Consider the following 144,179-nt stretch of genomic DNA (forward strand, 5'->3'; position numbering starts at 1 on the left):
GAAGAACTGCACGGGACTTCACAGAGACGGAGTGAGCGACGGACAGATGTGTCGATGGAGACTGAGACGAGGAGTGACGACGGAAGAGGCCCAGACAGGGAGAGGAGGAGATACAGGGAGAGTGACTGAGAGATTGAGGCTAGGAAGGAAGTAGGATGGTCAGGTGAGAAAAGCATGCGGTGACTCCAGTTGGGCTTTCAGCTGAGTCATGAAGCATGAAAACAAATATGGCACTGGGAGTATGATAAGCTTTTACTACAGACTTCATTGGATTGCCTTCTTATATAGGTTTCGTGCCTAAAGAAACCTAAAACAGCCAGATAACATTATTAGTAGTCAGCAGGGCCGTAGCCAGGATTTAGAAATACTGAGGGCTTGCCCCCCACAAAGTTTCGTTATCTCGAGATCTCGAGAAAATTATCCCGTTATCTCCGGAAAACGGCAGTTGTTATTTCGAGATAATAACTTGAGATCTCGAGAAAACAAATGAAATTAACTCATTATCACGGGAAAATGGAGGAAATAAAATGTATGAATGCATGGCCCTTTAGGGCTTCCGTACTAACGGCTCAATAATGTTTATAAATGAACACAGTATTTATGAACCATTTACAAAGTATTGCTGCTAATAAATAGTTTATAAAGCATTTCGTTGCCTGTTAACAGTTAGATAACAGTTGAATAAATTTGCCATTTTTAATTATATATAATTGTGTATTTTAATGATATGATAGATATTATAAAGTCTTACCAAATATATGTATGTATCAAGATATCAAAGATTCAGAAAAAAATACAGTGGACATGACCTCAGTGTCCGTAATAGTAGCTACGGCCCTGGTAGTCAGTTATTGTATTATAAGTAAGTAGTTTTCTAAACTCTTGCAGCTGTCTGGGCAGAACAGTAGTTACTTGACTACCTGATTACATGCTTATAGTGACATTAATTGACCCTTTTTAATTGAAAATTAAATGGATATTGCTTAATGAAATGTATTACAACCCCCCTTATGACACTTGCTGCATTCAAGGTGTATTGTACTTTCCAAAGTGAGAAAAGATAAATGATTATTTGCGAGGAGCAGCTGCTGAATTTGATCACATGTGGAAAAGTTGTCACATAAATAGAAAGATTTGTGCTCAGGCTTCACCCCATAATCTTCAATGATCTCTTTTATGTTAATTTTAGTTATTTATTTTGGGGGGTGAGGATAAGGGGCTGTCTATATTTGTATGTATGCATGTGTCATGCTCCTGTCATTTTAGTTTCATTGTATGTCTGTGTGTTTTCTTGTTTTTGTGGTGTATTTTGCCCCTGCTCTTCACCAGCCTTATTTTCCCTCCACACCTGCACTTCATCTCCCTCATCAGCTTCTCCCTCTTTCCAGTGTCTTTCCAGCTTTTTCCAGCCTTTCAGCACCTTCCCTGTTTCTAGTGTTTTTCCATTCATTACCCTCACCTGTCGTTCTCCACCTGCACCTCATTCCCTAGTTTTTTTATTTTGTATTTACAGTAAATCCAGTCTTTTGTTCAGTCATTGTCGAGTCATTTGTTTAGTTTTCGTTTTCCTGCTGCTGCTGCTGCTGCCTAGTTTCCGTGATCCTGCCTATTTTCTGTTAGCCTGCTGTTCATGTTTCCCAGATGTTCCTTGGTGTTTACCTGTTCTTTGTATTGCCGTTATCTGGATTAAAACTTCATCCATTGCACCTCCTGCCTGCTTGCATTTGGGACAGCATGCATATAAATGTACAGGTAGATACATATGTTTATACGGTACATCCTTGCATATATTTTGTTGGTTGCTTATTTAGTTTCATCCAGAATTTCCTGAATTCATACCAATCTGTGTTTACAGGAAATTGGTTGTAATAATATTTTATTTGTATAGCACTTTTTATACACAGTTACACACAGCGCTAACCTTTAGAAATTAGTTTTTAGCAGCTGTTTTAAAGAGACCACAGAATCGGCCGTCCTGATGGATTGGGGAAGACTGTTTCATAATGAAGGTGCTGCTCCGGCAAAAGCATGGTCACCTCATCATTGTTTCCTTAGGTTCAGTTTTTTTTTTAATCTCGTGACAATGCTTTGCTTATGGTTCTGTTTGGTTTAAACTAATTACACTTGGTTAGGGTGAGAAAAAAGATCATGTTAAACACAGCTGGAAATGTCCCGACTTCTCGTCAAGAACATCAGTTTTTTGTAGCCTTGAAAAGTTTGCTGTGGCCTCCATAATCACCGGTTCTGAACCAGATTGAACAGATTTTGGACTGAGGTGTTGGACAGCGCTCTCATCAAAAGACCACATGAGGGAGAATCTATTGGGGCGATTATGTTCATCCCTCCACTATAGAGTTGCAGAAACTCTGCAAATAAGCAAATTTTTTCCCCCAGCACTTTAACACTTTAATGAGACTTTTTATATTGATTTTCCATTGTTTGTCAACCATCTGTGCTTTAGATCCACACAATTCATGTTCTGAAACAGTGATTATAATAAAAAAAACTTGATACAGCAGATCAATCTTCCGAAAACCTCGTCTATACGTTGATTAGACTGTTCCATCACTGCAGATGGGACTGAGCAAACAGCCCTGCAGTTTTACATTTGTTTGTCATAATTTGCAGCTGTCTCTGTGAACTTCTCTCAAACGTAACAGATGTCCTTCTCCGCTCATGTCCTGCTTTGTTTGTTTTTCAACTCTTCCCGCTCCTTTGCTGGTTGTGACAGTTTTATACCGCTACCAGAAGCCTTGTGTAAACATGAAACTGCATTCAGAAGCTAATACCCAGATACATTTCCAGAAGAATAACATCATCAATAAATGAGACATGGCTCTTCTGGTTTTTGCACAGGCAGAAAGAAAATATGTGCACACAAACACCAGTCAAGGGTAGCACATTGGGCATGACTCTGCAGACCATAGCTGCAGGGACACTGTGAAATATGTCCTGACCAATAAGTCATTTTGTATTATTATTTTGTTGTATTTTTGTTGTTTTGCTGTATACAACTAAATAAGTCTATCCAATTTGGCCTAACAGCTCCATAACTGCAAAAAGGGCAAATAAACCTTCTATATCCCAACGTTAGTCTCAGTTTTCAAATGTATTTATAAGATCATTTTACTTTAACAGTTTCTTCAGTCCCAGCCCTGTCTCTTTCCTCTGCACAGGATTTAGTCGAGCAAATAGAAGAAGTTAAGTCTGACCAGTCTCAGTGGTGCAGCATTTATTGATGACAGTGGCACTGATGCCTTGTGGCTCTCGATGTGCAGCCGCGGTGTTTAGGCGCTCGGTGGAACAGACCTGCATCACTTCAGTGGGACGTTAGAGAGTCTCAACTCAGCATCATTATTGTCCTGTCAGTATAGAACCAGCGGTGCGTTACCGCTGGTCACGCTCAGCGAGAACACTGCAGGTGAATGTGGTTTAATGAGGTGCAGGAATCATTCCCGAGTCCGACAAATAGCTTACAGGTGATTAGGAAGGAGGAGGCAGCAGCACAAGACCGCTCTCGATGCAGAGCGCTGGAGCAGAGTGGTTATAAATAGAGACAGAGGCTGAGACAGAGAAAGAGGATGAGTAAATAGGAAGTTTTGAAAGCAGAAAGAAGTATTTTGCTCTAACTTGTTATTATGATGTAAATGTTGATTGCACAGTGTAATGGCCATAGAATAATGACACCATCTGCATTTAGATTGATTCCGTAAGCCTCGCTTTCACTAATCACCCAAGAAATGGTGGTACAACCCTTTCTGCTTTAATGTCTCCATTATAAACTAAATGAATGAATAAGCTTGTGTTTTTCCTCTCTTGCTGGACTTTATTTGCATGACTACTCAACCTATATTACTCCTGATAAAATGATGTTGATTTAATTCAAACTCTTCAGCGAACAGGCTTCTTCCCTCACTCTTATTTCCAAAGTGGTGTTGAATGTTTCTTTACAGACATTTGGAAACAACTGCAGTGTGACGGTGTTAAAGCGAGCCAGCATGCAGAAACTGAAGCAGCTCAATAGAATACAATGATTATTTTCCCGGCTTCATTTATTGCACTGCCCCTATAATTTTTCCTGTTTGTTTATATTAATTTATCAATTTTCATTGGAGCATGGTGGGATCATCTGTGCCACTTGTAAATGACTAAAAGGCTGAAATAAGACAGTTCTTATCCCAAACGTTATGTTTACATTCAGTGTTACCGAACAAAAGGCATTTTGTGTATCCAAATATACTGGAAAAATGCCTTTCCATTTCTTATACGTACAACAAACAAGTCTGCCAGAAGAACAAGTCTCTATATGTCACGCTGAGAGCAGAGGAGGTGAACCCAAATGCGAGACATGGCAGGCTGGCAGATCAGTTGCAGAATGTGTATTCAGCATAAACCACGAGAACAGCGGGCAAACACAACAGATGACTTTACAGATACTGCACTAATGTCTGGACTTAAATACAAACTAAACTAACGAGGAGATGAGGTGGAGAAACACAGGTGAGGGTAATGAGTGGAGGAAACAAGAGAGCAGGGAAGGAGCTGATAGGCTGAGAAGAACACCGGGAACATGGCTGGGATAATGAAGGTGATGCAGTGCAGGTGTGGAGGGAAAGCAGACTGGGGAAGAGCACAAGAACACAGGAGGGAAACAAAATACTGAAAAACATGGCTGACTGGTAATTGTGTAATAAAATTAAATTTTGACTAGAAATTGGACTATACTTAGTAGGGTTTTGAGTTTTTGCAGTGCATCACTTTCCCAAAAGCATTTACATGGCCAGTTTAGTTGAATATTTTATATCATGCAACATTCATGTATGTGTGTGTTGGCCAGCTTGCAGTCTTTTTCTTCAGTCCCTTTTTTGGGAATATTGCTAACATTTCTGCCAATCAGTTAGTGAGTCAGAATAGCATGAAACTGGTAGCAAGAAATGTGTTTGATGTGCATGTACACCCTAGAGCACATGTACAATACAATAAAATGACGACCCACTTGTAAAAAGATTGCTCGGTAGTGCTGGGGTAAAAACTAGAGGACTAGAGGCTAAGAAAAGTTGCATTTTCGTTATCTTTGAATAAGCCTTTTATATCTGCAGGGGGAGCGGGTCGTCGTCCATGAAGTCCGCCATGTTGCACTGCCATGCCCAGAATGGACAACTTCACTGTGGGGAGTGAAGCGAGGGGTGTTTAGTTGGTTGTAATCTGCAAACAAACTGCAATATCCCACTGCTACAGGCCAACAAATAACAGTCCACCCTTGGTCTGTGGATGTAAACATACAGTACAGCAGTCTGTCCTGTGTGAACAAAGCTAAAAAAGCATTATGACATCAACATGAACATTTTCAAATGATGTAAAAGATGAATTGATCATCCATTAACAGTTGTAACCACGCCCCTTCTTCTCCTTCACATGTATGTTCACATCTCCAGTGCGGTTGAGAAGCTAAGATGAATGTGAGGATGGACGTGTACTGTGAAAAGTAAGGAAATGTCAAGATTAAGGTGTAGCTTGATGAGTGAGGGGAGAGATTAGGACCAGGAATTGCTCCACACTGTATAGCAGCTTGGGGTAGAAGCTCTATCCCTGCAGGGAGATAAGTTGTAGGCCACATGACAGCTGGAAGCCTTATCAGTTCACTATCGCATTATAATTAGAGGATATTATCTCCAGACTGTGAGAAGGCAGGCAGATGGCATTCATGTGTTTTTTGGAAAAAACCTCCGTATGTCTGCTTTTATTATCGTCTGTGCGTCATACCATTCAGCCTAATTTGGCGTTGAGAGAAGTGTTTGATGTATTGTACATCTGTCAGCACCTTGGAATGAGGATAAATGAAGGATGTGGGGACGAATGGAGATGAGGATATCACAGAACAAGACGACTTGTACAGTATAGCAGTTTGGTTGTATATGAGCTGCATTTCTCTGGATTACTTTGCTGTTGTATTGAATCACTTTTATGTATGATGAATAGACTAGATGTCCTAGAAAATATGGTGCATAATGACTTCAATACAGTGCTCATTTTTCTCTGATTTCCCTGAATAGTACAATACTGTCATCAAGACGCTGCAAAATGATCTCAATAGGGTTCTCATTTTGTGTCATTTCAGTAAACCTAAGGTTTCTGTTTTCAGTGAGGATGTATATTTCAGTTCAGTTTTTTTGCACATACGTATAAATGTCACATCCTTGTTTCATAATACTAGCTTTTAAAAAGGCAGATGAAGAAGCACCTTAACGGCATTACGTTTTACAACCTAAAGGCTGGAATAAATGTTGGTAATGTACGTTTCTGCAAATCACGGATCGATTTCTTTATGTTGAAACTTTACTTTTCTTTAGGTTCATTTTTCTATTTTCTGTTGTGATAACGCTGCGCTTTTGTGCTACAGTACAAAAACCTCATCATGCTTTTGTCACGATGGCACAAAAGGACCCAAATGCAGAACTCTGAGGCAGGTAGGTTAAAACTAAAAATGAGCTTCAATAATAAACGGTAAAAATCCATTAATCCATAAGAAAAGGCAGGCAAAAAGGCTGGTGACAAAACAGGAGTAGTCCACAACATTTTTTAAAATAATAACACGAGGACAGAGGCAGCAAATGCAGGTAAAACATGAGAGGAAGGCAGGATCGAGAAAAAACGGGAGACACAGGAACAAAACAGAAGAACCGACACAAGCTTAAATACACAGGAATGATACATGAGGAGAAACTACAAAATAAAACAGGAAACGTTTAAACTGAAAAACAAGCCTGAACAGTCAGGTCATTAACAAGTAATGTGAGGGTGATATGACACAGTTTGTAGAAATGTCAACATGGTATGGTGTAACATATGACTGGTTTGCAGAAACTTTCACTGACAACATTTTATCCTGTGCTGCCAATATACACTGATGTTGGTTCCTTTGGAGCTCGTAATAGCTTGAAATAGGTGGACTGCACTTGCTCTTTTCATAAACTACTTCTTAATTCAAACAGCTGAATGCTAAATCAAAGCCCTGGGTTTAATTTTATGCCTTCAAAAGTACTGTAAACCTCATTCTGATGCAAGCAGGGATTTCTACGGCATGTAAATGTCTTCTTCAGGTTTAAATGAAGATCCGGCAAAAGTTCAGTCAGGAAGACTATTCTTTTTGCATCCTCAGGCTGAACTTTATTTCTCATACCATCCTGCCATTCCTCTCACGCATGCTCATTCATTATTTCACATCAGCCTCATCAGCCAGCCCATGGGGGGGAGGGTTTACCTCGCTGCTGCTGAGGGCAGATGCCCCTCAATTACAAAACCTCCCTGCAGAGTCTCAGGGTCAAAGACTTTCTGTCAAGACTTAATTATCACATGTCATCTGCTGTAATAAACCATTATCTTTACATCACTCAGCTGTTGCAGTGCTATGTGTATTGGAGGACAAATATGGTAGGAATGGTAGAATCAGTATACATGAACATTGACTGGCTTCTCAGCTACAGACACTGAAAATATGTTCCTTGTAAAATAATGCAAAATTTAGTCCTTGATGCTCTTGTGACATTTTTCCCCAGCTGCGCTCAGAAGGGCATAAAGTGAAAGTGAAAGCTTGACACAGAATCTCAGTAGCAGTTGTAATGTTGGCTTTAATTACTGCTGAGAAGTGCTGGATTAACCATCAGGGGCAAGTGGGGTTCAGTATCTTCCTCAAGGTCACTTTGACACATGGACAGAAGGAGCTGGGGATCAAACTGACAACCCTGTGATTAATGGAGCAGCACAGTTATTGCCGCTATGTTCAGACATCCGTAAGCCAAACAGGATTATCATCGACTGTTAAGAGTCAGGTCAGTCAGTGAAGATGTCACGACCTTTACACACAGGTCACAAACCTCAATAATGTTCTGAGCACAGAAATGTGTCAAATATATAATTTAGTCCATGTTCCATTTGTTCACATCCAAAATATGATCAATAACGGAATGTGACTCATAACCGGGATCCTAGGATGCATGTAAACATCCTCAGTGAAAGTAGGTCATGTAGAAATTCAGTAGTATTACGGGGTATGAGTCAACATGGGCTTTGGGATAGTGGGGTGAAATTAGATGGGGACAGAGAGAGAGACATATGGTGCTGTCACAAGAACAGAAGGGCCGTGGAAGTGCCGTAACATGCGGATGTGAGGAAAAAGGTGCAGGGTCAGCAATGAACACACAAACACACGGAAGCACACAATTATGCAAAGCTAATGAATTCAAACTCACACTAATTGGGACTACAGGAGCATCATTTGGCAGGATTTGCTTGACTCGTTGTATGATTTGGCTGTTCAATCACCCGAAAATGTGTTACATTAACATCCCATGTGCAATCTCCGGGTTGAAATATAAACAAACAAAGCCTTTTACAGATGGTGTATATGTAAAGAAGGTAAATATAGACTGGTAAATAAATGGAAAATGTACAGCTCATCATCAAATTGCTTATTAGAAGGATGCAGACGCAGAAAACATACTGAAACAATATATGTTTTAGTCCACTGATTTGAGTCACAGATCACATAGAACACACATATGATTCATGTGTTTTTAGATTCAGTGACTTGTACTTTTAAAAAATGTCATTATCTCTGATGCTGAATAAATGTTTAGAAATCATAAAAAAAAAATTTTTTAAATAAAAAAATGGGTTCCTTATAACTTTTCCAAGAATCATCACATTTCTGCAATATCGAAGTACTCTGGTGATGTTACACATACACGGGTATGTTGCAAAACGGAACTGCTAATAAAGCAAACCTTTTATGCAGCCAATTTTGCCCAAATGTAAACAAATACAGGCTATAGTTGTCAGATTGTGTTAAAAGAAAAAAAGCAGGACTTGGAAAACATTCTTGCAAAAGTTTAAATGCAGTTTTATTAAGAAGTTGGCTTGGTCGGTTCGGAGAGCTAAGGGAGAGTTCACAGTGGAGCGGGGCAGGCAGAGCGAGATGAGCTGTCGGCTGGAAAACAGACCTGTGAGGCCCTGAGTGAGACAGGCAGATAGAGATCACTGGAGAATTATGAACCTGAGGCAGAGGTACACACAGGGCCAGTCAAAGAGTCGAAAACAGGCTGAATCACAGAACTCGAGATTAATTGGCTGTTGCATAAGTACTACAATGGCAAACTGAGTGGTGAAACTGAATGGCAATGAGTAGCTGAAGAACCATGGGTGATACACGTCAGGGCTGATGGGCTGATGGAGTTGCAGTTGGGTGGTTCGGAACAGGTGTGACAGCTGAACAACAATCAGGGAGCTGGGAGCCAGGGAGCACGACGCCGTTCACACAGACACAGACATATACACAAAGGTTTTGCCTGTCTGGTATACAAACTTTGATTTGATTTTGTACCCACCAACTCAACTTCAGGAGGAGAGAATTAGCAGCATGTGGCTAGTTAGCAGGACTCCCGGGATAGCCTAGTAGCTCAGCTCCAAAGATGGTACGGTGCTTATGTCTTCTCATGCTGCACTAGAGTTGAGAATTATGCACACGGTGCCACTATACTACTCAGACTGATGTCCACAAGAGAAAACTCCCATCAGTAAGAGTTTCTGTAGCCCACAGTTTGAAGCCTTGTTTTGATCTGCTGCTCCTGTTAAACTTACTGCATTACGCTGTCTCACTTGCAAGATTCACATACGTGGGCTACTTGAACTGTTGCGTGTGTAATCTTTTTTCGCGTTTCATTCTGTTGAGGTCTTATTTTATTTTGATGTGAAACTTTAGAATAAGAAAAGGTTTCTAATTGTCGTGAGAAATAAAAACATGATGTGCCGCAGTTGACATGATGGACTGTAGTGCTGCTGATATTCATGGGCTCTCATCATGTCCGTTTTGGGAGCAGCTGTGTCACATGTGACAGCTAGTGTTGAAATTTGGCATCACCATTCCAGTCTGGTACACTAACATACACAAAAAGAAAAGAAAAAGACGGGGGAGCACAAGAGACGCAAGTTCCAAAGTATAAGGCACCTTTATAACTGAAACAGACAAAAACAATAACAGTAGGAGTGACAAATTCTATCAATATAATATTTTTTTCATATTTAACTTGTATTTATTTATTTTACATTATTATTATTGTTATTGTTATTATTATTATTTACATTACTCGGGCTCAGGAGGTCCCATAAACAAAACTCCTGTAGTCCTGGAACATTATCTATTCAAATACAAATATTACTCTTGTGTTGAAAACATATGCACATGGCTAATGACAAAAAAACAAGAAGAATTTCAAACTATCAGACTGGGTCAGACAGTGTCATACTCTGAAAACCCCAAGTCAATACTGTCTGCAGACTGAATGACCCGAACTGCCCCCAGAGCAGCTATGTGATGTCAGATCAGATAGTGTGTGCGAGTCTTGCAAAAAGCAGTGAGGCTGCTGAGCTCATGCCAGAGTTGTAGAGAGGAGAGACAACTTTTAATTGTCTTAAGGACTCAATGGTACTGATTGAACTGTGTCCAAACTGCCTCAAGGGTGTTGCGACCTCCACCCCTGTTTGCCACAGTCTTTTTTTGGGTCTGACAAGCTGCAGAGTCGCTGGAACATTCTCTGACCACAGGATCTGTAACCTCAACTAATGTTCGTGCATTGATATCACTACCAGGGGGTTCGTCATACCACATTATGTCAAAAAAAATGAGCCGTGACTTTAGATCTGGAGGCGGTTTTATTTACTCACTCCACAGGTAAAGCGTTTTGAGTTTGCCTCGTCCTCAGTGCAGTAGCTTGGACTGATCTCGAGAGCCCGAAAACAAAGATATCATTGTCCAAAAGATTTAGTCGACAAATGACTGCTTTTAACTCTCGGGAGAGAAGAAGTAAGGAAGTCCTGGGAACAGCTGACAACGCCAGAGGGGAAACCTACTACAAGCGTGTCAATGTCACGCCACAGCAGGACGCATCACAGCAGGCACTACCACTACACCACTCCTGACAGCTACCCGACATGCATATCATTTTATAAGACATTTTTTGCCCCTGAAAACACTTCTGTCTGCCACTCTGGAGGGAACTACTAGGAGGCAGAATGCATTTCACCTGTGGCATTATTCCAGTGATATCAGAATTACTGTCAGATTTTCCCTAGAGACCTTTCTGTGAGCCCTTCAATCCCAGATTGATTGAGAATTTCTGCGCTACAATACACACCACAAGAAAAAGTCTGAGTCCATTACCTTCCAGGAGTTGAGGGGGCTGTGGATATTCACTCACCTGAAAAGACACTTTCTGTTTCTTTGGAGTCCTGGCTGTCTGCAAGCCTGGCATTCTACGGACTGCGGAAAATCAAATGTTATATTTTCTGAAGAATCCATTCTGAAGGACAACTCCAGTACCAAAGTTTAATATGTGAAGATGGTCCAACCTCCAAATTCCTTGCAGTCTTATGTGCAGTCAGGCATGTCCTCCATAGGGTCGAGATAGAGAAACTGCTCACCTGAAAAAAGCCTCAGTGCACCTTATGAAAATGTAGTGACCTCAGCAAAAGGCAGAAAAAATGTTCAAGTGACACAGGCCTCCAGCAGCCGTAGTAAATATAACTCATGTCCGTCGGGAGCAGAGAGGGAATAGTGTGACATCTTTATTCAGTGACAGTGTATGCAGAGGGTGGTTGGATGGGAACACAAACACTCAAACTTTAACACAGGATACTTCTTTGTTTCCTACTTCCAAATCACACCTAATGTTGTTTTTTACTTTTAATGATGACCACTTGGTTATTATGATATGTGATGTCGATGAAGGTCCTCAAACATTTAACTAAATAATGATCTCTGTTGTTTTTGTCTCGAAACATAACCAAACTTTGTTGTGTCTTGTTAATTTTAAATGAGCAAAGCAGTGTGCTAGATCTCCTTTTCTCAAAGGAGACATCACACTCATTTTCAGGTTCATAATTTTATTTTGGGTTACTACTAGAATATGTTTACATGCTTTAATGCTCAAAAAACACATCAGTTTTCTCATACTGTTCAGTGCTGTAGCACTGTATTACCCCCTTTGTGTTGAATGCTCTGTTTTAGCTCCTGTCTCTTTAAAGCCCACCCACCCGAATACCCAGTCTGCTCTGATTGGTCAACTTGCACGCGCCTGACCCAGCACCGCTAACAACAACAGAGCAGCTGTGCTTAATCGATTCTTACGCGCCAAACCAGCAAACCATTAAAGGCGGGACTACTGATGATGCATTTCAGGAGCAGTGTTTTCTGTTGGAGAGAGGAGCTTCTGTTGGTGCGGACTTTGACCTTTTTAACTTTCAAGATCTTTGAAGGAAAGGGAAAAAAAGGAAAACATTATAAATCTCCTTTAAGACTTCAGTGATACATTCTAGTGCACCTGTATCTGAGATAGTTTGATGTGTGAAAATCTCCTTTGGAAAAAGACATGACTTTTTGGGAAAATGTGTTTTTGCTCCAGCAGGCAAATAGGGCCTATTCTGTCGAATTAGCGAAATTGAATTAGGTCTGGTATGAGAAGCAACAGCTCAGTGACTGATGGCTGATCTGATTTTAAGAGTACCTGGCAACATCAAGTTTTGCAGTAAATGTATCAATGCAATATATCTTATCAGTTTCACAGTCTTTTTTCAGAGGCCCATTCAGTTTCTTTTGTAGATTTCTAAATGACATTCTGGGACTGACAGGTTAAACGCTTTATTTCAACGTCACATTATTTGATCCTCCAACCTGAAATAAGCCTTCCCAATGTTCTGAAACCAAAATGTGGCCAAGGGAAAGCCTGTTTTACAGCTTGTTATTGAAAGTTTGTGATCTCAGTTAACCCAAAGCTAAATCAAACATCAGAGCTCTGGGGACATGTGATTTCACTTGAGGCCACTTCCTTTTTTTTCTTTTCTTTTTACATTTGGAAGATGTGGATGAATCTTTTTCTTAGATGGTGTTTATCCTGATTGAGGTTTCATTCTTCTTCAGGCCTTGCTGTCATACATTATTTTAATTTGTGTAGCTAAAAAGTAAAGCCACATCAGTGAACAGGTTTCTATCTTTAATCACATATTCTGAAACAAACTCTTAAAAAAACACAAGAACAAACTCCTGGCCAGTCAGAGAGAGAGGGAGAGAGTTGTTTTTGAGAGTCCTGTCAAAATGGTTCAGTGAACCCTCATCCGATTTAAATCTACATCAACTGATGAATATGATGGTTTAATTTAGCTGCTATCTCACATTTATCTTTATGGTTTCCAATTAAAGGAATTTGAGCACTGAGGATGCCAATATTACTGAAGCATAACCAGTACTATTTTATTGTTTTTCTTTATTCGCAAATAATGCAAAAGGTTATTGTTCTTCTTCTAATACACACTTCTAATGATGTATAAAAACTGCAATATATTCGCATGACCTGATTTGTTTGAGTATTCGTATTCCTCTATCTTACATCTACTGTACAGTGGATGAAATGGCAGAATAGTAAACTTTCAATGTTTCTGACTGCTTTTATTTTTATCAAGCAGGCACTGACTATCTATTTACTTTCAGCAAATATAGAAAAGCATGGGAGCGATAGCTGAGGTAGACCAGTGTTTAATGGTCAGAGAGTTAAATTCAAGTTTCTGCTGGAAATCAACTGAAACTACATTTCAAGAGGGTTAAAAATAGCACATGCCTCACATGGTTTTGTCTGGTTTACCTGTTTTTTTCCTGTTTTACAGCATCTTGTATTTGTTTAAGGTAACCTGTATTAAAGGAACAATAAGTGAGAAAGCATTCCTGCTATAGTAAAGATTTAAATAACACACAAATCTCCTCACCTTAGAAGACCACTCCAGTTATTTAGTATCGCACTTTCAAAAAGTTGAAAGGCATGTGACGACATTGTCTCCTGCAAATCCCAGTTACATAATACTTACTTGTTCGTCCAACTGTGTTGTGATTGGAAACATGATTGCTGCCTTGGTTATGTTCAAAAGCTGCTTTGTTTCAGAGCGAAGGAGGATATATATTCTTTGTCTGCATACAGAGCATAAAGAGGTAGTTAGGTTGGATGGTGGGCTTGCAACAGCTTGAAGCTATAGGTTTGTATCCTGAGTCTCTCATGTGGTGAGGTTGAAAAAACAAAAGCACTTTTGTCACTGTCAGTCAGTAATACAGTGAATGCATTGTGTCTCATGCTTGGAGTCACTGCAGTAATAAGCCAAAATCTGAAGTGCCGAGTGCCTAATGTAACCATAAAAAGGTGATGAGTTTCCTCATCATGTTGTAAAACATAAAGAAATATGTAATCTGGGCGGCAGTAGTTTCAGTCTGACAGTAGTCCTGTGTTCATTTTTTGAGTCACGACCTAATTAACGTGTTTATTTTGTAACAAATATCACGATTTGTCCATTTGTTTTCTGCTGTTTTGAGAACATCTTACATTTTTTTACAATACATTTTTTTCTCTGAATAAACAAGAACAAGTGCCTTCTCCCTGTCATATAATGATAAATGTACTTATTGTCATTGCATTGTATTTAACATGCACGAGACAAAAATCCATATCACAAGCTCCAGTCATGTGAACAAATCCGAGAAAATTAGACTGGATCTGTGAAGTTATCTGAGCATGCATGACGCGTCTGTCCCCGGTGACCAGTGGACAATAAATCACTGAATAAAAATCATAATATGTTCCAGTGTCTACTCCAATAGCCCTTGACTCACAGGATAGATCAGAGTCACATTAAACACCCTTTGGGCCAGATTATTTTGTTTGGTTCCCATACAGCTTGTTATCTAAATTGCAATTGAGTTTAGTACTCGATGCATCAAGAGAGACAAAAAAGCAAGGGGTTTGATTTTCACTCCGGAAGAAATCCACTATGTAAGAAACAGAGATTGTATTTTCTTCACTGCAGTGAGTAATTTTGTCTTTGTTTTGCATTCAATAACTGTAAAAACATGCCTCAGTGTGACTGTTGTGAATGTTGTATTGCCTCTCTGCGTCTTTCCTTCCTGCATGAACAGGATGCAACAAATCCATGAAGAAATTTTGGGAAACAAATCACTTCTGCAAAAGTAATACCGAGATATCCTAGAGGAACACATCAGGGAGGATACATTTCCACACCTTTCAGCACAGATACAAGAATACAAGACAAAGGGAGATGAATACACTGACTAAAGGAGAACTAGAAGAGTATCTCTCCCCAATTTATAGTGTCATAGTTTGTACCAACACATATTTGTACATACAAGAGAACAAGCTGGGAAATAAAAAAATAATGGGGTAGCAATGCGGGAACTTTAAAGGTACTAATACTGTGGGTATTTATTAAGGAATGGGTAACCTTTCTTTGCATACAGGGTACAGTATAACTACTGAGCAACAATCATAGGGTCTTAAAGTGAACTTTAACTGTTAGTAATTTTGGCTACCCTGTACCTCTTCTAATAAGGGGTGCAGTATGAGCTTTTCTGAGCTACAAAGCTGGAAGTTTTGAGAATGATAAGGCAATGAGTACTGTATACATTATAAATCTGTTGATTTATTTAAAAATGACCTTATACTTATTACCGAAAGAGGAGGAGGCGATTATAAAAAGAGGATCAACAAACTACACAGTTTCTTCAAGGATAACTTCACTCACAAATGAAAATCAAGTCGTGATCTACACTCAACCCCATGCTGAGAGAAAACCGGGCAAGCTTTGAAAAACAGCCAGAGACAGCCGAGTTTCACAGCAAAAAACCATACACTTTGTTCAGCATAATTTAGGTCCACAGAAGCCCAGAGATCACAAATAATTGAACACTTCAGTTGTCTAGGAGAATGCTTCAATACTGTTTTAACGTGAAGCTCTGGAAATAATTTGTGGACTACAAAAAGTGGACTACAACATTGTACTTACAGTGGACTTCCAAAGCCTCAGGCTTCCACTGTCAAGTAATTTGAAGAAGATCATCTGCTATTTTAGTCACAGTGTCATGAACAGTACAGACACATACACTAAAGTCCTAGAAAAACTTTATAGAAAGTCATTGCAGAATATCAAATTGGTCATATTCAAGCTTCCCCATAACATTAGAATAGCTACCCAGTCGTTGAAAATACATTCAGTACGAATACATTTTATATTCCCACTTTGTTATTCCCAAACTTCACATCTTGTGCAAAAAAAAAAAAATCAATTAACACGATTACATTTAATTAAATTGGGGCAAAATATGCTTCATGCTGCAGGCTGTAATCTAAAGTTAACAAAAACATACAGTATATGCGGTAGCTGCAGTAAATTGAATAGACAAAAGGAATGCATTTACAATTAGAGTAAATACACTGAGGACCTTTGGCAGGAACAGCAAGACAGGGGATTATAACTAGATTAGGTAATCAAATCTTAACAAGATATTATTATGGTGAAACATGCAACAGGTGAAAGAAAGCATCTGTGAACCATGTGTTGGAAGTACATCAATGCATCCTGGAAAGTGAAGAGAAGTCAGTAACGGGTAGAATTAGCAGATGATTTGATGGAATTTGATTTGACTTTTTAGGACAGGTTTAGGACGTAGATGCACGCAAGACGTTGAGCAAGCTTTGTTTAAGCGTAGAAAAATAGTGCGGTAGGCTACTGCGAGAAATAGAGGGAAACCTGCGTGAAAAGGGGAGGAAAGATGAGAGAAATGCATGGAAGAGCACCTGGTTTATCATCAGGATAAGAGGAAGATCGAAGAATCTGAATCTGTACTAACACAAGCTGCACACAGATCATTTTAACATGAACCCCTTTAAATGTTTACTAAATATAAACTTGTAGCACTGTCCTCAAGCAGTGACTCTTACCTCTTAAGAACACACACACACACACACACACACACACACACACACACACACACACACACACACACACACACACACGTCTCTGTTTGTGTGTTTTGGAGTCTCTATTTTAAGATGTTCCTGAGGCTTAAACGTTTAATCCAGTTAAATTTGTACTTTTCAGATTATTAAATCCACCGTGAGGGATGTCAGCTGTTTGTACAAGGTCAGCAAAAAGTAAAATGTGATTACTCAATGACAGAGTCACAAGCTTTCTCTCTTATTTCCACCACAAGATAAACAAGTACTGTACATTCAGTATCTTTTACTGTCTCTATGTGCACATGGTACCGACGGAAGCTGGCTCACACATGCAGATATGAGGTTGTGATGGTCAATAGAGAGGAAAACAACTTGGATAGCACTCAGATGTTTCAATTACCAGAGTGAGACACAAAGCAAAGCAAAACAAAACAGGAGGCCAACAACGTATCCCTGATGTTTTTAAGCAGTATTTATGTGAAAGCAGACGGAGCTGAAGACATCACATTTACATTTGTATCAGCCCTGCATACAAATCTCTGACCAGAGGGAGAATGAATGTTCATTGTTTACTGCCTAATGCACTACAGGCTGCAACAACTATCTCTGGTGAGAACAGGTGGAAAAACAGTGGAGTTGAATGAGTCTGTATCTCCACCATCATTAATGTAACATCTAGAGACAGGAAACACCAGGCTCAAAATACCCCGAGTCAGAGTTGGCTTTGATTTGTAAGTTCTCACTATAAATCGGTCTTCTAAAATTAAATTATTCTAAAACAAACAAGAGTGAGAATAATATGAAAGTGTCCAACTATTTCCATGTGAGGGAATTGGCTCTAGGGATGGCAATGCTTTGGTCCAGACTGAAATGTCAAATACTGGATGGATTGCCATGAAACTTGGTGAAAACATTTACTGATACAGATCATGGAGGATGACTTTTACGCTCAACTACTCACAAATTATGGATTGCCATGACATTTGGCACAAATATCAATTGTTGTTAAATAACTTTGGTCATCCCATGACTTTCCCTGTGGCATGTGATCTGACTGTCTCTCTCGCTCCTCTCTCATGTGCCCGCCTGCCATATCTTCACGCCCCGCAGTCATAGTCCTGGTCAGAGCCGCTGTCACTGTACTGTACTGTAACTTGGCGGCTGTGTTCAGTCCCAGTTTGGTGTCCAGCTGTGTTCACTCTCAGGCTGCCAAACCCAGTTGAGCTGCAGCCTGTCACCTGAGGTGACTCCAGCTCTGATCCGAGGTCCCGATCCAGGCAAACGCCAGAGCCACTGGCTAATCGACCTTTGAGATAATTAGCTAAGGGTAGCTAGCTACAGGCAGCAGCAGGTGTCAGTGACTCTGGTGATATGCCGCCCCTAATATTTTTGGTGCTACTTTCGAATTTACAAATGAGACCTTTAAAGATTAAATCAAATCTACCTTCAGACCAGGCTAAAACATTTTTAAGCACTGTAATCCTTCCTGTAATAAAGCTTATGTGGATATTTAAAATAATTTATTCTACACTTGCTGGAAATAAAATTACCTCTGCAGAAACAAACCTGTTCTCCTCAAACTTTCCTCTCAAACTCTATTATGGATTAAATAACACAATTGCCATAGCTAAGTGCATATTACTGGATAATAATATTTTACATTTTCACAAGAACAAATACAATTTAGGCATACACATTCTTTCACAGAACATCTGTTCTGTAGACATTCACAAAACACTGTACAGACAATGGATTAGCTTACATCCCAGTCTGCTCCTCTCTAATTTAATTCACTGCACTTCTCCAGCCTGAAGGACAGCATTGTTTTTGCTCTCAGATTGGAAAAGTACACAAAGCCAGTCTCTCCATGGCCTAAGTATCCAAAAATTAATGATGCATGAAATTAGAACAACAGGGTCTTTTCCTTAATGGAAATCACATGCTATATCACTGTCATTGTTCATTATGAATAGTAGCTAGGTTGTGCCGAATCAAGTGTGGCAACAAAAGGGAAATGAATAGATTACATCAGATCCCGATGATCGATATGAAATAAGACTTAGAGACTGCCGAAAGTCTGATTTTGGCCAAAGAGACAGAATGTTGATCAGGTGATCAAAACATCAACTACCTGGAGAAGATGTAATAACTAGGGTTGAGTGAATACTCGACTGAAACAATCCGGTACAGGCAAGACAATTATACAAAATACACAGTAAAATATCACAAAATAAGTGGCTTTATAGTTATGCTGAATGTTTTGGCATGTGCAATTGTTGACAAATGGACACTATGTGTGTTTGTATGATATGTCAAAGTGAAACTGGAGCCATTTGAGAGCTGGGAATATTACTGACTGAGAGCTGTGTGAAAATGAAAGCTCTGGGGCTGAATGTGTGTCAGCTGACACCCACGAAAGTGTAATAAATGAACTGAAATTTAAATAATAAATAATCCATTTATAAATGATCTTTCTTGCAGAGACCTTACCATCAGCACTACTTTTAAGAGCACCCCTGCTTAAAATGTATGAGTGTTGAATGGGAACAAAACGAGAGCATTTTGACTCTTTTTCATGATCTATTGATTATCTCAATAGAGACACATATTTTAATGTACCTTGCGTGTCCTCCAACTTCATCTATGAATAACTCCAACTTTACTTTTCGTTGTTGACGTGCTTTGTTCTTAATCTGACGTGGAAGCCACTGTGCAGTAGAGCCTTTTAATTAATTACTGGTCATAAAATCAGTAATAATCTTCTTCCAAGAGTTGATGGAGGGAACTTTTCCGTTCTCTCAGACAATAATTCAGCCTTTGACACAGTTCACTGTACAATTTTGCTTCACTGCCTTCAGCACTGGTTTGTTATCACAGCTGTAGCTCCAGACTGGTTCACTTATCTCTAATACACTATCACATCCATGTTTTAAAGGGCCATGCTGGTGGTTTTGCATATTTTTTACTCAATAAACCACACATGCCTTACATTACCTCTGGAGACTTTTCAAAACATTCCATAGTTTTTAAATGTTTGAACGTAGATAAACTGTTAATCTATCATGATCATGAGTCATCACTGTCATTCATTTGCTTTATCTCTGTTAAAGCAAGTGAAGGTGCGGATTGATTCGAAGAGTCTGGTGCAATCATCGTGTGGTGGGAAAACCTTTTTTCAGTTCAAAGCATGCTTTAACTAACTGTGTCTCACGGGCAAGGAAAATCCATCTAAACACCACTGAGGCTAAGATTAAGCACACACGATGAGCTCGGTGCATTTTGAATGACAGTTGATATCCACATATATTCTCAAGGCATTAGCAGTTTACTGAAACATTTAAAGATGATTATGTAAAGGTTTTTAAATCCAAATCTCAGCGGGGAAGTGGGCTAAAATCAGGGGCAAAACTAAAACAGGTCCTGACGGTATTCTTGAAATATGCCAACATAAAAAAGAATTGAAAGTGTGTATAGTTCAGTGCGCCTTTAAATGTGATGTAAATAGATTTTCCAAGCTCTTCGTTAGGTTTGAGCTCAGTGGCAGTGTGGTTTGGGATTTTTTTTAAAAAGGAGCAAATTATTCTGGGCCACCTTATGACAGGTGTGATAAGACGAGATCTTCCGGTTTTGGATGATGTTCAGGGAACCGACTGAAGAAAATAATAAAATACAATTATATGCTCTTTGGTTTCAGCAGTGCAATGTCAGTAGGATTTCACAGTATTACAGTGTTTGTCTTCTTGTCAATATCAGAGGCGAGAAGTCTTATTTTACAGTTTTTCATTTGGTCATGTTCTGCTGGCACCTCATAAAGAAATAAAATGTATTTTCATTACAGCTTCGACAGTGGCAGATCTTTACTTGTGCATGCACACACTGTACTGTATATCTGGAAATAACCATTGTGTTGTGTTGTGATATAGCTGTATGTTTGATTTCTGTCTAATCTAATTCGATACTCTACCAGGCAGAGAATCAAATTAGACTCATATCCTGTGTTAGTAGATGGCACGTTCATGTATGAGAGATTGGATCTTAATGTTCAAAGATGAAATTATTTATAGAAGCAATGTAGTGCAATTTGGTTCAATGTACCATGCAGACTGTGGGAGTGAAGACAAGGAAAGTCAGTCTAAATGAATTGTTTGTGTTCAGGGAGTCTGCCCATGGGCAACGAATGCCTGGCTTAGGTCCCGGCAGACACATTTTCCTATTATGAGAAGTGGAAGTCGGTCCAGGAAAAAGAGAATGCAGGGGACATTGTAAACAAATAAGACAGAATACCAGCCCGGTTGTAACAAGAAAATGAGGGGTAATCTATGAAACTGTGAACATTTTTACATGTTGTGGCGTCTTTTATATCGTAAATTAGATCTTAACTGCCTGTGTACACACGGAAATTATGAATGCCTGTGTCAGAGCAGCAAGGTCGTCCATTATCTCCTTCATTGGAGTACATTTTCACTGTCAACATACAGGGCCAATCAGATATGCTTACAAAGCAGACATTGAAGAGTGGGATCAGTGTCCTTCAACATTTATTACAGTACAGTGCTGGCATCAGTGCTCTGTGTGTCCTTTGTTTTGGAGGAGGTTTCACATCCAGGCAACACCAATGCATATTTTAGGATCTTTCAATGATGCTACAGTATCTTGTTAGTACAACGATGCAGGTCATTAAATTGTTTATATGATCTAAATGATCACTGAACCAGATTATATAATTATGTAACTCTAATAAATCAGATTTATGAGGATGAATAAAAAAGGCTATATATTTTAATAATATATGATCTGGAATAACTAGTTTGTTGCACGATAAAAATACCATGTCACGTAAAACTGGACTTTGTATAACAGTCAAACTAAATATTCTCCACTGTGAGTTTGTGTGTTTTCTATAATATGCTATTGTAATGAATACATAATAAAAAACAAACCAGACCGACTATAATGTCAGTAACATGACCAGCTGAGCCTGACGCAGTGCGGGAGAACTTATTTAATTAGCACTGACATTTTCTGCCAGTCCTTCACTGATTACGTGACGCTATAAAAACTGGTCAGCTGTCCATCCAAGCGTCCTGTTTGTGGCCAAGAGTCAAGAGCTTTGATTTTAAGTTATGTTGCGTAAGTAAGTTAACGTATGTAAATGTCGTGACTTCCATTATGCCAGTGATGTGGTTTACGTGATTTTTGTAACTTAAGTTTTGAGACTAAACTTTAACTTTAAATCTAACCATTAGTTTTGCTGTGCCTAAACCTTACCAAACCGCAGCAGTTTGACAACGTTAATAACCATCCAAAAGTCATAATTTGTCATAATATGTGAAATGCCTGTCAGCAAGCGTCATTTTAAAAACCTAATCGGACAACATATAATTACTTACTTGACCACAGAGCCCTTCACGTCCACAACTGACACTAGAGGGGTAGGTAGAGCATCATATTTTAAAGCTTAAGGCCACTGACCAAGTTTGGAGTTGGGATTGAGAGCATATTGTCGACACAATGTGACATGTTTCAATTCCAGTGTAGACAGAAGTTAAAATACGAAGGGATAGAGTCGGAGCAGTTCCTTGTTGCTGAAACAGATCAGGTCAGTAAATTGTAGAGTTACAGTCATTTCTTCTCACATTCTTACATATTTGTAGCAACTAAGACATCACATTCTGTGCTTGGAAATGTGGGTGTACATGATTTTGCACTTTTTCCCTAAAGTTGGTAAATAAGGCTCCGACTTTAAAATGTTCCTGTCTTTTTCATATCAGTTGTAACACCAGTAAAGCACTTATGTCAATCACACTAATTCATGATTGACATAAACCTATGCTTAGCTCCTGCCGTCCAGCTCACATTGCCGCATACCTCCCAAATCCTGAAATCCTGCTCCACTGCAGACTTGGCAGGGTATTGATATTTTGACAGATGGTGTTCAGCAGGGACATCTTGTTAAGGTGAGGCAGCCAGATCGTGTCCATCTGTTTGCATACAGTGTAGTTGCTCTCTACTTCACCTGACTCTGCGGGGGTTAATACAATAGGCCAGGTGTGCAAGGACAAAGCGAGCGGAAAAAGTGTAGAGCACAAACGGATACAGCAGCAGATACTTTTTCCTAATGTGTGTTCAATGAAACAAGGTTTTCTCTCATAAGGTCAGAGAAGTTGTTTCAGCAATGATTAAAGATTAAGATTAAAACTGAGTATAGAATTTAAAGTCATATTGCACTAATATCCTATCATACAATATTTATGGTTTAGCTTTTAAAGAGATTATTGATTCAACCACTCAATCACATAATGAAAAACAAAGGGAATCATTACTTTTTCTTGTATATTTTGAAGTTTCTTACTCATATGCATAACCTTGAGGTGGTAAAAGCAGCTGTGTTGAGTGAAGGTTGGTTCATAAGAGTTGTTTCCCCCTGGCAACAGAAAACACTCATGAATCTCAATCAATAGTCTTGTTTTGGAGATGCAGAACACTGTGACAAAACCAATTAGAGCTAAAAAATCCATGCCAGCCTGCTAAGAGATCCCAGCAAGACACAGTGTGTGTGTGTGTGTGTGTCTGTGTGTCTCTGTGTGTGTGGACATTCGGTACATAATGTAGAAAAACATGGATAGGCACGGGGGGCACACGTGCTGAGGTGAAGTGATGTGAGAAGCAAGTGGCAACCATGACAGCTGACTGTGATTGGCTGACTACCACCTCAATACTTCTCATGAAGGGACGGGTTCACAGTTTTTTCATAGTCAGTCTTAAAACAATAATCAGGTGGACACGGGAACAATGAAGCAGGTTTTGCCTCCTCTTCACCCAGCCGCAAAAAGATCCTTTCCTAATAAGGTGTCAGTGTAAGTGTTGGAGAACAAAATCCACAGGCCTTGATCTGTGAAAAACCACATTCCAAAGTTTATCTAAAGCTCATATGAGGCTTCAGAAGGCTAAATAAGACAAATAATGTGGACATCTGGCTTAAGGTTGCTGAATACAAAAATCCCTCTCTGTTTTACTATCCCTTCACCAAAGCTGAACAAAACACACACTGTCTGGGGAAACACGGGGAGGGAATTTCATTCTAGACATTAACTTTGGCAGATATCTGCTTGAGCTGGCTAAGTCAGACTGCTGAAGCCTTGGAGTAGCTTTAGATAAGCACCCACAAAGAGAGGACTCTGGATTTTGTCCCCCATCAGTTACATGGAAAGGGATCTATTAACCCTAACCCTAACTCTTCTCCTGCCTCCCCTCAGACTACACTTATTGACAAAATGTATTGAGTTTCTATTTCAAGAGCAAATTAAGAGTTTTTTTTCCAGTCATCGAAGTTGGCTTTTATATGAGTTACAATGAGCTTTGGCTGAAATTTAGACTGCATTTGTACACAGAACAAACCTATTTGAGGTATTTCTGGAATGGCTTCACTGCTCAGCTGTGGTGGTTTTTGCTCGGTCTAGTTTTGCTGATTATGGACAACAAAGCTTTTACTGTGTAAAGTTTTAAATAACCTTGAAATTTTCCAAGTTTGCTGATTTTTTCATTTGAATTTCACTGGAATTGTCGACATGTATGCAGTGTTTCCGGAGATTAAGCCCGCTTCTTGTTGTTTGTGAAGTATCTTGCCAATTTTCGATGGATTGCCAGGAACGGCTGGATTTGTAGTTGTGTGTTAAGGTGTTAGTAATCTTATGGCAGATACGTGTGCATGCTTTCACGCTACATTGTAGGCTTTGTTGTAGCTGATGTGTGCCTTCTCAAAAAAATTGACCATACGTCTTGGTAGACAGAGATAACACATTGGGACTATAAGAACTGTCATTTGCCAGCACAGGCAGTTATCTTCTCTTTTTCAGGCACACACATCGAACAAAGCTATTTATCTGGTATGGAATCACATTTTGTCAATATAATCAAACAAAACATATTAAATGTCAAACAGAAATAAGAATTCAGGAGAGAATACAAAATACTGAAAAAAAGAGAAATGTCATTCAAAAAGTTAAACTTAAATGTAAAATAAATTATTTGTGTAATGATGTAAACTATTGGTAAATAACTTTTTTGATACTATGTCCTTTTTTTTTTACAGTGACCTTTTAACCTCATGTTCAGCTTCATGGCTGGTCCTGCCTAGATAATTAACCAACATGCCACTCATGAGCTAATGTGGATGGACCCCTGAAAAAAACCCACCCAGCAAAAGGTTTTATGTCAGAACTGCTAACAAAAAGTCAGGCGTCGAAATGATGGACGCTCATTCAAATAGCAAAACACACTTGAGTGGGACTTGAAGAAGTTTTGTTTGATTCTATTGACACAAATCTGATCCCATAGTTTAGCTGCTTTGCGGTTCAATGTTGTAAATAAATAAGTTCATACTCGTTCTTCTTGCTCTATTGTAACTACTAGAACAATTAAAGGGAAAGGACACATAAAAGCAGTGACACACTCATGAATGGAATCCTGAATTATATTTATTTATCATTCCATTTTACCCCAGAACATATGAAATGTCCCAGGATAGATGTATTTAACACTTTTCATACAATCCTCAATATTTTTAAACAAAAACAAAAGCAAAAGATGTAAACATTTTTCACAATGCATCTGTAACTTCACGGACAACAATTATAATACATTTTAATTATCATAATGTTTTAATAATATTTTTAAATCTCTATAGATAGATAGACAGACAGACTTGTTTCCATATATTAACATACATATATTTGTACAACACATCACATTCAGCCTTGCTTGTGTCTTAGAATCTGAGGGGCTTCAAAACCTCTGACCTGTGTGTCTATTTGTATTTACAATACCAGCGTGATACAGTGCAGTTGAAAATTGCAAATCTCCTGAGGATAGGGTGTTTGCTTTTTAGAGGACAAAAGGGGAATAGGGATTCATACAAAGAGTTTGCGCTCCAGCTGCAGTCAGAAGATTCAGATTCTATTTACATCCTCCTGATCGCATTTAACTTTATTTACAGCGGATTAGCACAGACATATAGAGAGGAGTACTTATGGGATTTATCACATCATTCAGACCCAGTATAGGCTTGGAGAGTTCAGTAAGTGCATTATAAACCATTATATATACTGCATATGGAATTTCTGCTGATTCAGTCTCATGTCTCAAATGGGATTAACAAAGTCTTTGTCGTTTTTCCAGACTGCTACTGCTGCTGCTGCTCGACAGGTAAGAATCAGAGAGTGAGGAGAGTCGAGACAAGCACGTCGAACAAAAGTGTTGACATGATGAATTACACTGTACTGGTGAGAGCAGAGGATTTCTTGACGCAAGGGCAAAAGATAATTGCATTCAGCTCGAGCCATTTCATGCACACTTCCGACATATCAGCACTTTACAGTAATTTCTCCGTAATTAAGCCCGCTTGCAGTAAACTGCTCATCCAAGCGACTTTAATCACATCAAACACGTCCGCTATTTGGATTTGTTGTTATTAAATACTGAACATCTCCAACTCACCAGAGCAACAAATACATTCCATGATTAATTGGGAGGTAGAAACTGTCACCTTCATAGAAACTGCATATACAATAACATGATAATAAATTTAATTTCCCACTTGGATTATTGTGTGTCCATTGAACCCAAGTACACCACGGTGGGAAATGGAGCTTGAACAACAGCGGTCAGCTGTAATGGCCATTATATTGTGGCTACGCAATATTAGTGATCTTTCTCTAAGGATATAACTTCAGCTCAGTCTCACCTAGCTATTACAGGAGCTGAAAAAAAAATGGATTCCAGCTGCAAACCCGGAGGCTATTTTGCACTAAAAGCCTCATAATGGGAAACATTTATGGAAACACTTTGAAAGCCACCAGTCAGAAGCTGAAATAGCGAAACCCCCATTTCAAGACACTGCAAGCGGTTTCTTCATCTCTTATTTACACATTTAGGCTGATATTCATGAGAATATGTGAATTGAATTTGGCATCTGTACATCCACATATTATATACATACATGCAAACCAATGTCTACATGAAATCCCTGACATCTGATAAATATATGCACATTGTTTGAATGAGTAAAGCCAGTGGAGATGACCCAGGTGGGAATGACAAATGATTCAGAATACACACCCAGGTACTTGCAGTATTTGTTCCTTGAGTAGAACACGATAGAAAAAAGAGACATCAGAATTAGATTTTCACAGTTATGTTCAGTTATGTGTCCTGGTTTTTATACGTCCATCCAAGAGTATGGGCCGAACAACGCCCGTCCAGCACAGGACTGGAAGCCAAGTCTTTGATATGTATGTTCCTTTAATGGTAACCTGCATATTGGTACAAAAATAGGAGTGTCTGAACATTTTGGCTTGGACAGTGAGCGTAAAGGTGACTGTAACCTTTGGTTCCAGCATGATGCAGCATGACTGATTCAGAAAATTCCTCTTGTAGTTCAACGACCCTTCAGCTTTTATACCATTTTTCTCCAAAATCGTATACAGCCGACATGAAACACATCAGAGCAGTTTGTACAATCGCGTAGTTTTTTCCCAAGAAAACAATTTTACCATAAACAGTTAGTGGGCTAATAAGTGTATCCCATGTGTTCACCTTGGAGGTTGAAGAACAAAAAAGAGTGATGAGCTGCTACCCTGTACATCCATGCAGTTTATAATAGTTACATTGTTGGTCAACAGATATTGTCTCAAACTTTCCGATAAAGAAAATCGAGTGTATACATCAGTGAAAAGGCCTGCTTGTCTTGTTTTTACAGCAGTAAGGCTTTGACATGTTCCTTAATCTCACCTCACAGTTAGCCTCAGGTTTTGGATTTGCATTTGAACATCACAGCTCTCAGTTAATGTTATCAGGTTCACAGCATGTGACATGTTTGCTTTGATTGGACAACCAATGCTCCATTATTTTTTTTTTTTTTTACAAACCTTGATCTACTATAATCATCCTATTTATGTTTAAGAATGAGCGTGGAAAGTCTGGAATGAGTATGCTCCAGACTAGGGTTCAGTTTTGGAAGGAGATATTAATTGATCAGCATTTGAAATGGGATGTATTGATGGTGGTTTGATCACCATAACCCCAGTGTTTTCCTGAACCTTAAAGGGTAACTCCACAAGTTTTACACATAAAAGTGTGTTTCCAGGTACTACATATCTGAAAAGAGTAGTATAAAGCAGTTTGTGGCTCCAGGTGAAGCTGCATGTAATCAGATATATTGCCTCTACTGATATCACTTAGTGTCATTATGGGTAATGTGAGCACCAGGTTTTGAAAAGCAAGTTGACTGGTCTGCATTGCACTCCTATAACACTGTTGGACTCATTATGGACAATTAAAAAAACAAAGGTCAACATCTATACAGCAGTACCAGAGAAATTGCAATTTAATCAGATTACATGCAACTTCCACAAGAGTCACAAAAGGCTTTACACTCCTTTTTTGTCACATATACAGCAGTACTCCCCAAGACCTGTAAACACACTTTAACGCTTAAAATGGGTGGAGTTGCCCTTTAATCATACAGGAGTTGCCAGATATTGTAGAAAGTAGAATTATAAAGGCCTGATAAGAAAGAAAAAAAATGAAAGAAATTGTTTAATATTGACGTGCTTGTCGGACAATAGGGTTGTGAAATACGATCTAGCGAAGCTGCTTTAAGAAGTAGATCCATACAACTCAGGAAAGTTATCAAACAGTAGAAATTAACCACTCAGGTTACCAGGAATGTGTAATTGCACATATGTGATTGGCTAATACTGCTGCTATACTGTACTGATGCTAATGTGTTGCTGCATTATGACAGAAATTGTGCCTTGTTCATTGCCAGATGATACTGTGTGTTTTTCTTGCTAGAGGCCTCACTGAATGTGGGTGGCTGAGTTTTTTTTATTATGCAGTGCTAATATCAGCTCAAACATAACAAGCTTTCATCTAACAGAGCTGTAAGCCCTCAGCTAACAAGGGTCTTACCAGAGGGCTGAGTGTTGTTTGAAAAGTGCAAGTGGGCTTTTAGTTGGGATGGCACTGGTGTTTAATATCAATTTCTTCAAGAAGCACTCGCTAACACTGTCAGAGCAGTATTTATGAAGCGCAGCGTGCAGCAGAATACAACACATGTGCTGACATGGTTGTTTTGCATGACTTAAAGCAAATTATTTCATGACAAAGTGAACCGCTTCTGAAGTCAGGTATTCTGCGAAAAACTGCACAGAACCGCAATCTTCACTCTCACCATGGTAAAGAAAGGAATCATGACATGGCATGAAACTCACACAGGTCAACCAGAACACGGCGCTCGAGCAGATCTAATTAATCTCGTCCATGGCAGGTCTTTTTGTACTTTCATTTGATGACCTATGCTGCCAGGGGAAAACGTATAAAACTGCTCGTTCGACAAACACTGTGGTTAAGCTTAACTATGCTCACTGGGCGTTTTTTATCGAAATAATGTTGGCAGGTGCTGAGGCGAAGCCTTGTGTCTCTCATGTTACAAATCCTTTTATTAAACAACAGGCCATCTTTTTACAAGAGGCAAGAAGAGCCCTAAAGGAAGGTGGCCTATATCCATGCATAGACATAAAGTAATTTTCTCCTACTTTTGTTTTAATGGCTTGAGGAACATGTTTTATACCCCCATTTTAGTGTTCAATTTTTCGTTCTTGTTTGTGCATCAGACTCAAAAGAATTTGCTGACACGCTGTTAGCTTCTCTCAGGAGCTGCACACTTCTGCCCATGAAAGCACACGCTCACACAGGCACATTAGAAAAATAAAGCACATACAGTATAAATAAACCTCATATTTCTTTTTCTCTCACCTTTGTACGCACACACAAACAGGCCTCACTACAGGTAATCCGACCAGTTTAAAGGATCGTTCCAGTTTATTACATTTTGGGTCATATTTTCATCATTCCTGTCAGTAATGATAACATACTGACCAAGTTAACTGATGAAATCTGTGAACGTGATAACATTGATAAGGCGTAGTCTGCCACAGAATGGAAGTTTGACTTTATACCAACAAAGTCCCTGGTTTGTTAAACTTAACTGGAAGAGAGAATTGATGGAATTGATCTCTATTCTTTGTACAGCCATCACATTTCACGTACACACTTCCTGGCGACTTTGACCAACCTTATTTGCTGTAATTGTGTGCTCAAACAGTTTCTGCAATCAAGGGTAATTATCAGCATTATGGGTGAACTGTCAGTTTTACAAAGCGGGTTCGATAATCACGCTGAGTTGTTGTTTACAACATCTGACAGCTCCTTTCTCACCGTGTCTGACTTTGTAGCAGTACTCTGTCACGCTGTTATCTCAGCAATTAATTTGATGCACACATTTTTAGCAGAACTGGTGGAAATCTAAACCAAAACTATGAAAATATGTCCCAAATTGCAAGAAACGCATTCTTTAACTTTCCACTGCTCTGGTGCTCTTTCTTAAAATAACTTAGCTCCCTGACTGCACCTGATCAGCCTCCTGGAAATAAAATATGCCTCTTCTTCTCATCATCCTTGTCCAGCATGTGTACAAGAGCCAGCTCTCTGTTCCATAAAACATGACCTTTCATTAACATCATATAATTACTCTCTTCAGTCCATTATACGTTCCAAAGGAACATGTGTTTTGTACAAATGAAAATTTGCAGCTTATTTCAAATGAAGGTCCTATTTCTGTCAAGAGGTCTCCACACAGAGTATATCAAGAGAGAACAGAGCTTAATGAGGGTTATAGATTTGATTATCCAAAGTCCTGCCCCCTAATTATTCTGCTTTTAAAATTCAGTCATGCATCCTGTCCCGGGCACAGCTGGGTAGACAAAATTGACATTGGCAGCTCCTCTTTGCAGAGAAATCAATACAGCACCCCGTGGGTGAATGTTAGGATGTCCATGTTCATTTTTACACATGTAACAATGGGCTCACTAAGCCAGATCTTTGCCCCTCAGTGCTATGCTCTTCACTTCCTCGTAGGTCTAGTTAATCTAGACAAATGTAGAGGCTGGACCACTGCAGTTAAATGAATTAAGGCTTTGGAACCTTAATGTATCCTCAGAAAAGAGGAGACAGAACAATTTTCCGAGTAAATAACTACAGCAACCCTTTGGTCCTGCAGTTTTAGGCATGCAATCATAAACACCTATCAAATGAAATGCATCGTCAAATACAGTACTTGTAATAAATACATTAAAGGTAGTTTAAGAAGTAGAAAGTTTTAATATCTGCCTCGAAATGCAGCTTGTATTGATTTGCATGTTGCATGTTGTCTGTTTGGCTCATTTATCCTCCCGTATTGGCTTCCGACTTTGTGGTCCTTGGATGTTTTTTGTTTTTGTTTTGTTTTGGCAGTATCACATATTTGAGGCATGAGAAAAGTTCTTAGTTTTTTGAACTTTGACCTTAAGTTTTTTCCTTCATTCGATTCATTGTCTTTTCTTTTTTCATTCCATTTTCCCTTTTCCCAGACTTGCAATTAGTGTCTTTCAACCTTCATTTTTGCCATCTATTTTTCTTCTTTTTTCACCTTCTCACTGTCCAGCTGTGTGTTTGTTTCTCTAGAGGAAGTCACTCTGCAACTCATTGGACAGCTGGCTGACTGCCACCTCACTATGTTGCGATCCTTTAAGTATCCTGGCAGTCTGTTGGGGGCTGTAGTCTTCTTTGTTACCAGTGACTGTTTCAGGGCAAGGACAGTGTCTGCAGGTCCCGTGGTTCTCCGGCAGCCCATTGGACAACCTTGTGGAGTCGCACTCCTCTTTGTGATGGGATTGCATGCAAGTTACTTTCTGTGTGGAGCTGTGCTGACAGAGACATCCGCAGAGTGTCCTTCTGCACTTGGCCACATCACGACACAGGAACTTGCGGAAGTTGGGCTTGAACACCAGATAGACAATAGGGTTGTAAAGGGTGGAGGACTTGGCAAAGATAGCTGCCCAGGCAAAAGCCATTGGTGGTACAGTCGCTGGGTTACCAAATGCCGCCCACATGGACACGATGGCATATGGACTCCATGCTGTCAGGAAACCGATGCAAACTGCCACAGACAGCTGAAAAGTGACACAAACACACACAGAATACATGTGTCATGTGAACATGTACAGTATTTACTCAAGCTCATATAGCACAGCCCTGATATCAGAACAGTTGGGATGCCGTGTAAAACATTAATACAACAGTTAAATCATTTGCAAGCTAAATATGTTAATGGGCAATGGTTTTATGATTTGTTCCTGAGCCCATATAGTCTCATCCTTTATACAATCGTGTGTTTTACCAAGTGACGAACAGTTAAGATCATAAAGTGAAAAATGAAATATATTGTCTTTGTACTGTTTTTAATTAAAGATATACTGTATGCGGGAATTCTGCATCAAAAAGTCATAAAACGACTTGACCTTTGTCATATATTTTGTTGAGTTGTGTACTAACATTAACCCAAATGTTACGATCAATGTTCAAACCCAGAGGAAGCGACAAGTTTACTCAGGGTGTCTTTCATGTCGTCGCCCATTGCTACTTCTGGGATAGGGACATCAACGAACGAGACTAAGCTTGACATAAATAAAGCTTTAAAACATTACCTCGCTTTAAATCTTTACACCAATTCAGCGCTCAGAGACTCTGGTTCTCTCTCTCCTTTACCCGTCTCCTCTCTGTAACGCTACGTTCATGGAATAAAGAACATTTTCAGCTACAGCCAGCAGTCAACCTTACAGTGGGTAAACACCCGACACCAATGGCTGTCATATCTGCATATCGATGCTGCAGTCAGATTGATAAACAGGAGTGAGGATAAATCCCTGAAAATTTTAATCCCAAAAGTGAATAGAGCCGTCCTCCCATCTGTTTCTGGATTAGAGCAGAACCCAAGTCTCCAGAAGCTCTGGCTCTGCACCTGACTCTCTAGCCAGCTCTCAGCGGCTCTTCCCCCAGCTCTGCCCGACCCTCCGCACAGAGAAGAGGTTACATATTGTACATTCAAGTATATGTCAAAAAGGGATAAACAATTTTTCAGTCTGTTTCATATACAGTATATTTTGCACAGCATCCCATCTTTTTTGGAACCGGGATTGTATCTTACAAAGTGAACTCGTGCATTTACCTTAACGATAAGTGCATGTGCATTGGTGATCTTGTTCTGCGGGGACATGTGCTGCTGCACAGCCTGACGGGAGCCCCGGACAGTCATCAGGATGAATGTGTAGGACAGGAAGATGACAGTGCAGGGCACAATGTAGCAGAAGAAGAAGAGGCAGACGATGTAGCTCATAGCTGCAGAGTCCTGGCTGGGAGCGTGCCAATTGATGCAGCACGCTGTACCGTAAGGCTCTGCCCCGTACTCTCCCCAACCCGTCAGGGGACCGACAGCAAAGACTCCGGCGTAGCACCAGACCCCAGCGACCAGCAGGCTGGCGTGGCAGTAGGAGAATTTGTTACCTGAGGAAGAGGGTAGAGACAGAGGCAGAGGAGGGAGAGTTGGGGGAATGATTACTGACAGATGAGGACATAGAGGAAGGATACAAGAGCATAGCAACAATATGCTACTGAAGCATATTAAGTGTGGTTACCTGATGCTGATGAGAGGCAATGAGTGAGGAGGAGAAAGAGGACAACAGATGAAGGAGGGAGTGGGATGAAATCGACCAATAAGTGACAAACTGCTTGATAGAACATAGATAGGTAAGCTTGACTAGAAAAATGAATCACTCTACCACAGGTCATATGGATAAAAGGGTGAATTAGTTTGATCTGGGGCATGTTCACATAGGAGATCACATGGCCCACAGGAATGCCAACCAGTCAGTTTGGCACATGTCTGTTCTCTCTGTTGTCATCTGCCAACGTTCCTTCTTACAAGAAGCCATTCTTACTGTTAATGTAATGTTTGTGCAGTCTAATTTATGTGATGCATCAGATTATACTGCATTAACAGTGTGACGCAGTTCTGTTCGTAGCAGCGTGATTGGTGGTGGAGCGCTTGCTTGTCATGATACTCATGTGCCAGATTGTGAATAAGGGGATCCATGGGAAACACAGAAATAGCCCTTACCACAAACTGTCGACTGTAATTGATTTAGACAAGAGCTGCTTCAGTGTGGAATCAGTGAGGAGGAGAACACAGTGAGTCTTGATACCACACAGCCTCTTCAGCTGGATGTCAGCCCCTCTTACAGTTCAAGCTGAGGGTGGGGGTTGGTGATTAAGCCCCGTGGCACTCGCTGAACTGTGTGGCGCTGGGGAAAGGGGCTGGTTAGCCATTACAGATGGCTTTTATCTGATGCGAAGCGTCCCCTCACCAATTTAATTCTCCAGTTAGCCGGTTGGCACGAGAAGGATTCAGCCTAGGCTCTTTTTTCATCGAGAGCTGATTGCATTTTCTAACAGAAGCCATCCAACATAGTAGCTGCTCTTACATGTTAAGTAGGTATGCACCAAACTTTTTTTATACCTCAACTCGAGGTATGTGATTATACTGACTGATAGCAGCTCTCCCCTTTGTTTATCCATCACTGTCATCCTGAGTCAGGGTTTCAATTAGATTTTTTTTAATGTAGCTGATATTGGATTTTATTTATTTTTTTAAATGTCATTTACAAAGAAACTATTTACTCAGGTTGGTCAAATCAAGATTTTCAGCAAATCAAACCCCATTTTTGAAACAATTTGGTGGGTATTTTTTTCTACAATAGCCAGTTTTAGGTATCTACAATCAGTTAATACCTTTCTTTTTAGTAGTTGTCATTGTTAGTAGGGAAGTACAAGGTTCCTGCACTGGTTTCAAGTTACCTTTGCACACAAGAGATGAATAAAAATGTATGTAATCCAGCATCATTTTATGTAATTGATAATTTAGACAGAAAATTGCTGTCTTTACACTTATCAGAGCTGTATTTAAGGAAAATGTTGGTATTTTTAAACCTGGGTAGGTAAACCTTTATATCAGTCCAATAGATCACCTCACCTGGCAGCTGCAACACTGGCTATGATGGCTGCAATGTAATCCTTTAGAGCAACTTTGATTGTCAAAGTACATCCACTAAAAGCTAAAATTAGCCAGTAATAAAATCAAACTGCTGGCTACAATCTACTGGACCATTTCCAACACTTTTTGCACATATTGGTTATTTACACACCAGAATTTATCTCATCGCGCTTATTTATTTTTTCATTTATTTTTTACAGTGCACATGGTCTTGGCTGTATTAAGTGATACGTTCGGATCGTATCATGCAGCGAGGAAACCAGTCAGTGAGTTGGTATTAAATGGAAATGCTGACACCATGTTCACTATACAAACCATGTCATACACTGCCGACATATACAGTGAGGGATGTCGGCTTTGACTGGGATTGAGAGCTCATTCGTGCCTAATAGGCATCAACTTTCACTGCCAATACCACTTAACATCAGGGCAAATATACCACATTGATTCTTTTGTCATCTAACTTTAAGTCGATCAATTCCACAGCTCCCCCCTTCATTCTCTGCTATTCACACTCCCTCTTTTTCTTATAATGACCTTAGTCCTCTTACTCAGGACGTGTCTTTACAATCCATGCTCAGCCTTTTGTTTGACGCACTTCGATCCAGCGCTCACAAGTTGATCAGCAGTCATCGGTGGCAGTAGATTACGCCAGAAAGGAAGCATCAGATCCATATACTGATATAAGGTCACCAAGCGCGGGCTAATTTGTCTGTCAGCAGCAATAACCACATGAGGTAAGGTATTCGAGCTGTGACAAAAAACCAATAAAAGAGAGAAGAGAAGAAGAAGCCTTCCTGATCATTCTCCCCCAACTCCCCAATGCTCCATCTCAAGTGCTTCCTATGTCAGTGTTTCCTTCATCAGTTTGCACCTTGGAGCACGTTCTTTAATGTCTTGCTAAGGACATTTCTGCAAGACGTTAAGTTTCAGGCATATGAGCATCAACAATGAAGTCAACCTGACATCAAGACATAACCCTAACAACGGTCAGCTGTAGTCTAGTTGTTGTGGTGTGTCCCCCATTGTTGGCACTGGTCAACACTTGTGGCCCGTTTTTGGCCGAGTGAGAGTGTAGAATCAGCGGCGGCAGTTCAGCCAATCAGTTTAATGATTTTTCTCCTTATTTTTCACCTCACTTCTCTGCTAGTGCCATTTGCAACTTTTTTTCGGACATATTCTTGATTAAAGTGGCTATATTAGTGAAAGTGGTGTCAAAAACGCTGCTTTATCATAACAAGTTTCCCCTTTTTGAATGATAAATATGGACTACTGCTACCTGGTGGTATTGGAGTTATCTCTTTTCATGCAGGCGCAGAACGTAAGAGCTAGTAGTGTTTTGGCGGTGTATTCAAGTGCAGCTTTTTGGGTGAGAAACAAGCAACATGATGCAATGCATCAGTAGATGTTGGTTTTGAGTGTCTGGGACCTTGAAATAGTTTTTTGCAAGGGTTTGTATGATTGTCTTTTTTAACATGCATGTGTTTAGTATCAACATGTTTAAGTGTACACAGAGAGGCATTTTTACCCGTGCAGTAACATCTGTCACACACTAGAACGTAAGACTGCTCATCATTAAGGAAGTCAGTCTGGTAGATTTGAGTAATTTCAAGTCTCCGACATCTCATTTTGAAGCTTTAATGTTCAACCAGATAGAGAAATCCTGGGAGAACTGCAAAAAAGCAATGCAGTTTATTAACTTGGAAAAGAAATCTTTGTAGAAATAGTTTGCTGTCTCATCAGTTCTATGGAGAAATTTGTGCAGACTCCGTGCTCCAAATAATAATCCCAGTAGGATATCTTTTTACATCGTCAGTTTCTTTCATATTTTTCCTCTTTTGGTGTCGAAGCTATTCCATAGTCCAGAAAACTGGCATTTCTTAATCTGGTTTCAGCGAGTCTCAAACCGCATACATACATCCAGTCCAATTAAACCAGGGTTTATTATCCTTTGACAGCTGATATCGTGGCCTATGTTGAATTTAATGTGATAGACAGGCTCCGTAATAACTCCACATGTGGACACTGAACCTTGTGTCAGCAGGCTGTACATGTTATCATGGTTTTCACTCTTCATCCCCCCAGTAATCTGATCCTCTTACATTTTTGGTGTTACTCCACAAACACAGTCCCTCTGCTACTTGTTTCTTTTCTCATTTTTATGCAAAGCACTCCGTGGAGTTGGCTTTTACCTCATAAACTCATGTATGTTTGATAGATTGCGGATTCCTCACACAGGGAAATTGGTGTTATTTCCGGACCTCTTATTCACACGACAATGAAAGTAGTATCAGTCGCATTTTGGCCTTTAGGAGAGACATTTTGACAAACTGTTCTACAGAAACTAATAGCTCCAGCAATTGTAACGTGTATGCTACCCCCAGGCAGCGACAGTTTCTGCTCTATTTTTTTTTTTTGGTTTCTTTTCTACGTAAAATAGTTACTTGTCTGCAGTCAACAATTTAACCATTTAAGACGTTTAAATTAGTTTATGACCTTGGTATTCATCAAAAAAAGAGAACTGAACAATCATGATCAATCAACTTCTGATTTACTTTTACTGCTACTTTTGATGTTTACTGTTAAAGTTGTCCTCACACTAAATAGATGATACTGTCCGTTTTGCAGTCCCTCCCTGTCATGGTCCTGTCATTTTTTGTGTTTTCTGGGTTTTTTGTTGCTTTTTGCCATGTTTCCAGCGTTCTGTTCCCCTCCAGTGTTCCTGTGCACCTCCCCAGTCTGCTTTCCCTCCACATCTGCCCTGCATCACCTTCGTTAGTCCAGCCTACTAATATGTTTCAAGTTAACTTTTTTACTAGGTCTGTCTGAAAACTGTTACTGTAATCATTACCTGGATCCTTGCATCAGTGATGCAGTGTGTCTCAACTGATTGTGTGCATGTGTGTGTTTGACTAAGCGAGTCGTCGGCGAGTGTATGAGCCTAGAAACGAGGACAACATGGTTTAACAGTGTGTCTGGAAACTGCGTACATTTGTACAAGCTTCCTCACAGGGAAGTCTCATAAAGGCGTAATTATTTATCCATATTTGCATTTCAAACACTTTATTTGTGAGGCCTGTAGTCTCGGGGGGGTTTTACACTGTGCATTATAGACTGTTCCTCTGGTAAACAGACAAGGGAAGCTCTTTAAAAACACAGCCTTGACTTCAATTATACTGTGCCTATTAGGAACAATCATTGAACCTACTGGAGTCTGGAATAGACTTCTAGTTGTATTAGGAAACTGCTCGCTGGTGCACTAATCTTTCGTAGCCCTGTGAAGGTGGATGTTGACAAATGAAGCTTGAATTAGTTCAATTGTGACATGTACGTGTAATCGATACTCGCTGTCCATCAGATCTATACAATCTCCCGACGTGTGCGACAACTCATTTAGGCAGCCGATGTCACTTTTCTTATGATTTCTGCTACATGCTGCATCCTTATAATATTAACTACACTTTGTCCATGCATCTTTAAGTTTGTGTATCAGGCATTACAAATCCTATTGATACAGCATGTGTCAGGCTGGCTCTTTTCTGTGAACCCCTGCAGTGTGTATGGGCGGGTGTGAGTGTGTGTGAAGCATATAAATGGGAACATCCCTGGATTCTGCACTCCAGGATGCAGATTCCTGGGGTGAAGAATCTATACTGCAACATACGAATGTTGAAACATTCACAGTTTTCAGAGTATGGACATGAATATATAGCATTGGTGTTCCTTGGTGAAATGAAATCATGTGCAGTTTCTGTCAACTGATACCAATTTAAATGAATTGCATATTCAGTCTTTCTAAATTAATTATGAATCATGAATTATTAATTATGACTAAATGGTGCTGTGACAAATGATTTTCACAGAAGGACAAAGAAGATTTAACGATGGTTTAATGAGCAAATTAGAGGTGAATGATGAGTCTTGGAATGAAAACTGAAATTGAATTAACCTCCAGTAATACAGTCTATAGATATGGACCCAGAGCTAATGGGTAAGTCCATATGAAATCATATTTAAGAAAACTATATGGCTCCTAAATCAACTTTCTATGCTGCCTCAAGCGATTTAGACACAGGCAATCATGTAAATAAATCCTGGGTGGTTTAGTGACAAAACGATTAATTATATTCATGAGTAATGTGCAAAGAGGAGTTCACACACGCATGCATCAGAAGACTCGGGAGTTAATTTGAAATGACACTGCCTGAAAACACAAGTGTCTCAGTCTTCCACTGCTGTTACAATGGCACTATTATGGCCATAAGAACATTATGCGCCCTTGGGCAAAAATATTAAGTCACAAATAAATGCTACAGTATGTTTTGTACAAAAAACATATTCTTCTTAACCTTTTCTTGGAGCCTTGTGTTGTTTATAGTTTGACATTAGTTATTCTCAAGGGCTTCACTTTGTGTGGAAGAGTGGTGGGGACCAATCACCAATCTACTATTATATTGCTTTTAATTGTATATGTTGAAGACCGTTCAAATGTTTTTTCATCTGAGCCCTTACCACTTTGTAACTGACACTCTTGATTTTAATATGCTGGCAAAGCTTAGACTACTAATTAGTCCATCTAATGTATTACATTCTGTTTCAACAGCGTTGTCAGACTCAGGATGTGTGAGGGGCAGGGGTGAAAAAAATAGCTGTGCTTTTTCAACCAGAAGGGCACATTATATAATTCAGACTCTCGATAGTGTGATATTTATTCTAGAAGGAGCTACTGTGATGTCTCAGCTAACCCTCTGGGATCAATAACATATTTCTGATTCTGATTCAGTTGCAGCAGGTGCTGGTGGTCTGTTTGTTGGTTAACATTTCTGGGTGCAACCTTCTTTTTGGAACATTTTTAATAAATAGTGATTTCAAATAATGGTGGAGACATGTCCTCAGCGTCCCCAGTGTAAATGACAACACCCAAATGTTGTTTTGATCTTTGAGGCTTCTTCTCTGGATGACTATGCAGTCTTGTGAAATACTGCAGTGCATTCACATTCGCTCTCTTGGTGCTGTGTTAGTTGTTTGGTGTTGCTTATATAACATCACAGCCAGACCTTGTTATTTCTGCTAATTAGCTATTTGACCTAATTAACGTTCTACCCACAATTACCAAGCTTTGTTTAAAGTTGTGGCAAAAGAGAATTTTATTATCTTATTATTTGTGTCCCCTCTATGGGCAGTCCAAAACACAGGTTGTATTGTACCTCCTGCAAGGCGATAACAGATACGATTTGATCATAACAATGCATCAAATGATAATGTGAAAGTGGTCGCTTGTAGTTATGAACTTAGAGAATTATCACCTAAATCTGCAGCTCCCGTCAGCTTTACAGCTCATTGTTTAACTGTTTGACCCACAATTTTACTGCTGTAATCGAGGCTCATTGCTGAGCAGCTGTGCTCAGTGAAAAAGAACTGCAAAGCCTCTGTACACCACCTGCCCGGCAACAAACGGCAGACAGACAAAGTTTGTGACAGTCATGGTCCCGTGATTTCTGTGTTTTCTGTCTTTTGCTCCGTTTCCAGTGTTCTGTTTCCCTCCTGTGTTCTTGTGCTCCTCCCCAGTCTACTTTCCCTCCACATCTGCCCTGCACCGCCTTCGTTATCCCATCCCTGTTCCCAGTGTTCTTCTCAGCCAATCAGCTCCTTCCCTGCTCTCTTGTTTTCTCCACTCATTCCCCCTCCCATGTGTTTCTCCGCCTCACTCCACCTGCACCTGATCCCATCATTAGTTTAGTTTTTATTTACGTCCAGACAGAAGCTTAGTCTTTGTCGTGTCATCGGTTGTGGTTCCCTGATCCTGCTGTTCAATTATCCTCTTCTCGTGTTTTTTCTTTTTTTTATGGAATAAATGTCCTGTAACTGATCTGCTGGCCTGCTGTCTCTTGCAATTGGGTCCACCTCCTTCTGCTGCTATCAGTGTGACAGTCCCAATTAATGACAATGCTCCCAACCTTGAGACTTAAAAATACCGTGTCCTCCACCAGAATGATTTTAGTTTCAAAGACTTTATTTCCTGCATTCTGGTGAAAATAATGAGAAATAATAATAATAATAATATGAACGCTGCAACAGCATATTCATTTTAAGACTTGTCATCTTTATTTTTAATTCCCAGGAAAGAATACAGAATAGTTAGCCCCTCTGGCGTAAACTGTTATTCATTATTTATTTGTTCATTTTTTGCCCCTGCCCGTTAGAGTCACTGCACGGCACTGCTCAGTGTTTGTCGGCCTCTAGATGGTGATTGAACTCCTGTCACCCAGTTATCGACAGAAACATTATGGAGCAGATTTGACAAGTTAGATGTCCCTATCCTTTAAAACTTTCTGTCATAAACGGGCATTCTTCCTCCCACGATTTTCTTCAGACTCACGCCATTTGCTTGAGTATTTGTCTCTTCTCCATTTCTCTGTCAGTCTCTCACTTACTCACTATTACTTTTCAATACTGAAAAAGTAGTTTGACAAAACAATCTAAAATCAAGGTCCACTTACTAGCTTTTCCTTGGCTTTTAAGTGTGCTACATGGTCTTTACTGGTGTATGGAGTTTTTTCCGTTGTCATGGAGAAGGACCTGTTGCCATGCAAACTCAATAGCTGCTGTTGGACTTTTTGTCTGTGTGTGGGTTAAGCCTCATCACCTTGAACGTCAACATATCCAGCTCCACAAAAAACTCATGAAAGATAGGAAGTGGACATTAAGTTGGATTTGTTTTTCTCCTATAGCTTTTATCGTTCTTAATCAAATCCAATATAATTCAGAGACCCATTCACACTTACATACTGCTTGCGTCGTGGGTGGATGTGATAGCTGTTTGATATGTCAGAGTTAAGTGTGCATCAAAGGAGCATCTAAGCCAGAAGTCTGAAAGGTGCAAATGCATCTGTCTCTCCGTGGTTAATCTTTACTCCTCCAATGTGTAATTATATCAATCAGCAATCTGTGGAAATTACATCTAAAGGGTCGAATATGATAAAGGCCAGCTGAAGGTCGCTGAAATTAAACTGAAGTCGGCTGTTGTTCTTCCTGTTTTACAGGAAAAAAAGCAGTCAAGGCTTATGATGTCAGAAAAGGCGCTTTGAGCTGTTTTAAGATTCATCTGATCCTTTCAACCCCTGAATGATCTGTGTGGGTGAGAGAGATTTCTGTCTGCATGTACAGTATGTATGTACATTGCGTGTGCACTGTGTCCTTGACTGACTCATTGTCAGCTGTCGTCCTTGAGTTAAACCATACCATTAGCTATACAGGTAGAACGCTTTTATGAGAGGCCATGAAAGGAAAAGTGTTTCATGTCGTAAACACTATTATGGCCACAGTAAATGCATCTCTACGTCACTTGTCGTGGGAGTGCTACTTACTGTTAAATTGACACAGATCAGTCATAACAAAAAGTGTGAAACACACTCACATAACCAATGTGCAAAGGACAAGCTGCAAGTAAGTCACCAAAGTGGAGATGTGACATCCGAAGCTGTTCGCACCACTTTAATGTTCTCAGAGTGACTCAGTCTTTAACTAAGGACTTCTCACAAAAGTAATGAACTTCGTTGACTTATAAACAGTTAATAAATAGTTCACAACACACTATAGGGCTTTTCAGGGTGCATAACCTAAGCCCAGGGCTATCCTTGGCTTTTCACACACAGATTTTTAAACCCAGTGTTAACCTAAGCCAAGGACAATATGATTCACACTACATTTCTACTAGCCCTAGGAACATAAGCTCCAAATATGAGCATATGTCCGCCACACTGTAGTCATAGTCATGTAATCAAAAACTATCCTGAGAGGTGTTTTGATTTAATTTAAATCCATAGAGGTATGCTTCTTCCCTTTGCCATCTCTGTCGGATTGTGACACTCATGGTGCATTCAGGTGCACGTCGTACATTCTTAAATCCACATCGCTTAGTAAGGCAGAGTGTATGAGTGCTGACAGGGCTGTCAGGTGCACCACATAAACTCAGAAATCAATGCTCAAATGGCCACAAAGGTTGCCTGGATGGGAAAGTTTTGTTTAAATAATCTGCCATTGCCTGCTTTGTTCTTTCGTGGCAGCACTTTTAAAATTTTGACAACATCCCATTCATTTCTTAAACTCTTCACATCAAATAAAAATCAGACGCAGACCTTTAGTTACCCCTGTTCTATAATGCTTTGTGATTACTCTGTTTAGTGGCGTTTCACACTGGCACCTTTTAGCCCTGCGTTTGGTTGATTTTCAGAGGATAACCCCACAAACTCGGGCTCCGTAGCAGGACCAGCAAGTCCTATGACAACATCAGGGTTCGCCCACTTTGGACTGTGCTAGTGTGAAAGCTTTCTTAGCCTGGGGCAAAGTGCTGCGTGAAAAGCCCTTATTATGTAGTTGTAAGAATGTATTTCTGTATTTGTCAACATCTAAAACTTGCATGTGGAGGCTGGTGGATAAACAGATAATGAATGACAATATAGTTAAACACAGCTGTAATATTGTAAAATATGTCCACAAAGGAGAAGCTAGAATTGTTGAAAACTATTGTTAAATAATTAACACTTAAAGTTTCACTTATTTTATTATTACACGTTTTACCATTCTGCAAAATGAACAACAAAAGTAGAAATCAATTAGTAAACCTGACGGCATGACTGTAGTCAGAACATGCGGCTAGGGAATCATGAAATTCCAATAATTGGATGGTTTGTGAGTTTTTCAAATGAAGACCCTGCAGGGGAATACATTAAGAAGGAAAGGGAGATTAAAGTCCTTGTAAACATCTCCTTATTTACATATGCTGCTGTTTAAAGAGGTTAAAGCGTGGCCCTGAACATTAACATTATTGCAGCGAGGCCCCTTTTTCTTTGTAACAAGCCCTTGACTTGCTGGCCTCTCTAGATTTACATTTCTCTCTTCCGATCCAAGGTTTCTGGCTTCAGGGGAGAGCGAGAACAATGAGTTGATCGTTATGGGTGAAGCCTGCCTTCTAGTTAATCAAAATCAATAAATGACCATACAGTTTTAATGTAGTTTGTTGTTTTGATGGAATTTTCTTCTCATCACATTAAATGATTAATTAAAGCACAAAGACTCGTTGACTCACCATAGTTTGGGCAGCAGACCTTAAGCCAGCAGACGCAGGAGAGCACAGTGAGGTTGGTCAGACTGCACAGGCCAAACAAAACGCCACAGAAGGCGTAGACTATGCAGGTCGTCTCATAAAACAGCCACCTGAAGGAGAGATGAACAGAGGAGGACTTCTTTGAATTTGATTTGTCATTAACATCTCGATACAAAGCCAGTAAAATCCTTCTGATGGATTACACAATTCACGGCCAGTCGATGAAACGGGTGATACATTTTCTGGCCTTCCCCATGGTCATATACAGCTGCAGTGAGCAATGACGCATTTGGACCCAATCATGGCCCACATGACGGCTATCAGCTGCACATGCTCAGGGGATCAAAGCAGCGAGCAGGGGAGACCACAGGATGAAGCAGCAGAGACGACAGACACGGTGCCATGTGTTGCAACATTTCATCAAACATTTTGACTGCTTTATTTGCAAGGAGGTGTTTTACTCCTTCACAGGATTGTCGTCAGCACTTTAAAAATACTGAGGTTACACATCTACCAGAAGAAGGTTTTTACATTTTTTCCGATTTTTAATCCCTTCTCATTTTCTTTATTAATTTAACTGTGTAGTCGAGAGTGTAGGTTTGGTGTCACAATGAAATTAGAGGATCCTTTGCCTATATTTATTAACATTTATATCAATATAGAAAATTGTGATAAATTGGCAGCTTCCAATACCCCTATGTTTTAATGCATTAAACCTACTTAAAAATCATATGTAGTTTAATTGCTGATCACTGTCCTTGGCTGTGCTCTATGATTGGTGTTCAGTCAGTAGTCTCTTTTTCAATATTAACTGTAACAGAAGAGGTGGAAACACTTGTTTTAAGCCCTGATGACTGATTGCTGCAGACAGCTTCAGCAACCTTCATCTACAAGATGTGTCACGCTTTATAAAGCCTGAGAGGTGAAACCCAGGGCAAAAAGTCTACAAATCTCTCGCTGCTGCTTGTAAAGCTTATAGTAGCTACAATCTCTATTCCTATAATGACAATGTAGCATATAACAAAGTCAAAACATAGTGAGGAGGTGAAAATGGTCACTCACAGTCATGAAACTACAGAGAATTATACCCCAAATCCTCAGCTCCCCTCGGCTGAACAGAGCAGATAGCCAGTTTCAACTCAGTGTTTAGCTGTCAGGCCGCAACTTTACTGTTTTGTTTCACTGTCATGACTTGAATGGATTTTTTTCTCAGTGGGCTTATTCAACTTCTATTTTAGAAGGGCCAGATTTGGAAAGAAGTGAAGCTCGTTTTCTCAATTGAAAATAACAATTAAAGATACAGAAGTCAAAAGTATAGTAAGTGGAAACAATTCACCTTTTAATCTTAGATGTAGTTTTCTTCTTGAGTATTTTTTACTCTGCAACAGACATAACTAATGAATGACCAAACATACTTCCAATAAAATGATCAAAGGGCTAGAATGAGGTTATTAAAGGGCTGCAGGCTGCCAGTTAAATAGGGGTAGTGTGAAGGCCTAATCCAGCTCCCCACATTTATATTTTTACTACAGAGGATTAACAAATCCTTTTGATTATTTTCTTTTATGTAAAAACTGTCAAATTCATTTTGAGTACTAAAAAACCCTGCAATTTTTATGTGTAATGTATAAGCTAATGTAAACTCCTGTATGAGAGGAGTAACTGAGCCATTGTAACAGCTTGCCTGTTTACCCTGATAACAGACATGTAAAGTGTAGGAAGTAGTAAAGAGCCCTTGTGTTACGTTCAAAGTGTTGTCACGAAAATTACAAATGCAAACACTCAACAGGACATATAGCTCCAACGCAGTTAATCCATTACTTTTCACCCAATATTTATTTATTTTTACACCATATTTTCACTAAAATAACCTTATAGTACCCTGTCAACTGACGTGATCAAACCCTATCTGAACCTGGACATTCGTTTTTAAGTTCTTGTCCAAACTTGTGGGTCATGAGTTTGGTTTCTAGGAGGCATGACTTTCATGTTGTTGATGGCAATTACAGGCCTGCTTCGCTCACCATTTCCCACCTGTCACTCTTTGTTAGTCTCTTTGCTTTCTTTCTTTCTCATCCATCAGGAATGTATAGAAAGTGAGGATGACCTTGTAACATTATAGGTAAAAGGAGAGCGTGGTGGAAACTTGAATGGTCACTCACATGTGAGCATAGGCTGAGGGGATGGCCAGTGGGAACAGGGTTATGGTCATGCCAAGGTCACTAATGGCCAGGTTAACCACAAAGAACTCTGCTGGCTTCAAGGAGGACTTCTTTCTATAGGCCACGAACAGCAGGATCCCATTCCCCAACACTGACAGCACACCTGGATGACAGAGATATATAAAGACTGTTGGATTTGAACGAACAGGTAAAGTAGAGTTAGAGAAAAAAGAAAAAAAGAAGAAGATGTCTTACCAAAAATGGTGTAGAGAGTCGCCATGAGGAAGTCATTGTCTTTGGATATTCTGGACACGAGCAGAAATGTTTCGGAGGCATTTCCCATCTAGAAGAGGAAGAGAAAAACAGACAGGGGAAAGAGAGAGAGGGAGGAAAATCTTTAAAATTATGTTTTTCACCTTCAGGCAATTTAATAAATGAGCAAAACAACTTTCGAACAAAATTAACATCCTCTTTACCTCAGAGAGGAGCAAACACATAGTGACTTGTGGCTCAGACCACAGCTACTATAACAATGCCCCCAAACCAAGTGACAATAATAAACACAGTTAAGTGAGTGTCAAACATCCTGTGCATCTGTCTTCAATGATTCTGTGGTCCTTCAATGATGGACTCTCTTCCTACAAGTTAAAAATAGACAACAAAACAGCACTCCCGCCCCCTGCCACTGGCTAGCTCTTTCACAACAATGCCCCCCCCCCCCTTAACTTATACAGTGTTATCAGGTTGATCAAAAAGGGACCCAAATGCAAGACACAATAAGGCAGGCAGCTAAACAAAGAAAAAGGTAAGCTTCATTAAATAAAGCTGTAAACCAACATCTATTAAATACAAATCCAAGAACACAAAAGCTGGTAACAAAGAGAGACAAGGACCTAATACACAGGGGCTGATTAGCAGATGGGACACAGGTGAACACATAAAAAGGGTGGGGAAATAGACAAAAGTCGGAAATAGCAAGTAAAACATTACACATGAGGACAGAATTTCAAAATAAAACAGGAAACAACTGAACCACAAACTCAAACCATGACAGGTTCCATGAACATCTCCAGTACCATCCTTCATGTTAAAGCCAGGCGGTTATTTGCATTCACAGCATGACCTGCTGCCACTACAGTACAGTATGCACTGTGGCCAAGTGAAGCTGCTGAGGCAATCTTTTTAAAGGAATTTATGGGCGGAGATAACATGAAAATGTATTCATAGCCTTTCTATTTACTAAATCACTTCACCTCTTCTTACAGATTAAAGGGAGCCAACAAAGGGAAGAGACAAGTTAAGTCACCTGAGGGGAAGAGTTGAGCTTCTTGTGGATAAATCCACATTAGCATAAACTCAGGAGATTATCTTCAAAGAGAACCAGAGGTGAGGAAATTATTTTTATATTATTCTGTGCGGACTTTCTATTAGAATTTTATTTGGCCTCGGTGCATGTAGCCGAGCTTGTCAGCAGATCAGATCTTGCACAGGTGTGTGTGAATAATGCTTTCCTGTCTTTGCAGGTGTGTGTTTATGGGTTTCATATCCATCTATTACTGTGGAGTCGAAAGAAATTATTTTGATTTATCATTCATCAACAATGACTACAAATTTCCTCTCAAATGATATCAAACAGCATGACACAGCTTCATTACGCAATTTTATTATTTCCCCATCAATTACCCCAAACTGGTATCTCCACACTTTGCTTAATCACAGCTGGTGCTTCCTGCATCAGTCCACATTTGTCTTGTTTTGCTGAATGTGAGAATCCTCATTATTGCAGCAGCCTTTCACAGTTTCCCAGAGATTGCCTTGACTTGTGATGTTATTTTTTTCGCCTTTTCTCTTTTTCAAATGTTGTTATACGCATAATTTACAAAATTATGATGAAAGAAAGTGGAAATGTGTTGGTCTGATTATAAAATTGGTCTGTTCTAAAATGATTGCGTGTTGATCTCTTTAGACAAAAACAGTTGGGACGCTGTGTAAAATTTGATAAAAACAAGATGCAACAGTTTTATAATGTTTTATATAATCATGTGTTCCACAACTTTTCCAGTCGTTTGTTACTCCTGTCCCAACTTGTTTGAAAGATGATGGTGGCGTCAAATTCAGAATAAGCATAGAACTACAAAAATCAATGAAGGTGATGAGGTAAAACATTAAACATATAGTCTTTGTATAGTTTTCAGTTAAGTATATGTCAGAAAGGATGAGCAAATGATCACATTCTCTTTTATTTACGTTTTACACACAGTTGTGCCAGAACGCTCTGCTTCCCTTGTCAAATGTTCCCACGGATGTTCAGTGGGGCTGAGGTCTGGTGACTGTAGAGAGAACAGAGGGGATATGACGGCGCTGTATTGAGCCGAGAGCGGAGCTTAAGGTGTCACAGCAGACACTGAGCACATCGATAAGTTCCACAAATGGATGAAAGATTCAGTGTTGCCAACAAAGAATACACTGCATCCAAAAGTACAAGTTGTGATAAAAGTGTAGATATTATAATGAAAAGTGGGTGTGATATGAGAATCACATGAATACAAGAGTGTTCATTTAGTGTTCCACTAAATGAAAGTGAAGGTTCACAATGTGCAGGGGTAGTTCTCTGGTTTTATTCAGGCAGAAAGAATGACACAACAGTGTGGTCCTCTGTTCACATAATGTACTAAAAAGTATAAATAATAAAAGTTGTAATTTTTCTCATCATGTAGAATCATTACTGCATTCATACATTGCATGCATTGATGCTTTTACATCTGAGCAGTACTTTAATGTATCATACTCTATAAACTGATCATTTGGTTTTTGTGTAAAATCTCGAAGGTAACTAGGAGCTATCTCTGTCCAACAAATGCAGTGGAGGAAAAAAGTACAATAATTGCTGTTTCAACTACCACAATGTAATGTAAGGATAATAAAAGTACACTAATACAGTAGTTGAAAATCACCTGGTTCTCATAATGGCGTATGTAACACATTCATCACTTTCAAGCAACATTATTTTACTTTTTTACCTTGAAATAACAGCTTCAAAAATCTCTGTCTTAGCCACTCCGCCCGCCATCACTTGTTTCTGCACTATGTAACTTCAGTGAGAGGGTAGGATTATACATGTTTACATCAACATACACGTTTTCATTACATAACATTTTATATGATGTAATTAGTTTAGTTTGTAGTCAGCACCTACATTACATCTGACAAACTGTTACAGACCTGGGATTTGTATTTACACCAATGGTATTCTCAACTCAAACACTTGGCGTCAAAGCGCACAAAATACCAATTTCTACATAATGTTGCTTTAAATATATACAACAGTTATATAAGTTCTGAAAAGTGCTCAATTTCTGTATTGCAGTTTGGTATATTCCTGTTACACAATGCCATGGTAAAGTAAACATTATGCTGCTGTTCCAGTACTCCAGATGACTTGTGTAGGCTGCGAGGTCATCCATCTTTATAACCTGCAATCTCACATTCCCCATGATAACCTGCGGGAAACTTCAGCCTTCTGCCTCCTTTTCTCCTCTTACTTTTCTTTGCACAAATGTATTGCCCTTTTGGTGACACAGTAGCTCCAGAAGGACATCTCATATATTCTAAAATGAAAATAAAATGTTATTTTTCCCTCTCTGTCCCTGAACATGAAATTCAAATTCCCAAAGATACAAAGACTGTAAATGTAGTAGTTTTGGGTAAATTTCTTTCAGGGTTACCGTATAAGATATCACCTCATGGAGGGCTTATCAGCTAGTCTTTTTTAATCTTTTGCAATTGATCAAACCCCTCACCTATGAGAAGGTTCCTGGATGTCTCCTCAGCAATAACATCTTTATGTTTTTCCATACATTTATAATTGCTGAAGGGGATTTTAGACTCCATCTTTCCTGAGCATCATGTTATTTCATCTGTTTTCCCTTCATGACAGCTCTTTGCTTGAAACATGAGCTTAGTCATGCATATTACTGAGCTTAGGAACCCATTTTTAATCAATTGCAAGATTTTAAAAAAGGATCAAAATAAATGCAGCACATGTAGAGAATGTGTGTATTTTATTTATTCCCTGTGTATTTCTTCCGTCTTTAGAGATTCAGGTTTGTTTTGCTAGTGGCACAAATGTAGCCTTGAGCTGCTAGCATCAAGTAGAGATGAGGAGCGAGATACAATACCTCACTTCTTTCAAACACCACATTCCCACACTATTTTCATGTTTGAACTAGTAGTGTTCAGCCCCAACTGATTTTGACTCAAGTCACATGAAATGAGGCAATTTATCTGAGTTTTATATCACTCGGGAGCCACAAAAGGTCTAACCCTATCCCCTTGATGTGTAAAATCAGTAGCGATCCCCCTTCATAAGCATTCTTTAGGCTTTTATTAAAAGGACAGCTTACGAGAGATTACATGTAGCAAAGGGCCACAGATACTGTAGGACTCAAACCCTGGGCCACTGCAGTGAGGACAAAGCCTCTGTACATGGGATGCACGCTCTACCAACTGAGCTACTGGGGCACTGGAGAACTGCTTTAACTCCTGAAAATTGACAATGGTGAGACAAACTTTCTTTTTGTTTTCAGCCTGCCTGCCATTGTGTGTCTTGTGTTTGGGTCCTCATCATTTTGCAAACTTTAACAGAACGAAGTGACCAAGAGTGAGGGGAAAAACAGGCTCAGAATACACAGGGAGTGATTAAGTAATGGAACACAGATGAGCAGCAACAAGGGCATGAAAACAGACAAAGAGAGGAAGTGGAAAGTTAAACTACCAAAATAAAACAGGAAATAATTAAACCAAAAACCTGTACTGTGACATAACCAAGTGGCTTTTGTGCCTAAACCTAACCTGACTATAAGCACGGCACTGTCACAACATAAAATTGACACTAAATCTGAAAAAATGTAAAGTTTCAACAGCTGTGGCTTGCAGAAAAGTACATTGCCAACATTTATTTTGGAGATTGGGTTGGGGATGCCAAGATTTGAACAGAGAGGAACATCATGGTGTCAGCAGTGCTTGCTGAATCTTAGAGAGGTATCTGTCAAAAACAGACTTCAAATGACATCTGCCTGCATGTCCACGTCTATACACCATGGCCACTCCCCGTTCTACTGTATGCTCTCCTCTCAGTAATGTCAGGGGTAAGGGGCAAGACTGGATTAACTGTCTGCCTGGGAGCATGAAGTCAAGAGTGAAAATGAGAGAGCGGCAGAGGAGGGAGGCAGTGTTAGAGGGAGAAACCTTTGCTCAGCCCCAGCGGACCGACAGGAGAGAAAAAGTGCTTTACAGAGTGAGGGGAAGTCATAAAGTCACTGCCGGCGTATAGCTGAATAGTGAAATTTGGGCTAATCATTGTAGAATACGTCTGACAACTTAAGCCTTGCTGTCATACAAATAGAAGTTGCAGTATTCACACAGACACATGCAGACACGCACATACATACAGCAAAATTGTCAAGGAGAAAGAAGGAACCGGATTTAAAGAATGGGGTGCTAGAACGAATCGGCGAGGACAAGAGAAGGATGAGAGAAATCCTATAACTGAAACTGTCACGAGCACGGGATTGAAAGCAGAATGATGGAGATTAAATATAAGACGAATGGGACAATGGGGAAATTCAGTGATACTGAAAACATCCTCCCTGCACATACTTATCATTGAACACCCTTGTGAAATGCAAAGAGAATCAGAGCAGGATACAACCAAGACTGTATTTTCTCTTGAACATATTGAGGAAACAGATTACTGTAGTTTACACATACACTCATCCCTTGAGTCTCCAGTAATACAGTGTTTGATTTCCCATATAAATTGCAACCAGACACCACCTTCACTGTCAGACTGATCTTCTTCTTTCACACCCAAAAGAAGCTCCCTGGCTTATTTTCCAATCCTCCTTCCCCCCCCTCTTCAATATTATGGAGCATAACTTCCAATGACAGAGAGGAGCAAAGGCAAAGACATTTTAATTTACAGGTCTCCAGCTTGGGAATTGCAAATGATTGGAGGTGATACGAAAATTATTTTATGTGCAAGTGTTTTTTATGACTTAAGTTACTTATATCAGCAACAAATCATAACCCTCATTTCACATTAAAACAAAGATTTATCTGGGCTGACTGCTACAGTATATGAACAACAGACAGAAGTGATGTCACGAGAAGGTGGACCCAAATGCAGGACACAGCAGGCAGGAAGTGCAATGTTTTATAATTGGAACAGGCAAACTCAACGGCAGGATAAGGGAAACTCAACAGATGGCTCAACAAAGACTGAAATAAAGACTGGACTTAAACACAAACTAAACTAACGAAGGGATGAGTTGAAGGTGGAGAGAAGCGGAGAAACAAGTAAAAGTAATGAGTGAAAAAACACTAGGAACAGGGCTGGGCTAACGAAGGAGATGCACTGCAGTGTAATAATGTAATGTAATGTAATGTTGTAATGTTTGGTCAAAGGTGAACACTGTCAACAAAATATTCAAAGCACCCTGTCGCCTACAGAATATATCTGAATATGAGAAATACAATTGCAACCTTTTTTTGTTGATGTCCATGACCCGGGTCCATAACCATCTCCGTGTGGATATGAAAATATGGTTTAATAAAATTGTTTTTTTTCTGAGCTCAATCAGGTGCCCTGAGCTGCCCAAACACAACTTAAAAAGTGAATCATGCCTTTGTTAAGAGAGGGGCAAGATATTGTGTGGAGAATATAAAACACACTGACTGTTTTTTAGTGCGAACAATTTCTGTTTGCAGTAAGAATTTGCAAACATGTTTATATCCACAGAATTTTCACAGTTTTTAGGAGTCAGGGTTGCATCGGGACCCACACAGCCCGCTCTTAACACATGGCAGGGTAATTACACATCCAAGGTAATTGTTTTAACTTCAGAGCACATAGGGAGGTGACGAGCAACTGTGCCTGTGTGCTGTCATCAAACCAGAGCCCACCATCCATGACTACTGTGTATATCTCACTTAACCAACATCTCCCTCTAGCTACAGCCATCTACACAGCTGAGCTGAGGCAAGGACACAGTCTCAGTGGTTGAGAGCTCATTCCATGTGTAGTTGAGTTTAGGCCAAAAAAAAAAAAATCGGCCCAGTCACAGGACTATAACGTTTGCAGATAAAGCTTCTGCAAACAAGTTTATGACCTGACCTCTACATCTGGAGGTGGATTGGTTAAGCAAGGCGAGAAGGCTGCCAAGCCAGTGACCACAGTTTGAGACTTAATTTCAACGCTTGTAAATGTGAAACCACTGGATACTTTTGTGAGCGAACATCTCCAGCTGTGTGTGTGGCAACCAAAGCAGAGATTGTAAGCCAAAAAACACAATCTTTTATTGACCCTAACCAAGTGTTTTTTTTTTCAATAATGCTAACCAGACCATAAGCACAGCATTGTAAACTATAAAAACTTGGGTTGTAAAAAATGGTTATAGGACAAGTAGTAATTTTCTCAATATTTAACCAAGATCACAATATTTCTTCTACCTCAACAAAGTTCCCAGACTTGCCCAAACATGATAATTGAAAAAGGTGAATTTTGTTCTTCCATAGTGTGGCATGTGGTGAAAATTGATCTAAGACAGCGGCAAAAAAGTGCAAAAAATTACCTTAAGCCCATCTGGCAGTACCCAGTGTTCATGTTTAAGACCACGCTCATCCAAGAAGCAAAAATGATGTTATACTGGCAGGGATTTTGACAGAATTTCATTTATGAATATTTCACTTGTGTCATTTCTCTGCTACATTAAGTCGAGACGTTGTGTGTGATTTAATGTTGTCATGCTGATCATCTGATTCATTTCCAGAAGGCATCACTCATCCAGACGGAATAGATCCTCTTTGATCAAAACTCAAAATTGAGCATTCGTATTTCTTTTATAAGCAGAAGCCCTATCTCCAATATGCAGTGGGCATACAGAAGTACTGTATAATGTTACCAGATAACAGAAACAATAACTTACAGTTTCCATTGTAACTTAGAATAAAGTGGAGTACAAACCCCTTTAAACTCTGTTTAACTTCTTGTCTGTTGAATATTGTTTGCTCATCGCTTTACACTGTCATAAATCAGTAAGTAAGTAATACGTTTCATTTCCTCTGCCCTGAAAGCAGAGTACACAGTTTTGCCTTTTGCAATCCTCAAGAGTTATGTGCATCTCAGTCTATCTGCTTGTTAAGTGGACCCAGGGGGTACCACAACTTAAATAAAACCACATGCAAATAGACAAAAGACAAGCAAATTAAGAAAAAATTTCATCAATCTGACAACAAATCATGTGGAAAAAAACGGTACAAATAGACAAAAAGGGGGGGTACATCAAAATGGATGCACACCCACACACAGCTGGGACCTAGCCTCCGGGAAGTGTGCCTGGCTTCAAAGCAAATTTCACATAGTGGCCAAACCATGTAGTTACAACATTGCACGACAAATCCACGCCATCTAGAAAAATTATAAAATCTGATCTTGTTAGGACAAGACAATTGTCAGACAAGACAAATTGTTCCAGCAGATGAAAACCTCTGTATTTGTTTAACGATTAAAAACAATACCCCAACAGTGTCCACCTGCCTGATACACCACAAAGACACACATTCACTTCAGTCAGGTTAGTTTATCTTCTTTATTGTTTGACTGCTGCAATTGTATTCAGATTTCCAGGTTGCTTCTTGAAAAACATAAAAAGGAGCATTTCTGTTTCTAATATTTTTTTCTTACTAGCAATTTTATGTGTCTATCTGTCTAACTTAGAATAAAGTGGAGTACAAACCCCTTTAAACTCTGTTTAACTTCTTGTCTGTTGAATATTGTTTGCTCATCGCTTTACACTGTCATAAAACTTACAGTACAATTTATGGAGCACAATGTTTTATAATCTGAAACCACAGAAGTTTGAGGGTTCATTTTATTGTCATTATGCTACAAGGTTGTACAAGGATTGTAAGTTGTAGTCCTCTTGTGCTACAAGAGTGGAGTACAGAGAAAGAGTTAAGGAGTCTGACAGTCTGAGGAAAGAAGCTGCCTAGGCCCAATCCCAACACACCCCTTGCCCCAACCTCTTAGCCCTATCCCTCCATCTGGGCTGGATGATTCATTAAATTAAAAGAAGAGTTCTTGCTGTGGTACTAAAACAGACACTACATTGTTTCACAATCTCATCACTACCCTCCAAACAACTGTTCAAATATGTTTTTGCACGTCTTTTTCCTTGCTTGTTGCCAAAGCAAATACACGTGATAGCCAGATCAAGATGTTTGCCATAGCAGGCAGTGGTGCTCATACAGCTTTTTTTCACAGGGGCCACCAAAATCAGCACAAAATGAAATTAATTCCTTGTCCTTCAAATAACCAAATGGATGTAATTTTCTTTTGGAGCACGGATTAAAAAGGCAGAAAGAGTTCAGAGCTACAACACCAAAACAGCAAAGATCTGTCTCTCCTCGCTAATGATACGGGTTTCTGGAACAACCACTGGCTCCTAAGCAGAGGCTCTATGCTCAACCAGTCCTCATAAAAACAAAATATAACCTGACCTGTAAAAAATTGAGTTTGACAAGATAGGTGTAATATAATCAGATTTTGATAAAGCAGAGCAACTGCATGTTCAATCAGCTTGGAGGTGGGAAGTGGTTTAATGGCCAAGTGCAGGTGTTACATTATTCCAGCATGGATTCGATTTTGAAGGCTGAAGAAAGAAAGACAGAAGTTTGGCTGATGATACGTAACTGGACAAAACATGACTCATGAATAATGAGTCAAAATCTAAAGTAACCTAAACTGTGCTTGAAGCAAGACCTAAGCCTCTGGAGGGGCGAACACACATTGCTCTCCAAATCAGCCAGTCTGCAGCTCATTTGAAGGTGCAAGTGAGCCTGAGCTTCACTGTTTCATAAACACGCTGTACACTGACAGGGGAGCAGATATTGGGCGAATGATTTTCTTTCACAATACTAGAGAGACGAATGGGTGAAAAAGAGAACAGAAACAATCTGCGAGGGATGCATCTTCAACAACTGAGCGGAGTCTGGACTGAAAGAAAGGATACAGTGGGAACCAATTACAATAAATAAGCATGATTATGTAAACAGGACATGAGTGATTATCTCGTTTCCTCCAGATATTGCTGATGAGAAAGATGCAGAAGACTGAAAATCTCTTGTTTTTCTCTCCTACTTTCTCTCTAACCTGTTATTATTTTTCTCTTCCTCAGTCTTCCACAATCAAAACCCATTACTCAGCCCTAACGCTGTCACCCAGAATGCTGATGCATGTTTTTGCTGTCCTGTAGCAAAGACGAGAATAGCCACTCCTCGGGACTCCTTCACAGGGGGCGACACAAGAAGTCATTTCAGTTTTGAATGGTGACCTGAGCTCACTGGGCAGCACAACACTGGAAGAATTTGAAGAACCGAGCAGGGGAGTCAGAAACCAAATAATGAGTGTAATGAATACCCTGACTCGCAATAAATGACACGGTCAGTCTATTTCAGTCCATTTTCGAAATTGTAACGTTGCCAGTTAGTCTCAGTGGTGGTATTTACTGCATTGGCTGTGAGTCGAGTTTCAGGCTCAGTTCTGACAATGCCACTTCATCAATAACATGCGTCAATTTCTGATGATGAAGTGGAATGTAGACTGCCCCAAATGGTCTCCATTAAAGCTCGCTCCCTTCATTCCTCAACTCAGTTCCTCCTGTCACAAGTTGGTACTTCGTAAGTGAGGGAACCAAAGGAGGAAAAGTGAAAATGCTTTTAGATCCACCCCATCTCCCTTCTCGCCTTCCACCGCCTCATGTTCTCATCTTTCATCCCTCTGTTCTCCCTCAGGGTATTCATTTGTCTAGCCACCCATTTTAATCTTGTTTCGCCAACAAACTTTGCTTTTCTCTATTTTCTTTTCCCAGTTTCATTTCCTCTGCCCTGAAAGCAGAGTACACAGTTTTGCCTTTTGCAATTCCTCAAGAGTTATGTGCATCTCAGTCTATCTGCTTGTTAAGTGGACCCAGGGGCTCAACGTACCACAACTTAAATAAAACCACATGCAAATAGACAAAAGACAAGCAAATTAAGAAAACATTTCATCAACTTGACAACAAATCATGTCGAAAAAAAAACGGTACAAATAGACAAAAGGGGGGGGTACATCAAAATGGATGCACACCCACACACAGCTGGGACCTAGCCTCCGGGAAGTGTGCCTGGCTTCAAAGCAAATTTCACATAGAGGCCAAACCGTGTAGTTACAACATTGCACGACAAATCCACGCCATCTAGAAAAGTAATAAAATCTGATCTCGTTAGGACAAGACAATTGTTAGACAAGACAAATTGTGCCAGCAAATGAAAACCTCTGTATTTGTTTAACGATTAAAAACAATACCCCAACAGTGTCCACCTGCCTGATACGCCACAAAAACACACATTCACTTCAGTCAGGTTAGTTTATCTTCTTTATTGTTTGACTGCTGCAATGGTATTCAGATTTCCAGGTTGCTTCTTGAAAAACATAAAAAGGAGCATTTCTGTTTCTGATAATAGTGCCTTTTTTTCTTACCAGCAATTGTATGTGCCTATCTGTCTATCTTATGTGTGCCTATGGATTTGAATCTAAGAGTTACAGGGTCAGTGTAATATGGATATGACAGATTTTTTTTTTTCCATGCATATTTAAGAAAGAAACCCAGGAAGGAAACCAGGAAACCTGTCAACATTTCTCTGGAATCCGCTGGATCCTGGAGATAACCTGACAATCATCTTTTCCTGTACACATTTAACCCATTGCTGACACGCCTTCTATAATTCACCTCAAGAAAAGAGGGGCGACACACTGCCTGTCAAACTCATGAATACCAATGTAGCGTGATCTCGCCTTGCCTCAGAGGTTGAACAGGTAGAAACTGACCAGACGAAATGGGCCTTAAATAATTGAAGACAACGAGCATGAGCAGGGTGTCACTGCGGTTCCCTCACAGTCGACATGAAGGAACATGGAGATAATAGCGATTATGTAACTGTACTTGTGACTTCAGGGCCAAGAAATGCTGGGAAATGCATTTTATTTTGAGTCTTACATTAATATGTATCTTCCAGTCAGATGGAGGGTTGTGTGTTATCTTCCTCCTCTTCTTCAAACACTCTTCTCCTCTTCAAGTCATCCAACCATTTAGCCAACAGCTCCCCTTTTAATCCAAACATTTACCCAAGTTTACATAAATCACATGTGTTGCAGTCATCTCTTGCACTCCCTACACTCCCAGTCCCTCCTTCATTTATACATCCATCTGTTCACCTCTTCACCTCCAACAAACGTCCCTGAAACATGTTCAAACATTTACATCCTCCCTTGGTGTTTTTACTTTGTCTTTAATACGAACAGTTGACTCAGATCTCTCATCCCTCACTCTTCCATCTGTTCACCTCAATTCGAGCTGCTGCCCGCTGCAAACAGAAAGCTCAGACATTTCCATATCTCGGAGAGGGATTTGTCTTTGTGACACACTGACGTGGTGGAGAAATGTGTGTTTCAAAACAAACAGGTCGCACTTTGGGCTTCATTACTCACAAGATTGAGCCAAAGTTTTTGATCGTTTACTTTGAAAAGTTTTCGGAAAAACACGGTTCGCGCTACATCACTCAGTACTTACAAGATCTGTCACGAGTTTGTGGCTGAGGGACAACAAACATTCTCTCTCCTCCATACATCATCCCCTTATCCTTCCCATTTACGCCCTCTCCATTCCAGCCTCTGTCCTAACGTGAGCTTTGAGGGGCGCCAGTGTCTGCATGCATATGATTAATTTCCTGTGTTTTCATCTCAATATGGTAAATGCATTGTATATGGAGGAGGGAAAACATTTCACTTTGATGGGCAATTTTCCATCAAGCCAGCACAGCAGCGTGTGTCACAACAACAAGCAGGTGTTGGATAAACAGCAAACCTCAATCCTGAATCTTATTACATGCCGAAAGAACCGCATACAGAGAAAGCAGAGGAAAAAACAAATAAATCAGTCACACAGATGAGGCGAGAAGTCAACCACAAAAAAAGTGAAAATTGCTTGTGTATCTCAAAAAACAGCTCCTAAAAAAATATCAAATCAATCTCGCTGGCGTTACCACAAACATAATGACTCATAAATAAAATCATAAACATCAATGGAAAGAAAAAATAACTCATTTTATACGGTGAATTATCGGTAGAATACTGGGATCATCATACATGTATTGCCTCTGACAGAAATACATTCATCAGTATTGGCAGGTTTTAGATTAAGGGCAGTGGACGATCACTGCCAGCGGCATCTCTCTATCATCCAACCTGACCAGCCGGAGGCAGGATAGAAAGCAAGTCAATATAAGGGCCGTGTTAATCCACCTTGGATTTCAGACTGCTCCTCTCTGATGCCCTGTCACAGGAAAATGAAATGGACTCAAGGTGGGACTCAATGGGACATCAGAGACTGTTGTGTGCACATCTTTATAGAGACCTGTCTCCACCACAACATCCCGGATCAAATTGTTGCACTCAGAAGGCGTTCACAGTGTAGAAGGGGGAGAGGTAAACACCATCCATCAACTTTGACCGCATTTGAGCATACACATAGTCCACCTCTCCCAACCCTAGGCTCTGTAAAGACGTGCGCACAACTGTCTCTGATGTTTGGCCACAGGAAAATGAAATGAAAGAGGTGGGACTCAACAGCTGAATGGGGGAATCTAGCTGAATCTATGACATGTGCCCACAAGATGATTATCACAACTGCTTTGGAAACCAATTTTGGTCCAGTACGCCACCCTCAGAAGTGTGATGTGAAGTGCATATTCATTGAATGATTTTGGAGCAAATGTGGCCTCAGTGCAATTCCAAGAATTTGTAAGTAATCCACTATAATCCACAGGCGCTTTTTATTATTCCAAGCAGAGTATTTTCAAATCAATTAAAACATGGCTGGAGGGAATGTTTAAAATCATTTTTTACAAGAAGCAAATTTAGAAGGGTGCAACTCAACAAATCAGTTTATAGAGCCCAAAAATATAGCTAAAATTTGTCTCAGATGGCTTTATTACATTAACAGCCTATGGCATACTCCTTAGACCCTTGGTTCAGGTATGGTCACAAAACAGTCAGAAATCTTAGGTGCAACAGAGGAGAGATCCTTCTTTTGGTACAAGGAAACAATAGCTAACGTGTGTACAGAATAGATATAAATAGTCATAGTAGAAATACAATGGAAATGAATGAAAATTGAATTATAATACTATCTAAGTGCATAATGTATCATTTAAAGTTAAGTCAACTTTCTCTCCCACCGACTGCAGCTTCAAATCCGTCTTGCCTCCCCCTCATCTCTTCGTGACCTCTACTCTGACCGCCGTTTATTAGAATGTACTCGAAAGCTTTTTATACCCCATAAATTCTCCCACTGCTCATGCTCTTGTCAAAAGTTTTAAGCAGTGAAACTGTAGTTCAGGTGAAAAAAGAGGAGAAAAAAGTCCAGCAAACTGGTTCTGAAATAAACAAACCTCCACATACAGCAAACATATGGTCACAAAATGTCTGATGGACTTCACAGCTGCATCTTTGGCACTGTCCTTGAGCCAGATGCCATTCTGCGGTGGCATAAAGCCATCTCTGAGTGTTTGTTTGGGCTTCACTGTATTATATCCACTAATCCCTTACTTGAATTGAATTACATAAGCAAATCGCCACAACATACAAACACATGTATGTGTAACCACAAAGCCAACAAAAAGCAGCTGTCAGAGTAGCGATAATCACCCAACAGGGTGGGTGTGGGGAATTAAAATATGGCATGTCTGCAGCTCAGGTTGGCGGTCTTCTTAGTAGCCCCACATTGAGAGGGAAAGAGGGAGAGGAGAAGACAGTGAGAATAGAAGAAAAAGACAGGAAGGTTAAGACAGCTTGTCTGTGCTCCTGTTTCTGGCATGTGGCTGACGGTAACCCAGCCAGAGCTGTTATTCTCTTAGCTGGCATGCAGAGACTTTAGTGATAACAAAGCGTTCTGGAAGTGAGTTTCATTATTGACAGTATATAAACAACACTGACGAAGCAACATGCGAGGGCAAGATTAGATGGCAAGTTCAACAGCTGGACGTGACTGAGCCAAATCGAGAGACGGGTGCATGACCTCGGAGTGCATACGGACAGACACACACTAACACTGTCAGACAGGAAATGTGTGCTTGCAATATTATAAAAAACTGAGTCAATAAATTTCAACCCCTTAAGCCGAGTATAATCGATATATCCATCCTCTATCATTGTCAATTTAGGATTCATGAAAAGAGTGACTTGTTCCTAATCAAAGCATGTCCCATTACTAATCAGATATGTGAACATTACTTTGCACAACATGACCTAGCATACTCTGAGGGGCTTTTTATCACTCATCACGCTCCTTTTACTGCCCTGATGTTGTTTACTCTTGTTTGCTCATGCGCAGCAATCACAGCATGCCTTACAAAACCTCAACACTTTCAAATTATGCAAGTGTGATTAAATAGATTTACAAACGGTTGATGGTTTACAATGAATTTGAATGTTTTTTATACGCTATGTATTTTCTTTCTTTCTCTCTCAAAGGTACCTTCAGGTTTCTTCCCTCCATATGCTGCTGGTAATTAGCCATGGTAAACTAAGCTAACATGATTAGCTCTTACGCCATGCACATTAACACGGATGGAACACTTATGTAATAGATATTGAAAGCATATTAAATGTCTCAAATGTAAATCATAAATCTTGATTATCTCGGTCCTCATGGGACAGTGAGAGAGCAGCTTCCTCGTCAGAGTGGAATTAATAGCTTGGTTCAAATAATGAAGTTCTATCACTCACATAAAACAGTAAAAATCCCCCCAGTCACCACAGATGAGACCTTAACATAAACAACTCTAGTGTGTGCTTTTTCCCACAAACCAGTTGTGAAGCCTGCAGGCAGTAGAAAGAAATTGCAGTAAGGGGTCTCTTGCTCTTAATCAAATACTAATAAAGATGGCATCAGAGGGATATATATTAATTTAATACAGAGTAATAGTTAAATGCCAATTCCTTCATCCTGATTAAGTGCTTTGAGAAACTGGTTCTACAGCGCATCAAAGACAACATCCCTGCCAACCTGGACCCTCACCAATATGCTTACACAACCAACAGATCCACAGAGGACGCCATATCCACTGCCCTCCACTCAGTCTTCACACACTTTGAGAATAAGAACAGCTACAAGGCTGTTTGTTGATTTCAGTGCAGCATTCAATACAATCTGACTCATGAAGCTGATTGAAAAACATATCACTCTGGGCTTAAGTACCAAGCCTCCTCAGAAGCAGACCCCAGACAGTTCGGATCTGCTGTCACACCTCTTCTTCTTCAGTGTTCAACATCGGAGACTCCACAGGGCTGTGTGCTCAGCCCCCTCCTGTTCGTACTGTACGCCCATGACTGCACTCCCAGACATCAAGAGAACTCTATTGAGAAGTATGCGGATGATGAGAGTTCATACTGACCGCAGCAAATTGTATGAAATTGTCTCAACTGTGTGCTTGCGTGAGTGCAACAACACCAGTGGGTGATATGTTTCTCGGTTTGGCTGTGATAAAGCAGACAATTGGCTTTTGGGGGGAAGGGTCATTCAACTGCCATCTCTGGCTTTTCTATTTAAAATGCGTTTTGGTTTGTCTGCTCTCTGATAACAGTATACATTTATTTCTTGTCGCTACGCCCATACTTGGTCTTATTCTTGTATGCTTTTCTGAAATGATTAGGTGGAGAACTGTGCCTGCATTTCATAATGCAATTCATTTTTTAACTTAACTGCACAAAAAAGTAACAAAGATGTGTGTGCGTTGGTCAAATGTATATGCTGTGGCACTGAATCTCTGCTTGATTATTATTCAAATGGTGACTTTTAATTTTAGGAAGTGGCCATTACACAAACAAATTGATTAACCAGGCAGTGAAGCTGGAAGTGATTCGAGGTGGAATGAGAGACTTAAATGTCATTTCATTCCAAACAAGTCTCTCCTTTAGTAAAGAGGTTTTCTTGGCAGTCTCTCTAAAGACTTGGCTGACATTCACAAATATAATAGAACAATGATCATTTACCCTGCTGACAATGCAGAAATGTTTCATATCTTTGTGTAAAACATACTTATACAGTTGCAATCTCACTCACTCAATTGCTTTAAGTGCTGCATGCCAGTGCAAATAAATAGGCATTTTTCTCGTATTCAAGATACTTGTATTGGTATTAGCTTTGAAAGAGTCATTCAAAAGGTGTACAAAAGTGTGCAGAAGTGTTCAAGAAGTGGCAGAAAAGAATAGATTGGTCAAGTGGCACCAGTTATGTAAAAGGTAAATCTATTATCTAAAAATTCTGACTTGTGGCTTTCCCTTAAACCATATGTTCAGACTTTAACTTTACATAATTTCACTGCGTAATTCACGGAATACAGTATGACAGTTTTAATTTGTTTTCTATTGCCTGCAGCTATTCTGTCTCTAATCGTGCCCGCTATATACACAACATTCACTTTAAATTCATTCAAAGATGATGTTCCCCACCCCATGTGTGTTCTCTTTCACAGCCTATTAACCACTGTCACACAAAGTAAAAATGGTTTTGCTTTAAGTAAATCAGTGAATTAATTAAATCTCCAAATACATTTTTATATTATAATTGAAACAGCTCATCCCTGAAAAATATTGGTATGCTTTGATGTTTTCATGCACACATAAAACACTTTAAAAAATCAAAAAAAAATTGAATGCTAATGCCATGGCTGTACGGATGGACATTTTAGTCTGTTGGTGAGTTCAATTTATCAACAACCACTGTATGAATTGTCATGATATTTTTTATCAATCCCTTGACTTTTCCTTTAATGCCACCATGAGGTTCGTATTCATGGTTCAGAGTGAAATACCTCCACAACTATTTAATGGATTGTCTTAAACTTGGCACATACCATGTTGGAGGATACATTGTATACTCTGGTGATGACTAAAATGTTTAGAATCATCAGATAAAACTTTTATTTTATTACTGAAAAACTAATGATATTCCCATCAGTCTCAGCTTTACTTTGTGCTTATTGCTAATTAGCAACTGTTAGAATGCTAACACTATTGGCAAAAAGGGCATATAATATTCATAATTATGTTTTTATTGGTGTCACGCAAAAAATAAGAATCCTACTGTTTTTGTTAACTTAGAACGAGCCTTTTATATCTACAGAGATAGCGAAGTCTTCCTCTGTCACACTACATCGCCAGGTTTCTTCGCCATTTTTGGGAGGGAAAGGTGAGTAGAGGGCTATTCAAGTGCCACCTCACTGCCAGATGCCAATAAATCCTACACACTGGACAAACTGCTTTAAGGCGACATCTTATTAGACCAGTGGCGCAGGTTGCGCCCCCTGCCACCCTCCCGGCCCAAGCTCAGGTCTCCGTTTGCTGGGTCACTGAGATGATGCTGTGCCCCAGGGGAGCCCCCAGCTTCAGCACTGCACCAAGCCTGTCAGCTTTAATAAATGGAGGGTTACTTACGTTACAGTGCATATTTGCACCATTTTCCATTTACATCCCATTCTCCTCTTTTTTCTTCATTCTGATAACGGTTTAGCTCCTGTTGTCACTGTCTCTCTATTCTGAGTCTTTTAGAAGCTTGTCTCAGTCTCAGTGAGGCTTTGGGGCACACAAATATGCCATTATTATGTATTGTTGTGTGTGGTTTTTTAAAAACTGTTACAGTACAAGGCATACAGTAAAAGGATGGGCTGTCAGGTTAATTTGAAATGTTCTGAACACACTAGAGACCCAGTGTTTTATATTCCATTACATCACATTTACTTTCCAAAACTGCTTTTTAGTGCATCCATTATGTAAATATGTATCACTGTATCACATCTACTTTTACTGTGACATCATAAGTCAGTAGGATTAATCCTCATTTGATCATTATGTATGTATATATATATATATATATATATATATACAGTATATATATATATATATACACACACACACACACACACACACACACACTGGATGTGTACATCAAGATTACAAGATTTTCTTTTCAATCAATTTAAGATAATGTAAATGTTCAGTGGGAGCTAGTCTGGTTAAGAGGGCAGCGATTAACAAGATGACTCTTTAAGTCAAGGTTAAATCTGAAGCATTCATCTTTGCTCTCATTTTAAGCTTCTACGTGAAGGATAAAACCTTGTAGTTTCTTGTGTGTCTCCATGTTTGAACAAATCAGAGTAGTCTTGTCGTGTACAAAATAGCAAAAAGAAATATAAGACAGTGGGGGAGAAATGGGAGTAGTGAGTGCGTGTTGGTGGTGTGGGTCTTATGATGATGGATCAAGGTAGACAGGGCACCATGAGCAAATCTGTGTTTTGCTTTTGCAGCACTTTAAGCCATTTGAATACTTTTAAGGTCATCTGTCGAGTAGAGTAGAAATGTCTGAGGCACCTTTGAAATGAAGAGGATACTTACGCTCAGTTCTTCTGAAGATTTCTATCATGCTTTCTAATGGAATGAAGGCCCGATTCAAATGTACAAGGTTACAGTGTTTTTGATGATTGTGATCACACACTTCGAGTTACAATGTTAACTATCAATGTACCCTACCACTTAAGAGGTCACCAAGAAAATGTCATGTTTTCTGTGAAAACTCTGTTATTCAACAAATGAGTTGCAAAATGAATAGAAAATGGAGTCACGACATTGACAAAGCTAGAAAAAAATTGTTTTACATGTAGTAATTGGCTAATTTTGTCATTTAAAAGTCGCATGCCTCAAAGAATCTTCCAATGAAAGCAATGACAGCCTTGCAGATGTTTGGCATTCCAGCATAAGTTGCAATATATAGAAGTTTCACTCGATGCTCTCCAACGCATCCTGCACAAGAACGATTAATTTGATGAGCATGTCTTATAATTTTTTTAGTTAAGCTTCTACCACACCCTAGATTTGAAACATCTCAAGCTTATCTAAGTCATCTTACACTTTTCCAAGTAGCCAGAATGTCTCAGAACAAGAATAAACTGAAGAAAGTTTCTGAGGAAAGTTTTGCTGGCCATATTGAGACTATACTTACACCCACAAGTTGATGCTCTACATAGTCAATTAGGCTAAGGAAGGACAATTTGATTGCTTCTTTAATCAGCACAACAGGCTGTCCAATTAGTCTTTTAAAATAAACAACTTAAATTAGCTAACACAATATGCCAGAGGAACACATGTGGTGATCGTTCAAAATGGGCCTTTGTGCACCTTAGCGGGTATTCAATCAGAACATCAGTATCTATCTATCTATCTATCTATCTATCTATCTGTCTGTCTGTTTGTCTATTTGTCTGTCTGTCTATCTATCTATGCTTTGTTTTGTTTTGTTGAAGGTCTTTTGGGATTAAGGGTTTCAAATTTCTGCCATGAAGAAGTTGCATGTGAGGACAACAAGCAGAGGCATTTGGAGCCGAGAGAGGAATGAGGCTCAGGTGATGTTTTATTCAGAGCAGTAGAACAGACTGAGTGAAGGGGAGAACGGTCACAGACAAAAAAAATGGGGATGACAGAAGGGCTCAAGGTGTGATTCTAACTATCAGTGATGGTCCAGTCATTTGGGCTCGGTATGTGTCTGTCACCTGCTACCAGCACACAGAGCAGATTGTGTCAGATACTCTTGGCTTGAAGCCCAATGACTTGATTTACTGTCGAATGAATAGCAAGTGGATGAATCCTAGGGATTGGTCCTGATTGCTGGTTCCGTTCCAGATGCAAGCTCATGGTCGTTACGCTGTGATGCTAATACATTTCTTATCAAACTTGGAAATGGAAAACAACTTTCTTTCTGTCCAATCTAAGAATCTCCCAGTTAGACTTTTTGTTTAATATTATATCAACATCTTGCAGGAATCTGATCAATTCACATTTCTGAATCAGGACCTTTAGGATTTGGAATAGGGCGATTGTCAAGTACAGTAGGTTACAGCTGTCCATTGAATGTGCCAGCTACATTCAATTAACATTTCATATATTGCTGCTCATCTCATTTTCAGGTTGAAGGTACAGGTTGCGAACCTTGATTAGACTTTGATTAAATAAATTGTGTTTCAGCTTTTTTATTCAACAAGAGGTGATTCAACCTCTTTAAGTCATAGTTATTTAACCTTGAGATACTGGCAAATGTTGAATAAGGGATTCAATAGGATTTGATCATTTCCGTACTGGATTTAAATTTGATAAAGTCTTATCAAACCCCTAAATCATTACTTCCTTGCAAGGAACAATCGAGAAACAGTAAACATGAAACATAAAATACAAAGGCATGTATGGCCAGCTAGCTAAAGGACCTTCAGCTCATTACTGCAATGTCACTTTCTCTAGAGCAACTTATGAGACTGCCAGTGGAAAATCCATTTGAACAGAACTTGTACTACTACAAAGGGTACTACTGTATACTAAAGTTCTGTCAATGAGGAGACTACTGTAAGTGCAGCATTTCTTGTTTTAAAATCTCACTAAAAAAGCACCTTGGATCACAAAGCAGTAAAGAGGGCTTTCAGACTGCATTTGTTCAGACCCACCTATAAAGAAGCAAGATAAAAAAGCATTTCCAAAACACACACATGCATTAAGGTCAAGACATATAACTAATTCTGAGCCAACCTTCATATTAGAACAAGCTGTCAGTCACTTAGAAACTGCATTTTGTGTTACAGAGGATAAAAGTCTCAAGGGGCACACTGGGAGGACTATTACTCAGTCTCTGCTGATGCCAGCCTCGCCCATTCAATCACACTTAGCTCTCAAGGTTGTTGTCTTCGGAGCCACATATGCTACCATTGATCAGAGACCCAACCTTACTCTTCCAGAGCTTGTGTTCCTGTTAATCACATTTTCTGTCTCCCTTTCTGCTTTCCAGTGTCAAAGTAAAATAATGCACAATGATGGGTCACATACAGAGAAAATGGTAAAAATCATGCAACAGGTCATCATAAGTCAATGACAGATCATTTGTCAGTGACTCGTCATATAAACACCATATATAGTCTGACCAAGTAAGTTGGTAAATAAAATACGTTACATGGTTAGTTAATATTGTGATTTTTGGTTAGGTTTAGGCAACAAAGCTGCTTGGTTAAGTTTAGGCATCAAAACTTGGTAAGGTTTATCATGGTTTTGACGAGTTTGGAATGAGACTCAAAGAATCAACGTTCTTATAAATTGAACCTTAAAGTACTGTATTTAATTTACCTTATGTAAGTAAGTTAAAATAAGCAACAATAACTTTTGTTTTCACTTGGGGTATGAACAGCAGTCTCCTTGGTAAAAGTCCTGACCAGTGTTGACCAAGCATTCAACCCAACCTCCTAGCAAGTGGACTCCCTCGCTTTTCATACTGTGTCACCTGACTTCCTCTTTTGCTCCCATTAGAATTATTCTGGCTACTAGCAGTCACAGCCAAAGTAAATATTGGTCGTTTTAACACCCTAAAAAACAATCAACCAGTGTTGCTGTTTTTCTGGCGAATATGGGCTGGGTAAAATATGGAAACCTGAGTATTAAAGGGTACAGTTTAACCAAATGCCTGCATGTCTCTTTTATATGTTTGTAAGTCAAATTTAAGAAGAAACCTTTGCAGTTTTCAGTATGTCACTCACATGACCATACAAATAAAATTAATACAATCTCAGTGTAACAAAGGGGGAACAACTTGTGATAAAAAGTCCTTCCCCTATTACTCTCTATGCCCTATTGCATATTAAAAATGAATTATATTAGTCTGTTGAATTCCTCTGCGCGAGGATGTTAGGATATAAAAAAACAATATACAGTGGGCTTTTTGTTCCTTTAACTGTGAACTGCTGAACTGGCCAATGCTGCGGAGAAACAAACTGATCAAATAAATGCTTGTATTACAAGCCAAGGAGTCATGTATAAGACTTTTGTCTGTTCATAGCAAGCAAACCCTTTCTCCCTGAATCTTGTAATAGGAAATAAGAAATAGTTCTGCACATAAGAGCCCAGTAAAACTCTAACTTGACATTTGAACATTTCAGTTTTTTTGAAAGGTTAAGCACGCAGAATGTAGTGTGTTAATTGGTGAGCTTCAGAGTTGCTGGTGGGTGATTTATCATTGATCAGAACAAGGCAAGCAGTTTCCCCCCTTATCCAATCTTTATGCCAAGCTAAGGCGGCTGCTGGCTCTGGCATCTTATTTACCATATACGTTGAAGTGGGAGCAGCATCGATCTTCGCACTAAACTCTTGACATTGAGCAAGTGATTTCCTTCGTACATTCAGCCTTATTTCATTTAGTATAACGTTGGCTAGAACTTGGTGTGTTATTCTGCCTTGTTGGCTCCCATTAAAGATGATTTTCCAAATGTTTCACAATCAATAAAAAACCTGTCCTGATGCTGCACATGTAAAAATATGCACTATGACACTAAAAAAATATTCCTTCAACATTTAACAACAAAAGCTGTACACATAAGGGAGAAGAGGCTGAGATGAAAACATTATGAGCAGAAACTCCACCTAGGAATTGAAACAAGCCCAAGGACATTAATAGGATCTTCCTATGTTATTATTAATATTTTAATCAGGCAATCAACTATGAAATGGAGAACAATAGGTGTCCCACCGCAGGCTGTAGCTCTATGGGCAGCTTTAATCCCCTCTAAGCTCACTGTTTTGGTTTGCTGGTCTGATGAAATTAAACTACCAGTGTTTATCCACTGGGTGTATGCTAATAAAATGGTTGTATACACACAAATGTGCTAATTTTACAGACTAATTAAAAGTCTGTATTTTTATTTAAATGTGGTACAACAAATTATGAAGGCTATTATTTTTGCATGCACTGGCACTTTTTGCTCAATAATTTCATGTATTGCAATCCTACTAAGTTCAAAGGATTTCAGTCCAACACTGGAACTGTGCTTAGTGGATCATTGGTTTGCAGATAGGCGTTATAACCACACCACACAAGAAGAAAACAAAAAAGCCCAAAACACATTTTGGGTTTCATTATGTTGGTTGAAGGTCTTCATTTGGATTGCAAGTACCAATTTAGATTTAATCACAGATGTTAATTAGAAAGAAAAACAGTCTACAGCCATGCAGTGGCGTATGTTTTAGGAAATAAAGTGTTTGGTTTTTTTTTTCATTTCAAAGAGAACACTCACACAGATTTTTGTCTTTGATGCTGGTCAAGTCTATGAAAGCTGTACAGTGTAATATCGAGAAAGTAATGAGTCATTGAGCTGTGTGAGCCGCTTCTTTCCTGTTCAGTTCAGATGAAGGGCCCACCATTTGTTTTGAGCAAACGACTGAGCACTAGCGTTCAATCTTCTGGATCAAAAAACAAGCTAATTAAAATTAATTTCAAAAGAAAATTAACAGAATTATGTTTGCGCCAGCTTACGGTTTTAATCAATGTCACAGCTGCACTTGTGAGCAGTAGGTCAAAAGTGGTTTTGGTGCTGAACTGTAAATTACTCAGCGCTTACCCCTGCGGCTTTTCATGCAGTAGCTCATTTCATGTCTTTTGTACAGTTCATCAAACTGTTTTGTTACATGGTGTGAAAGCGTGAACCATGAACTTTTCACATAATGCTGTAATTATCTCAATCAACATTAATTCTCAATGTCTCTGTGAGAAGAATACGTGGCAGGAGTGCTGAACTGTGCTACATGTGCAGGATTAAAGGAATCGTTTTTCTTCTCTGTAACTGAATGTTTAGTGGGCGAATGCCATCTGACAATGATAATGGTAGCATGTTGCTGTTTTGTTGTGTTAGTTTAGCGTGTTAGCATGCAAATGTTGGCTTATTATGACTGAACATACATCTGAGACTAACGGGAATGTCACTAGTTTTGCAGGAATATGCTCATGGTCATGGATGATGGCTGTAGATAAGGTCAAGGGATCAACATTATTATAGTTCATCTTTGAGGACCATGAATGTCTGTACCAAATTTTACACTAATCCATCCAACAGCTGTTTTAGGAGAAATTCCAACAAAAAACAAAATTGTCAACCTCCTGGTGGTGCTAAAGGAAAAGTCAGGGGATCACCAAAGTAGGATTCTTCCTCTGGGGACCATGAATGTCTGAGTGGTGAACCGACTGAAAGACTAACCTCTCTGAACCTGTGCTGTAAGCATCACAAGAAATATAAAGGAAAGTGGATATGTTAGCTTTTAGTTCAACTTTACTGTGCAAGTCAAGAAAATATGATGTTATGTTTATATGTTTTTTTCTAAACTGAATGCAACAATTTATTTCCCTGGATCAGAACCAGGCCTTATAGTAGTCTATACCAGACCAAGTTTTTCTGCTATCAGTTAACCTAATTCAGCCATGACCGGCTGTAAACTCAATGTAGCCTATATAAAAATCATCCCAAACGATTAAGTGTTTTGTTAGATAGAAAAATAAATGTTTGATGCACCTTTACCTTTACTATTTCTTAGCCATAGTTAATTTACCATCTTTCCTTCACCTTAACCAGTTAGTCTTTTTGTTTTGGCTAAACTTAACCGTACCTTACCCATACTGTAGCTGCTACAGTACATGTGGATGTTACAGGAAAAATCAACTTAAACACATTGTAAGTGAACATTCAAAATGTTAGTCAGTGAACATAATCCAAGGGTTTGTAGTGTCATCCAATATCAACTCTGTGTTCGTCGACTGGGTTGCACTGCAGTTCACTTTTGTCGGTGCAATCCCAGCGTGGGTGAGTCTCCGGAAAAATGAAATAGGACAGCCGCATTCTCCTCGTGTTGCAGACTGAAACAATTGTTTCTGATGTTATGCAGTTTTCCAGTTAGTCTGAAGAAAATAAATCTCGTGGTTAATCAGATGTGTACAGTGAGAGAGATGAAATAAAAGTTGTTACATTGTGCTCTGGATTGGTTTGTGTTTCATCTCTACAAGGAGCTACACCTCATTTGTTTGCAATGTCTGTGGGAAGTGCCACAGTGATTGATTGTGAGCAAAAGAAAAGAAATGCATGCTAAAAGCCTTTGGAGAGATTCCACAAAGTGCTGGCAAGATGCCAACGCTCACTCACTCATAAAGCTTGACCACTAATCTAATTTATATCCAGCCAGAATGAAGGTGAAACACTCCACTCCTAACATCAGGCTGCTGTTTACGAACATGCAGCAGCTTTTTGTAGCTGAGGGCTGGTCCAGATGAGAAAAAAAAAAGACCTTTTCTCAACAACATGTCAATTACTCTGCAAGTCAGGCTACATTCAAGATATCAGGCTGAGAATTTGACCTGAAAGGACATTGCCTTTTCTGTGCTGGTAATCACTGAGAGAGGGGCTGATAGACAGAAGGATCCTGGATCGATTTTCAGTGACAGTAGGAATTGGAAGTAATTGTAAATGTGGAAGGAACAGTTCAGAAAAATGAATACAAACGATGGCAATGCAGCAAAAAACCCATTAATTTCAGTGAGACCGCAGTGTTGCAAGGTATAATACCTTGTAGCATGTACATTTACTGGGAAGTATCCCCGCGAAGAAAAAAATAGTATATGATCCTTTAGTATATATCCTTTATATAATAGTATATGATCAGTTATGGTCATTATCAATTAATCTGCCGATTTATTTTCCGAATAAATCAGCTAATCGTTCAGCCTATAAAATGTAGAAAATTCACAATTTTCCAGAGCCCAGCGCGATGTCTTCAAATTGCTTCTTTTATCTTGTCTTGACTCCTCATTTGCTGTCATGAATGACAAAGAAAAGCAGCAAATCCTGACATTTCAGAAGCTGCAACCAGCAAATGTTTGACATGTTTAGTTTAAAAATAACTGAAACGATGATGATGAATCCATTAACAAAACAGTTGGCAAGCTTTCGGACGGATCAACTAATCAATTCAAGATCCAAGATTTATTTATTTGTCCCGAGGGAGATTTGGCTGCCAAAAGGCTGCCACATAGCAATACATATAATACAGTGCATACATCAACAGACACGGACATAAGTACATGTACAAGTATGATTAATCGACTAAACGTTGCAGCTCTACAGTTAAGTCAAAAGAAGTGTCAAAACTTCCTCTCCAAACTAAGCTAGACACACTAAACTTAGCTTTTACGCAGCAATGTTGGTCCAGTCTATGGGGAATAATCACATTATCACACAATATCCATTCAGCCTATATTTGTCTCACGCAGCCCACACACCAGTCTGCAGTCACTGGATCAGAGAGACCAGGTTAGATTCACTGGTAGCACCAGTATCAACAGCACTCAGCAGTTTTTCTGCTGTCGGGGTGTTGTGTTGAATGAAACTTTTATTTCCTATTGAGAGGGAGTTTCAAAGCATTTCCATATGAGAGGAGTGTGGGAAGACACTGTCTACCACCATGAAAGCAATATCAACAACCAAGTGCTTCCCTCAGACTCAGTGACTGGAAAGCACTCAAAATGCAACAGAGAGTGCAAAAGCAGATATTGAGTCTGTAGCCACGCTAGCAAATCTGAGGCTGCGGTGGTAAGAGATAAATACTAGTGTCAGTAGGATTCATCCTCTGACCATAAATGTCTGTACATCATTTCATAGCTGTATGATTGGTAGCTGTTGAGATATTTCCCGTTTGGACCAAAGTGATAGACAGACATTGCCCGGAGTGATGCTGCTTGGGAAAATTCAAACTTAAAATGATAAGAAAGAGACTGTAATAAATAACTTTACTTTTTTTGTGGATTAAAAATGTTTCAGTCTGTTAGAGGTGGGGGGGACTTCATGTTAAGGTGGAAATGATAGCGCGAAGTTCAATTCACACAGATTGAAATGAGCTGGTTCTTGTTCATGTCTTCTTTATTCTTCTCAGTAACAGTAGTATTATTAGCAATCCACTTTCTATCCCATGATGCTTTTGGATCAGTCTGTCGACCAATCAGAGGCCGTTTTCATGACTTGTCAACCAATCAAAGACAGAGTAGGGTGGTCTTTTCATTGAAAGCAGTGGGATCCATAGTAATGCCCCTATGAAACATTACCTTCTTCCATATAAAGCTGGGTGCCGCAAGGCACTGAATATCCGAGTGAACCATCGTGGGAGCATCGTTATCCCTCGAGGGAGTTAACAAAGCTCTCACACAGCTTCATTAGTTGCATACGGATATGTTTAGTTCACTGTTCACCAAAGAGGGAGAGAGAGAGAATTTCTGAAACCAAATGCATTGATGGATAACTGAACAGACCTACCAGTAAAAGATGTCAGTGGCCTCTGTGTGACGTGATTGCTATTAAGATTGCAAAGTAAAAAGGTTGTAAGGTCTGAAAAACTGATATGATAACCGTAATATTCACTTTTAGGTTGTCACAAGAAAGCGGCCATAACAGTAAAACCTAAAAAATAACATCAGAGATATTAGCTCGCCATCTTGGTATAAAAATATTTCACTTTTTATGGCAGGTCTCACATTCTTTCCCAAGGAATCACACCTTACTTATTGAGGCTAACTTAGCCCCGAGCAGCGAGCCCAGTTGTAATGTCGTTGCCTTAGCAATGTACATCCATGAATTTGTGCGTCAGAGCTTCTGAAGCTCCTTCAGAATTTAATGACCCATAAGGATCCATATTGACAAAATGAAACATGAGCTCAGAGAAATCAGGAAACACTTGACTCTCCGCCAAAGGTGGAGGTGATGGAGGAGTGAAGATGGGCTTTAAAGCATCTATGCCAAAGGGCCCATCAATTAATAATCTGAACATTGCCACAGGATGCTGAGTTCAGACTGCTGACAAACATAACATCCTTCAGGTTCAGTTCAAACTCAAAAGTGGAATTGCAAACTTTTCACATGAGCTGAGATTCACAATAAGACTGTTTCGTTCTTCATCTTTTGGTCTCCCTCCCTCCCCTCTACTTTATGAAACAGATCTGAATGTAAACAAGTAACATCCATTCAGAGAAAGAAATCCAATTATTTGATTCAATACATACACTCTCATACTCTACTTCACATAATGACACTAGACTCAAGGCTTTGTACTTCAATATGTTGCGTATGCAATAATAATAATAAATATGCTGTCTGCATTCTTATCCAAGCTGACTCAATCTGTCTTTGTCACTCTGTCTCATTGTGACACTTCACTCACCAGGCAATTTTCTGAAGGGCGCCATCTCCCTTTAGTCTCTCAAGCCCCTCTACCCCTCTTCAGTGTTTCATTAATCATCTGCATCTAATCAACAGATGCCTCCTACGTCTGCCCTTGAAACTTTCACCTCCACCTTTTATTGTCTTTTAAATCAGCAGCAGCCATATTGATTTTTTGCATAAACCTTTTTTTCCATTAAAAATCTTTAATGACTACTGTTAGGTGTCCTATAAAAAATGACTGCTGTTGCCTTGTATATCTTTATTTATTTGCTGCACAACACCACAAACACAAAACAAAATTGAAAATGTCTTAGATACAAACACCAACAGACAAACATATACACGTAGAAACAAGAGTCAGAGTGTACACAGTGTACACTTACATGCTAATGGATCTGTGAAGCGGTAGGCACAGGTCAGCTTTGAGCTAAATGTTGACCTCACAATGCTTACATGCCCCAAATGACACTGACAAGATTCTGATGTTAAGCAAGTTGACAATGTTCACCATCTTACTTTTGCATGTTCGCATGCTAACATTTGTTAATCAGCACAAGTACTGAAGCCACTAGATTAAAAAAAAAAAAATCAGGGGGTTGGCAAACTTCTTACAAATCATCCTTAGGGGGCCGAATGCTTCCAGATGTCATGGAAACCCATCCAGTGTTTTTAAAGGTATAATATGTATGTATAATATGTATTTTGTATTAAAATGTCTGAAAACGACTCAACCTTTGTTGTATGATATATAACAAAGGTTGAGTCGTTGTTTGACATATATGTTTAAACCAAAGGAAATCAAGATAATGGTGTGTTTCATTTGATTGTCAGTCTCTGCAAACGAGACTAAACTTAACATAAATAAAACTTTACAGCATTATCCTGTCTGTGAACTTTTTTGCCTGAGTTGCATCAGTGGTGGTTGCAAGTTTGACTGCAGGATCATTTGTCCAGTTGACATCCAGTTCTCTCTTTTCATTTCTCCTCCAGCTCCAGTCAGCCGTCAACATTACAGTGCATAATGGAGGTCAGTGCAATGCAAGTCGCTGCTGCTAATCCCAAGAGTTAAAAGGTAATCTTTTAGCTCTCCTTCTGTCCGTAATCAGAGCAGAATCTGATGTTTTTTCTCCAGAGGGTCTGGCTCTGCACCAAACTCCCTAGCTGGCTTTGAGCAGCTGCAGTGGCTATAACTCCACCTGGACCTCCAAAAACACTTGCCAAATGTCTTTTACTTGTTTTGATAAAGCGGCACCTAGCAGCAGAAGTTACATCTTGAATGTTCGGTTTAATATGGTCAAAACCAAAAGGAAAAGTCTGTAAGAATTATCTTGGGAAGATCAATATCTATAAAAATATCATGTCAATCCATCTAATAATTATTGAGATTTTTTGTGTGAACCAAAGTGGTGGACTGAATGACTGACTGACAGTGCCATCCATAGAGCCGCTAGCATGGCTTAAAAGTATATTTTCTAAATGATGGTGATGATGATGATGATGTTTAAGAACGGAAATGAAAGGGGCCCAGGCTATCTGATATTATGAGAGTTCATAAACAAACGGGTTTCCAAGCAGTGCAGCAGTATTGAGTGACCCATCTGGCCGCTGATATCTTCACAAATATTCACAAATGGGGTCAAAGACAACGAGACCACATCAACAAACTCTCTGCCGCTTATTATATTGTGTTTATTTTAGCAAAGTCTTCCAACACTCTTTCCTGTTTTGCAATTGCAGGCATTGTGCGACAGATTTTGAACTTCTCTGTGCAGATTTTAGTGCATATGAAATTTATAGGTTCCTGCTCTCAAAGTAATGACATTTATTGCACTTTCCCGAGCGTTATAATTCATTTTTGTTGCCCTCAAAACTGACCTGTCAAGAATTCACCATTAAACTTGCTTGATGATGTATGACCTCACTGCACTGCCGGCACCAGTAGCATCTTTCTGTTACTCCTTTAACCATTTAAGCTCTTCACTACTATTCCTTCATTAAACATGAGCCCCTCATTCCATGCACATTCTCTGATGTTGCATACTCCTCTTACCCTCCATCTTTCATACCCATCTTCTCTTTCTTTCTCAGTTCAAACTGTAGTTGATGTGCATCCTTTCAGTGCACCTCTTGAATGAATTCTCTCATTAGATAGCGTCACCCTAGGACCTGACACATTGGCATCATCGTAGGAGTTGTGGGGGTGGTGGGTGGGGTTGCTTAGGATCTGTGTCAGACAGAAATGAGAGGCAGAGGGCCAGAGGGAGGGTAGCAGATAGGAAGAGAGTGATGTAATATTTTGAACAGACAAAGAAAGTCATGTAAAAGATGAGGAGAAGAGACAGAAAGAGCCTCTTCTGCTGACTTCAAACCAAAATCCTCAGAGATGCTTAAATGAGGCATTTCGTTTTGTGATTGGATGGCCTGTGTGCATAATAAATGGCATGGGAGTTTGCAGCATCCGGTTATTTATTTAAACTTGTGTGAATGTATGTGGGTACACTTTATTATGTATGTGTAATCTTGCAAATGTGTTTGTTCTAACGGGTGTCCTCTATGACTGGTTTGTGGGTGGATTATGAAGCAGAACGGGTGGTGACTATACGACTTTGTTGCCATGGATGCAACTTTGCAGTAGAGTTGATGTACCCTGATGACGGCAAAGTGTTAGCAGTGATGCTGATGGGGAAGCATTTACTCAATCATCACAGGGGCACAGGATTGCAGCAATCATGCAGAACAGACGAGAGGAAAAATACAGCAAATTGGCGACAAAGGAGCAGCAGAACAGGTCGTAAGTAAACATTTTAGCAAACACATGGGTATTTACACATTCAGCCCAGACACGCAGCAACATAAGCATTCATTTGAAGTCATGTTTCTAGCCACCTGACAAATAAAAGTACAATATTCGGCCTCCATTTAGTTCTGTTTTGGTCTCCGCCAACTCTGGCTTGACAGTTTTCACCAGGTACACGCATGACAAAAAAAAATATTTCAGCAATGAATTTGTTTCAGTCATTTCTGATGAAAAAATGCCAAATAGTTCCTGGTTCAAGCTTCTAATGGAGATAACTTACTGCTTTTTGGTCAAATATGATTGTAAGATGAGTATCATTGGGTTTCAACAGTTTGAGTGGCTATCATCCCTACCATACTGTGAGGAAATCCAATCCAGATAAGTAGGGAGCAATTTAAAATATATGTATTCAACTATTATTCAAACTCAAGCACATTAAGCACATAACCTGCGATGAGATGTGATAATCAATGTAAAGACCAACCTGGTCGTACAAATACCACAACTTCCCTATTAAAATCTGCAAAGAGCAGATCTATAATCAGGTAACACTTGACCTTTGTTGTCACCTTTGTCGCAAAATTAATAATAAAGTCATGTCTTTTAATGCATATTGAAGCAGCTGGGCTGATTTTGTCATGCACTAATTAAATTATGCTCATTGCTGGCTGTGTGATTTGTCATTTGTATCCAACCTAGGTTATGTGACTGACATGTCACACTTGTCAAAAGTGTAAAAACATTTAAATTTTATCGCAGAGTCAAATTTAGAGTTGCATTAAACTGTCTTCAATAATACCATCATTCCATTTCTTAAGCCTTAACTTGGCATGCTGAGGCAGGGAAGCCATTATTTAAAGCGACAACAGTGAACACAAACTACTAAGCTGGTGATCCTTACCAATGTAATTCAGTGTTTTTATTCATTTATTAGTGCAAGTCTGTGTGTGTAAGAGCTTGTTCATGTTGTTCTTACAGTGTAAGCTGGGAGTGACAGCCTCATGCATAATGTACGCAGTACATGAGGATAAGGATAGCTGACATTTGGTTGCTTGTCATTCAGGATATATCTACCCTGAGGGAATGACCATGCTGACAGATAATCACACACGGGTATTTATATACACACACACACACTGTACAGAAGCCAAAGTGTATTTCTCTTCAGGGTGATGTTAATGGCAGATGTCCCTGTAAGAGTCAAAGGCTTGATTCAGCTTTGAGGCAAATCATCCAATCTCTGTGTAACATCATTAAACAATTGTTCAGCTTCCGGTTCCTGAACATATTATACAACTCACTGTATACAGTATGGGTTCAGAGAGGTTCATTACATGCTGTTTTAGTGTTATTTTCAAATATCTCTTGTTTAAACCAGGATTTATTTTAATTAGGTGGGACATTAGGTAGCAAGATAAACTACACTGCTTGCAGTATTCTTTACACAACCAGCACATCAAAAGAATTCATGTATTTTACTGGGACACACACAGCATTGTATCGACACACACAAACACAGAGTCACGGAGCAAGCAGCTGCTCAGGGCTTACCGATGGAGTCACTTTTATTTTTAAACTCCAGTGAGACCACTCTGAAGTAGTCACAACAAATCATTCTATGGATTGTTTAAACATTGTTTACAATATTAAATCAACTGCAGATTCTCACATATTTCTATACTTTCTGAGTTCATCTAAACCTTCATCTTAAGCACTTTTGATGTGTGTGCGTTCGTTTTGAGACTTGTTAGAGCAGTTTTGGGTGTGAATTGGCAAAGATGTTGAGCCAGGATTTAATGAACCTGAGACTAATTCATTATGCCATATTATTGTTATGTTGATACAGATTTAAACTTTCAGTCCAATTATAACCAAGAATTTCATGCTTCACCATTAAGCAGAATACACAGATATCCTGCCCGTTCTGATAGTGTCAGTACAGCTCCACACGTCAGTCCACACTTGCATCCATTTTGCTTAATCAATACACATAAATATAACATTGTGACATGCTGCTTAATGTTAATGCAGAGAAAACTGGGGGTTGGATGTATGTAGACACAATGCATCTTTTTGTCGCTCTGATTGTATTTATTTATGCTTCAAGTCTATTTTTTGACAGCGCGCATGTAAAAGTGAGGTTGATGCCCAGTAAACTTCCTTATCTACAGGAATACTGGAGGTGTGGTCTGGTTTTTGGATGAAGCTAGAGAACAGCACACTGCTTTGTTTGTTTGCTTCTCTGCACTGGTTGGCCCATTAGACTGAAACATGATCATGTGAGCGAGGAAGGATTGTTATCGACTGTTCTCGCAGAGAAGACAGCTTAGTAACATGAACACTGCTGGACAAATTTGTTAAAAATTGATGCATTCAAGTGAACTCTGATAAGCAAGTCCATATTCTGAACACAATGCTGTCAGTCTATGATCACAGCTGTTGACAATGTGATCTCAGCTGCCTTATCAGCTGGCTGGAAATTAACCCCACACTGGCTAAAGTGTGTGTGGAGAATCACTGCAGTGGTGCCTACAAACATTTAAACAAACATTGTAGCATTGTAAAACAAGCATTGTTTTACTGAAGATATTTTTTTAAAAGGAACAATTTGTAGGATATGACCAGAAATGTAATTTTTAATATTTTGTAAGATGTTAAACTTAACCAAATGCTGTTTTTGCCCACTGCCACTGCATGCCAATCCTCTCCTCACATGCCATATCTTCTTGACCCCAGAGTCATTGTCCTGGTCATAATCTTTGTAAATCGCCTCCATACTGTATCTCCTGTCATCAAACTGACCTTCGTCAGTCTCAGAGGCTTGGACTGGTTTAAGCATGATAACAATCAACATTCTTCTCTGGCCATCTTGTAATTGTTTTCATATTGTCAATATAAGCAGGGGTCAAAACCAAGTAGGAAAAAACGGGAAGGCAAACATCACCAGGTAAACGGCAGGCAAGGAATCACAGTCAAAAGTAGACCAGTATGAATACTATTGGAAATCAAAGGGAATGGGGAGCAGGTGAGTGAGTAGGGGGAGCAGGTCAGGTGATGAAACTTGGGGGTTTGCAATGGTGTGGAGGGTAGGAGGGTGTGACTACATCTGCAATGACAGAGGAGCTTGTGGATAATTTTGTTACTGGTCGAGACTCCCCCCCCCCCGCAAAGGCGCTGGGGTAATCTGTGTGGTGACATCTTGCAGGGTTGTTTTGGAATGTGAGGGAGTGAGTGTGTGAGAGAAGTACCAGCACATAGCCACAGCCATGGAAAAAAGGCCTGTTGTTACAGGTTGTTAACTTATTTTAGTCAGCTGTAAACTGTCTGGGTAAATTCAAATTTGCAGCAAAATAGTTACTGAATGGCTTTGTATGCTGTAGTGTGTTTGTTGCCAAATAAGAGAAATACAATGTCCTTGTTCTTGCATTGTTGCAAGTGTGTTTTGCTGTATTCTTCACAGCAGAGTTGGTCCAGACTGTGACAAGCTAGCTACGAGCTACATGCCAGGCTTAGGGTGTCCCCCTGCTGGTCTGCACTCACACTATTCTGGCCGCAACAGGGCCTGAGCAGTTACCTCTTGTACGGATGTCATCACGGATTACACCCCGCCTTTCCGAAACGCCGCTGTTCCTAAAAAAGACTTCCATTCTTCGTAATGGCATGGTTTCCCATTTAATGGAGGCGTTTCAGAATGGAAGGCCGTCCCCGTCATCACGTCATAGTGCGGTCGCATTACAATGGAGAACAACACAGAGAACATGACTGTAATATTTAACTTTACTGTCTTTTTTGTGGCTTATTTTGTGTCCTTTTGGTCATAGACGGCCCTCTCACATTCCTGGATTTCTTGTTTATGCAAGGCTGCATAAATACATGATTATACTTCATGTCCGCGTTGCGCACCCATGCTTGTGATCACCTCTTCCAACCGTGCCAGGGCTAAGGAAGTGTACCATGCTTGAGCAGTACAGAGCGCTCACACTAGTCAATCAAACTGGACTTTGGGGGTCAAACGTGCTTGTGCATGGTACATATTGCCTTGTGTGGGTGCGCTTATAATACCTTGTTAATACCTTTTTATTTTATTTTATTTTTCTTTTATTTTTCTACACATTTATATTTTCTGTCTCTTATTTAACTCCTTTTTAGTATTTTAAGTCTACTTGTTTTATGTCCCCTGTACGTATTGGATGTCTGTCTACCTGCTGGTGTATTTATTGTATGTCTGTTCTACCTGCTGCTGTAACGAGTAAATTTCCCCGATGTGGGATAAATAAAAGTCTAAAGTCTGAGGTAAATTTAAATAGCCTAAAATCACAGGTCTTCCAATTATGTGTTCAGACCCATGGACTAAAAAAGTAAATGCTGTTTTTTAGAACCAATGAAAGATGAAGAAATTGCTTTAATCATTATGTAAAGTAAAAGTAAATCAATTTCGGGCAGGGATACAGTATGTGTTTTGTTTTTTTTAACTACTCACTCAAAAGCCACATTTTTTCTGTCTGGAAATGACAGAAAAGAGGATTTTCAAACATGACCTCCAACATGAATTTTCCTACATACACGATTGCCAGGGCTCTAGTTGTCTAAAGAAAACACCATTCTCTATTAAAAGTTGGCTTGTGCAACGTAATACACAGAATAGCGAACATTACAGAAACAGACTGAAGTAGCCAGGAGAGGATACGAAGTGCAAACATCTTACACAAGTCCCTGAAGTCACAGGGCATGATGTTAAATTACAAAGGACACAGCACTGTGGGTGGGAAAAAATCTTACCTTTCTTCAAAAGACAGCAGATTGAAGGTTAAGCTGGAAATCAAATCTTCGATTGGTTGTCTTGCGTGTTGTTAAAACAAACACTGTAAATGCATGTAAAACTCTTGACAAGATTTCTATGTTAAAAGAAACAGCCAGGACTTGAAGTGCGCACAGTATTCTTTAGCTGTACAGAATGCATTGAGCTCTTCAAGTCCAGAGTCACCCCTGAGGGCCTGTCCTGTGACTCCTAATGATTTATAACCCCAGTAAGATCTTTGGTTTCCAGTATACCCTCAAACACTTTCTCAAGATTAAATGTTCTGATAAAACGGAAATCATAATAACTGCTCTGTTTAAATGCTGGAGCACTTATAGTGTCCTATTCATTGACAAAGGTCTTTTTGATCTTTTCAAGATCTAAAATCAAAACCCAATCCAACTACAAACTATTAATTTATCATGGTTGCTCCGACTCTCATAGCACCTAAAGCAAACTTTGTTTAGTTGAGATATCAAAAATGTATGTGACCTGTTATCGACTTGGTTTACTTCTATTATGCATCATACCATGTTTAGCTTCACAAATCAGAGAGAATCTCACGTTGACTCTAGAGTGAGCCAGTAATAGTAGATCTTAAGAGGAACGAACACCTGTGGGAACAGAAGGTCATACATTAACAGGATCACTGCTGCTTCAGTGGTTGCCATCACAGCACCAACAATCATTCCCATCGGGAAATGTCACATTCTCCGGGCACTTGACAGCTTCACAATAAACTCCCTTTTCTCTCTTAACCTTTCGATTTCCCCTGTTATCCAAATTTTCCTCTGTTTAACAAAAATCAAATCACTTATGCATGACACAGCTCCTATTCGTCAACAGGACTATGTTTATGACATACTGTGACTGTGCATAATGTACCAGACAAACTGCAACAACTTGAGGAGAAAAAATACTTGTAAAGTGCAAACAGCAGAAAAACACATTGCCTCGGCAACAAGGGTGATGCAAGCTCACAGATAGCCCATGCTTCACCCTACAGATGTTCATGCAGCAGCTGAGTCCTGATTAAGCAATGAAAGGCTTAAATTGCTCTACAAGAGAAAACACCTCAAGAAAAACCCTTTGATAGCACTTCAAGGACAGCAAAGACTGGGGAGAGGAGGATTACATGCAGTTGAGGGCATGGTTTGACCTCAAACCCATGCTGCTGCAGTAAAGGCTCAGCCATGATACATGGTACCCTTGATAATGGACCTACAGCTTTGACTCAAATGGCAGATGATTGGCTGATAGACTTTGAAGAGAAAAAAAAGGTAGGTGCTGTCCTACAGCTGCATTTGATATTTTTGATCATGAGTCATTACGAAAAAACGTAAATGTTATGGTTTTGATCAGTTCCAGTTTGATCCATTATCATGGATTAAGAGTTTCTTGAACTTACATTAGACAACTTTTTTACTTGAACTTCAGTCATTCTGAAGTAAATACTGATTGCAAAGTATTATTATTTTTTTTAATGGCAGCTATTTGGATGTTAAACATGTAAGCTGTCTTGGACCATTGCTGTACACCATTTTCCTAAATAACTTGACCAATATTATCATGTATGCAGATGATTCAACATTATATATGTCAGCATTCACAGCCAAGACAAAAATAATTGTATGCAGCTCAAACCACTCTCTCTGTACATAACAAGTTTTAAAACTTTGCATGAATGATCTGTCTATTGACCAAGTACATGACATCAAGCTCCTCGGTATTACATTAGAAACTATAATGGACAACTCACACAGATACAATAGCTGCTAAGATATTATTGTGATTTGCATTTTCATTTTGTTGTGAGAAATTGCTGTCACGTGTTACAAATGTGAAATGAGAATAAAGTGTGAATAAGTATTACATGGTTTAATGCTCTATATTGGACAGTTATTCCTTGTATCAACATCACTATCATGTTGGAATTATACTGTTCAAGACATTAGTATGTAATAGAGAGGCGAGGTCTGGCCCCTACCGGTGTGCCCCATGGGACCTTATTTTCCGAAAACATTTGTACAGTAGTGAATGGCGAGAGACAAATACATTTTTAATCACACTTGAATTGTGCTATAAATTATAAATGCGTTTGTCAATTTAAATTATAGTTTTTCTAAGTCAAGAAAGTCAGTTTGTTGTAAAGTAAAATACTATTTTTAATTTTGTGTAAAACAGCTCAGTGAATTAAATCAACTACTGTAGCTCAATATATGTTAGCAAGACCAACATGGCTGTCACCTCAAATGCTTACTCTGCCACCATCTACTGCAGTCCAAGAGCCACCACTGCCACTGACTCCACTGCCTGGATACCATTGCCCAAGTATGCAAGAAATCCTCTTCTCACCACTCGCCTGCTTTAAACTAATTTACTTTTTTAATTAACTGCCATCTCTAAATTCTTATCAACACTCAAATACTTACTCCTAATTACTGCTTTGAGATGACAGCCTTGGATTAAATTATACTGTGTTGGTTACGTCATCACAGTAAAGTGTGTGATATCTTGAGCATTGCCACATCTATCTACTCCCTCATTATAACAGGATTCTCTGACTGCAGTTTTAATCCTTGTGGGTTTTGTTAGTCTTTAGTTATATTACTAAAGGTGTACACTTACGAAGTTATATAAAATTCAGTTGGCCTATGTTTAATTGCTCTTATTTGGGCCACTACAGTGTATAAACATTTTAACTAACCAGCTCTTATTTATATTTAATGGTCAAATTTGAAAAGTTTCCTTGTTGGCTGTATTCCATGCTCTATTGTGCAACAAATACAACACTGCTGACAGACATTAAATTCATGTTGTTTTTTAAAGTTTAACTGTCTATTGTCAGAGAGAATGAGACAGTAGTAACCACATAGAGTCGCATATAGTTATAATGCTTGATGAGCTGGTAATCATCATCATCAAAAGGAAAGCATAAGCATGCTAGTACTATATAAGCATGTGCATATCAGCATGCATTTACAAGCCAAACAATATTATACACCATGTACATGTGTGCAGAAACACACATATGCACAAAGTAAGGCGATATACAGAACAATGTAAACATCTCAGAGAAAAAAGCCTTCCCACTGTGTTCTGCAAAACCATTGTAGTCCAGGATCTCGTATTCTGTCATTGAATCCTTTGGGTTTCTAACATTCTCATCCAATTATGTTCACATACAAACAGAACGTGTTTGCTTTGCCATTAACTCAAAACATTTATCTCAATACAGGCTAACAATGCATGAATTTTGTTGCACATGGATTGTTTTAGAATTTGGCACTATGGTTTCTGGGTTACATGTCAGTCTTTATTAATGCACAGTAGCTTCTGTTTGCATAAGTGCCTAAAGGTCCACTTTGTAAGAAAGTCGATTTATACATCCAATTCCCTATCCAATCCAGATACAACTTGTTAAATACTGGCCTCCGTTCTAGCCAATGCTCATGTTTCACTGGCTGCGCCAAGGCACATTTCAACAGTGTTCCAGAAGCAGCTCTTTGCTCTGCTCCGCGGAGAATACATGCCAAGTCTATTTTTGATGGAAGCGAATCGCAGCAATCTGCAGATCGAGACAGACAGCAAGTCAGATCGCGGAACGACAAAGTGTATCCGGTCAATATTCAAAATAAAAAAATACCCTGTGCAGACTCAGGATCTACAGCACAACAAAGATGGAAATATTAACAATAAACACATTGAAAACAGACAAATAACAAAACAATTTAACAAGTAGCCTACTCTACCACAATAGAGGCACAAACATCAACGGGGGATGGCAAAATAAACACAATCTGAGCAACTCAACAATATCCGGCAGGCATGACGCCCTGCTTCTGAAACACTCCCAGTGGGATATGATGCTGTGTGGAGGACGGAACAAAACAGCATCGCTCGTACCAGGTTACAGAGCCCAGTGGAATCAAGAGGTAAGAAGGAAAGTACATAGCACATTTTTAACAGGATAAATGGAGAGAAAAGTTTGTTCCACAGACCGTCAAACTGTACTCCACAAAAGACTGTGGCTAACAGTAGATAGCAAGCTGGGTATCTGAACAAAAGAGCTTGGTTTCTTCTCAACTAAACTAAGACCATTATGCATTGGGGTCACACCAGCTGCACTGTCCATCAACATGTTCACGTCCTGACGCATGACCCACCTTCGAACTCGGCCTTCATTTTGGTGTCAACTACACACCTTTGAAGATGGTTATGCATGGTTACGATGCAAAAGTCTGCAAAAGTCAGACATCTAAACACACCTAGCAAAGTAGTCCAAACTGTGTCTTTGTGTCTCTGCGACCACTTCTTGCCATGATGACTAACACACAAACTCCCAAGGTGAAAACATTACCAGCCTACGCTCTCTGGGCTGGTAAAGATGCACCTTCCCTCCACTCTCTTTCAGCTTTCTCACAGAAGTTGGAAAAGATGGAGGTCAGAGGATTGACATTGTGTGGGTTGAAGTGAATGAATTGAGGTAATTTGAACCGGATGAGGTGTGGTTGGTTTCGTAAGTGATGGATGGATGACCCTGTGTTTTGCATAGAGGTAACAAGTGCATGTGTGACTATCTGCCTACACCTAATGAATGTTCATTCATTATACACTCCTACACACTACATCAGTAACCCCTTCCATTTACTTCTCCATACAAAGATGACAATAAGGAGATTTTTCTGTGTTCTTGTTTGAGTGTGTGTGCATGTGCTCATGATTCCTCCTTGACATCTTTTCCATGATGAGTGACTATTGGCGTAGTAGCATACTTCACACCTACATCCCACAGATTCAATTAATTTGTCCCTACTTTACGTCGTCATTTACTTTATTACTGCTTTGTTCAAGAACACATGAAAACCAACATTTGCCAGGAGCAGAGAAAGGAAACAGGATTGTTATCTGTAACAACATGGCACAAACATGATGTAATCACATAAAGAGCAAAACACACCCACAGCTTGGTCTTATTAAACACTACCTTTCTACATGGGAGTTCTGCTTCATAAACCCGATTAATTGTGGATTCAGCCTTTCACCCCTGCTGAAACACACCTTCCTCCCACACTGATGCGGAAACTGCTGTTAACATTAACACCTCCATACTGTTACAGTGCGGTAGTTACATCACGTCCACACTGGAAGTCGAATGACACAAAGTAGACACAGGCATGTATTCATGCACCGGAGATGCAGCACACACGGATGCTGTTGTACTCAATAAATCATTAGGTCTTTAAAATGTCAGAAAACAGAAAAAAACAAAAAAACAAAACATCATCTCAGTTCGCCAGAGCCCAAAGTAATGTCTTCAGTTGCAACTAATCATTACTTTCACTGTCATTTAATCTGACGATTATTGTATATACTAATACTTATTACACTTCCCCAGAGCTAGAGACAACGCCTACATTTGTGGTAATAAAAAGGGGAAAAAATAAAATTGTAAATAATACATAAATAAATACATATATACATTTAGAAATAAACTATTAATTTATTTTTGAGCCATTTACATATTTCTTTCTTTATTTCTGATTTTGGCAGCTTTAGTCCTCCATAGCTCCAGTCCTGGGCAGGAAATCTTCAGCTATTTAAGGACCTCGTTCCATGCCATCCCCTATCTCATGTTTCTGGCTACTGTCTAACACAAACAGTCTATTAAAGGCAGAATACAGAAAAAAAGCTCAGCATTTACAGTACAGTACATTATGTATATTTTATTAGCAACATTGCCCTTTGATGGATAATTTTTGCTCTTAGCAGTCGTTCCTCACACTGATTATTACAGGGTTGGTTTGTGGTCCTGAACGTAATGTGAATCAAGAGTAAATCTGGAAGAGAGCAGTGGGCATTAAAAATTTCCTCCAGCAATGCTTGCAGCAGTTCTTGACAACGCTTGGTCTCTCATGTTGGATATTGGATATTGATTTCTTGATTATTATTCTGGTTGGAAGGAGCAGTGTAGTATATCAGCAGAGAAGCATGTTTGAATCCCTGGTGATATACATCCTCTCCAAATAATTACATGGCCTTGTGTAACATGGATGTCGGGCAACTCTGTTTCTGTCACTCATGCTGTAGGTTTCAAAATTACAATTACACAAGTTGTTTTTTTATAAATGCTTTAGCACTAAGTACCTTGTATAAAGATGTATTCCTGTTGTGATTAAATTACAGAACAAAAAGCCTTGAGGCAATCGAATTTGTAATAAAAAAATAAGTGATTTGCGCACTAGCATTCATGCCTTGGTCTTATGCAACAGTTTAAGTTAGAAGCATGAAAACTAAGCAGAATCAATTACATAAATCAAATTAACATCTATTCAGTGCAGACATGCATCCAGTCAACCAATCAATCATAATTGATTTAATGATACTTAGAACAAATGAAAAATCAGTTAAATGCTCAAAAGCCGCTAAATTGTGCCACTTATTAGCTTGATGAGTTAAATGTCAGTTTGAATATGAATAACATGCTAATGCCCATGAAGTATCTATGAGACTTCACTGTGGTAAGCGTGCAATGTAAGTTCATAATACTTATAGTAAAATAGTAAAAGCTGATCCCCTCGGAGTACACAGACGCTGAACGCGAGGCAGCGACACGACATCAGACTACTTGGTAACGCTTCACATTTCAAAGGGAAACAAGTGTGTTTGAGAAAGCCAGAGGCTGAGGGAGACATTTGATTATCGCTGTTTGTGTTAACAAGAGTTTCAATTACAAGCACATTCGTTAAAACTTCCCTCCTCCTCTTAGTGTAGGAGCCACAGGCAAATACAAGTCACACGTGGGATAAGCAACTTTGTTGCCTGTTAATTAAGTTGAAACCCTGTTAAAAAACACTTCCTGTGAAGACCCGCACTGGAAACCTATGACTGAATCTTTACACTTACTGTACAGTGAATGCCAGTCAAATGAAGTTTGTTTAGTGGATGCCGACACGACAGGACTGTTATGTCATAGCTAATGCAATCATCATGCCAAGTATCTTTCATTCAATAAACTGAACTGTACAGCATTGAAGCTTACAGACGAATTTAAACTCATCAGCACAATCTGTTAAAGCCACGTGAAAACAATCCGCCAACTGCCTTTGACAGGCGGACAGAATCGTAATGTAGTGTACAATAATCACATGGACACAAGAGCCAGAACGAGAGAGCATAGGGGTCATCACTTGATATAGGCAAGACCATTCGGACACAAAGCAGGTCACACAAGACACAATAAACAAAGAAACTCAAGCCTGGGACGAGCAACCTGATCTACTGTGCTACACGTTCACTTTCAAGCTTGTTTTTCTCAATTAACCACAACAGCCTGTATGATAAAACTCAATAGTCCAACGACAACACAGTCAGTAAAAGACTTTTTTTTTTTCCAACCTTAATGAGAGGGTATGCCAGAGATGGCTGGGGATCATTGGTGTTGAGTCAAGTCCAGAGCGAAGCCGGTCAAACCTTCTTCCATGTGTGGCAGGACCATAACCAGGGACAGTTGGAACACAGACTTTGTGCGTAGCTGCTGGGGCACTCTGTTGTGCGCTCCACACACTCAGACACTCCCTCACACGCAGTCTCTGAGCGGGAGGATCCACTCGCTGTTGGAAACAGCCCGACAGCTGAGCTCTGGGAGATCCAAGAGGCGACAGATAGAGTCAGACGTGCTGCTGGTCTCTGCTTCTCTCCTTCTCTCTCGCTCTGTATCAGCCTGCAGCTTCCACTCTCTTCCCCGAGTCCCCCTCTCTGTTGCTCTGCTCTCCCTCTCTACTTAAATCTCTTTCTTGTACACACATGCATTCTCCACGCTGCATCCCCCCCGCCCTCCATCCCCCCTACTCTCTCTCTCTCCCTCACTCACACACACTCATGCATACACACCTCTGTCAGCCTTTTTTAGTCTTCACACTGCGTGCTTTCATTGTAGCTCCTCGCATGAAGAATGTCTTTTATAAGGGGTTTAATATCTCGACCAGTCTTGTACTCTTAAGTCCTTTTATTCTCACATTTTTACCTCAACCCCTGGACACAAACTCAAGCACATCTCAGTCTTCACGTCTCAGTATTTCACCTTATGGACCCCTAATATTAATTGTCAACACTTGACTATACACATGAGACAAATGGAGGCACTGAAGAGGGAAAGAGTAACACAGAAAGATAAAACTGAAGAGACAAAAGGATAATGACAAGATACAAAATGGATATCTGGATGTGGAGAGTTCTGCAGGGTGGGGTTGAGACTGGGGCACGGTTTAGCTTTGAAGTGCAAATGAAAGCAAAATGTCATGGTTAATCTTCGCCAGCGAGCGCAGTTTTTTGCCACCAGCAAAGGCACAGTGTGTGTGTGTGTGTGTGTGTGTCCTTACTCCCCAGTCCATTCCAATGCAATCTCACAACGCACTTTAGGATCTACTGGGAGCATTATTCATAAAGAAAACAGAAACAAAAGACTTCACATCAGTCTCCTTCTCTCTGTTGACGCCACAAACGAAATGCATGCAATTCATATATGCTGTATAATGACAATGGTAGTACTATTGCATCCATTCGTGAATATATTTGAATGTAAAAATGTGCCTTCAACCAGCGCAGAGCTGTGTCAGTGGAATAAATGAGATGGAGATAGAAAAAAAAATGGGGGTGGGGGCAAAGCGGCAGCCAATCAGCATTCACATAATTGCTAGCTATGATATTAAAACTATGAAAAGCTATTTTGGTATAGATATTTAGGTACTACTTTTCATATTTTCATATTTATTTTGAAAATAAATGAACATTGTGACCAATGCAACATATAGAGGAGTATATGAAAGGGTTCATTTGCAGAAACAGATATCTTCATTTTTATTAATTTCTCTAAATCATCCCTTTTTTTACATTCAATCATTTAAACAGGTGCTGCGTTTTTTGATACTGCAGTACAGTATATGTCACATCTTTTTAAATTACATGAATCGTGTTTTTCACTGTGCAGTCAAGGGAATATCAATCAAACTGTTATTTATTCCGAGAATGACGTTTATCTGTTTCTGCAAATGAATAATGTTCGTGGAGGGATTTTGATATGGTCACAATTCATTTCATTCATTCTTTATCTGTCTGTCTGCACTGCCTTCCTTCCATCTCTTTCAAATACCCACCTGAATCAGCAGGACACGGGGACAGCAGTAACAGAAACACACCTGGTGAACAGACTGACTGCCTGCCAGCTCCCATCTCATATAAAAGTATCCACAAGACAGCTAGAGGACAAAAAAAATGTAATTATAGACAACATGCAATTTTATCTCCTAAATTGATGGTTAACTGACATAAATATATGAAGGTCATGTTTAGAGACTAATGATGTTACATCTTGGAAATTGATTTTGATGTATGAAGTGATCTAGGACACCCATGGAAAGTCCAGTGTAGAAAGTTGGATTTTGGCTAGCTATTTTGTCTAATAGTGATGTCCTGATCAAGTTTTTAAGTCTTTAATTATGTGTATCTTACACCATGGGTCCAAGGTGTCATCTTCCCTTGATAACGAGTAAAATGTTATTGTCTTGAGATCACGAGTTAATTATGTCATTATTATGAGATAACGAGATCATTTTGTCGAAACCGTCAGATAATGAATTTAAAAAATGATCTTATTATCTCAGGAAAACAACAGTTGTTATCTCGTGATACTGACATAATTAACTCGTGATCTCTGCAAAACAAATACAATTGAATTTGTTTCACTGGAAAACTGAGGAAATAATCTATTTGACCCATGGCCGTTTGGGACTACCTGCCAATTCTGAGTCTGATTCATTATTTAGTTTTGCCAAAATGTGAATTAAATCAGGCATTTCAAAATAACAGCTGTAGCCTCTTACATTTGGCACACTTTTTTCACCATTTTGATGTTTCGTACACTTCTATTTGCTGATACTAAGCCAATGAAATATTTTTGGGATTGACCCCAACACCCCTTGTACATATCTATTGTTTAATGCATTGATTTAGTACGCACAGTGACAACCAGTGTAAGCAGAAGCAATGCAATGTCTGTTTAAATTAAATGAGAAACAGGTTGTACAACTCTTCTCCAGTACACTGTGTTCATTCACCAAACTCCCAACCAAGAGAAGGCATTGGGTTCAAAACTTCCTCTGACCAAACGTACTGAAGAGGAGTCATGTATGCTGTATTGCATTGTTTAAAACAGGCACAGTTTGATTTTCACTGAGGAAGAGTAACTTCTGTGACTTATCACAGGTTCTGACATTATTGTGTGCCTTTTAGCACAGTGAAGAGAAATCCAGCTTCGACAGATCACCCTCCTCTCATCCCCCTCTGGCCGTCTCTGCTGTGTCTTGTGGCTCCATGTGTTCACTTAAAAGATGGCAGTAACATTTACTTACAGTGGTCAGATTGTAGTGACCACTTTGCACACACCATGTGAGCACACACAGACCAAATGCACATGCAGACACACATGCGTTTTGAAATACAGTACACCTGAAGGCAACTCTCAGGCATGACAATGACTAACGCCATTGTCGCTTATATTTTAAATCAAGTCTTTGTCGCCAGTGTGATTTTTATATGTAGGAAGGGCACCATGTATCTATCTTTCTTTCATGACTGCTGATTCCCAGGCATCTTCCTCATCATCATGCATTATCAAGGTCCTCATCATGCATCATCATGATGATTCTCCCTTAAACGCACATGCATGAAGGAGAAGGGCACATTTCACTGATCACATGTAAGAGAGCCTCAGATGATAAACTGCACTTCTATGCTTGTGTGCCTTTTCATAAAAAACACACATCTATTCTATCAGAAAAAAAAAGCGACACAGCTGGTTCAGTAGATCTAGTGTGCACATCGGGACTCAGTGGACTACAATCAAGTGTAGCTGTGTGTAGTTTTGACCAAATTCTCAGGTATTACCAGCATTTGGTCTGTATGTCTGCCATATATTGACCACGTAAGACCATCATGCCTAATCAGAACTTAGCTTTTAAAACAGTATCTCTGAATGGCCCATTTATTGTAGCAGTCTAGCAATGTTATAGTTCAGCTTTCACTATGAATTGGAGTCAGTCATCACTGAGCAGCTTGGCAGTTTATGTACCTCACATGGTTCTTTTAAAAGTTGGGAGTGAGTTACAACTAATATTGTCACTAAAGCCATTGCTTGCAGTCTGAATTAATTCAGTACACACTGTCTATCATTCTTGGCTGTCAATGCAGGGAATTTTTGGACGAGCCATCTTGTCTGACAAGGCGATGGTGATCACAGGAATAGTAAGATAAAACTCACAGGTGAAACACAAACCCTGTGCGTGCAGTGCCTGCAGCGTGGCTACTGCCAGCCCTATCGATTTAAATGTAGTTTTCCTGTGATTATTGTCATTAAAAATGATGACGTGATTTTCCATTACTTTTGTGGAAAGAGAGAGAGAGTGAGGGAGAGGAGGAAAAAGAGAGCGCTGGAAAAAAGCTGTGCTTTCCCTGTTGTGTATATTCGTTTCATGTCTGTGGCATATCGCAAAGATATAGACATTGAAGCTGGAGTGAAAGGCTGGTACAATGTCGATATGCCTATCCACAGATTGTTTTCAGGTGTATTCATGCTGAGAACCTGAGCGTGTCGTAGGAAAAATATTACATTCTGCCACGTACACGTGCCGCTCGGACACAATGTGTCTCAGCAGTACGAAGTGTGTTTGCGCAACAACTTCCTGAAATCCTTAAAGAGCAACTTGTAGGCTTGTAGACTTTGTTTCATAGAAATGTTGCTATTCTGTTAAAATGTGGATTAATTCAGTTTTTCAAGCCATATTAGTAGAAATTCAGAAAAAAGTAGGCAGTTCTAACAATAGACTGGGGAAAAAACACTGTAGCCATTTTTGCTTCAGTTTGCATTTGAGCATTTTTGTCAGGGCAAATTATTGTGTTGTCATTGTGCTGTCGGTCAGTTTTCCTGAATGGGAAAGGAACAGCAGTAGAGTTTGTGCTTATTTGTGCAGGTGTAGAGATGGGACTTCGCAGGTTCCCCTGACAGAATCCCACCGCTGGCCGTTATATCTTGTTATTCTCGCCTGTTCTCAGTCTCTTTGATGCCTGTCATGCTTCAAATCATTATAATTAATTATCATTTACAGTCAATTGCATCTGAATATGAACTGTATTTTCATCCAGAGCCAAGAACAATACTAGGATTTAGATTCATATGTATTATTGTTAAACTTGATGACACAGTAGTGTACAGTGTATATGTTTGTTTGTTTTTTCAAATTTTTTTCACAAACATTAAATAATTGAGGACGTCCTTCAACTGCTTGTTAACATAAATGCTGCTGTGCAACCACCACATCTGTGCACTATCTATTCATTTTTGTTGATTAGTGCCATAGAGGCCCCCTTTTTTTTTACACTGCCATGTGTGTCGTGCTGAAAATAACATTATAACAGCTGAGTGGCATCACGCTGCAAAGTTTTGTTTGCTATTTCAGACTGTATGATGTAACGAGTTAAGTCCATAATGTACAGTATGCAAATACACAGGACTTGTCTCAGCAGGGGAACAGTCAAGCCCAAAGCCTAAAGAGGGCTCTGTCTCCATTCATAGCGTCATAATACACAACCACCACCCTTTCATTCCTGGGTGTATCAGATTGCTCATTCTCTCTCTCTCTCTTTCTCTCTTTCTCTTTGTCTCCCTCTGTCCTTTTTATCTTATTCTTGAGTTAATCAAGGCAGCCCTTTTGATATGTGGGTCAGGACTCTGTGTGTTTCATTTTATGAAAGCCAATAAAAACATGAGAGGACTCACAGGAACAGAGGGAGTGAGAATTGTTTTGTTCGGGAAAAAAGAGGGGAGGAGAGGCACATGTCGATGCACGTGGGCCCGTAACTAATCAATCACCGTTGTTCCTCTTGTAGCTGGTCCAGCAGGGATACATTGAGACACACGCAGGTGCACTTCCTATGATGTTGTCATGGGGTGGTCATCAAGACCATGACTTCAAAAGGGGGCTCATAGATGCGGGAACATGAGGAATGAATCTGCACATTCTGATGGATCAAAAGCTTGTGTGAATTATCTTCACACGTGGATGATTTTGAAATTAGCCATGTATGGACAGTGTGTGAAAAGACTGTTCTCTATAATTTAATTTTATGACTATTCGACATCAAGGATTTGCTATTTGATATGTAAAGAGCTGAAAAAGTGACACTAGAAAATGTAACTCTTGCTTGATACACTTTTAAAACATACAATATAAACCCTTCTGCGGTTGTCTCACTATGGCATGCTTTAGCTGTGATCAATGCATTTCCACTGTGTCCTTACAAGGCATAACAGTGTTGACAACTGATTAACTTAATATATGTTCTCAAGCTCTAGACTGGGGAACATTTTCAAAAGACTCTTTATGTCCATGTGGAGCAGTTTATCAAGTATGATCAACAGGCGATTTGTACTCATTTCCTTACCTTTTCCTCAAGTTAAGGTCAAGAACATAAATACCAACTCAATTTGGAGTTCAGGGGTATGTTTGCTCAAAAGATGCTGTGTCTTATCTTGCAGAGGCACTTCACATTGCCACTTTTTTTGTTTATAAACGGCACGTGTTTTGTACTGCCTGTGGGAAGAACATATTCTGTAAGTCTGGGCCGATTAAGAAATGTTCACACCAGTTCGATATGAGGCTTAAGACCGGACTGGACCAGTCACACCAAATTTCACTACTAGATGTTGGACGAGAACCAGTCGCTCCCAAGAGGAACATAACAAGAGCCCTTGAATGAGAGCGTAGCAGCACTTCAGTCCATCAGGGAAACTGCAACGCATCGCATTTTCATTTCACTAATTCAACTTAACTTGTCTAATTCTAAAGTTTAAAATCAAAAAGATAAATAAAACAAGACTTCAGCTAAGTGAAACTGGAGAAAGATGGCAGCAGCAACATTTCAAGTAGTCACGTATGTTAACCTTGCAATGAGTTTTCTACACCACGTACCTGATCATTTTTCACAATAAAAGCCTTGTTAAGGAATGAAGGATTTCTGTCTGAAATGCGAGAATGCTTTACATTTGAAGCAGATACAAGTGTTGAGCCTGTACTGTAGGCTATAAACACAGTGTATAATGCTGAAGAGCTGCAGCATTACCTGCACCAACTTGTTACTGATGAGAGTTTTCCCATGTGGACTTCAGTCTGAGAAGTATAGTAGGAGCTGAGCTGGTCACAAATGTTGATTCAGTCAGTTGGTACAAAATCAAATCGGTTGAAGCTCGTACACCGGACGGGACTGGCAAACCAGAAACCTACCCAACCCTAGCATGTACGTAATTGATGTTGGAGTTTCCCGGGACAGTTAAACAGTAAAGACGAGAACTGCCATGCTGGTTAAAACAGGAACACTCCCTGAAACTTTAATTATTCTCAATGATTTATTGGTTCAGGTCTGGATTGGACGGTGTCCTGGCCTGGGCCCAGACCATGGTCCAGCGATTAGCAACTTCAGGGGGATGAAGAAGGATGGCAGGTTGTTTGCTAACAAGGGGCATGTTGCCACCCCTTACCCACCCTCAAATGGCCTACAGAGTATAATCATTTAAGAAGGAAGCAGAAACACTGTACTATGATAGCTATATAAGCGGAATAGATTTCATACCATGGATAAATTGCTGTGTAATGTTGTTTAACATGCTCTATGCTCTCTAATTGTAGACAGTAGAGTAACTCAAACCAGTTTCTTTTTTAGGACCTGGGTACAGTGGAAGTCACTGCAGTGTGTTTTCATTCACTCATAAATTCCTAACTTTCAACCTACAGCAGCAACTGTCACAGCTCAGCAAGAGTTTGACAGGCGTGCTAGCATGAAGGCTTAGGCAGTGTGCTTATAACAATGGCCTCAAAAATATGAACAGTTGACAACAGACAGACAGTCTAATCCAAAGGCCTGAGGCAAGAAATAGCAGGTTGGCAGCAGGTTATACACAGGTTGGCAACAAGCAAACTGTTTTTGAGCAAAGACCAAGCTAACAGGTCATAGCAGGTAAACAGAATACTAAAAAACTCCCAAACCCAAAGGCAAAATTGGCTTCGATCAGGAGAGAAAGCTGACTGTGAAACCAACAGTCTGAGCTTTAACAGGCAGTTTGGTTAGAGCAATGGTAAACAAGAGGTACAACTCCAGTTGGTTCAATGCAGCAATCTGTGCAGTCTACTCTTAGGTGTGTGCTCAATGTCTGCAATTGTGTATGTGTACATACTCCCACAAGCTGAGCTCTCGTCTGAAAAATGGGAGTCTCTTCAACACTGCAGTGAGTGCTGTCGACCAGTCAACAGCAACCACACAGGACGGTAGAAGAAGAGAGCAGCAATGAAAATACATATGTGACAATTTTTAATTAAAACTTTGAATGTGGCATTGTGGCGCACACCACTACTTGGCAGGCAAAACAGACCCAAAGGGATGAAGCAAGGAGGCTGGAAATAGTTTTGTAACTGGCAAACAGGTTCCAGGCAGGTAACACCCTGGTATAGCCAACGGTATAAGCAGGAAAGTAGAATCAACATGAATGAAATGAAGATTATGTGGTAAACTGGTCCTGAAAACTCAAATTTAATGTAGTGATAAAATTGAATGACCTGCTTCAACTAACACGGATTGCCGAGAACAAATCCAGCAGATGCTTGAAAGCTCTGTTGTGCACTACAGAGTTGTGCTTCCACATAAACAAAAAATCAAGACTTGATTGCCTCCATGTGCCACAGCCTCTAGATATGGCGGTGATGAATTTGAGGTTCAGGCTGAGTCAAATCCTGCAGAAGCTGCTTATCTGCTCAACCGACTGAAACAAAGTGATTAATGACTAATTGAGTTTTACAACTTGACAATGCGACAACAGTGACCTTGGGCTGCGGTAAACAAGCAGTACAGTAAAGGAAATGAAGAAAAAACAGTGCACTCACTATAAAGTTATTCATGCAAGTACATGAACCTGTACCATTAAGTGCAACAGAGAAGGTCTCCTTCTGTCACTATATACTGTATATATGTAATTAATCTCAGTTCAAATGGACTTTATTGGCATGGGAATCATTTACATTGCCAAAGCAAGTGTGAAATAAAAGCAACAAAAAATGTACATTAACAGAAGAAATCAAAGATTGGCCCTTCCACCCCAGCTCAATGGGCGAGACAGAGGGAGAGAGCAAAAGAGCTAGAGAATGAATGAAGAGAGGGAACGGCATTAGCTTGAAAAATAAGCAGCAAATCAGAGAAATTCAATGTTATTTTCTGACAGTTTCACAGCGGTTACGCTTTAAAGCGCAAATCCATGTATGTATACGCCCATACTTCTGCACACAACTTCCTGGATTTGGTCTGAATGCAGCCAGAGTGCACGCTTTACCCTACTGTTTTGCTTTCTGCTCTGTCTGTGTGTGTGTGTGTGTGTGTGTACAGCCCCACCCTCAGTCAAACAGACACACAGGCCTGCAGACCAAGAGCAGAGGAGAGAGATGGAAATGGCAATGTAACTTTGTTGCTGTGTTTATATAGAGTCTCAATTTCACACTGGCATTGGCTGGTGGCTACACACCGCAAAGCAATGAAAGGATGACCCCCAGAACACATCCCCAGCACAAAAAAATGGCAGGCACAGGGCTGGTTTCTCTAAAATAGAAAATGCTACTTGGTCTTAAGTGATGATTGAGAGGGATTGCTTTTGTATGAGTCTATATTATTTTATTTTTTTTTAAATCCTGCATAGTAACCTTTATATCACCAGATATTTGTTGTAAGTATGTCTATGTACTGATTTCAGCACAGTGCAAATAGTCAACACGAGAATGTCTAGGTGACTGACTGTCTTTGTGGTGCTTGTATTGCATTGAATGACCTTTTCCCGTCATCCTTTCTGTTTGATATATATACAGCATATATACAGTTTATCGACTAAATGCATCCATACGTGCATCCATGTCTTGCTTGGCAGGATGCTATATTGTATGTGCTCTGATAGACAATCCTATAAAAGTGCGTGCTGTCTCTTCACACATAAATCCCATCATCCATTCAAGCCCCACAGCCATATTGAGTTAGAACACAATCAAGTTGTTCCCAAGATTGTCAGACCACTTTCAACACTGAAAAAGTGGTCAGGCTACACTGTATATGTTTGGCTTTATTTAAATTACATTACTGTTGGCTGAGTTTTAGATAAATGTCAAGGGATGTCACATACAATGACTGAGGACTTGTCTTTGTATTGCTTTTATGAATGATTCCCTATAGCTGCAACAGCAAACAAAGGAGGGAGAGCAAAACAAGGCCGCAGAGTAACAAAGAGATTCCCATGGTTTTGTATTGCACTTGCATAACATATTATGGGAAAGTGCTTCTATCTTGAAACTGTAAGTGTTGGCAATAAATCACACTTTTGCAGCTGACCACCTTTAATCTTTTCTTATTGTCTTTATTTCATTTCATATGACCCTCTCCCACATTGTATTGACTATATTTCATTGTTCACGCCTGCTGCACATGTGAAATTTTTCTTGGCTCGTCTTGCCCCTCCGGCAGTGAAAACTGCATTATGTCCTCCACTGCTTGCTTGCTCTACTTATTACTCCTCCCTCCTCTCCCTCATGGCAGCATCTCATGTCTCATATCACTCGTTCATACAAACCGGGCCCTCCACCTGTTTGTGCTTCACTCCATCATTCAAACCTTACTCATTCAAGATTACTCTCCCTCCTTCATCTTCCAGCTTGTCATCTTAAAAAGCCCTTGGCTATAAGCACCAAAAATAACTGAAAGGTTTTAGAGAATGCTTGACCACTTCCATCATAGGTTGATTTTAATCCATATGTTGTCTGAAAGGAGCTTTCACCGTGTGCAAAGATTAGAAAAAGTCAAAATTGGCATGGTTGTCCCAGCACAATGACTTGTTTGCAGCCACACTGACTCAGAATGTTGATTGGCTAAATAAGGCCAAACACCCCATATCAGTCACATTTGTAAATATGTGACTCTGTCACATAGTGTGACGTCACAAAGTCACAGAATTCAAAGACGTGGACTACTGATGAGGCAGTTCAGGAGGTGTTTTCTGTGGGAAAACGAGGAGCTTACTGTTGGTGAGGACTGTGGCCTGTTTAACACTCAAGATCTTTAACATGCACAAGAACAAATATAACACACTAAAGGACAGGAAAAAAAGCATAATAGGTCTCCTTTGGTTTTCACTGAATCTTATGGGAGAAGATAACACAGGCACACACACACACTGCAGACATACCGCTGTAATTCTATAACAATGTCAAGCATGTTTGCTTTATTCCAACAAGCAACATGTCTCCATACGTCTGTTTATCGATGAGCCACCAGAGCAATTCTCAGAGGGATATTTACAGATAATGTTTTGGGGTTTAACTTTTTTCCCTCTAGCTTGCAGCATAGTTTGATACATTCCAGCAATCATATTTTCTTTTTTAACTTAGCAGCTTAAAAGTTTTGCCAGTACTGTAGGTTATCAAGTTGCAGTCGAAGTAAAACTTTGGCAGCAAAAACAACTGCAGGTACTGCAAAAGAACAGCACTCACAGTGACGTCTTCATAGAGAGGTACAGCTTAAAAGTGAAATGTTCCGGCTTATAAAGCAGCATGTTGTGATTGAGGTCAATATGTTCTCTGGTCGAAGTGTAGAATTGATGACAAAATAATGGGCTGCAAGCATATTTTCAGATATCAATAAAATGAAATAGTACTCACTGCTGAGATAGGGCAATCATTACAGGCTTTGCTTTTATTACTTGGAATTTTTCCTCAGACCCCTTGGAGTCTTTTTTACCCCCTGCTGCTGTCTTTTCATATAATTATGTGCATGTAGGTTTTACAAAATGCTAAATAATGATCTACTGTAAGTCTACAGTCTGGTGGTCTGCTACAGAAGCAAGACGATGATGGATTATGTGTCTTTGTCGCTGTCCCAAACCAACCAAAGCTAAATTCATAATAAAGAAAGAGAAATAAGAGCTAAAATGTACCACATAAAAGCACAAAGGGAAGGCTCACAAGTGGGGGTCTGACACATTTTAACAAAATAGAGAACAAAAGAGTTAATAGGAGTATTATTATGACTTTTAGCTACAATAAGTGTCATCATCACTGTTAGAAACATTCACAGATCCTGACTAAAGCTAGCAGGTGGAATGTGCCCAGAATGTATGGGCTGTTTGCTGGCTCATGCACAGAATTTATGCTAGCTAGCTAGAATTTTGCATAACATTGCTGGATGGTAACCATTCATAATAATTAACATTTTCATAACACTTTACAAATGTACAGTGTTTAAGATTGATTACGGGCTACTTACCCATGTAAAAATGCAAATCAATGCACATTCCCAACCATTGTTGTTAAACAAATGCTGGGATTTTTGGGGTGAAAGCACATCAACAGTTGGTGGCGCTAATTCTCTGGCCAGGTGCCACTAAAGCATTGCAGAAAAATGAGATGATGTAATTAAAAGAGTGACAGTTAAATATGAAATAAAGGAAAACATGATATCATATTGATGTTCACTTCATATAGGAATGTTATGTCATCCACCCCGCCACACAATCAGTCACACAGCCAGTGGTCGCTACAGTCAGTAAGCCGTTGGACTCCCTGTTTCCCAGTTGATTTGTCACCCTGTCTCCTCATTATGTGGCTCCTCGGTCCCTCTCTTGCCTCTTTCTCTTGTTTCCCAACAAGCTAGTCTCTCTGTTTTCAGTTCTGGTGTTGCTACTTCTCAATTAGCCAACTCTTCTGAAGCTTCTCTATCTGCTAGCTTCATGCTTTGATGCTTTCTTCTGAAGCTTCCCCTGGCACCTTCAGTCTCTGTAGCTCACCGTTGTCCAATACTTTCCTGTCGTTTTAATTAGCAAGAATGCTTTCTTTCTTTCTCGCTGTATTTTGTTTTCCTGTCTCTCTTAGCCACTGTGAGTAAATGTGACCATTACTTTCTTACACATAATCAATTTGCTCAATTTCCCAAAGGATGTGGCCAAGGTTTTGGCTTCACCAACCAGGCTTCCCAATCATCTGGCCGAGCCGGATTCTGTGCTGCGTGGTATTTGGCTCCAATGTGAGACAAGTCTTGGATTGAGCTTCCTGCCTCAAGAATCTTTTGCTTATTTCTCAGGGACAGTGCATATTAATGACATGATGTCTGGACAGTTTGGTTGCTGTATTTGTGTACACTCTTACAGTCCTTGCTTTTGGCAGTTTGTACAACAAGCCTTGCACAGTCCTCAGAGCTACAGAAATATTTGTCATCACCATCATCGTCTCCAAGGAACATAAAACTCTTACTGAATGCGTCTGTCCTTTCCTTCAATGTTCAACTTGTTAGCATGCTTGTAACTTACTTTAAGGCTCGGTCTTTTTCACAATTGTGAACATTTCAATTTGATCATAATTCAGATTAGGATTATTGATCAGTCTAGATCTTCAGTAATGACCTTTTAATGCGATGCTCAAACTGCTTCGGGAAACTTGATCACTGACAAGCCGGATGATATAGAATGATTTAGTGCATAAATTGTAACACACATTGGGCAGATAGGCTCTGCTCCTGTCTGTACTCCCCCACGAATCCAGGCTGCAGTAGCACAACAGAATTCTGCTATGTAGAGCAGAACTCAACAGACACACATCGCTGTGACAAGGGATACACAAAATGCACAAGGCAGGAGATGTCATCATAAAGTATGATAGTACACAACTGTGAAAGAAAAAGGAGGGGTGGAGGATGGACAGATGATTGCCTCATTGTCTTAATCAACATAATTAGTGACTTGTCTGAATGATTTATGATTGTTATAGTCAGCCAGTAATATGCGCAAGCCTATTACAAATCCTCCACCCCCCAAAGTAGCTGAAGATATTAGATATTGTCTAAATTAATCCTGCTGACATCTGTTATAGGCTGGCTACACTGAACACGTAATGTATGCGGACCATCCTTGGAGCGACTGCTGCAACAATACCTCATTTTGGCTGCCGAGCTAACGTTAGCTAAAGTTAGCTATCGTTATAATGTTACAGACTTACGGGACAAGCTGTTGCTCCAGGGCTGATCAAGATATTGATGTGGTTTGTTTAAAAGTGTAACTGAGGTATTGTGACAATTATTTACCATCCGCATGTTTAGCTACCATATCATACTGGAAAATGCCATGCACTCGCGCAAGTATTTGTTTGCCCCTCCCAACATAACCCGGTACTCACCATAGACTCTGGCTCTCTCTGTTATTTGTCCCCTGTGCTCTGTGTAATGTTAAATCATGAAGTAAAGTACATTTTCCCTGCAGCTCCAGTCGGCAGTCAACCTTACGGTACGTAAACACTTAAAAATATCACCTCTGCGGATTGCTGCTGCAGTCAGGCTAATAAACAGGAGTGAAAATAAACTTACTTTTAATCCTATAATCCTATAAAATATAATGTCTTGTGGTGATGAGATGATGCTAATTAAATAAAAACGCAATCCTTTTTTCTTTTTTTTCTATTGGTTGCTAGCAAGGTTCACCCAATGCACATACTAGAGAGTAACTAAACAGGAAGTAAAATTATACTTACTGTGACACAAACAAGTCACAAGTTTTGCTTCATACTGTTTTCCCCACTGTTCCAGCTAATGGAGTAACAAGCTCTGCTTTGTACAGCATGTCCTAAACCTAGTGATAAATTAAACACAATATATTCCTTATGGATGATGCTTCCACACACACTCTACAGCCTTCAAACCCTCGCGACATAGCGTCTAGTCATGAATGTTATGCTTCAAAGACACAAAGGAAACATAGTGTTTCTTCTTGGGACTTCACCCTCGTATTGTGGATGACGATTTAATTTAAGCAAAACAGAACAACAGACAAAGTTGAGTGTGAATCAGCAAATCTTGAGGCTAGTTTTAACAACGTAAAAGGGAGAAGTTGTTAGCACACATGCCAATGCAACGTTTCCCTAAAACACCTTGGGGCTTCAAAATATCAGTATGCTTTCACACTCCCCCTTTCCTTTGTTGCTGTTTTTTGTCCTGGGAACAAAACTTAAAACGTTTGGTAGCTGGGAATGTGGGCTCGGGTTGGAAGACGGAGGTACCCCGGAGTGATTACTCAGTGTGACAGCCTGCTATTTATCTGCATGTGTGACCCTATAGTGAGGGCAACATGGGAGCTGAGGGTTCAAGTCATCAGTTATTGTTAGTTGCCCCTCTTGCCGCTTGCTTATTGTTCTCTCAACCTCCTTTGTTTTATCCACTCCTCTGATCCCATCTCTCTATTTCTGGGCCTCTATCTTTCTCTCTCTGAACCCAAATATTAAGGGAAAAGGAACGAGGACAGAGACAAATATTGCCCTGCGGTAAACGGGGGATGAACAACACTGGAAAAGTTCAAGACGGAGTAAGTGAAGCATAGAAAGAAGTCAGGAGGAAGAAAAATAAAAGCACTAACAATCGTCTCTACTGAAGTAGCATTACTCCAAGTCCAGGCCCAAAAATCAAATATATAGTGAACTCACAGAAATGTACAGTATCCTTAAAAGTAGCTCAGAGTTTACAGAGTCAGCATTGCTTTGTTTACACAAGTGTTTGCCCATTGTTAAACATTGATCCAGCGGTTCCCAACTATTTTGTTCTATGACTTCCAATCAGGGGCCTCTTTATAGATTATCACACCACCTTTAAAAAGGGACCTCACCTGCGTACATTTCCGACGTGCTCCTCCTGATTAAGTGGTATGCATGAGCAGCAAAAAGCCACTGTATAAAAGTCTAATCAATTGTAAACATGCTACATGTCTTGACGAGACTCAGCAGTTCAGTATAGGCAGACTTGGCAAACGTTGACCCTTTTTGAAACACTCTCTGTCTTAAAAGGTACTAATGATATTAACTAAATAAGGAGCATGCCGGTATGACTCAAAACAGGCTGACCAGATTAGTTATTCTCTCCATTAAGACCAAAGGAAGCTGGAACTGGAGAGCACTGTTTATGATGTCTGCAAGCACACTGACTGCCCTTCACCCTTCAGGTGAGTAAACACTGTTATGTAAGTTGTCTCTTCTGGTGTGAGTATGCAAAGAGAGTGAAAAGATGAAAGTGAGTTTTTCTGTGGCGTATGACCTTTTCTCTTCTGGCATGGATTCTCAACTGCTGCTTTGTAGTGTAGTGCAAATAAGGACTGTATTTGTAAATAGGTTAAGCCTGGAAAAAAATGTCTCCGATGGGATATGAATAGTATTACTATTACTTTAATTTGGGCATTATGATGTTTTGAGCATTGCTGAGGGCAGTAGCTAAATTAAGTCAACCCACTATCAAAGATAGTTATTATTCAACTCATAATCTGTACAACTAATACAAGCTAATTGATTAACTGATGAATAGTTGCAACTATAATAATAATAATTATTATTATTATTATGATTATAAACAGCTTGTCTTCCAGCACACTTACAGTAAAATGTTTTTCATTTCAGATTTTTGTTCTGTGTGCAAAATAAGATGTGTTATTGTTTTCACCTTTCCTGGTACTAAAAACGAAAGGACTGATCTTTACAGCCAATCTGTGAATGAATGAACAACAACTCGCTTTTCTTTCTATGTGTACATACGTACAGTAGAGAGATATTTATACAGTGTACCTTTCCTCCACCCCTGCGGTTGCAAAGGCTGCCTAAGCCCTTGAGCTTCACACCTCCTGTGAGGCTATAAATTGGATCCCGTGGATAATGTGCGAAAGGGAGATTATCTGGGATTACCGCATCAGATAAAAAGTCAACTGCAGTGCTACTGTACGTAGAGGCCCTTCTACATACAGTGCTACAGTAAAGAAAAAAAACTTTACTCAAAGGTCCCATATTGTAGAAAGTGAGATTTCAATGCCTTTTTTTAATATGAAGAACGTCTAGGTACTATAAAAATACTGTGAAAGTAACAAAACAATCCAGAGAAATGCACACAGCACAATATTCATAGACTGTGCCTTAAAATGAGCTGTCAGGACTTCCATAAGGTTGTGAAGTCACAACTATACAGTCACTGCCCCCAGCACAGCCTTGGGTGCACAAAAACTGGCAGAGCTGGTGTAAAACAAGAGACAGACATCAAAATCAAGTGTTCAGACAGAGGGTGAATGGAGGTAAAACTTTTAGGTATGTAAACAACTTATAGTACACACCCAAAATAAAAGTATTAAGCAGAAAATGAGCCTTATATGGCTTTAAACTAAAAAATGCTGAGGAAGTGTTGCTTCTACCTTCCTGCTGATCAGCATGCAGACTTAGCTCGGAAGAGGCAAGCCTGACATTTGTTGTGACATACAGAAGAGAGGAAAAGAAACATTTGCTGTGCCGGGAAATCAAAATGACAACACAGACACCAAAGAAGTGGACATGCTGTTGACATGCTACAAGTTCAACTTATGTCTCTTGTGTCTTACTGCATAAAGACAAACCATCTCCCCCATCCTGCTATATATTCTCTGAATACATTTGTGGTTTTCAACCCAACTTTCAGTTAAAACTAGGTATCTTCACCTTCCTACAGTAGATCTGTAGGTCTTGCCCACTGAAAATCTGCAGAGAGCAAAAGAATCTTTTCAAATCTGTGAAGGGCTGACCCTAGAGCAGTGATTATATCCTGTATCTAATCCATTGTCCTTCAGTGACAGCACAGCTGGATCAACCGTTCTAAGGACGGCACATGACCTTGTTTTTGCCCTGATGTCACCGGCAGCCAAGGTGTTTTATTTCTTCATTGACCTTCATTGATTGCTGAAGCTATATCACCTTTTTTCTCCACATAATGCCATCCTGTCTATGGTTGACACATTTCAGGACAAGCTGCTACATTTCAATACAGGGCCACTGCAGTCAGCTTCACTTTTAGGATTGATGCTAGGTGACCAGTGAGGCAGTCTCTTTTATTTCAGCTCCTCTGAGCTATTCCGCCAGAGGAGATTCCCCTTCCAAGAAATATGGCCATTTCAAAAATTTCAGCAAATTCCCAAAAACTAAATGTTAAAGTGACAGAGCCCTCTTGCAGTTATTAACAGTTCCCAGCTCCCAGCTTACGGATGTGCGAACAGGGCCAGAGAGAACCAGCGCAACATCCTTTACATCCTTATGAGCTGGAATGGAGAGCAGAATAACCATCGACAACAACCCTGTCTAAAGGCTAAAAATGTTAATTCATATGCATAATAAAATACTTACCTCCTTAATAACTCAATTCCTGCCCTAATGCTCTAAAAAAGGCTAAAAGATGACAGCACTGTTGCCCCTCATGGCTTACCTCCTCTTAGCCTTAGCTATGGCAGGGGTGAGAGGGTAATGGCTACCGCGTGTACTCTGTAACCTCTACCTCACTGTAGGCAAAGTTGCTTTCCAAGCAGCCCTTCCCAGCCTTGGCCGGGGGCCAGAAGTCAGTAGATCAGTATGCTGTGGTGTGGCCTTCCTTGTTACATGAACAGCATCAGCTGAGCAGTCCAACATATTTGAAGAAAGGTTAATCAATTCTGCCTTTTCACTGCCTCAACCGTCATGCCAAAGAGGAGTGAGGAGTTGATCATTTCCATTTCCAGGGGACACACGTGGGCTCAACACTTTCTTCGGGCACTTTCACAGCTGCATTTTAGTTTGTGTGGTCAGGAGCAAGAATACATTATTTTTTTCTTTTACAATAAAATCAACCTAGTGAGCACGAACCAGGATTTAAACAGTGATTTCTAGTTAAAAATTGGATGATGTTCGGTCTGAATGTCTAAGACCTCCTTTTACACTCTTTTCAACCACCTAAAATGCAGTCATAGCATCACCGTGTCACAAAACACAAAGATCTGACTATTGAGACGACGAACTCGAAGGTGCATTAAGTCACAGACTTCGGACAGTCCTTCACAAAGAAATCCGCAGTCCAACAACATTAAACAACTTAAACCAGGGCTGTCAACTAGGGCTTGCCTGTTACTTGTGTGTTGTGATCAAGAATAAAGGTTCATCTGTTGCACTTCCTGCCTGCTGTCTCCTGCATTTGGGTCGACCTTCTCTGCTCTCATTGTGACAGCGCGTTGTTGAATAATACTGCCTTGAAGCAAAACTGGCGATTGACCCTACGTTTGTTTCGGTCAGAGCCCTCTGCACAGGGTCCTCAACTGCACCAATGTAGTGACGTCTCTGAGGTTAATGAGGCTGTGTTTTTTTATGTAGTGCTCTTGTCTGTCTGTACATGGCCAGAGAGACGGAGACAGAGAGCGTTCTAATGTTCAAACATCGGCTTTGTCCTTGTGGCGCTTAAATTTCAGGCCTTCTTTGTAGAGACCTCAAGATTATGAGGGCATGGTAATTTACATCTCTCATTAGAACAGTTCAACAATGGTTTATGGTATTGTCGTGCTCAGGGCTTCTGAAGTAAGCTTAGCTACTTCATCTGCATTCACTTGAGCTGTATCACATAGTTTCAGCCTCTCTCTTTTCACTCCCGTTAGCCCTTCCTCCTCCTCTCTGACAGGCTCACTGATGGATCACTACTTTAGCTCCATTTCAGATGTACTTGGCCGGCCGTGCCATATACCATTATGTGGGATCACGCTTGGGAGTGCAAGTACATGTGTGAGACAGAAAAGTATAAATGAGTAGAAGTGAGCAATGTGGTGGTCAGCCAGCTGAAAGAGGGTCATGGTGAGATGTTTGATGAATGTGTTCCTCAAATTCTCTGGCCTTCCAAGCCGATTAAAAGGTCAATGGACCAACCTGCTACTCCCCCGGGGGCTAAGTAGGCTGTGCTGCCCACTCACACTGGCTGCAATAATCATTCATTGATGTCTTTAGGGTGCCGCTTATGTTGAAAGAATACCTTATCGGTGTGTGGTTTGTTTAATGGCTCAAAGAATATCAAGTGATTTGGCAAAGTTTAGTTGCACTGTTAAGCTGGAGGCCAAAGATACTAAATAACAAACAATCCCGACTTGAAAATAAAGCTTTCTAAAGACAGGACGATAGATAGAAGATAAGAAAAGTAGGAGTGTGCTGTTTGTGTAGAGACAGAACTGTGCCTTCTTTTCAAGACAATAAAAAACTGTTTAAAAAAATGAATCAGTATTTTCAGCACAATGTAGAACCTGAAGGACTGCCATCAGTTTCTTTGTGTGGTGCTTTCAAGGTCATCCATTGTGTCCCCGAAACATAGCAAACGGAAAATACACCACCACCGCTTCCTCTACTGCTTACCAGCATGACACCTATCTCAGCTGACAGCGCCGTCAGTAGCAATTGAAGCGAAGAATGGCACGTCACATTACATCAGGTTTTTATTACAGAACAATTACAGAGCGAACTTGTTTCAATGTTTAATCGTAATAATGTTTTTAAGGAAAAGAGATACTTTTATTCTGCGACTCTCTACAAGCCCTGTCGATGTATTAAAAAAAAACACTTGAAATTGAAACATTTGAATCATGACAATGTTATCAATATGACTTTCAATGCAGCTTTACACTCCTTCACCTAAATGTATGTTAGATGGTGGTCCCCTATAAACCTCCACCCTGCCCTGAACTTCAGCTATGATTATTTTCTCTTACACAGTGCCCTGCTTGTACCACAGTCATGTCGCACACGGCCCCGTGCAGCATCTCTTACTCGTCCGTGCATGGCTGAGCACCGTTCTAACAGCTGTCAATGTGAGGACACTATTATCTCACAATTATTTTCCGTCACTTTGATTATGTTATTTGTCATTCACTCAGATGCTGGAAAAGACTACGCAATTCCACAGAGCCCTGCCTCATGCTGCTTGTCATCTTGTATTTATTGCCATCATTAGGTGGGCTGATCCACGTGGCAGTGGCAGATATTAACTGGATCATGTGATCTGACCCAACAGGTTATAAACTGCGAGTGGTCTGTGCTTAGGTATTCATAGTCAATACTGTCTATATAAGATAATATTAATACAAGTTACGTAAAAAGTAATTTGTGGCACTGAGATTGAAGGCATCATTACTGCACAATCAATGTGACAGATGCAGTGATCCATCCTCATGCTTTCACTGTTGGATGTTTAATAAATGTGGTGATGTAACTTTCATTATTAAACCTCATGGAGCCGGCAAGAGAAAGGCTTACTGTATGGTATGGATAGTGTGATGAAGTAGATGTAATATAACTATATCACAACGAGATGGAGATTAGAAAGAGAATGTTATACAACAGACTGAGTTTACCATACCATACAGCTGACCACACAGCTTAACAGACTATTACTGTGTTTTTTTATATATATATAATTTTACTATAATTATTTTACCATCACCTATATTTGATAGAATTCTAAATCTTAATGAAGTGCAAAACATTGCAAAAAAGAAATAACCCCTTCCACTTTAAGGGGAGAATTGGAGTACTTTTGCATCTGTCAAATAAAGTTGTAAAAAGGCTTTTGTGGCCCCAGAAGGAGCTAGGCAAAATAAATTGCCTCAAGTGAGGTTGTGGTAAATAAATGAGCATACCTGAGGCCTGTACTACGAGGCAGGATTTGTGATTAGTGAGGTAACTTTAGGGTTAACGCTGGGTTTCCAGAGTTACGACAGTGGTTGACTTTTTACTGGGGTACATCGATATAGTTACTTATGTTGCACACCTGCTCCAGAGACGATTATATTGGAGGTAACAGATCATTGTGTGTAAAAGCACTGCCGACTGACCAATCACTTCTGTGGACAATGACATCACTATTTGTAGAATATCCAGTGAAGCTTGGTGTGTGAATCAAGAGACAGTCTCTTTGGAGGGCAGTGATCGGAGACATTTCTTCCTCTTTTTTTTCCTGTTGGCTGTGAGCCATTGCAAAGCAATTTCATCAAGGGCGTCACTTTGTGTTGAGAAGTGGTGGAGACATAAAAGCTCAGATGGAAACACATGTCTCAAAAATATGACATATAAGGCAATGTAATGGAGAGATCATGCAGTAGGTGGTCAGAGAGGTTTTTACGGTATGGATGTGTAATATTATGTATGCTGATATTACAGCATATAGTATGCTGACCACATCTATCATCCAATGAACAATAACTGTTTTCCTGCACATGTTGTCGACTGTTTAGGCTTAGCTCTATTATAGGCTACTGTACATGTTTGGTTCTGGGTTAGAATTGTGTCTAATTTCACACCAGAATATAGCAGCAGCCAGTTTCCACTGCAGTGCCAATGGAAAACAAAGCATTCATTCTCATGTGTTAGCCAACATTTGTAGTTTTTAACATTACAGTACATTTTAAGAAATTATGCTTTTAAAGGTTCATATGTAAGAATTTTAATAGACATTTTTTTTAAAAACCAAATATCCTATATATGTTGCACAAATATCGACTTAAATTGGCGTACTAACTGCAGTAAGCAGCAGATAGCGGTTACCCTGGTGATACGCTGCCCCCATTTGTTTTGAGGATGAATTTGACAGGTAGCCAATTCTTGGGCCGGTGATGGGGAAAAACTGATAATTTCAAAAGGTTATGGGGACGTGTCACTATACGTCCCCGAAGTAAATGACACTTCTGGACGACATTATGGTTTGTATACCGATATCATATCACAACAGAGATGGATTGAAGCACTAAAGCTTTGTACTTGTATGTATAAAAATGAAAGTAATCCCACATACTGCTTTGATTTATGTTTTATGCCACTTAAGAATGAGGTTTTGACAAGGAAGAGGAATGTATGGAATAAAAAAGATAATATTTCTGTTTCAGCTGCATCAAAACTATCCATCGTAGGTCAGACAGTGTTTGAGGAGTGCAATGCTTTATGTATGTGCAGATATGAATTATCTTCTACTCTGTTTTTGTTTTTGCTGTTGGCTGATGGATAACTTCTCATTGCTTCTTTACACACTACAAAGAGCTTCGCATTTGTCACATACCATCCTATTCTTTTCCTCTGAGAAGTCTATACTGTGACTTGAATTAGAAATATTAAATCAAAGAGAAAAATGATTTCACACCCTGCGATAAACCCATCTTTACATTCATTTAAGAAAGTGAGGAGGTGAGGAGTGGGAGAAACAGATGGAGGAGGGGTAAAGAGTAAACTGAATGTAAGCTGAGTGAGCTGTTGAGCATAAAGGGAGAGTATGGTAGTAATTAAAAGTGTGCGTATGATTTAGCCTTAGGTTTCAGTCGGTTTAATGAAAAATGGTAATTTGATTCAAGAAAATACAACCGTATTACTTTTAACCTTAACTCCAGACTTGAGGTTATTCACTTCCACCCTGCGTTCCTCGTGTATAATCAGCTGCAGATTAATTTCAGAAGGTAAAGCAACATCTGCAGGCATTGTGCTGGTGTCGGACCAAAAGGCGTGATGCATTTTTAGCAGTCTTTCCAAAGCTCTTTACCGAGAGGAGAAATTGAATCAATCATGCAACCATATAGGTGTCGGCTGGGGAATGCATGTGTGTGACACTGACATATTTCATAGGCTTTTTTCTCTCTCCATCCCAATTACTACTTCACTCTATAAACATGCATACTGATGTATGGATGTTTATCACATGCATCTCTGGATTAATTCTGTCAGGCAGACACTGCTTGGTGGCCAATCGCTGTAGGGCACCAGCTGCTGAAAGCGAAATATAAAGCGTGTGCTTGGATAGCGTCACAGCTCTCTTGCATCTCACAGAAGCTTCTCACAGAGGACTGGATGTAATTATTCCACATTTCCATTATAATTCAAGCAGCTACATTATAGGAAAGGTGCAAATAGCACCACACCAACCCTGCATGTAAGGGTGAACAGGACACGTGAAACTGTGTGCACATTCACTGCTGTATATTATTATATATGTAGCGGGCCTTCAAAATGATTATGGCTGATTGAAGTGACAGACACCGTGAGGCCACTCCGAGGATGTGATGACCTTTAATACACAGATGGATTGTGGGACTTTAATCATAATGTGAGAGGCTTAAACTGTGCTGAAGAACCAGGTGCAATAAGCCCTATCTTAACTGCCTCAATCACTTACCTCCTGCTATACCAAGCTGGTGTCGGACTGCCACATAGTCAAATAGCTCAAGGGATGTGGGTCGAGTGTTTGTGCCCGTGTGTGTGTGATTTCTGCTTCATTGGGGATGGATTTCAATTGCATCACACAGTACAGTGTGTCATTGGGGCCAGGTTTAATGCCTGTTACTGGGATAAATGTGATATAAATAGGCTTGATGGCTGCATTGAAATGATGTATTCTAAACAACCTTTGTCAGCTTGTAAATTGGTTCTACTACGACTAAGAATCCTGCAGCTCCTCATGCATTTAGATATTTTATTTTGCAGTTAGTAGAGATGGCCCGCACTCGACACATCGTAAATGGCCAGGGGTATCGAATTCACGCTAACAGGTTGGCAATCACGCAGGCACACAGAGCTCAAATGAAATCCTATTATGCTGGAGATTGAAATCTATTCGTCACAGTCAAAACCCTGTCTGGACAATACAGATGCAGAGGTATGGAAATGCATGTGCAGGCTTGATCAACTCATAAACCAGACATGAACTGATGCCAGAAGGTTTGATAGTCCACATATGTATTAAGGCATTCATAAAAATTATCTAATGTGTGTCTGAAATTATTTTACAAGAAAAAGTATAATAACCACATTAAGAAAATGGCACCTAATAATTCTACAAATACATTACATACAAATTCTGGCAGACAGGTAAACAGTCTGAAATAATATGTTTCCCCCCATATCTTTGGCTACAAGAGAAGAAACTTGTTCATAATCACAGAGGTTATAGAGTAGTATCTGAAGTACACATAAAATAAATTATTTGATGGTCAGGCTTCATCTGTCTATAGTACATTTCGAGTGAAGTAGATTTAATAGACGTAATTGAAGCCAGAAAACAATCACAGTTATCTGGATTTTGGATATCGACGTTTATTTAGTTCGACAAATTCCATACCAGGACTTGAATTACAGCGTGTTATATGTCAAATCACATGAGGAAATTATTGCCTTGGTTTTTCCGTTCAGCACGTAGTACGACATTACGACATACAAAAGAATAAAAGCATTTATTTTGATGGGTGGGACATGTTGCAAAACCTAATAGATAATTACAACACCAGAACATTGAGTTAAACAATGCAATTGTTGTTAGTTTTAATTTACTTAGGTGAAAGCAAGCGCAGCGCTGTTTCCGCCTTCGCTGAATGAATGCGCGCTCCCGCGGCCAGGGGAAACAGTTTCTGTCGGGGATACCTACATTGGCACAACACCTGCTCCTCTGCGCGAAAACACTCCCCCCTCCCCCCGGAGATATCCGAGCGGGGGGCGTTCATCCCCGAGGTGAAGGTCGGTGTGTCCAGCGGTAAGCTAGCAGTGTTTCGCAATGTCTTCGCTCAGAGCTAGACACGCAAATTGCTCTGTTGTTGGTTGTAAAAATCTACATAAGTGCCTATATTCTGTCCCAGCTACAGAAGAACAGAAGAGACAGTGGCTGCGTTTCATTTTTAAGACAACATGCCGGCTACGGTTTGTGTAAGTCTGTTTGTGCTAACCGCTTCACATCGGACTGCTTCAGTAATGAGGGTCAGTACAAAGCTGGCTTTGCCTCGACACTGACCCTCGTAAAAGGATCAGTCCCAACCATACGGGACCCAGCAACTGCACCCGAGCCACAGGTAAGTGTCGCCACGTGTTGATAGTATTTACAGTTGCCTACGAGTTTGGTGAAGTCAGCTTGACATTGGCTAACTAGTTAGCTCCGCTTCGGTCCGCTATGCAATGGCGTTTGAAGCGAGTTTAATGTTAATAATATTACAAGGGAGCTTGGTTAGTAAAAAGTAAAAAGTCTGGAAATGTGCAGACTGGAGACAGAGACTATGCGAACAGTGTCCAAGAGTTTGGAGACTGTTGGAGACAAACACAGCTTTCGCTAGCTGTTTTTAGACTTTACCTGTTGCAGGTCAGTGGGGGGTGGGAGCCGGGTGGTTGTGTTGGGGAGTCCTGCTGCAGCCGCAGAGTCTGTATTTTTCTGAGCCTCTCCTTCTGGGTCCGATTCTGGGTCAAACTGGTGTGGTTGAACGACAGCATCTCGGGGAGCCATAGTGATACATCCACCGTAAACATTAGCGCATGCTACCGCTAGCGTGAGCGGCATCCTCTCCCTGAGAGGGGCGCGTAGCAGGACGGAGCTCATTAGCATTAAAGGTGCAGGCACAGAAACAGCTGCTCTCAGTAGAGCTCACTTGAGCCACTTTTAGACAGCTGAAATTCAGGACCAGGATGGGTTTGGGGCAATACATTTCGAATACAGTGTTGTTGGACCTCTGACAGCTGTGAAATTGATGAAAAACAGTATAATATTGGACCTTTAAGGGGAACTTTTGGTTTATTTTAATATGTAGAAAAAGAGCACAAGTGGTACTGCGATATGGGTTTTGGTTTTATTTGAATGGTAAGGAGTATGTCCATGTCCATCTATGGGTTAATTATTTGAAGACTAAGTTTTAAAAGAAGTTTGGGATTTTATACCACTGCCATTCAAGCACTCTATTCAAAAGGGCTCTACTTGCATGTGAAAAGTTGCTGGTTTGTTTTTCTGCTGTTAGAAATATGTACAAATAAGTAGATTAAAACAGAAAAATCTGTAGAATTGCAGTTAAAAAGTAAAAAAGTGTATCCCCTTTTTTAGTTACTTCGACTGTGGGCATAATCAACAGCTCTTTCCCCTGCTAGAAAATCTTCTTAGCTGTGCTCATCACACGTGTAGTGCTGGAGAGCCACTCTGACACTTTTTCCTCTGAGTGAGGAAAAAAAATGTTCATAGCTTGCATCATCTGACTGAAAATCATATACATTTGAAGCACTCGAAGATCCAATCATCACTAAAGCATCTGTCATGCAGACGCACCCAAAAACAACAACATATGGAATGGTTTAAGATGTCATGTTGACATTTAAGGTGTGCTGATTGAGTCACATTCACACATATTCTCATAATCATGAAGTCAGTCTAACAGTGGTTACTTGACCTTTGAAACGAGCAAACAGGTGCGCTCCAATACTTGAACAAACAGCATTACATCTAATCACATCACATCAAATCTACTCTACCACTCTACTTTTAAAACATCTGGGTACTTTTCTGCGAAAATCAGAAGCAATGAACATTACATTGGTTGTGTGCATCTTTTCATAATTTAGATTCGAGACTGGGACTGAAAAGGAAACTCTTAACTGAGTCAGCGATTGGAGGCTGAAGACTACAAGTTTTACAAGTGTGGAGTTGAGCTGACCAGACCTCTGCAGCCTGCTTCTCATCTCAGCTTGAGGCTAATGGCTCAAGGTTACCTCAGCTACTGGTCAGGCAACCGACCTGAATCTCCCAGACTGTCCACTCTGAGTCTGAAAATATAGTGCAAATAGAGTGCAATACAAAATGGTTGGAGTACTCTTACGACTTTATGCAGGAAATATACCAGTTGGCAAATTAGACTGCAAATGGTCTCATTTCTCAAACAGAGGAAACAAGTGATGACAGCTGTATTTATGAATGGCAGTGATGTGCACGTCTTTAATGACCTTAGTGCCTGAATGATGCGTGAAGATTCTCAGTCATTCATTTAATCATGTGTTTGGTCTTGCTGGCGGCATACACTGTGCACTCTCCTCATCACTATTTCTTTATGTCTGCATTATGCTGGGCGGTTGTGTCTGCATATTCTACAATGAGTGAGCACTTTTCTCACTTTTCTGCAGTGCCTTAAGACAACCTCTGACTCCCCCAAACTTTCCTTATTCTGCAAAGTTTTGAAACTCTACAAACATTTTCTGCTCTCTGGGGTTGGAGGCGGATGCGGTGAAGAAACATTTGTCCATCTCGACATCTCCCCATGTTGCTAAATATCTATCCTGTAGATGGCAAATGTGACTCAGCCCCTGACTGATAACTCAAATCGAAATCCAACATGGCAGAAAAGCCTATTGACAAACTGTCACCTCTGAAATACATGCTGACCCATCATTCTGTCCAAGTCAGTCATGTGCTATTGTGTGCCAGCGCAGGGGGGCTCGTTTGTCCAATAAATTGTTTGATGCAGCACTCGCACATTTTATTAAAGTGGAATTGCTGTCCACAACACAATTTTATACAGAGTGATGATTTGTGACGAAAGTTAATCATTTATAGAAACATGAATACAATATATCAGCATAAGAGAGTGTAGGATGTTGGACACTTGCAGCTCAAAGTTTAGATCACCTTTGTTTTAGTCTGCATTCGGTTCCAAACACGCTCAATACATTGAACATCAAATCAAGCTGACACTTAAGGAAATTAAACATGCTGTACTGTAAATGTGTCTGACAAAGGTTATCAGAGTCAATTCCCTGGCGTTTCAAACCAAGCAGGTGATAACAATGTAATGATCTGAAGCACCCTGAGGACAAAGCACACAAATGGCAACTCAATAACCTGTCCAATCAACAAAAATCAACATGTCAACCTTTGATCTTCATAATCTGCAAAGAAGATCAAGACACACAGTGAGTTCTGTGTGTCTATTGCTTTCTGAGGAGAGTCGGGTCAGAGAGCCAGACCTTCTGGAGGAATAAACACACAGAGTTAGAACTGGATTTTGTTCATATCCGGAGCCGTCCACCGTCGGGAGGAGAGCTCAGAGATTTATTTTTAACTTTTGGATTTAACAGACAAACACCCTTAGTTTGTGCAGTTTCTGGCTAATAATGTTAGCTTACGGCTCGTGTACAGTAAAGTAATTTGGCTGTTTGGGGTGGATAACTGAGTCATGGCAATAAACAGAAAATAGCCTGTGGTTAAACTCGCTTTGCTGATGACATCTGATGTCTGATTTATTTATTTTAATAGAATATTAAAACTTTAAAATAAACACATTTTTAAAAGTTTTATCCACCTAAAAGCTGACTTCTATACCCATGAAGTAGCGACGGGGACCAAAGGAAATGCATTGTTACTTTGAGTAAATTTTTTCTCAGGGTTTGAACATTGTTGGAAACATTTGGGAAAATGTAAGTACACAATGCAACAAAATATATAACAAAGGTCTAGTAGTTTTTAAACATTTGAATGCAAAATTCTTACATATCATACTTGTAAGGAAAAGATCTCAGTGATCCCTCCTAAGACTATGTGTTTAAATGTGCATGTGTATCTTGGTACGTACAGTATGCTTACTTTACAGCATATGCGTGTGGGCATGTGTTTGTGTGGGAATGTCTACATGCTCAGCTGGATGTCTGCACTGACCCTCCAGGGGGTCTTAAAATGGACCGTTATTAGTGTGAAGGATCAAAAGCAGAACTATTATGACTTTTTCACCCTGAAGACATGAAAAGGAAGAAAGAGCTCGGGTACTCTTCTGATCAGCATGATCAGTGTCGACTATTGATGAATCGTTTACTGTAAGTCTTCTCACAAATTGCTGAGAATTTGACACAGTGGCATTTCTAAATGTTACATCAGACAGACATGAAACTAATATTGTGGTTCATTTTTTTTCCTTTGATGACACAAGCACCATAAATTAATCATTGTGCATGATTTAAGATATGATACAGTGTCAGCACAGAAAAAGAGACAGAGGCAGAGAAAGTAATATGTCGATATGTGAACTGAATGTAGCCTCTAGGGGCATTTCTGGAGCTTCATAGCACAACAGCGTTTCGTAGAAACTCGTTTTAAAATGCAGTTTCTCCATATGGCTTGTCCGGCTAGATCCAAGTCTCCAGAAGCCTTGAGATCCCAAATTGATTTGGAAAGATGTTATTTACACCCTCCACACCACTCCAGTGCATGCTAACCCTTTTAGCTAAGCAGCTACACTGCAGATTTTGGCTTTTAAAAGCTTCTAAATAACATCTTTTTCAACATCTGTTTTGGTTGTTTTTATGTTTTAAAAACAGTCCCAATCTTCTTCGGTTGTCAATAATGCTGCAACATTGTTCTGCTGTGAAGCTCCAGAAATGTTTCATGGACCATTAAACTTCACCTGACTTTCCATTGTCATTGGGGTGTGTAGATAATGATTTGCATTTTCATTTCTGGGTCAATTTATATTTCTATGGTCATCTGCATTGTTCTGTAGGTTTTTAAACTTAATCCTAAAGCCTGCTACCGACCCACATAATATTCAGTGGTAGAGTTAAACTTTTCTCACTGACGATCTGCCAGATTCCTGCTGGAACAAGTTAGAGAGCAACAACATTTTGTTTTGCTGTAGCAGAGAAGAGTATCATCACTTGCCAGGTTGCTGGTGAAGTTAATCAAAGTGGTGAACATGAAGGCAGACGATGCTTGACAGATGAATGGGGTTACATAAGTGAACCTTAATTATCACTCCGCTGATGTTCTCTGATGTACATCCATCCTAAAATCCACTGTTATTTTTCTTTGGCTTTTCGTTGCTAAAAAGCCAAAACTGCAGTTGCAGAGGAATTACATAACGTTCGACGTCCGTACAAACCGAATATGAGATCAGAGTGTGATCAGACATGAATCGCAATGACTGGTGTTGAAACTTTTGCAAGGCACCGTGCAGTAAAAAAATGTGAGCAAGTCACAAATTGAGTGCTTTTGGAGAAAACAGTCACTTTAGAGTTATAGGGTTTGAGGTGACCTCTTTGGAAAATAACCCATGACAAAATGTAGGATTGCTTCCAAGGCCTGCTTATCAGAGCATGCACCTCTCAATTTATCCTTATTCTCTCTCTATCTCTTCTCACCTCACCTCCCCGACTTCTGAAACTATTTTCTGTCATCTCAGTCACGTCTTTCTTTCATCTTTTATAATTTGACTCTAATCAATCAACGTGGACCTTATCATATTAGATAGGGCTGCAATTTGGTTTAACACTGACCTTATAATTATGACTTATAATCTTATACTTTCAACATATTGCTGTAATTTTGTTATTCCCAGTAACAATGAAATATTGATAAGATTATAATGTGCCAAAGAGGATTTTAGGGTAACTCAATTATAAGTCAATCTGAACCGAACTCAAGAAAGGTTGTAAGGACAGTTTAGTACAGTATTCAATAGATAGAACTACATATAGTAGTAGTAAAGGGTGAACATCTCTCCCTTATTAGATGACATGGGACGCATGTAGATGCAGGGACTAATTTTTAATACAGACGATTCGATGCAATCTAATACAGTTCTTAACATTTGTGTCATATATTCAGAATGAACTATTTCTGTGAAGTGGCAGAACTTGGGGTTCCCTGGTCTTTTATGAAGTATATCTGATATACCTCATAAAAGACCAGAGAACCCATGACTATTTTCGTTCCTTTATGGAATCGGCGAACAAATGGAAGACAAATGTCTTTTTAAAAATACAATGAGGGAAGCAGCAACTAGAATAATGACCCATCCTCTGCATGGACAAACGTTTTGAGATTGTGAATAGAAACTGTCTCACACAGCCAGGCCCAGGTGCCTTATTGGCAGGTAGGGAGGAGAAATGTGAAAACATTATGTTATGATTACTTGAGATCTCGTGGAGTTGTAGCAAGAGAAGCTGTCTGATATCAGTTTCTTCATCTTGTGTTTTCTTGCGAGTGCAAGTGGGAACAGCTTCCACATAATTACTCCTTGTTGCCCGCATACGTTTCATCACACCTTCTCTCTACAGGTGAGTGTTAGCATCGTGCTACCGATGAACTTTGTGATCTCTGTTCTACAGACCTCAGATCAGACTTTGTTCAGTTTTCCGTCTTTCTTTTAAAATCCAAATGTCTTCCAACCTTTAGACTTAAAGGTGCACTATGTAGTTTTGGGGAAGATATTTTAATCGGAAGAGAAAGATTTTCATTGACTGTTTTTTTTCCTGACTAAACATACTATATAAACAAACTCTCTTTGTTTTCATGACTGAATAAACTGAATAAAACAAACTGACTGTAAAGGGCAACACAATTTCATACTGTTTTACTTTTTTTATATGTGGCGGACCCTGCCACCTTTCTAGCTTCAAACAGTCTGGGACCTTATTTTCTTCTGAGAGCAGCTTGTTTATTCAGTGATGGTTTGTATTATTACATCATTAATGTTGTAAATATAAAAATTCTAAGTTTGAATTTCTTCATCAAAACGACATAGTGCCCCTTTAATGGTGCACTGTGAATTGCGTCAGCGTTGTAGGATGTTATTTTTGTTTATCCCACGCAAGCATGAATCCAATAGCAAAAGGTGCTGCGCTAACATAACTCTCGAGAGTCTCGCTCTGAACTTTAACCTTAAACAAGATTTAGAGACGCTGTGCAGAAGAAGCAGCTAAACTAAGCCTCAGTCAACCAATTAGTAACTTTAAAATCCTGCCATCGACCAATTCATGGCACATTTATATTGATGCAGGGCCCACGCATTGATGTTCTTGCATCTCTGATGTGAAAAAACTGATTTCCAATTCATATCTGTGGATCTTTACATCCATGGTAGTAGTAGTAGCATCTTGTTTAGACAGTATATGTTTTAATGTGGTAAAGATGCAGAACTTATTTCGAAGACATCTCCATCTTACTACAGTGAACAAGACAGAAACCTCAGATTCTCAGTAGTTTGGGGGAGAATGTATTCGTGTGTGTGTGTGTGTGTGTGTGTGTGTGTGTGTGTGTGTGTGTGTGTGTGTGTGTGTGTGTGTGTGTACAACGTGTATGTACTTGTTAGTATGCCTGCATGTGACCATGTATATGTGTGCGCTTCGACTTGCATATGTGTGTATGTCACTATAAGTAACATCTCTGTCTGTGTTCCTGTGAACACAGTTACATAATCAAAACCCCAACAGAGAGAAATAAAAAGAGGGCAAAAACATTACAGAAGTCATTGTGAGATGAGGCTTGTTCTCCTCCTGGCTCAGACCCCTTAACACGGATGGCAGTTACTTAAAATAGCCCCCAGTGTTGTTATCTGCATTAGAGAGTCAACAGCATCTCACGATGGATTGAGGCCAAAGAGAGAGAGAAAGAGAAATCAGTAGCCTAATGTGGGACAATCAGATTAGTCGTAGGCAAGATGCCAGGCTGTAGCACTGTGTGTGCGTGTATGTGTGTTTATAGTATGTGTGTGGAAACAAAAAATATGAATAGGGCTGGTAATGAAATCCTCATGCTTTATCAGCATCCACCAAAATGTGTCTGTATCACCAAGTATGGATGATGCAGTGACAAAATTTCCCCACCAACTAATAAACTTGTGAAACCGGTAATATCCAAAAAACCTGGCCTGCTATCTGTAGAACACTGTATAAATGTACTGCTAATGCAAACCGAACATTTCCTGCTGCTGCAGCCACACATTAAAAGCATCGGACTGGCAAATCGCGAGTGGCCTTTTTTTCTTTTCTTTTTTTTCAACTAGGCTGGTCACAGAAAATGTGTTCAGTGAATTCATCGCTTAACACCATGTTTTATCAGAAGTGCGTTTGTGGGAGTTATGCAACAAGAAGGGGCGGTCACATGAACAAGCTGCACACCTCCAACTTCTCAGCAAGGCTAACATCAGCATACTGACAGTAACAATGCTAACATACTGATGATAAGCAGTTGTGTTTACCATCTTATTTTAGTGTGTTAGCATGCTGTGTTAGGACACATAACACAAAGTACATGCTTGTGATTAGGTAATGAACCAAAGTATTAGACAGATTAAAAGTTGGACTTGATGATGGCACAAGATGAAAACTATACAACTAGATGAACTATATGACAATCACACGTGTAGTTGCTGGGACATTTCCATGAAAACCACAAATGTCAACCTCATGGTGAGTAACAGGAAAAACAGTGTATACGATCCATCCTCAGGGAACCATGAATCTCTGTACAAAATATCATGGAAATTCATCAAGGGTGCTCAGATTGATTAGCCACCAATCGTTATCAGCCAGTATTTGCTCTTAATAGTTTGATCAGGCGGTCCCTATAAAGACTGATCAAAAGAGCGGATACAATAAACAGACGAGACAATTTCTGTATGTGCCGCTTAAATGTCTTAGAATTCTACTGGGCTCGAGACTAACGGCGTCACGTTGCTCATGGTCTGAAGTAAATCCTGCGGATGACAGGAGATGTGTTTTGGAGACAGACTATCACTTTCTGTGGCGCAGCTCCACGCTGCCTTCAAAGAAACGGGACGTCAGAGGATCATCTATAAAATATCACCAACATGGGATTTACTGTGTCATCTCTGGAGTTTCCTCCTCTTGAAAACATAATTTTTTTTCCGAGCACACACTGAACACTGTGTTTTCACTGTGGTTCCTGTGAAAGCATCTTAGCGTTCAGCATCCAGACATACACCAACCAGACACCTGACAAGCTGAGTCACAGTAACGCCACCATCAGCTGGCTTGATTCCAGCGGAGATGGGAAAATATGCAACTTTACTCTGCAGCGTTCTTATCTTGTTGTGAATCTTTGGTTTAAATTGGTCTTTACTTTTGCCAACAAAAGCCTGTCATTTCATCTTATTAACATATCGTTTGTCAGCAGTTAGATGATGAATGAAGTCACGCTAGAGCTCCAAGGAAATGGAGTTACTCTGGTCCAGTGCACTAAACAGGCCTCTAATATAGGATAGATTAATTATCTTTCTGCTTTTTCACAGTATAGTGTGACTGACTTTTCTCTTGGTAAGTTGTTCTCATGTTTTGCTACCAGCGAGCACAAACGAACGTCCAAGATCTACTTTTACAGTCTTTTAACCGTTTAAAATGGGGTTACAAGATCAACGTGTCACAAAACACAAATTCTTGTAATTATTTTGATAATTTGTTCATTTGTAGGTTGAAAGAGAGGCGATAGTGATTCATGTGAAGGTATTTGTCCAAAGTCATATTGCACTACAGGTGAAATGCGGGCTACAAGCCATTTCAACACATTGAATTTTTTTCATATAAAATGTCATTAAATTGTAACTATTTTCTGTTTACTGCTTACAAAAAGCTTCCAGGACATAGTGATTAATGTTAAATAAGACATAGCACTTACTGCTGTATAGCACAAGCGCAAGTACTTTGAGCATTACAGCTTTTGACTGCACCATGAGTTGTTAATTCAGGGTTTCACCAACTATTGTTTCTGTAGTTATGATGGTTAAGAGGACAAGCGATCAGTTGGCAGTTAGAAGAGTGCTGGTTTGAGTCCCATCCATGCCAATATATTTCTATTGCTTTTAAAACAACTGTTAGCATCTACAGTATAATGTGCACGTGAGAGCTTATGGTCATCTTGGAGCCTGACTAACAGGAAACCACACTCCGACCCCCTATCACTTGTTTCTGCACCATGTAAATTCAGCCACAGTGGCAGATGGGGAAAAATATTTCAGACCCTGCTTTCACGTCCTTTTTGCTCTCTGGGAAAATAATTATAGGCCTAATAATATTCCAACTGTCCAATTAAATCAGAACTGTTATTTGGCATTTAATGACATGCTTTATTGATGATATAAAATTGAAATATTATCCACATGGGATTAAACTTGCTGTGAGCTGATGCAATGAATATATAATGCCAGTAGTGGGGCACAGGAATAAACCAGAGGGGTGGAGGTGACGCCACAGAGAGCAGAGAGGACTCACAGAGCAGAGCAGTCCTTGTTCTGCCTGATATCCTCCTCTGTGACACCTTCTCCCTCAGGGTATTGTGACATCCAGAGGACACGTCTAAGCAACTCTTATCAGCCTCACACACACGCACACACACACAGGATGATTCCCACTCAGGTCCCAGCTTGAGGAGAGTGTGCGCTGTGTAGGTGTGTGGTGAGAAAACGGTTCTGGGTGATTTATTCGACGTCTTTCCCTTTTATTACTGATCCATTACTGTTATGGTCCTTGACACAAGCTCATGGTCCCTCTTCAATCCCCAACAGACAATTAAGTAAGAAAGATAATGACTTCGATGTGCGGTCTATACGATCCGTGCAGACATGCATATGTGCACTGCATCATTAGGAGGCCTCTCTATCTTCAGACCTCCAGTAAGCCAGGCACTGTTCATGGTTCATTTAAAGAGGGACTATTTCTGTCCTGCACATCATCCGGAAAGCCCTTCAGTAACATGTATGAGGGGACACTTCTCACGTGGGGCCATCATGTGCTCTGTACATATGACACTTACAGTACATGGCACCGTGGGGACTATAAACGGCAGAAGCTGAGGCACAGATAAACGTCAGCACCTTCTCAGGCAGCCTGCCATGTGGGCATGTAAGAGGTGAAGACTAGGTGATAAATCAAAGAGGTGGGGTTTTTGTTGTTGTTGTAAAGCTGGAATGTTTATGGATAGTGGTGAGGGAGGGGATTACAGTGCTAATGTGATACCTTTGGTAGTGGGCAGTTATCCCTGTGGTGCGAGAAAGATGATTGCAGTCTTGCAGGACTGCCATGGTGAATCGCTGGTTCATTGTGATTGGGTGAAGACCCCCCCTCAGGACTTTTGGAAGGCTTGTCAAAAATGTCGTTCCTGCACCAGTTAGCTGGTCAAGGAGCAGGAATCTTGCTCCCTACGACCAACACTGAAACCTGTGATGAGCGAGCTTATTATACTGGACAGCTCCAGTTGTGGAGGAGGGATTCAAATCCTTTATTTAAGCAAAAGTAGCAACACCATAATGTAAAAATACTCCATTACAAACCCTGTGTTCAGATCCTATGAGTCCTATGATAATCAATATCTTTAGATATCAGGAACGACCAAATAGTAAAATTTTTTACAGGAAGGCGCAATAGGTAAGAAGTGTCCACATGTCAGATTCATACTTAGAACAGATATGGGGCAGCATATTACTGCAGTAACTGCTACCTGCTGCTAACTGTAGCTAGTTAGCTCAGTAGGCCGTGCAGTTAGCGGTCCATCTGGGGGCTTGAAGCCTCGGGGTAGTGTTGATGTTTACACCTCAGGACTGGTTAGGCCGTGGACTGTTTAGCATGCTAACTTCAATAAATATCCCCTTCAACACAACTGTAAAATAATTAAATCAATCACATTTTTGAATATTTTCATCTAAAATTCTTACGCCATATTGCACCGCCATGTTTCTCCAGTAGCACAGAAAAGAAAAAAACAAACACTTGTTCTAAAGCAGGTCTTTTGCGTTGTGCACATTTGAAGCAGCCCCTGAAGGGCAGGGTGAGACGTGGTGTGTTCAGTTGTTTACCTTAATGCCAGATGCCACAAAATCTTACACTGACCTGAAAGTTTAACTGGGAAAATACAACTCCTTACATTTCAGCTAGACTGTCATCATTTTTTTTAATTCACACAATTTGCACTTGCATATGGAGAGTAGTATTCCCCACTGTGATTCTTTGGATTGACTCAAGACATTGATGCATTATGAAGCATTTTAAATATACAGCTTGTCGAGATGGAGCCAATTGAAGCATACAATGTAAATACTCAAAACAACTTCCCTTAAGAAGTATTTGTGCTGCTTACTTTCCACCACCGGATGGGAAACATTGACCACACTCCTCTCTTTAGCCTCCCGCTGTTTCTCGTCCTGCATTTTCTTGAAGGAGTTGGGCAGGTTACCTCTGAGACAGATGTCTTTCACGTGGCATCCAAACACACACTGTAACATCTTACAGCTACAGACAGTGGGGATTCAGCGGTTGAAAGCCTTGAAGAAGATGTCGATGATTTTTTGTAAACAAGAAATAGGATTCTCCCCTCAGGGCTTTGTTCCTGAGCAGAATCACACAAAGTAAAATATTCTAATAAAAAGGAAAAAAATCTCTTTATATAACAAGATCTATTTACTTTGCTTTTATATTTTAACTCTGAGTCACATTTTGCACACTTACGCATGCACACAGCTGCATTTCCAAATCAGAAACTGCCAGACTTTCTCCCGTGTCTGTGTGTTGGTGTGGCTACAACAGCTGGAGGGAGCAGATGCTACATGGTGTCTCTGGGGTAACAGAAGGCCACGCACCAGCTCGCACTGTCCCAGCGCGTACACAGACAGGCTGGCTTAGGATGAAGACGATGCAGGCTGGGTGCTGCAGGGGGCCAGGGCAGAGAAAGCCTCTCATCACTGACGCTAATTAATACTGAGAGAAGTACTGCTGCACACTGTAACTCCAGCCTACCTCATTAAAAATGGTCAAATCCCATGTCCTGTCTTGCTCCCTTGTGCTTGGACTTTTTGATTTTTCCTCCCCTCTGTCCACCTTTTTTTCCTTTAACACGCATTGGCTCCGATTATCCTTCCCTTCACAGATGCCATGCTTCATCTCTGTGCCTCAACCCATTTTGTCTCATCTTTTATTAGGCAACTCTCTTTTTTATGGCTGCACATGTGTCTGCATGTCCCTCCAGTTCCAGGGATTTTGCACGAAATATTGTGGTATTTTTACCAACAAGCCGTTAAATCTGTCATAATGTTCACAATGAAGCCTTTGCTCAGTTTGTGATTTAATGTTTCTGAGTACAGACATAGCCTCAACATTAACAATAAAAGAGACAGCAATAAATGTTATTAGGAGGACACATTTTCCATGAATGGACTTCTGAGAACTCTTGGCACAGTACTTACTGTCTCTAGGGCTTTTTTGCAGTAAGTGTTTGCTTTCCTGCATGAGGCTTTTTCATTCAAATCCCGGCATATTAGTGAAAATGGTGTCTCATTGTTGTGATCAGCTGCATGTGACTGTCATTCTGTCTGTTCTGCCTTCTTGGTGCTGTGCCCAGCCCACCAATCTGTCCTCGACTGCTGGGGTCCTGTTGTTGGGGAGCCCAGGTGGAGAGGCAGGCCACAGGAATTTTTAACAGACAATTGATTTCCCTCCTCCACACACCTTATTACATGCACCTCATGTAGAACCTGCGTAGGAGGGCAATCGTACACACCCACTGTGAAGACACCCTATGTCTAATTCATCACATAATCATAGAAAGAAAAAAAAAAAATGTAATCTCCTGAAATCAATTTGGCACAGCCCAAACCATTTCTGCTGAAGCTTTAGCAGACTCATTAAAGCAATTAAGTCCAAACATGCTGCAGCCATGACTCTCAGCAGCCAACTTCCTAATACAGTGCCAGCTCAAAATTACTCAGAGTGACAGGTTGATGCACATTAAGCCTGTTCCATACATTTTCATTAGACTTCATTAGCACACAGCCGAACCCTGTAATGAATGAATGTAACAGCTTTTGATTCTATAAGTGCTTCCCCAGCTGTCCCTCTTAAAGGTGCAATATGTACTGTAAGAATTCAGTGTTATTAAAAGAAACCAAAAGTCGTACTTGAGTAAAAGTGGAGCTATTGTGTTAAAAATTGTGACTATTAGTGGGTGGTTGTATCGGGACCCAAAAGCAGACAACCAGACTGGGGAAATTTTTAAAGAAATGTATTTAACAAATTTAAGTGGTGGACAGAGGTAGTAGTCAGTAGCTCAGTAGGGACACTGGTGGAGGAGCCACAGGTGTGGGCTCAGGCTGTGGGACTGCTGACATGGTAGCAGGGCTCACCGCGATGTCAGCTGTGGCTTGAGAGGAGACGCTGGTGTAATGAGGCACAGAAGGTCCAAGGTGGGGTTGAGGCTGGTGGCAGAGGTGTGAGAGGCTGGGTGTCAGCGTGGCTTGTGGAGCTAGAGCTCGAGGGGAGACCAACGCTGGGGAGGTCGAGGAGAAACAAAGTTAGATTGGAAAGAAGAGCAAAAATATATGCAGAGAAAAAGTTTCTTTGGCAAAAGTGAAAGTCATCCATACAAATTGTACTTGAGTAAGCGTATCTGATATTAAATGTACTTAAGTGTTAAAGGTAATTTTCTGGCAATGAATGTTCTTAAGTATCAAAAGTTCAAGTCGAAGTAAATTAAACATACTGTCCATTTACATGTAAACTGTATCCTTAGTGTTGACCAGTGTTGGCATTATCGACCCTACCAATTATCAGATCTGACATTCAAGATTTTTCTGATTATCAGAATGAGTGATATTTTTTTTGTTTGTTTGTTTTGATTTTTTTTTTTGTATCCTATTGTTGATTAAATAAATTAATTTAAAAATATGCTGCTTTGGCTCTGATGCAGCATGTAATCTACAAAGTAACTAGTAACCAAGTTATCCAATGAGCGCAGTGGAGTAAAAAGTGCAACATTTGCCTCCAAATGTCGTGGAGTGGAAGTATAAAGTAGCATACAATTAAAATACTAAGTGTGTCAAAGTTGTACTTAAGTACAGTACTTGAGTAAATGTACTTAGTTACATTCCATCACTGTAAGAATTGGCCACCTCTTGAATTTATACTCCAAACAAATGGGGGGCAGCACATCACCAGAGTAACTACTAACTGCTGCCAGTTGTAGCTCTGCAACACAATACATAGACGCCAATACATAACGTCAAAACTCTTATTTCTTCACATTCTGTCTGTAGTTTTTGTTATTATTCAAATGTACTAAACTAAAATGTTTACATATTGCACATTTAAGGTCGCCTGCAGATATAGATGAGTGGAGCCATCTAACCTGGCTGCTAGTACACAGGTACATACATTCAAGTCTGCAACCACCACTGACTTACAAAATACAGATTCATTTATTATGTTGTTTTTGTCTTGCAAGTAAAATATTGTTTACATTTCTTTCAATCATATCTTTCTGTCCAGCTCACTGAGCATGGGCTGTGACAGCAGCGGCTCATTTCAGTTTTCTCCAGGTGCTGCATTTCAAATCAAGAATAGTGATGGAGAAGAGTGCCCGTCACAAATGTCTATGCAAGTCTTCGCACATACGTGAGCTCTCACATTACAGTGGGGGGATGTAACCGCCTGACTTGTAGCTCATTGTGAGTCGCATCACGCCTCGTAGTACTTTCACCAGCCAGCACCCTGCACTCATGGTCAATTATGATTCCTTTGCTTTATGGGGTGCTGTTTGGTTGGAATGCACGGGGTGTTTATGTTCAAGGGCAAGTCCCTGTAGAGTAAATGACACCAATACACCCCCCACCCCACTTCAGTCATCCTCCCCTCATCCCTCTGCATTGATCCAGAGTGGAGACAGTAAACAGCCATACTGATTTTCTCTTTGCAGAGTGACAACTTCCAAATATAAATCCTGCAGAGGATAATCCAACTTCAATGCACACATGGGCCTAAAGCCATAACAGTCTTTATAGGTGATCCTTTTCATTTCATTTAAAAGAACTATTGTGGCTGGTCATTGTACATTTTTGTGTGAAACTGTTTGAACAAAGCATCTGTTGACAAGACATTTCCAAATGGAAGAGAGCATGAAAAACACATATTATTGAAGATTATAGAAAAAGGTGACAAAAGCTGCTTCAGAAGTGCTATACATAATCTGTGATAAAAACATTTTCTCACAAATCTGCCTTGATATAAAAACTCTACTGGTGCTTGCACTGTTTGATATGCATGGATGTATTCAAACTTCCTTTATGCATCATTTGCATTGAACTTGTTTTATCCACTCGGGTCTTCACGAAAAACTGTTTGGCTGCAATAATAACTTATATCTCTTTCCTTGACTAGAGATCCTAACAGTTCAAATGCTGCTGCACACATCACAGAAATCACGATGACCTTGGACAGAAAGATGGCCACCTGAGACAACATAGATCAGAGCATCCTTCAGCAAACCACAAAGCAACATCCTTTTCTGCTTATTTCTACAAGTAAAAGCATCAATCAGAGGCCTAAATTTGACATTCAATGTAGAACTCTTTCTCTAAAACCTTTCTGATTCATTTTTGTTTCAAATTGAGTGATTAGTCCATTGCCCAACCTTTAACCCAGTCATACATTTCACTCTCCATTCCACACAGACCAGCGCCTGAAAACAGTTCATTTAATTTGTTTTGGGAGTGCAAGATAAAGAAAAGCAATCCCAGACTGTGACTGCAGGAGCAGCTGCAATCATGCTGATGGCAGAACATTTTCAGTTTCATTAAATAAAAAAGGTTTGCCCATTACAATTTGACATGCTGTTAACTGCACGTAAAATTGAGACAAAAAGTATGATGTTACCCAGACGCTGTCCAGAAAATGGTGGGCTTGTTTTGAATGAGCATGAACAGGTTCTGGGGTTTTGAATTGATCCATTCTGACAGAAGTATGTAGTGATGAAAATAAAGTGGTGAAATATTACTCCTCAGATCCTCAGATATGGAGTAATTGCAATAAGACTGAAGCAGTGAGCTTGCTAAGATGTCTCTGTGCTGCCTGGTAAAGAACACTCAGACCGTGGTTATGGATGTTGCAATATTTCAGACACAACTGTACAGCTCATCAAGCAACAGATAATAGCTAGGGTAGTTAAGAAGAAGGAAGATGAGACAAAGATCATGTGGGTTAAGGCTCTTTAATCATTAAAGGAAGCCAGAGTGAATCTCTATAATTAAAGCTGGTAAGTTTAAAGGCCTAAGGGTATTGGCCTCACATGCATGTTTTTATTATTGCATGGGACATAAAATAGTCTTTGAATTGATCGAGTGTAGGGACACTGGTTGTTGTTTATGGTAGTCATCTTGTGACAGTGACGGCTCAGGAAATGCTTGCAGTAAAGATAACATAAAAAAAATAAAAAATATGAGCTGAACATGGAAAGGTAGCAAGTTGTTGTCATGTTTACGCCAGTACATAACAATAAATTCTCCTCTCTGCAGTTAAATCACAAATCAAACATATTATATCATCAGACATTGACTATATATAAAAGTAGACCAATAAAAGGTGACTTAGAGTACGTATGTGGAATTCGTACACTGCAGGCAAAACAAGTTCTCTAGGAAATCTACAAACTGTGGTGCCATGAAGAACAAAATAACCAAGAAACTCTGCAACACTGACTCACCACACAGTATGTACAAGTATGTACGATAAAAACATGTGCAGTGTTTAATTCTACAGTTAAAAATCCCATCCAGACATGTTTTGAGATGTATATAGCACTTTACTTTTCTTAATTTTCAAGTGTCCATGTCATCACTCTGGTGTGACCCGGAGCGGCTTCTTAACTATTTGTGATGTCACAGATCATGCTCATAGGCTTGCCTCTTCAATTCAGATTTTCAATGAGCACAGAGAAAGTTGACACAGGATGAATGTGAAAACAGACTTCTAGGTTCCATCTCCTACATTCAACTGTAGGAACAAGGAGAAAAACACATTTTTGACTGGAGGGGGACTTTAACAAGCAGGTAAATGACCATATATGCTCTAGGGTTGAATGTGGCCTTGGTCTCAAAGTCAGATCAGCACCATGGACAGCAGCCACTGAAGCTCCTTGACATAGAGGGGAAGCATCAAAAGGCAGCCAGCGAAAGTCTACCGCCACATCTGTGCACCAAAGTACAAGGACAGGTGCAGTAGGCAGTCACTCGATGGCCATCTAGCAGCACAGAGTAGTTTAGTTCTCAGAGAGGACATTTTACAGCATCCCATTCAACCTGACCCAATCGCATGTCGATGCAGCAGTATTAACAATTTAATTAATGTTTTAGATCATAATAAATCAATCACAGGGGGCATTTTTCTGCAGGAGTACTTTTACCATGGCCACTTATGTAAAGGCATTGTGGTTTCATTGGTATGTAAAGGATCTGCGTGCTTCTTGTGTGAGGAATTCTAATCTTTTTTGACTTAAATGGCAGTGATAGCCATATGTGATGGTGTGAGAGTCCAGGCTTGCCTTGGTCCCTGAGAGAAAACACCACTTCATTTTACACTGGCGACAAGAGAATCCTTGTTTTCTGTCATCTGAACAGCAGACTGTCTGTTCTCATGAATTCCTTCTCCAACATAAGGGCTGTCACCTCTCTCTGTCCACAGTGTCTGGCATAACAGAAAAAAAATGTTCACAGCTGTTTGTGTAAGGTCACGTAATTTTTTTTCCTTTTATCCAGCGGGGTGTCCTTGTAACATGACAACGTCCAGTGTGGCAGGTAGATGAGTTAAAAAAGGCAAAGAGTCATGACTTCAATTCAGTCTTAGGTGCCTGTTTCCAGCTGCATGATGATGGGGTAATGATTTATCACTAATGTGCACTTTACGCCACATGACGGTAAAAGGATACACTCCCGCAGAGGTGGATCCCTGGTTTATTGTTCTGAAAACGCTTCACCACAATAATGTCAGTTGTGAACAGGACGATGAGGTTACTCGACATGTGGCCCTCAGAGGGGGAGCAAATCTCTATCACACTCTGCTTCTCTCTCTCTCAATCTCGTTGTGTTTTTCTTTATTTCTCATCCTGTCACTCTTCATATTCCTCTCCTCTCCACCTCCGCCTCCCACTGGCTCAAATAGCTCTGTTGCAATGCACACCATAGCACTTTGTCATCGTATTAGGTAAGGGCAATTTGTTGATGATGCAAGTTCCAAGGTTACTTTGTCAGAGGACATTAAATATTCAGCTGGCACACTGTTGTGGGACAAAGCCAGCATTGAGCGTATTTTTTAATTTGTTTACGTTCCCGTAATGCGACATATTTACACGCACATCTCGCTTTGTACGCTCTGGAAGTGAAGGTCAACATGCATTCCCCGGCATTGTGAAACCCTATCTTGAAGGTAATGAAAGTTTAAAACGTGTATCAATGCTCGACCGCACACAAGGAGTTGAAATTGAAATTGACATACTGAAATTGTGATGCTTTATTTATGTGCAAATATGAAAGCTACGCAGCTTAGAGCCAGAAATAGGGGCCACTGACCTCAGGAACGACTATGCATGCCAATCATGGATAAAACTGCTGCCTAATCGATGTCTTACATGTCGTGATCTGTGCTCACACAAGGTCACAATCAGGGACTAACAGTCAAGCTGAATTTCAAAATAAAGAACTGATGAATGTCGCATCATCGTTGTGTCCGCCTATATTGTTGTTAATCCAACCCCCCCAGCACTAGCCATCTCTTACTGCTGACACATTTATTCTGTTTCTCAAGCAGAACATTGTGAATATATCTATTGTAAGACATTCACTGTGGACGAACATGCTCTGCTTACTGATTACTGTAGGTTGATCCGCTTGTCATGGTTTGTTATACATTTCATGCAATGTTTTTATTTTCATTTATCAAAATCAGCAGACTGTCTGTCAGAGTGTCTTGTGGGTCAGGAACCCATGAATATGAAGATGCAGCAACAGGAAGATGTATTAATATTTGATTTATGAAGGAATTATGTTTTAAAAACATACGATCAGCTCTACATGATCCTCCTGGAGTTGTTCCATTATTCCCAGTGATGCCAAAGTAAAATACAAAAGTATGGAATAATGAAATAAACATCATGAGAGTTATAGAGAAAAGGGTCCTGAGCCACCAAAGGTTCAGTTGAGACACTTGCCTGATTTTGCAATGAGTGATTCTAATACAGTGCAGAGCTGTGCAAAATATTTTAACCAGGTGTTTATATGTCTGTCTGTCTGCCTGTCTGACAGCACGATAGCGTCAAGATACAGTCACAAACCTTACAGGTGTGTAGTTCAGATCAAAATAAAGGCTGGGTTTGAAAATGGGCACGGTCCAAGCAAGGGGACCAGAGCTAGGGAGATACTGTAGGAAGGAGGAAAGCGGCCATTGGCCCCCACTTAATGTCTGGAACACATTTGTTTTAAATTGCGTATCACTCTACCCTAGATCCCATCACTCTCATTCACTCTTGTACTGCTAGTACAGTTGTCTGTTGACAAAATCAAATATAGTGTAGCAGATTTATCCATGACTGGCATACCTGAGGTCTGTGACCCTTATACCTGTGAATACAGTTAGGTGTTACGTATCCCTGCGTATGAGCAATTTTTCACGAAGCAGATACAACAGCCTTTTCCTACTGCTCTTCAGTTGTTGGATGACTGTCTCTTTCCCACTCCCCTTGTCGTCAATCTTCATATTTCCAGCATCTCTGCCGTTTCCATCCGATCAAGCAACTCTCTTACTCTCATCTGCACTAGACAAGTGACTGATTTTCAGTTGCCACGACAGCACCTTAATCAATCAACAATTAACTGTTTTTTAAATATCACTGCAAGTCTCTGCCTTCTTTCACATCGAAGATTTAATCAAGGAGGTTCCATTCTCCATCTAATGTGTCTTCACGACTAACAGCACTTTGCACTCATGCTGTGAGCACAGAATGTGTCCTAATTAATATTTTAATGGGCGAGCCTTTTATGAAGATGCTACATTCTCATCACCAAATCTTTTCTCTGTATCTCAATTGATGAAAAATATCCTTATTATTTTCTTTTTGACACCCTTTTGAAGCGGCATTTGACTAAAGTGGATTTATCTGTGTCTCACCAGTAGGCCGACACCTACATCATGTACAAGAGAAGGAAATATCAGCATGTCTCCTTACTTACATGAGTTGGCATAGCAACCACTGAAGCACTACAAGTCATGCTACAGCGGTAATTAAGAGCATGGAATATATCAGTGTGAGAGTTTGAAGAATCGGACTGCTGTACTGTACATGCACAAAGCCATTACAATCAATCAGTCCCATCAATAAGGACATGTTCAGAAGGGTCTAGAGCCGACAGTCACTGGATGCTTCTGTTCTGGTCTGTGCTCTGTCCAAACAGTTAATGCTCCGAGTGAGTGCTCAGGTTTCACGAGAAGGTGAATAATAGGTGAGGTTTGAGTCAGAAAGTCAAAGAAGGTCTAATCTGAAAAAGGAAGTATAATCATTACTACTGGCTGTATGTTACATTAGGTTTTGACTGTATCCAAATGGATGAAGAACGTATTAGAAAAACCTTTCAACATAAGGCAATAGATTACCACTTACACAAAACTGAGTTCTTACTATAACATCAACAGCTCTCTGGCTTGAAGACTGAATCTCACAAAGAAAGTTTGTGGTGTTAAATTTTTTTGATGTTTTAAACTAAAATTCTGGCCATATCTTTGGGTTAGGGTTAAGGTTTCCCCTTTGATGCCATTGGGTTATTGTTGATTGTGTGAATCTAACCATCCACTTTAGTTTTTACAGCACATTTGCCACCTCCACTGGCCTATTGAGCATGTTGACTTAGTGATGGATGTGAGAAAGAGCTGTTGAACCACAAAATTCAGCAAATTAACCAACTTTAGTGCAGATTTCCTTATTTTTTCCTCTCCTTTCCATTTTTTCTTCCAAAAGACATTTCAAAGCCAAGCAAAGTAAAGCGGCTTTCTGTGCTTCATGGTTTAACCGACCATAACAGATAAAGATGTCTTTTGTGCATTTTTGATGCTCAATTAATTATGCAGACCTCACTCCAGGGCACATGAGAGGCACAGTACAGCATGTTCATATATCATTCTGTGACTCAAAGTAAATCATCATTTATGGCAACGCTGCTGCCTGCTGCTTTGTTGGGTTGGGTAATGAATGAGCAGCGACCTGCAAGATAAAGGGCATCTAACAACCTTGTTTTTTAAATCTAGTGTTTTAAAACGTTTCTATGAAGTCTGCACTAAATGCTAAATACTACTTTGCCACCAGACATTTGTAGTTTTAAGTGAAATGTCTCAACAACAATTGCCTGGATATGGTACACACATTCTATTGAACTGTTAAAAAAAAATCAGTTGTGCTTTGTTCTTTGGACTAATTAGCATGTGTAAGCATGCTTACATGCTGGTGAACACGGTAAACATTATACCTGCTTTGCATCAGCATATTTGCATTATCATTCGGAGCACGTTAGCATGCTAATGTTAGCATTTACCTTAAAGAAGTGGTGTGCCTGAGCACGTCTTTACCTACAGAACCTACAGAACTTGCATTCAAATGAAGTTCATTACACAAAATACCAAACAGGAATGTGTGGGATGTAAATAGCTTGTGTAAAGCACAGTCACATGTACCATCAATAAAATACATCCCATAATGTCTCCAGTGATCTGGCCTCAAAAGTGATGTCTCAACCTAGGAAAACGGAGGTTATGGATAGTGTTTGTGATTCAGGGTTAGGGGGCAAAGATGTAAGCGTTTCAATCCAGTAGACAATACACAGGGTGCAGCTATTGATGTTCCATATGGACAGGTGTCCAATGAAATGCCAGTGCAGTTAGCCACCGTAACCCTCTTAATCCTATCAACTAATTACCACCAAAACGTTAATCATCAGCCTGTACGGTGTAGTATTGATTGCTCTCATTGCCACCATTGACTTTGTGTCTCTTTCTGCTGAGTGGTCAATTCAACCTGCTCACATCCACTCCATGTTCTCTCTCTCCAGTGCACATTAGTTTATCATATGGGCACACGTGCACACACATAAACACATGTTCAAACATGCTCACTGTTACACACATTGCAGCCTCTAAGACATATAGGAAAAGTGTCTGGCTGAAAGAACAAATGGACATTCACACATCATGGACTCGTCACCTCCATGCCCACGGCAATTACAGCCTCACTCAGCAGTCTTACCAAGGTTTGTGTAAGGCCCCTGGTTTACAGTAATGCAGTACATGTGTGCAACAGTACATGCATTTGTCCCGTTTCCAACTGTACATTTGGTTCCGTGCAGAACTTGTTTCTGTTCCGTCCATCACATGATCCAAATATCAAAATGTTTGTTTATTTCAGCTCAGTGTTCAATACAGTCTCACCCATGACACTGAAAACTTAACACTCTGGGCTTGAGTACCACACAGATCCTCACCAGTATGCTTACAGATGTCATATCCACTACCCTCCACTCAGTCTTCATGCACCTTGAGAATAAGAACAGCTTCATCAGAATGCTGTTTCATGACTTCAGCTTAGCGTTCAATACAGCCTCACCCATTAAGCTGATTGGAAAACACTTTGGGTTTGAGTACCACACTCTACAACTGAATATAGGACTTCCTCACAAACAGACCCAAGACAAATCCGATTGGCAGTTACACTTCCTCTATTTAATTGCTTAAAATCAAAGCCAGAGTTCAAATCAGGAGGGAATAAATGATCTTACAGAGTGGTGCGAAGAAAACAATCTACTGCTCAACATCAACAAAAGCAGGCGAACAAGCGAACAGTTTGAGGTTCCTGGGGATCAACATCACAGAGAACCTATCATCACACATCACCACCCTAGTAAAAAATAGAGCACAGAAAAGGCTCTACTTCCTTAGTAAACTTAAGGAGCTTAAATTTCAGAGCCCAATTCTTATATACGTTTACAGAGGAGCAATAGAAAACATCCTGACTGGAAACATCACAAACTGTCATGGTTCGAACATGGCCCAGGACAGGAAGGTTCTACAGGGGGTGATTAAAACCGCCCAGAACATCATCGGTACCCATCTACCCCTCAAATTACAGGTGAGAGCTGGTAGATACTCCCACTGATCTGGTCCAGTAGCAAAAACAAGGCTTCATTTAGAAGACAGATCATGAGTTATGGCACATACTGCCTGACAGTAATTTATTCCTTTCAGGAAGTTCTTTACAATATCAACAAAATGTCTGAAATGCCTCCTCGATAGAAAAAGCTATGACAATGTTAACATTTATTTTTACATTTCATAAAAAAATTACAAGGTCCTTTAGCACTTGAACCACTCTTAAACATCAGAAAGTGGAACGAAACAGATGCCATTTTTTACCATTACATTCATGGCCAAATGAAGCAGCGCTGAAGACTTGATTATTGCAAAGACTTCATACCAGGTCAGACTCAGCTGTCAGACTCTCCAACTGTCTGTGTTCTGATGCTCCTGACATAAAGAAGGATGGTGGACTGGAATCATGAAACAATGCTCCCAAAGCCCCCTTTTTAAATATGTGTAAGTATTTAACTGGAACCTTATCACTTTTCTGTTCAATTGCAACATCGTATTTATTTTCTGACCGGTTGAATAAAGGATATACATGAAGACTTAAGAAGGTGAAACATACATTTCTCTAAAGGCAGTGAGAGGGAATCACTGTGCTGAGTTTGAAGACATCTACAGTAGATCTCTCTGTGGTCTGAATGTTGTATAGTTTCTGAAACTCAATCATACAAATATAATGGTAAAAAATGTTAGTTTATGTGAAAAGAAATGCTACGTTATTTGTGTTTTCTTTCCCCCGGCAATAAATGTGAATAAAGCCTTGACCTTACTGCTGTCAGTCAGTGCATTACATATTCTTACTTCACTTTCTCACATAAGTTAGTGTATTGAAATGGGACCCTCCTGCACTGTACAATCTTTACCCTGAGGCTACCGAACAAATCTGTCCGTGTTAACTTTAAATCTCTTGAAGCTCCATTGCCAGTGGAGCAACACAGGGGTTCTGCTTTGGTCTTCCCAGCTCCCTGGCTGTGCAGCAAGCCCCCTGCAGATCCTCACAGCACCTTCACTCCACACTCTTTTGCGACAAACACTCAGCCTCTATAACTGTGTTTATATACTGATACATAAAAAATGCATGCATTTGGGAATATTATACCGTGACAAGTGTGTCTTCGCCCCACAACTCACACACACACACCCACACACACACACACACACACACATTACAGCACCACTAAATCCCTGTTTTCACAATGTAGAAAAGTTCATATTATTGTCGTTCTCTGCGAGTCAGATTCTGTACCCTACAACCCTGCCATTTGCCTTCTCTTTGAAGCTGTAGTTCTACTCTCCTCCAGACTTCAGAAAAAAATAAAAAGAAAGCTACTCTGACGATAACTGGAAGTAGCTGAAAAATAATGGGCCAGCTGTCTTTGACCAATTTAGTTGACTTTATTGACCCCCAGTGGTGGGTGCTAAGCAGACCTTTGAAATGTCTTGCATTACTTTGCTTTAAAAGTTTTATGAAACACCAGTGCTTGAAGTGGGCCAGCACTCAATACCAGCACTTTTACATTTTACTCTTTGGAGTATTGTGACTTTTTCTTGTGTAACAGACCATCTCACATGCTGGTGGTAATCTTTTCCGTCCTCTCCGTACCCTGCTGGGTGCCAGGGAGACACGGGGCAATTGTTAACCAATCGGGCTATTCAGACCGGCGGTCAGCTCCTGATCCGCAGTGATCGCTTCAGCTTCTGCTCTCTTTTCTCTGTGTGCTGCAAGCAAATCTAGGAAGAAAAGATAAGAATAGTTAGATAGAAATAGTGTCACTGCTGTTTATGATTTTGTTTTTATTTCTTTATTCCTCATATTTTTTCAGTTGTGTCTAAACAGAGCAAGAAACACAAGTAGACACACACAGACACACAGAGGAACCGATCCCCGCAGATCATCACACAGGTCTATGGTTGTTTTAACTTAATTGATGCAGAAAAAGCACATGAAATTGAATTGACAAGCACTGTGAAACATTGTTGCAAGGCAGCAGTCGTAACCGGTCTATTGAGCAGAACTGCTTCAGATATAGTTTGATTAAACTGAACCAAACTGACTGGAAGTCTATGAGCACTGCTGCCCAAGTTTACCCCATAACATTCAGTTTCCTCTTTTATTTCCATCTAAGTAGTTCTCATTTCTCAGGTTAAACAAATGTGACAAATGTAAATATCCCATATACAGTATGTATGTCGTATGCATCATTTTACATTTTGGGATCCTCACTGGAGTTTGCAGTAGAGCTCTGTGGTTTAAAGCAAAGTTTGGCCACACGACACAAGTTTGTGTTGCCTGAGCCACGGGCAAATCGGTTGTTTTTCAGCTGTGACAAATCATCACATAAAGTATAAAATGTTTAGAAGAAAAAGGCATATGTCATTTTGAAATAATCTAATGTAATCAAATACAGGCTTCAGGCTTATTGAATTCTCAGCATTGTGCCATTGATTTACACGCGTAGGATGCCAGACAGATAACTCTCCTATTAAAACGAGCTGTCATTATGAATTAAACTGGCACCAACTTTCTGCATGTGTCAGACAGCCTTGGTTTACAGCCAGCAAGACAGCTTCAAACATCCTCCCAAACAAGACATTGTGTTTGGACTGTCCTCCTGTGGCTCAAGAGGAAGTGGCTGTCGACAGTATCAAACTCATAAAACGTATTACTGACCTGAAGTCAGTTCCCATGGCAACTCATTGGACTTAAATCAAAAGAAGTGAAGTCTTTTATACCCCCAGGCTCCGCTGCCTGCTATATAACTGCCCTTAGCTGTCTGTGGACAATGGGGTGAGTGCAGGACTTGCTCCCATTTCAGGAATTCAGGGAGACACTGGCTGGGAAGCAGGACCAGTACACTGATGTGAAGTGGTCCAATTGTGTAACTGACTAACCAAAATGACAGAGGAAAGAATAAATAAGAAATGTCTATGTGGAGTAGATCATTCTGTATTCTTCCTGTGGCCATCATTGGGGATCGGTTCCCATTTTCCTTTGTACCACACAATTATGATTATTTAAGAGAGTAAATTTTACATAAAATGGTTTGACAATGGTATTGAAATATTCTACACTGTAAATTTTAAAAGTTAACTTTACTTTAGGAAGCAGACCATGCACCCACAGTCAATGGCTGGAGATCCAACAGATAAATCATTAACAAGTTTTGTACTTTTAAAAGCATAATGCATAGCAACATAATGTCTTCCAAAGCTGCAAAAGCAATACAAACCTTTTTTAATGAACTGAAATATGACTCAACATTGTGTGAATCAAATTATCTGCAGGCAGTGCTCCTACCGTCAGCACATCACCCTCCAGCTGGTGGACAGAAGTAGGGTGAGAAAGCCACAGCTGTTAGTGGTAGTCATTTGTGGAAGTCAGACCTTCCAAAATCCTTTGACATTTAAGATTTAAGGATTATTCAGGAAAGGTTAATTGGCAGATTAATTATACATTATACATATCATAGGCCGACTAAGAGGAGTGTCTGGGGGATAATATATATGCATGTGTTAGCAATTAGCAACATGCCTGTCATCGCCCTTAACCAAAACGTCACCTTAATTCACACTTTTTTTTTTTTATATCATTTTTGCCAACTCGCAACATCACAATAATTAGACTGAAAGGACTGTGTGCATGGTACGCATGTTGTTAAAGATGTGTACCAGTACGCACATTCTCTCCCTCTGTTGATTTTTATATATCTGGAAACCTGCGTGGAAAGTGGCTTAAGTACATTTTTCGTGTGTATGCAATTATGCATTTGACCCCAGGTCTTTGTCATTGTGCGGGCAGAACTGCCCATGTCTTGTCCAGGTCAATCCCCAAACCAACAGCACTAACCCTTGGTGATGGTAACACAGTACTCATCACGGTAAATGCTGAGATCGGGGAACACAGAGTGATCAGTACAATGAGGCCCAAGGTGGCAAAAAACACAAGGATCCAGACAATCAGCTGCTGGTTTAGCCAGATGAATAATTTTATTCTGAGGTAAAACTGCAAACTTTGCAGAAGAGCTGAACTGAACAGCAAACTCTGTTTCCTCACCACAGATATGTGTCTTTGTCCAACAATGAGAAGACAGGCTTCAGAGCACGGAGGCTGAAGTCAGCCTATGTAGACGCCATCGTAACAACCTTCCACAGGAACCATGTCAACCGTTACAATCAATACAATCAGGTAGTCTGTAAGTGGTAGCGATGGTGTTGCCCTTCGTAACTAATTTGGTTATATTAATGAGAAAAAAAGCAGATGCAGCCATTTTTGTTCTGTCTTTCAAACATTAGATCTTTAAAGGCATTGGCTGTTTTTATGAAATTCCCCCCATGTGAAACACATAGAAATAGTTTTGTCTTGATTTCTACTGCCTGAGGAGCAGCACTTTGCCTGCCATCGGTCTGGTATCCAGTAGGCCAGGACACCACTCTCAGATAGTAGTTAAGAGTTATTGCGATGTGTTGTGGTGAAGTGAGAGCATTTTAAAGTGGACTGTAAACAAGGCTGATAGAAACAGTATGTTACGAAACGTAAAGTTTCAGGGTAATTTGAGCGGGACTGAATTGTGTGTTCTGTAGGCGGCTTAAGAATGTTGTCGGATATCAAATTGTGGAGATTTCTTTTGAAATATTGTATAAATTAATTTCCAATATCTTTCTGATATCATATTGCTAATTATACCCTCAGCTTCGTACACGTAATAGCTCCTCTCAGCTGCAGATACACATTTGATGCTTTAAAGGACAAGTTCATCCAAAAATGAAAATCCAGTCATTATCTACTCTTGCTCATGCCAATGGACCGTTGGGTGATGTTTTATAGTCCACAAAACATTTCTGGAGATTCACA

General features: G+C 39.9%; 1 protein-coding gene across 1 annotated transcript; it reads right to left on the reverse strand.

Moving 5' to 3' along the window:
- Positions 1-25,296: 25,296 nt before the first annotated feature.
- Positions 25,297-90,612, reverse strand: opn7b (opsin 7, group member b). The gene is made up of 6 exons (XM_084366883.1): positions 90,294-90,612; positions 46,351-46,438; positions 46,096-46,258; positions 43,916-44,043; positions 32,947-33,281; positions 25,297-31,891 (listed from the first exon to the last, which is right to left on the reverse strand). Exons 2-6 carry the CDS (start codon positions 46,436-46,438, stop codon positions 31,400-31,402), a joined length of 1,206 nt encoding a protein of 401 aa, XP_084223009.1. The 5' UTR covers positions 90,294-90,612; the 3' UTR covers positions 25,297-31,399.
- Between the last annotated feature and the right edge of the window lie 53,567 nt (positions 90,613-144,179).

Source organism: Pagrus pagrus (assembly GCF_965226575.1).
Source record: "Pagrus pagrus genome assembly, chromosome: 11".
NCBI lineage: Eukaryota > Metazoa > Chordata > Actinopteri > Spariformes > Sparidae > Pagrus > Pagrus pagrus.

Excerpts from the sequence above, each read along its gene's own strand:
- opn7b (XM_084366883.1), bottom strand. The coding sequence starts at position 46,438 with ATGGGAAATGCCTCCGAAACATTTCTGCTCGTGTCCAGAATATCCAAA. Across the intron at positions 46,259-46,350 it reads GACTCTCTACACCATTTTTG|GTGTGCTGTCAGTGTTGGGG; the intron begins GTAAGACATCTT and ends TCTGTCATCCAG. Across the intron at positions 33,282-43,915 it reads GGTCTGCTGCCCAAACTATG|GTAACAAATTCTCCTACTGC; the intron begins GTGAGTCAACGA and ends CCTCTTCCTCAG.